Source organism: Liolophura sinensis, chromosome 2, assembly GCF_032854445.1.
Source record: "Liolophura sinensis isolate JHLJ2023 chromosome 2, CUHK_Ljap_v2, whole genome shotgun sequence".
Classification (NCBI taxonomy): domain Eukaryota; kingdom Metazoa; phylum Mollusca; class Polyplacophora; order Chitonida; family Chitonidae; genus Liolophura; species Liolophura sinensis.
In genome coordinates, this window is record NC_088296.1 from 16,013,050 (window position 1) to 16,157,228 (window position 144,179).

The 144,179-nt window shown below is 40.3% G+C and overlaps 5 protein-coding genes and 2 non-coding genes across 11 annotated transcripts; 3 read left to right on the top strand and 4 right to left on the bottom strand.

Moving 5' to 3' along the window:
- Window positions 1–9,861: 9,861 nt before the first annotated feature.
- LOC135463223 (U6atac minor spliceosomal RNA) lies at window positions 9,862–9,978 on the bottom strand. The gene has a single exon (XR_010443548.1). It is a non-coding gene; the product is annotated as a U6atac minor spliceosomal RNA (small nuclear RNA).
- Window positions 9,979–18,763: 8,785 nt separating this feature from the next.
- Window positions 18,764–45,268, top strand: LOC135462531 (selenocysteine insertion sequence-binding protein 2-like). The gene is given in 18 exon segments (XM_064739756.1): window positions 18,764–18,773; window positions 20,534–21,273; window positions 24,393–24,489; window positions 25,670–26,001; window positions 27,036–27,095; window positions 28,268–28,366; window positions 33,364–33,452; window positions 34,961–35,013; window positions 35,836–35,877; window positions 36,496–36,688; window positions 39,390–39,495; window positions 40,781–40,895; window positions 41,646–41,800; window positions 42,730–42,839; window positions 42,841–43,171; window positions 43,173–43,356; window positions 43,359–43,447; window positions 43,449–45,268. Coding segments are annotated over 18 exon segments (3,141 nt in total). The 3' UTR covers window positions 43,785–45,268.
- On the bottom strand, window positions 23,001–23,117 carry LOC135463224 (U6atac minor spliceosomal RNA). Its single transcript, XR_010443549.1, has one exon. It is a non-coding gene; the product is annotated as a U6atac minor spliceosomal RNA (small nuclear RNA).
- Window positions 45,269–47,143: 1,875 nt separating the features above from the next.
- Window positions 47,144–66,832, top strand: LOC135462893 (uncharacterized). Of its 2 annotated transcripts, none has more exons than XM_064740190.1 (8): window positions 47,144–47,234; window positions 54,884–55,225; window positions 57,387–57,509; window positions 58,271–58,381; window positions 60,187–60,291; window positions 64,100–64,330; window positions 65,440–65,517; window positions 65,727–66,832. In XM_064740190.1, exons 1-8 carry the CDS (start codon window positions 47,171–47,173, stop codon window positions 66,728–66,730), a joined length of 2,058 nt encoding a protein of 685 aa, XP_064596260.1. In that variant the 5' UTR covers window positions 47,144–47,170; the 3' UTR covers window positions 66,731–66,832. The 2 variants fall into 2 exon arrangements, with proteins under 2 accessions (XP_064596260.1, XP_064596261.1); XM_064740191.1 differs by having other exon boundaries at window positions 64,100–64,153.
- A 7,689-nt stretch (window positions 66,833–74,521) lies between these two features.
- On the top strand, window positions 74,522–77,821 carry LOC135462812 (collagen alpha-1(XII) chain-like). 2 transcript variants are annotated; one of them, XM_064740087.1, is made up of 3 exons: window positions 74,522–74,857; window positions 75,348–75,770; window positions 76,842–77,821. In XM_064740087.1, exons 1-3 carry the CDS (start codon window positions 74,584–74,586, stop codon window positions 77,204–77,206), a joined length of 1,062 nt encoding a protein of 353 aa, XP_064596157.1. In that variant the 5' UTR covers window positions 74,522–74,583; the 3' UTR covers window positions 77,207–77,821. The 2 variants fall into 2 exon arrangements, with proteins under 2 accessions (XP_064596157.1, XP_064596156.1); XM_064740086.1 differs by having other exon boundaries at window positions 74,523–74,857; window positions 75,342–75,770.
- Window positions 77,822–99,906: 22,085 nt separating this feature from the next.
- On the bottom strand, window positions 99,907–105,284 carry LOC135462923 (collagen alpha-1(XII) chain-like). 3 transcript variants are annotated; one of them, XM_064740235.1, is made up of 5 exons: window positions 105,207–105,219; window positions 103,769–104,382; window positions 102,682–102,980; window positions 101,807–102,229; window positions 99,907–100,781 (listed from the first exon to the last, which is right to left on the bottom strand). In XM_064740235.1, the coding sequence occupies exons 2-5, from the start codon at window positions 103,852–103,854 to the stop codon at window positions 100,477–100,479; spliced, it is 1,113 nt and encodes a 370-aa protein (XP_064596305.1). In that variant the 5' UTR covers window positions 103,855–104,382; window positions 105,207–105,219; the 3' UTR covers window positions 99,907–100,476. The 3 variants fall into 3 exon arrangements, with proteins under 3 accessions (XP_064596305.1, XP_064596306.1, XP_064596307.1); XM_064740236.1 differs by lacking the exon at window positions 103,769–104,382 and having other exon boundaries at window positions 105,207–105,284; XM_064740237.1 differs by lacking the exon at window positions 105,207–105,219 and having other exon boundaries at window positions 103,792–103,855.
- A 15,230-nt stretch (window positions 105,285–120,514) lies between these two features.
- Window positions 120,515–121,920, bottom strand: LOC135463201 (matrilin-3-like). Its single transcript, XM_064740515.1, has 2 exons — window positions 121,518–121,920; window positions 120,515–121,122 (listed from the first exon to the last, which is right to left on the bottom strand). Exons 1-2 carry the CDS (start codon window positions 121,888–121,890, stop codon window positions 120,803–120,805), a joined length of 693 nt encoding a protein of 230 aa, XP_064596585.1. The 5' UTR covers window positions 121,891–121,920; the 3' UTR covers window positions 120,515–120,802.
- Between the last annotated feature and the right edge of the window lie 22,259 nt (window positions 121,921–144,179).

A 144,179-nucleotide genomic window follows, 5' to 3' on the forward strand; every position in this document is an offset into this window, starting at 1 on the left:
GACTACATGCGGTTCCTACAACCATGACTGTCAACCAGCTCCCGCTGTTATACCAGGTATATTGACTACATGCGGTTCCAACAACCATGACTGTCAATCAGCCCCCGCTGTTATACCAGGTATATTGACTACATTCGGTTCCTACAACCATGACTGTCAACCAGCCCCCGCTGTTATACCAGGTATATTGACTACATGCGGTTCCAACAACCATGACTGTCAATCAGCTCCCGATGTTATACCAGGTATATTGACTACATGCGGTTCCTACAACCATGACAGTCAACCAGCCCCCGCTGTTATACCAGGTGTATTGACTACATGCGGTTCCTACAACCATGACTGTCAATCAGCTCCCGCTGTTATACCAGGTATATTGACTACATGCGGTTCCTACAACCATGACTGTCAACCAGCTCCCGATGTTATACCAGGTATATTGACTACATTCGGTTTCTACAACCATGACTGTCAACCAGCTCCCGATGTTATACCAGGTATATTGACTACATGCGGTTCCTACAACCATGACTGTCAATCAGACCCCGCTGTTATACCAGGTATATTGACTACATGCGGTTCCTACAACCATGACTGTCAACCAGCTCCCGATGTTATACCAGGTATATTGACTACATTCGGTTCCTACAACCATGACTGTCAATCAGCTCCCGCTGTTATACCAGGTATATTGACTACATGCGGTTCCAACAACCATGACTGTCAATCAGCTCCCGATGTTATACCAGGTATATTGACTACATGCGGTTCCTACAACCATGACAGTCAACCAGCCCCCGCTGTTATACCAGGTATATTGACTACATGCTGTTCCTACAACCATGACTGTCAACCAGTTCCCGCTGTTATACCAGGTATATTGACTACATGCGGTTCCTACAACCATGACTGTCAACCAGCTCCCGCTGTTATACCAGGTATATTGACTACATGCGGTTCCTACAACCATGACAATCAACCCCCGCTGTTATACCAGGTATATTGACTACATTCGGTTCCTACAACCATAACTGTCAATCAGCTCCCGATGTTATACCAGGTATATTGACTACATTCGGTTCCTACAACCATAACTGTCAACCAGCTCCCGATGTTATACCAGGTATATTGACTACATGCTGTTCCTACAATCATGACAATCAAGCCCCGCTGTTATACCAGGTATATTGACTACATTCGGTTCCTACAACCATGACTGTCAATCAGCCCCCGCTGTTATACCAGGTATATTGACTACATGCGGTTCCTACAACCATGACTGTCAATCAGCTCCCGATGTTATACCAGGTATATTGACTACATTCGGTTCCTACAACCATAACTGTCAATCAGCTCCCGCTGTTATACCAGGTATATTGACTACATGCTGTTCCTACAACCATGACAGTCAACCAGCTCCCGCTGTTATACCAGGTATATTGACTACATGCTGTTCCTACAACCATGACAACCAACCCCCGCTGTTATACCAGGTATATTGACAACATGCGGTTCCTACAACCATGACAGTCAGCTCCCGCTGTTATACCAGGTATATTGACTACATGCGGTTCCTACAACCATAACTGTCAATCAGCTCCCGATGTTATACCAGGTGTATTGACTACATGCGGTTCCTACAACCATGACTGTCAATCAGCTCCCGCTGTTATACCAGGTATATTGACTACATGCGGTTCCTACAACCATAACTGTCAATCAGCTCCCGCTGTTATACCAGGTATATTGACTACATGCTGTTCCTACAACCATGACTGTCAACCAGCTCCCGCTGTTATACCAGGTATATTGACTACATGCGGTTCCTACAACCATGACTGTCAACCAGCTCCCGCTGTTATACCAGGTATATTGACTACATGCGGTTCCTACAACCATGACTGTCAACCAGCTTCCGCTGTTATACCAGGTATATTGACTACATTCGGTTCCTACAACCATGACTGTCAATCAGCTCCCGCTGTTATACCAGGTATATTGACTACATGCTGTTCCTACAACCATGACTGTCAACCAGCTCCCGCTGTTATACCAGGTATATTGACTACATTCGGTTCCTACAACCATGACCGTCAATCAGCTCCCGCTGTTATACCAGGTATATTGACTACATGCTGTTCCTACAACCATGACTGTCAATCAGCTCCCGATGTTATACCAGGTATATTGACTACATGCGGTTCCTACAACCATGACTGTCAACCAGCTCCCGCTGTTATACTTGGTATATTGACTACATGCGGTTCCTACAACCATGACAGTCAACCAGCTCCCGATGTTATACCAGGTATATTGACTACATGCGGTTCCTACAACCATGACTGTCAACCAGCTCCCGCTGTTATACCAGGTATATTGACTACATGCGGTTCCTACAACCATGACTGTCAATCAGCTCCCGCTGTTATACCAGGTATATTGACTACATGCGGTTCCTACAACCATGACTGTCAACCAGCTCCCGATGTTATACCAGGTATATTGACTACATTCGGTTTCTACAACCATGACAACCAGCTCCCGCTGTTATACCAGGTATATTGACTACATGCGGTTCCTACAACCATGACTGTCAATCAGCTCCCGATGTTATACCAGGTATATTGACTACATGCGGTTCCTACAACCATAACTGTCAATCAGCTCCCGCTGTTATACCAGGTATATTGACTACATTCGGTTTCTGCAACCATGACAGTCAACCAGCTCCCGTTGTTATACCAGGTATATTGACTACCTGCGGTTCCTACAACCATGACTGTCAATCAGCTCCCGCTGTTATACCAGGTATATTGACTACATGCTGTTCCAACAACCATGACCGTCAATCAGCTCCCGCTGTTATACCAGGTATATTGACTACCTGCGGTTCCTACAACCATGACTGTCAACCAGCTCCCGCTGTTATACCAGGTGTATTGACTACATGCGGTTCCTACAACCATGACTGTCAATCAGTTCCCGATGTTATACCAGGTATATTGACTACATGCGGTTCCTACAACCATGACAGTCAACCAGCTCCCGCTGTTATACCAGGTATATTGACTACATGCTGTTCCTACAACCATGACTGTCAATCAGCTCCCGATGTTATACCAGGTATATTGACTACATGCGGTTCCTACAACCATGACTGTCAATCAGCCCCCGCTGTTATACCAGGTATATTGACTACATTCGGTTCCTACAACCATAACTGTCAATCAGCTCACGCTGTTATACCAGGTATATTGACTACATTCGGTTCCTACAACCATGACTGTCAATCAGACCCCGCTGTTATACCAGGTATATTGACTACATGCGGTTTCTACAACCATGACTGTCAATCAGCCCCCGCTGTTATACCAGGTATATTGACTACATTCGGTTTCTGCAACCATGACAGTCAACCCCCGCTGTTATACCAGGTATATTGACTACATGCGGTTCCTACAACCATAACTGTCAATCAGCCCCCGCTGTTATACCAGGTATATTGACTACATTCGGTTCCTACAACCATAACTGTCAACCAGCTCCCGCTGTTATACCAGGTATATTGACTACATTCGGTTCCTACAACCATAACTGTCAATCAGCTCCCGCTGTTATACCAGGTATATTGACTACATGCGGTTCCTACAACCATGACTGTCAATCAGCCCCCGCTGTTATACCAGGTATATTGACTACCTGCGGTTCCTACAACCATGACTGTCAATCAGCCCCCGCTGTTATACCAGGTATATTGACTACATTCGGTTTCTGCAACCATGACAGTCAACCCCCGCTGTTATACCAGGTATATTGACTACATGCGGTTCCTACAACCATAACTGTCAATCAGCCCCCGCTGTTATACCAGGTATATTGACTACATTCGGTTCCTACAACCATAACTGTCAACCACCTCCCGCTGTTATACCAGGTATATTGACTACATTCGGTTCCTACAACCATAACTGTCAATCAGCTCCCGATGTTATACCAGGTATATTGACTACATGCGGTTCCTACAACCATAACTGTCAATCAGCTCCCGATGTTATACCAGGTATATTGACTACATTCGGTTCCTACAACCATAACTGTCAATCAGCCCCCGCTGTTATACCAGGTATATTGACTACATGCGGTTCCTACAACCATAACTGTCAATCAGCTCCCGATGTTATACCAGGTATATTGACTACATGCTGTTCCTACAACCATGACTGTCAACCAGCTCCCGATGTTATACCAGGTATATTGACTACATGCGGTTCCTACAACCATAACTGTCAATCAGCTCCCGATGTTATACCAGGTATATTGACTACATTCGGTTCCTACAACCATAACTGTCAACCAGCTCCCGCTGTTATACCAGGTATATTGACTACATTCGGTTCCTACAACCATAACTGTCAATCAGCTCCCGATGTTATACCAGGTATATTGACTACATGCGGTTCCTACAACCATAACTGTTAATCAGCTCCCGATGTTATACCAGGTATATTGACTACATTCGGTTCCTACAACCAGACTGTCAACCAGCTCCCGCTGTTATACCAGGTATATTGACTACATTCGGTTCCTACAACCATGACTGTCAACCAGCTCCCGATGTTATACCAGGTATATTGACTACATTCGGTTCCTACAACCATGACAGTCAACCCCCGCTGTTATACCAGGTATATTGACTACATGCTGTTCTACAACCATGACTGTCAACCAGCTCCCCGATGTTATACCAGGTATATTGACTACATAGCGGTTCCTACAACAATGACTGTCAATCAGCTCCCGATGTTATACCAGGTATATTGACTACATGCGGTTCCTACAACCATGACAGTCAACCAGCTCCCGCTGTTATACCAGGTATATTGACTACATGCTGTTCCTACAACCATGACTGTCAACCAGCTCCCGATGTTATACAGGTATAATTGACTACATGCTGTTCCTACAACCATAACTGTCAACCAGCCCCCGCTGTTATACCAGGTATATTGACTACATGTGGTTCCTACAACCATGACAGTCAACCAGCTCCCGATGTTATACCAGGTATATTGACTACATGCTGTTCCTACAACCATGACTGTCAATCAGCTCCCGATGTTATACCAGGTATATTGACTACATTCGGTTCCTACAACCATAACTGTCAATCAGCTCCCGCTGTTATACCAGGTATATTGACTACATGCTGTTCCTACAACCATGACTGTCAATCAGCTCCCGATGTTATACCAGGTATATTGACTACATTCGGTTCCTACAACCATAACTGTCAACCAGCTCCCGCTGTTATACCAGGTATATTGACTACATGCTGTTCCTTCAACCATGACTGTCAACCAGCCCCCGCTGTTATACCAGGTATATTGACTACATGCGGTTCCTACAACCATGACAATCAACCCCCGCTGTTATACCAGGTATATTGACTACATTCGGTTCCTACAACCATGACTGTCAATCAGCTCCCGCTGTTATACCAGGTATATTGACTACATGCTGTTCCTACAACCATGACTGTCAATCAGCTCCCGATGTTATACCAGGTATATTGACTACATGCGGTTTCTACAACCATGACAGTCAACCAGCCCCCGCTGTTATACCAGGTATATTGACTACATGCGGTTCCTACAACTATGACTGTCAACCAGCTCCCGATGTTATACCAGGTATATTGACTACATGCGGTTCCTACAACCATGACAGTCAACCAGCCCCCGCTGTTATACCAGGTATATTGACTACATGCTGTTCCTACAACCATGACAACCAGCTCCCGATGTTATACCAGGTATATTGACTACATGCGGTTCCTACAACCATGACTGTCAATCAGCTCCCGCTGTTATACCAGGTATATTGACTACATGCGGTTCCTACAACCATGACAATCAACCCCCGCTGTTATACCAGGTATATTGACTACATTCGGTTTCTGCAACCATGACTGTCAATCAGCTCCCGATGTTATACCAGGTATATTGACTACATTGCGGTTCCTACAACCATAACTGTCAATCAGGCTCCCGCTGTTATACCAGGTATATTGACTACATGCGGTTCCTACAACCATGACTGTCAACCAGCTCCCGATGTTTATACCAGGTATATTGACTACATGCGGTTCCTACAACCTGACAGTCAACCAGCCCCCGCTGTTATACCAGGTGTATTGACTACATGCGGTTTCTACAACCATGACAGTCAACCAGCCAACGCTGTTATACCAGGTATATTGACTACATGCGGTTCCTACAACCATGACTGTCAATCAGCTCCCGCTGTTATACCAGGTATATTGACTACATTCGGTTTCTGCAACGATAACTGTTAATTAGCTCCCGATGTTATACCAGGTATATTGACTACATGCGGTTCCTACAAACCATAACTGTCAATCAGCTCCCGATGTTATACCAGGTATATTGACTACATGCGGTTCCTACAACCATAACTGTCAACCAGCCCCCGCTGTTATACCAGGTATATTGACTACATGCTGTTCCTACAACCATGACAGTCAACCAGCCAATGCTGTTATACCAGGTATATTGACTACATGCGGTTCCTACAACCATGACTGTCAATCAGCTCCCGCTGTTATACCAGGTATATTGACTACATGCGGTTCCTACAACCATAACTGTCAATCAGCTCCCGATGTTATACCAGGTATATTGACTACATTCGGTTTCTGCAACCATGACAGTCAGCCCCCGATGTTATACCAGGTATATTGACTACATGCGGTTCCTACAACCATAACTGTCAACCAGCTCCCGATGTTATACCAGGTATATTGACTACATTCGGTTTCTGCAACCATGACAGTCAGCCCCCGCTGTTATACCAGGTATATTGACTACATGCGGTTCCTACAACCATAACTGTCAATCAGCTCCCGATGTTATACCAGGTATATTGACTACATTCGGTTTCTGCAACCATGACAGTCAGCCCCCGATGTTATACCAGGTATATTGACTACATGCGGTTCCTACAACCATAACTGTCAACCAGCTCCCGATGTTATACCAGGTATATTGACTACATTCGGTTTCTGCAACCATGACAGTCAGCCCCCGATGTTATACCAGGTATATTGACTACATTCGGTTCCTACAACCATAACTGTCAACCAGCTCCCGATGTTGTACCAGGTATATTGACTACATGCGGTTCCTACAACCATGACTGTCAACCAGCTCCCGCTGTTATACCAGGTATATTGACTACATGCGGTTCCTACAACCATGACTGTCAATCAGCCCCCGCTGTTATACCAGGTATATTGACTACATGCGGTTCCTACAACCATGACTGTCAATCAGCTCCCGATGTTATACCAGGTATATTGACTACATGCGGTTCCTACAACCATGACTGTCAACCAGCTCCCGATGTTATACCAGGTATATTGACTACATTCGGTTTCTGCAACCATGACTGTCAATCAGCTCCCGCTGTTATACCAGGTATATTGACTACATTCGGTTTCTACAACCATGACAACCAGCTCCCGATGTTATACCAGGTATATTGACTACATGCGGTTCCTACAACCATGACTGTCAACCAGCTCCCGCTGTTATACCAGGTATATTGACTACATTCGGTTTCTACAACCATGACAACCAGCTCCCGATGTTATACCAGGTATATTGACTACATGCGGTTCCTACAGCCATGACAGTCAACCAGCTCCCGCTGTTATATCAGATACTGACTGCGCTCTGACTACAGCCATAACAAACAGCCACGTCTGTTATAGCAGCTACACCAGGTTAAAACGGTTACAGCCAAAGTTAGTCCAACAGCTCCCGCTGTACATATCCATAGCCAAAGTTAGTCCAACAGCTCCCGCTGTATATATCCATTGCCAAAGTTAGTCCAACACCTCCCGCTGTATGCATCCATAGCCAATGTTAGTCCAACAGCTCCCGCTGTATACATCCACAGCCAATGTTAGTCCAACCCGACAGACCAACCCTGACCACGAGAAATGATACAAAACGAAACAAGCACTTATTTATCATATACCTTTATTTTTGCGTAATAAGTGTTCTAAACGCACACGGTTTTTCATTAATCAGTATAGACCGACTGGCTACAACTAGAGACCTTGCACCCACCAAATGTAGTCCATCTATAAATGAGCACAATTTCTTCAGCTCGAATATGATTATGTTCTTTAAATTTCTGTTTCATTAGTTTCAATTGCAAACTATTTCAAATAAATCAATATTTCCGAGCTGAGACTATTACAAGGTAGCCACTTCACGAAACGCGGTCAAATCCCTACGTAACCGGAATCCCCTCACACTCTGTCTTTAGGTGAAAGAGAAGTGGGTTGTGCCATATTTTTGAGAATTTCATCTTGTTTGAAAGTAACGGCTACAGTACATTTTCCAAAGTGTGCCAAAGTCATTAAATACAAGTTATCCTCCAATGCCGTGCGTTTGGGTTTCATAAACTGCATCTTTTTTGTATTTAGTCATTTATTTCATTGGTGTTTTACGCGACAGCGGCCAACATTGGGCATGTGGGGTATGGAAACCGGGCAGAACCCGGGGACACGACCATGCGCAGGTTGCTGAAAAACCTTTCCATGTATATGACCGTGGAGGAAGCCAGCAGTAGCTGGACTTGAACTCACAGCGACCGCACTGGTGATAGGTTCCTAAGACCCTGTGCCGCGCTGGCACGCTGACCACCTCGGTTAACCACTTTTCTTGTTCATAAAAAACGGGGAATTAATCATGGGACTTCTGGACAATCATTTGATGCACATCCGGACGAGTATATACCTGAAGACTTGAAAAAGAAAAAACAGTACCCCCTTCAAATTTGAAACAGAACTATTTACAACTGGTGGCCAGCTTTATGGATAGAACACTGATTATTAGCATGTTATTGGCGAATACTGTTGAAACACAAATTGTGGTCAAAGAACGTTAGACTGCGCAAAGGGGCATGTTCAGTGGTAATCAACAGCTCATTGTCACCAAGCTCCCACGAACAGTAAGCGCGGCAGAATGGTATTTACTTATTTATTTATTTATTTATTTATTTACGTATACACTATTTATTTATGTATTTATGTAGGCCCTATTTACTTATGTATTTATTTATGTATTTATAAAGACTCTGTTTATTTATGTAGGCCCTATTTATTTATGTAGGCCCTAATAGGTTATAACTTGGAAACACATTTCGAGACATATTTTCTTGGAATTAAAGAGAACTTTGTCACGTATATGGAAATATATTTTACATCATTTAATTGTTCACATTTTTATGATGACATTCATCTTAAGATTGTTTAAGTGTGTCTTCAAATCAAAATCTATGGGGCCCCGCGGCACACACGCATTAGAGAGTATAGCAACTTGCGTGCGAACATCGCTAATTGCAGATATGAAGCATAATCAAGAGCGGAAGTAAAAGTTTACAATGAAACCATATTATTTATGTAGGCCCTATATATTTGTGTAGTTTTCTATTTATGTAGGCCTTATTTATTTATGTATTTGTTTATTTATGTAGGCCTTATTTATTTATGTATTTGTTTATTTATGTACGCCTTATTTATTTATGTAATTTTTAAATTTATTTATGCACTATTACTTATTCACGTATTGTTTTATTTATATATTTGTCTAGTTTATTTATTTGATTTCCTCTAACTTGTGTGACCAAGCGATTGAACAGCAAGTACATCGACCACTCGGCCAAGTCAAGCTATTTTCAGGCAATATGGTTTGAGATAATATTTCACTCTCAAGCACAATTTACAGATATATTTGAGCAAAACTGTTGCGTAAAAAAGAAAAAAAAAAAAAAAAAAAATAGGGCGCCCCGAAGTAGAGGGCATAGCCTTATGTGTGTTGTAGACCACGAGGGTCCCATCCGTCCTTATCAAGGGGAGTGCTAACCTTCTCTCCTTTCTTACAACACGTAATATTACAATTGGACGAGGTGGTTATATTACTTACCAGAAACATCCCTGAATATGTTGGGGGTTTTAAAATTGTGGTTCCCAAAGATATATTTCTGACAAAGGTTTCATTTTTGTGAATTGAAAAACACATTTTGCGTCATATATTCCTTGAATTAAAGATAATATCGTTACGATTATGTTTATGGTTTAATATTCTTCTTTAATTTACATTTTATCTTGTTTAGATTAACTAAAATGAATTTTGCTAGAAATGTGATTTATTTTTAATGATCTTTGTGTTTGATCTTCAAAAGTAAGCATGAAAACCAAGGAAATGTGAGGTACATGTATAAACTGGGTACAGCAGTTTAGATGTAAAAAAAGGCACAATTTAATTTGGAAGGAAATTCAAAGTTAAAATATTTTGCTCACTAATTATTATTATTTGAGACCATTTCACCGTCAACCCATTTTGCTTGAAGGTGAAACTGAAATCTTATATTGATACAGGTCCCAGTAGTTTCATTTGATTTTTACATTTTCGAGTGGAAAAGCGTATGGATGGTTTCACAACTTTAGGGATGAAAAAAACCAAAAAAAAAAAACCAAAACAAAAAAACACAATGTATACTATGACTTATTCACGAAAGTTTGTGAATAAGTCATCATGTACAAAGTATTTTCTGTCGTTTTGTTCATCGCTAGCATTATTGACATTTTAAACAAGAAGCTGGACTTACTATGCGGTTGTGTAAGCAGCCGAACACAGTACGCGTGGATACATTACTGTCCTGCATTCAATTTCAGAGAGACTGTGTTCGTGAGTTCAACTCCAAAGTGTGTAAAGTATAATTTGACACTGGACTAGAGATAAAATGCCAGATATGAAGTTATGACCTGGGAAAGTAGTTCAAAGCTCATTTAGGCTATAAATGTAACCACAAGGATAGTGAAATCTGTCATCTCGTTCCGTTGCAATCGGTTAAGTAATTCTGAAGATATGACTGTAACACATCAAATTCTAACAGGAATTCTGAGCGGAAAAAGAGTGGCACTGAAGACTGTTGGCCATAATCACCGCGCAACAATGAGTGGCACCGAAGACTGTTGGCCATAATCACCGCGCAACAGTGAATGGCACTGAAGACTGTTGGCCATAATCACCGCACAACATAGAATGGCACTGAAGACTGTTGGCCATAATCACCGCGCAACAATGAATTTATGTATGAACTTACCACGAATTTGGCTCAGCATAGCTTATGAGATATTGTATATCTTTTAAACAAAAGTATGAACTTTGATCAGAGAAAGAGCAAGGGGGTCAAAGGCACCTGTAGCTTACTCAATATACATGGAATTTTAAGACTCATTTTGACTCATTTTTAGCCGCAAGAAAACAATAGGATTTATTTACTTATTTATTTGATTGGTGTTTTACGCCGTACTCAAGAACTTTTCACTTATACGACGGCGGCCAGCATTATGATTGGTGGAAACCGGGCAGAGCCCGGGGGAAACCCACGACAATCCGCAGGTTGCTGGTAGACCTTCCCACGTACAGCCAGAGAGGAAGCCAGCATGAGCTGGACTTGAACTCACAACGACCGCATTGTTGAAAACAATAGGACTAAAGCAAACAAGTTGTACGTAAAATAAATTTGATACCTGTGCACAATATTTTAAGTGTGAACTTTTACTTCCGCACGTGATTGTGCTTAATATCTACAAATAGCGATGTTCACACACAAATTGCTATACTCTCTAATGCGTGTGTGCCGCGGGGCCCCATAAAGTTTGATTTGAAGAAACACTTAAGCAATCTTAAGATGAATATCATCAAAAAAACGTCAACAATTAAATGACGTAGAATATATTTCCATATACGTGACAAAGTTCTCTTTAATTCCAAGAAAATATGTCTCGAAATGTGTTTCCAAGTTATAAAAATTAAATCTTTGTCAGAAATATATTCCCTCTACTTCGGGGCGCCCTGTTTTTTTTGTGTTTTTTTTTTTAAAATATGCATTACACTGATTAGAATCAGAACAATAACCATGTAATGTAATATATGACTTCTTAATTAATTTGACTGGTGTTTGGCGAAAGTACCCATGGCTAGTTTACGTATATGACAGCGGCTAGCTGATTGGTGGCAGCATAACTTATAAGTATGAAGTGTATCATACATATAGGTCTTCACAGCTAAACATTATTGCATGTTATTTCCTCACCACCACCACCTCCCCCCCAAATATGGGGTGAAGGGAGGAGGGAAGAAAGATTTTTAGTCGAGTTTTGAACCCTAATTTTCGAATTGTTGGCATCATTTAAAACAAGATAACAAAATGAAAGTTTTCACTGGTTTAAGTCTCGGTCTAAGAAATATAAAAAACAAATTAATTTCAGTGTAAAATGTTACTTCCACATTTGATTTTGTTTAAACAAGTAGCAATGTTTAGATGAAAATTGCAATACTCTCCAATGAGTTTTTCCTACGGAGCGCTATATTTTGATTTGATTAATCACTCGGACAACAGATTTTTTTTTTTTTTTGAGTGTAGGCCTATCATCATAAAAACGTAAACATTTAAAATACCTGCAAAATATTTCCATAAATTGTTCCAACTAAAGTATATAATGTATCAAAAATGTTTTGCAAAGTCGTCACGAACTTTGATTAATCATTCTAATCTTTTTATTTACACATATAAAATTCTGAAGCGACATAAATGTCAGCGATTTTTTCATAGCTATATGTATTAATTGCTCATTTACTTTAAAAATATAGGAATGTAAAGCGATTGGTTAAGCTTGAAACTTTCCCAGATTAGTCAGTTAGATGCACTGTTATTATTTTTTATTTTTAATAAACTTGTGCAAGTAGTAAACATCCTACTACAAAATGTTCCAATAATGTCATTCCCCGACTCTCATCCGAGTGTTAAAATATGCAAATGAGCGTGGCCTATTTCCTGTATAGTGACCTCGTTGTCATACTAATTTGTGATGCTCATGACCTAACCAATGCTTAGATTAGAAAGTGTTCTTTCTAATTTCTATCTTTTAGGCTACTGGTAAACACCAGTATGTCTATCACAACCTCAAAATAGACAGACACTAGCATATATGTATAGGCCTACATGGAGCCAGCGGGGAAAGAGCCCATGAGTGGGGCCAAAGAAGAGATGTAATCCATAGAAAGGTGTCCTTCGATATTGGCGGGATGAAAGATGGGTTGCGTAAGGATGGTTTCAGTGTTTGCAAGTATATTGTAATCTGTCTTTTGATCAGGGTAGGTGAACATACGGGAAATAATGCTCTTTGCAGGCGTTCCAACTTCAACCACGTGGCCTGTGTTGTGTCACGTGACGAGTTGCCTGAAGAGCTACACAGACTGAGGAAGAAAAGTTGACAACTTGGACATGGGCACTGTCCCGTCGAAATTGCGAAATAGATACAGTGTTTTACAGCTAATGAAAGTTGCCATGTCGACAGCTGTGTGACGCTGCAAGAGACGCTGCGATGCCTGACGTGGAAGGAGGCGCCTCTAAGGTTTGTGGAGCGAATTTCTTAAGCACCAGTTGTTACAGCCACACTTTTTTTTAGATATTCAATACAACAACAACGCCGTCTGCCTGTTAAAACATTTACATATTTGTGGACAGGATGTTGACAGTTGCCGTGGCTGTCATTCGTTGTACCAACTTTCCTCGCAGGTTATTCTCGTCCTTTTCAAATAGAAAAGACAGTGTGCTGAGTCATTGTGGATAATTTTTCTGTCAAACATTTCATTTTATGACATGGGTGAGGAAACTCCATTTATTTCCTTGAAAAACTTGTTAGCTAGTATAGTTTTTATCAGATGTCGGACGTTGTGAAATAATAAACCTACTGGCATACAAGCAAAGAAACCAGACAGGGTATGCTCTGACGGGCTTTCTCTTCATCCTAAAGGATAACAGCCCTGATGCCAACAATGCTACATGTACTTTTCATATAACTGTACCTGCTTTACTTGCTGTCTGGCACACATCGATGTTGGGGCAAATGAAAAGTGTCGTAGTTGACCAAAATGCTCATCTCGGCCAAATATCCCCTCTTTTGGGTGCTAGTAAATCCAACAGAGCCGAAAATTACATGGCCATTGCTGCTAGGCACATAACACAACCGCCATGTTGCTTTCGCAGGTTCTAGATAACCCGCGTTAACTCGCAAGAAAATCATTCAGTTGCTGTCATGTACTTCCAAAGTCAACAACAACAAACCCACGAAACATTGGCTCTTGGGGAAAACTAAACTTGCCTAGTGTTACTATGATGATTGATAAAAGGTATTATCTTTCGTGAATTATCTTATGACTTGTATGTACAACTATCACAATGAGGTGTCGGCAACAGTGGGTGTAGTGTCTGAAAATGTATTTATTTTGTGAATTTGCGCAGTTGTCATGGATTGTTTTTAGTTCAGCGAGACTCAGAACAGTTAGTTCATTATGCGGACCACTCAGTTGACATTGATTTACATTAGGGAAGTTTTAATGCGTGTACGAAGATGTGGTAAATGTTGTTGACCGTTAATCGACACATTGGAAGCAGTTTTTCTAAGTAATACCCCTCGGTTTTGTGTTGCTCGATTAAATAGTTACATTTTGCAATTATGTTTCATGCCATGTCCGATAAGTCCTTCCTAAATGATGTATGCAGTTTAAAATACGTGTCAACTGTAGCTCTTACCTCTGAGCTCTGCCACACACAAAACACTCACTTGAGGTAAATTTGACTGGATAATAGCATGTCAGAAGCTGAGGGAACTATATACTGCTGTAGCTGAAAAAATTGATGCTTTATTTTATCATGGGTAAATAAAATCACTTTAATAAACAAAATGAATCAATTTATTTATGTTTCACATTGCAACAGCCATTTCACTAGAGCTGATAAGCTTTCTTCAGTTTTAAGTCTTTGTTAATTGCTGCTAGTGGTCACAGTTTGCATGAGCTAGCATTTATAGGATCGTTGCAATCTTTGTTATCGTGGGGCCAGTCCAACAATTTAGACTACTGATGCCATGAAAGAAATACTTTCTTCCAGCAAGTTGATTTGTGAAAAACACTTTTCAGGTGTTATGCATTGTGTTCTTGTTCATCAGGAGCCCAAATCCTCTTTGTCGGCCACTGCCAACATCTTTGTCCCTCGTGCCATCCCGGTGCCCACCCGTCACACAGGAGGTGGGGGTGGGGGCGTTCCTTACCCTGGGACAGTTACCCCGGGGCCCACTAACCCTCTACAGGAGATCCCAGCATACATGATCAACTGTTACCCATTTGTACAGGAGGATGGGACAAGAAAGTACGTAAAGTTTTCCTGCTGACTGGACATGCATGTGTAGTGGGAGGGGTTGGGGGGTGGGTGATTGTATTGTTGTGTGAAAAATTTGATTTAAATGTGTTGGCTTTGATAATTCTACTGGTCATATTAAACAAATGTTATTATATTTAAATGTATACCAATAACCGTTTTATATGTATTGTTCACAGATTTCGTACTTTTTACCTATCAGCCTCAAGCCCGATTTAATTAAATGACACTTTTGTAGACAAATAATGGTTGTCTCCATGGCCTAGTGGTTAGTGTGCTAGTGCAGTACAATGATTCAGGAGTCTCTCAACACTGACCAATGCGGTCGCTGTGAGTTCAAGTCCATCTCATGCAGACTTCCTCTCCGGCCGTAAGTGGAAGGTCTGCCAGCAACCTGCGGATGGTCGTGGGTTTCCCCCGGGCTCTGCTCGGTTTCCTCCCACCGTAATGCTGGCCACCATTGAACAAGTGAAATATTCTTCAGCATAGCGTAAAAGAATAGTTCAGATAAATACATAAATAGACAAACAAGGCAGCTAGTTCATCTTTAGGCATTGCCGTGGCTTATTCTTACTCGACCATGCAGCAAACTACTAGCAGGCCATAAACAAGCCACAAATAGATCACATGATGAATCAGGAACCTTTCTGTTATAACTGTGACTAAGGCAATCATTAAAAAAATCTTTTAAAACGTATATAAGACATATTGAGGAATTGTATTGGTGAAGAGCGTTAGCGCTTATGCACCCAGGTCTTATAGAGGAAGCTAAAGGATGTCAAAATGACCTTGACTTTATAAAGAATAACAGTAGCTTTGATATTCTATATAAACACAGTGTCTTGTTGCTCTCATGGCCACTTTTGTCGTAGCTTGAGTCTGTCGTCAACCTACCCTCAACGCTTATGTTATAAAGTTTGACAAAAAATTGGGGATTGTGAGCTGCTGTGACCAGCTGGGCATAACTGGATGTTTGTGATTACAAGCTTGCATAGATCGACCAATCAAACCAGTGTCTGATCGATTGCTCTCAGTTGCTTCGAATCGTTTCCAGTCACCAAAAAAGGAGTTGTATGGTTGAATCTAAGCCTGGCTTTACAATGCTGCTTGTCTAAAATATCTAAATTACTTGACATTTTGTTTTCCCTGTTTCCAGATCAGCACGCTGGCCTCTCACCAATTCTGGGCCTTTCCCAGGATATTGCGATCAGTCACCACCAGGTGTCACCACTGGTATGTGTACACAAAATACAGGTGTACATACATGGCAAGACTTCCACTCTTGCAGTGCTGTACAATAAGGTCCCCTTAAAGTACCACACAGTTTTAAAGGGGAAGAAAATTTAAATATCAATCAAATACCACAGAATAGAGTATGCATTTTTTAAGGCGCATGCCATAAAAAAATTCTAATATGTACCTCAAGTTGATAAATTATAAATAAAGTCAGCGCCAAAATCGGCTGTGGGTGACTCCATTTTGCCTAAGAACTAGTCCTGAAGTCGTCTGTGTTAGGAGGAGAATTGCCATCGGAAACAGCTGAAGTACAGTTTGTACATTTCCGGTAGAACTCTTCTTCCCAGAATGTAGCAAACAGTACAGTTTGTTTTCCGCATGACAATCGGGAAACCGGAATGTTGAACGTAGGTTCTGAGTTTACACGAACAAGTCGGCAGTTTTAACGACTCTCATTGGCTGAAAGGCAACGCATAAATTACAGGGTGTTAAAGATGGAGGACACAATGGACTCAGCGATTTATGCCAGCTTTGCCGTTTTCAAGTTTTTCGTGTATGGTGAGGAAAAGTGGCAAAATTATACAGCAAGCACCACTAGATAGAAAAAAAAAATATGCTCTTTTCAGCGTATAGTGTCATTGTTTTTAGGTTTCCTTCTCCTTTAAACGTTGTTGCTCTGGACCCCAGACGTCATGCCACGGTGCGACAGCCATATTGTACACTTCAGTTTCTTGCGACTTCTCAAAACTGAGGGCTTGCTGCATCGCAGTTCATGCTTCCTACACAAGGCAAAATATACTGGGCTCAGAATTTGGAAAATTTTGATGCAAAACTGAATATGTTGTGAAACTAACTGTAACATGGACCTGTGACTTTTAAGCACTGTGTACTTATTTAGTTGACTGGTGTTTTTCTCCATGCTTAACTGTGTACTTATTTAGCTGATTGGTGTTTTTCTCCATGCTTAACTGTGTATTTTACAGTGAACTGGTACATAACCTGCTGGTAGATAACATACCTTGAACAACAACTTGTGAATGCCTGTTTAAACGTTATCCAAAATCAAACAACCAAGCCTTGTCTTCTCATATTCTGATTTAAAATTAATTGTTGGGCTCCATGCTGTCAAGTACGTGGGAAGGTCTGTCAGCAACCTGCGGATGGTCGTGGGTTTCCCCTGGGCTGTGCCTGGTTTCCACTCACCATAATGCTGGTCACCATCATATAAGTGAAATATTCTGGAGTACTGTGTAAAACACCAATCAAATAAATAAATAAATAAATCCATGCGGTCAAAGGTTTGCTGTGTACAATGGGGTCAGAAAATAAAATATTTACACAGGACTCTGATTGACACAGATCGTTTTTCAGATTTTATTAGTTTGTAACAGTGTTTGTCTGTCCCCACATAATCCATAGTTGTTCCTACAAGAGGCAGTTTTGTTTCAGCATTATGCATTTTTATCTGCTTGAATATTGCTTGGTTGATTGAATCTGTCATGACATGAGACCTTGCTTTTAGTTTTTATATTTTATATTTTCTGTGATTGCCTAAAAATATTCATGAAGTATGATGTACCTGTGTATTACTTTTACCTATCATTACATTTTCATGTCGGCAGAAGGCATATATCCTGCCTCAAGATATTGGAGTTGTCAGAAAGTTTTTGTCTGCCTGGAGGCATTCATATAATTTTGTATGCGGTAAAGGAGCTAAAGTTCAATCCACGATCAGTTTGCATATTTCGCATCATTGATCTTAGTAAGGTTTTTCGAGGTTTGTTTGGAAGGGAGAAAGTTTTGGTCATTTATTTTAAGTTATAGTCTGATTTCAATTACACAATTGTAGATTATACCTTGCAAAAATGCGGAAAAGTTGAAGAATTACAGTAGAAAAAAAAAAGCATTAAGGGGAGTACAGTGGATACATATATATCTTTTTTCATCCAAGGCCAACATCTCAGAGGTCAAGGCCGTGGAAAACAGCCGGGCCTGAATCCAGCCTACAATGTCATTTCTGGCGGAGTTCCTGCTTCATTTCGATTCGTGACTCCAACAGGCGGGAACCCTGGTCGGTTTCCATTGGCAACAGCTCCGCCCGCCTCACCACAGTATTGCGGATCAGATTATACACGCCCACCAGCTTTCAGTCCAAATCACCAGTGGTCACATAAAATAAATCAGGGTCAAAGGTCATGGCATAAGGATGGCCAAAGGTCAGGGGTGGTGAATGACCTTTCTCATGGGAGGTCACAGCAGATGATGGGTGGAGAGAGTGACAGGCGGAACTTTGACAGAGGAAAGCGTGAAAGGAGAAACTCTGGAAAGGTACAATAACCTCAGAAAAATCATAGAAAAATCATAGAAAGTCACAATCAGTTTGTTTAGTCCTTATATTGGGTGGTCCAGAAAAATAAATGGTGACTCTCAGAAATTCGTAATGATTTAAAATGTTGTGAATTTTATAGCGGAGTTGATGTTTCACACAACTAGATATTGGAAAACTTTCACGACAATTTCAGTATCACAAAGACCTACTTGTATAGTCCATATATTGAGTGGTCTTAGAAAATAAATAACCCTTCAAATTTCATAATAATTTAATTTATTTATTTATTTGATTGGCGTTTTACGCCGTACTCGAGAATATTTTACTTATTTGACGGCGGCCAGCATTATGGTGATTGGAAACCGGGCAGCGCCCGGGGGGAACCCAGGACTATCCGCAGGTTGCTGGCAAACCTTCCCATGTACGGCCAGCGAGGAAGCCCTCATAATAATTTAAAATGTGAATGTAAAATAAGGGTGATGTTTCACACACATGGATATTCAACACTATTCATGAAACTTTCAGAATCATAGCAGCACTTGGTTCTTTACTTGCTTCACTGATGTCATACAGTTTAGCAACCAGGGATTTTCGCATGCTTATTCCACGCTGTGTGGAAATGTATATTTGAAACGTGTATACATTTCTATATTTTTTGCGGTTAAAATATTGTTCCACATATCACACTGAATATTCTCCATAATAAGAACATTAGAGTTTTTGAGTTCAAACTGTAGGTAAAACAAAGTCTTGCTGTTTCATGTGACCTGTCAAAAATGTTAGGCAACTGTTTTTTTGTCACATTTACAATAAATGGGCATCTGAAAATGTTTCACGAAAAGCAATGTAGAGTACATGAACGATGGAGAATTTTGAGCAACTGAACCTTGAGAAGTGATCAACAAAGGTTGTCTAACAGTTCTCGCAGGTCACGTAATACAGTAGAACATGTTCTTTTTTACCTTTAATGACTGAAGAGTTCAAACGTAAAATTTCCCTTTTGAATGGGGTCTGCCTGCAGATGGTTGTGGATTTCCCCCGGGCTCTGCCCGGTTTCCAACCACCATAATGCTGGCAGCCGTCACGTTGGTGAAATATTCTTGAGTGCAGCGTAAAACACCAATCAAGTAAATGGATAAATAAATCCTTTTTGAACGGCATCACAAATTTGGGTCAGTCTCGTGATTTTGGGGATCTCTTTGCTGACTTACAACAAAAATACACTTCTGTTAGTCACTTTTGTTCTTCGTATGCATGACAAAGTTTTGCCCATTTGTACTTTTTAGATCCAAGGAAAGAGAACTTCGTCCAAACATGGCAAAAAGTGGAGCGAATCTGAGCGAGGGAACCAGACGTGCCCAAAACAATTATTTTACTGGATGCAGCTGTACAGACAGGTAGATATAGTGACTGTTTAGTACTTAATGAACAGGTGTAAAAATTGACTTCATATGCAAGTTCTTTTCCAGTACATGGACGTGAAGGAAGATGTCATATTCTGGGTAGGGCTGGCCGCAGTCGTATAAGTAAATATTCTTGAGTACGGCGTAAAACACCAATCAAATAAACAAATAAATAAATTGTACTGATGTCCATGTATATGTTGCTGTTTCGTGTCTTAACTTCTTTTCTTTTTTTTAATCGCAGATTTCGAGGACAGTCTTGCGAAACTTAGGCTGAAGGAGAAACCAAATTCACTGTACAAGAATTTTCCCCACAGAAATAAAGAGCTCTCCAAGGGAGGCGACTTTTCTCCCTCAGAAGAAGTGGACTCTGACAGTGGGTACAGTAGCCCTTTACACCGAAGGAATATGGTGTCGAATGGAACCGAGCCTTTAGACCCCCAACAAATAGAGACAAACTCTTTTGTTGGGACAGGAAATAGTGAGACTAGTCAGAGTACAGCTCTGCAGTCGAGACTGAGCTATGCAGCTGTTGCACAAAAAGCGCCAGTTCCTAGACAATTGGTTTCGCACGCTCTACCCACCAATGATGAGGAGATTAAAAGATCTACGAAAGGTAAAACAAAAAACAGGACAGTGTCTAAATCTGATAAGGGATTAAGTGAAAACATTGTGGCATCTGCGTCTGGCAACAAGCAAAGAACTCGTAATGACTCAAAATCTGAAACAGGGCTCAATGGTGAGGAAAAGCAGAAGAAAAAACGAAAACGTGTGAAAAAGCGTAGGAAAAAGGGGGAGACAACTGTGGAATCTGAATCTGCTGGAGGGGCAAAACCCTCTGGTCAAGATGATGGTCAGCGTGATGATGTTGCCATGGAAAACGTTCTTCATTTTGAGGACGAGGAAGAGTTCCCCGACCTTGTTAGTACAAATCCGTCCACCAGGGGAGCACTTCTGGATTTTCACCAATGTCCTGTGAAATCCTGAAAACGGTGAGAACATTACATGTGTTAGAGATGGCTTTGGTGGCCTAGTTTAAGTGTCCGCCACGAAGTCAGGACACCAGGGATCAAACCCAAGTCTGGCCATACACAAAATTTTAAAATTGGTACTTGTTGCTGCCTTGCTTGGTGCTCATCACTGAGAGGTTAGAGCAAAAGGAAACACGACTGGTTGGCCCAGTGTTAATATAATGTGACTTGTCGGAGTGTCATGTCTGGTGTCTTGGCATGATACTTCAGTGGCGACAGCGCTTTGGCGGCTTGGACTCGCCCTGCCACAAGAAGATACAGTATATGTACTCCTTGTCGTCAGTACAGGGGTACATATACAAGTACAGGGTTTTCGATTTATTTATTTATTTGTGTTTTACGCCGTACTCAAGAATATTTCACTTGTACGACGGCGGCCAGCATTATGGTGGGAGGAAACCGGGCAGAGCCAGGCAGAAACCCACAACCATCTGCAGGTTGCTGGTAGACCTTCCCACGTATGGCCGGTTTTCGATTTAAGATATTACATCAGAGTGATGTCCTTTTACACTAAGGTGGTAGTAAGGTAGGCTTAACCCGCAAATGTTACCACGTACATTAAATAGGGGTTAGTAAATTAAATAGTAAATTTGTTCTTTCCTTTCTTAAGTCCCAATTATCTGTGCATTAAATAAGGGTTATTATTGAAACAATGGGCAACTCGAACACTCTTTCCCACCTGTATCAAGACGGTCCAAAGCTGTGAACTCATTTGTTCTTTCCTTTATTACGTCACAATTATCAGTGTATGTGTGCTCATAAAACACATATGAAGTACACATGCACTGCAACCTCACAGAGGAAAACATTGCACTCTACTGTCATTTGGACTGTCTGTGTAGCTGGCCATCAAGTCTCCCATTACATTGATTATCTGATATACATTCCCCAGTGGCTCTGGGTGTTATGAAGTTGAAAATAATGACTTGGTTGTGGTTTTTGCCATAGTATGGGCTAAGCAAGAAGCGATGGAGTGAAACAACATCGTTATTATTAATATGGTTAAGGGAAAAATATATGAACAGGAAGTTAAGTATTGTTATGTTTTAAATATTTTCAGGAGCTCAAAATGTACCTTTTTTGTTTGTTTTTTAACGTGCTGTTCTTCAAAGTTCATTTATTTTGATAGCCACAAGTAAAATTTTGTTAGCCACAGGTAAAACTTTTGATAGCCACAGGTAAAATTTTGATAGCCACAGGTAAAATTTTGATAGCCACAGGTAATATTTGGACGCCACAGGTAATATTTTGATAGCCACAGGTAATATTTTGGACGCCACAGGTAAAATTTTGGACAATGCAGGTAAAATTTTGGATGCCGCATGTATATTTTGATAGCCACAGGTAATATTTTGGACCCCACAGGTAAAATTTTGGACGCTTACATTGCTTTTTGTGAAACAGTTTCATGTTAAAGTGTACTAAGTAGGGAATCTTCATGAAGACTGAAATGTGAACTGTATTTTCACCGTTTGAGCCTTTTGTTTAGAAATCATTTGACACCTTAATTTACCAGAAAAGCTGCAGAGCTGATAAATACTGTTAAATAATTGATTTGCTTTTGTACTGAAATGATTTCTTTTTTTTTTAAGGGTTAGTGAATGGTTAAATGCATAATGACATGTGCCTATATTTATTCTTGTTAATGATAACTAAATCCGAAGTTAATTTAAAAAAAAAAAAAAAAAATAGGGCGCCCCGAAGTAGAGGGCATGGCCTTATATGTGTTGTAGACCACAAGGGTCCCATCCGTCCTTATCAAGGGGAGTGCTAACCTTCTCTCCTTTCTTACAACACGTCTGAATGGAGGGAATTGGCAGGCTTATATACTCACCAGAAAAATCCCCAGCTCACTTGAGGGTTTTGTATATTTCAGAAGAGTGAATTTGTGTAAATAGTTTTGTTTGTACAAATTATCATCTGAAATTCTTCAGAAGATTGAAGCTCTTTTCCCAGTGTTTTTAAATATATCTTTAGGCGAGGAAATGATAATATTGGTGTATTTTAGTGGAATTTACGGCTTTGAAGAGTACACCAAGGCCCTAGCATTGATGCTGTGGACGAAGGGAGGCAACTCCTAATCAGTGTAACTTCTTACAGAGTACAGTCCCCTGAGGCGACACTGTTCTTTTCTATTTAGAGCTCCAATAAAGAGTTCAGTTCGGCTTATGGGAGTCTAGATATTTCTATTTATAGAATTTTAAGAAAGAAAAAGGTCGTTTTGTTTGTATCTGAGGTATTTTGTTTAGGTGTTAGGTATTTTGCCTAAGTATGAGATATTTTGTGTAGGTATGCGGTATTTTGCTTAGATATGAGGTAATTTTGCTTAAGCCAGCCACACAAGATTTCCAATTTCCCATCACCACTTGCACACCATCTCCCAATTACATCAGAACTTATATTATTTCATTTTTTTTTGTGCCAGAAATGAAAGGTATCCCAAATAAGGACTTAAACTTAAACTGAAAAATTGTCCTACCATCAGGACCAATTTTCCGAAATATTTTAATGGGATTTAAGGAATCAAAGTCTCGTTGACCTTACAAATAAGATATTTTGGAATAATACAGACTTCTGCATTGAAAAATCATATTAGACTTGTGCTGTAAAAAAATCATTTTGGACATATACCCTAAAAGTTCATATTAGACTAGTACAATGAAACCTGTTGAGACTTTTGCAGTATAGCTCTACACTGGGTGCATGCAATAAAAATCATTGTGGTACCCCATAAGATTGCAATGATATATCTTCAAAAAGGCATGATTGGGCTCTCGAACTAAAACTACAGAATGGTTTGTATTTGAGAAGGTCAGCCAGCAACCTGCGGATGGTCTTGGGTTTCTCCGGGCTCTGTCGAGTTTCCTCCCTCCATAATGCTGGCCGCCATCATATAAATGAAATGTTCCTGAGTGCAGTGTAGAAGAAAAATGAAATAAACAAATAAGTAACTGCTCAATATATATTCCAATATCCAAGAAAATGTGAAAGTTTGAGTATGGGAAGGCACAGACAGATCTGGAAATTGGAAATGTTTAAAGAGTACAAACACCACGCTTGACATGTTTACAGAGTAGCTTGACCATGCCCGGGAGTCCACCAAAGTCTGGGAGGTCCGTGTCGTTTTTACCCTACCCTCTACACTTGGATGACAGTGATCAGGAAGAAGGTAGGCAATATACAACATAAGTGTAGTATTGGACTGGTATAGTAGTTATTACTCTCAAAGAAGCATTGAAGTTCTACAACCTCAGAAGGTTTGTTTATAATTCACCTGTTTAGCGTCTTTACGGGAGAGGGAGAGAGGGAGAGTTGGACTGGAGTTGAGTTCCTCCATGTTATAGAAATTACTCAAGAATATTACACTTATTACGAAGGTAGACAGCGTTATAGTGGGAGGAAATTATTGCAGATGGTTATGGGTTTCCCCCGGGCTCTGCCCGGTTTCCTCCCACTATAACACTGTCCGCCCTCTAAATAAGAGTAATATTCTTGAGTACGGCAGAAAACACCAGTCAAATAAATAAATAGATAAAATGGAGAAATAAGCAAGAAAAAAATGTAAATATGACCCCATGGTTTCAACATAGGGTTGCATCTGCAGATATAAAAGTCCTGTGGCTAATATTGTAGTCACCGGCTGTACGTGGGAAGGCCTTCCAGCAACCTGTGGATGGTCGTGGGTTTCCCCCGAGCCCTGCCCAGTTTCCTCCCACCACAATGCTGGTCGCTGTCGTGTAAGTGAAATATTCTTGAGTATGGCGTAAAACACCAATCAGATAAATAAATAAATATTTTAGTCTTTTCCATGTGTACATGTACATGTCAGTTGTTATAATTATCTTTAAATCAGTGCATATTAATGAGGGCTATTAAAGTTTTCCACATGAATATCATAAATCCGGCCTCCATTAACTGATGAATATATTTATTTATTTATTTATTTATTTGATGAATATTTAGGGCTGTTTCCAAGAATAACATGTATTGACTTCATATGACTGCAAAAATAACAGGAGGTAGGATTGAACCTGTGATCTCACTGGTCATAGGTCAATAGACTGCTGCCGAGATCTTATTTGTTAGAGGGTTGATCCTTGAAAGGATATAGAAATATATGGTGTCAGTAACTCTCGGATTGCAAGGGTTATAATATGATGGCTACCTTTTATCATTGTTCTTTAAACCGAACAAAGGGAGATAACGTAGTAAGCACACATACGGCATCGGCTGCTGTAAGTGGGGATATTTGTCCCAGGACGATGCTGACTAATGGAAGGCCGAGTATGTTGTTGGTTGAGAGATGCTGTAATATGTTTTCTCATTTTGTTGCACTGGTTTCTATTCAGTTGGCAAATCTGAAAGCAAAACAGCTCGCAAACGACGAAAGCGTCGAGAGAAGGCCAACAAAGCCGCCGAAGATGAGCTGGCAGAAATTACGCTGGAGCAGCACATGCTGAGGGAGCTGAATCTAAAGAGGAATCAGCCCCAAAGCGCTCTGAGACAGCCACAGACATTGGCCCAGAGGCTGATATCCAGCCAACCAATCACAGTCAACAAGACAGTCACTCCACAGGAAGTTGTGAAAGAGCCAGCTGTTGAACCCAAGACAAAAGCATCTATGAAGAAATCCCAGCAGCCAATAGCATTTGACATAGGAGCAATGCTTGAAGCTTTGGAGGTAAATGTCAATCATGCATGAGTCCGCTTCGGGACCGGTAGATCCAGGATCAATCCCGTTTCGAGTCACACCTAAGACTTTAAAAGAGGAAGTTGTAACTTCCTCGCTTGGTGTTCAGCATGAAGGGGATAGTGCAATGACTGGTTGACCCATATCAGTATAATGGCTCGGGCTGGGCGACTTACTTGCCTTCGGTAAGTCGTCTCAGTGAAGCAGCACTAAAAATAAAAGAGCGGTGGAAATCCGTCCTGCAGCAAGGAGGCACATTACACGTACATGCACCCTAAGGATTCCTTCGTCGTCATATGACTGAAAAATTGTTGAGTACGACGTTAAACCCCAAGCACTCACTCACTCACTCACTCACTCCACTTCATCTGTCTGTCAATACCCTAATTCCTCAACCTTTTTGCATATGAAAGAGCCATTTTCAGTGCACTTAATGCACCTTTAATTTCAGTATGGGGACAAAACTATGTATAACATTGGTTGGATCGGCCAAATTTAGGACTTTAAGAAAAGTATAGTTTTATGTCTAGACAGAGTAATGCCTTTTGAATATGCTTGAATAAACACCGTGCAAACATGAGAGCAGGTTGAAGAATTATAGTAACATAGTGAACAGAATGTCCATCTCATGATGGTGTCCTCGCCAGTCGTAGGTGCAGGTGGATGTGAGCTCCCCCCTGAGCTCTGCTTGATTTCCTCTCAACTTAATGCTGGCTGCCGTCATATATTAAAGTGAAATGTATTTGAACACGGCATAAAACACCAAACAACTAAATATTTGAAACATAACGTCTTGACTGTTTTTATAATGTTTCGACTTACTGAAATGAATATCTTATAATTTGGCTTCACCATCGTGAGCCGCAAAACAAATGTGAGTTTCAGTTTGTAACTTCATTTTTCGATAAAAATTATGTCTGTGTAATGTCTTTGGCCTGTTTTGGACTTTCATCTGTAATTTTTATGTTTTCTCCGCATCTAAAATTCAGTAAAATATGTATTTTTTGACCATTGTGTATTTTCAGCACAAGAAACCAGACAAGGGTAACTCCAAGCGGTCTTCTTCTGCTCCATCCACAGGCAAGGTATGAACTGCATTCAAACAGTTTGTATGGTCAAACAGCCAGGGTCATAGTGTACATGTATGTATGTGTATATATGTATGTATGTGTATATATGTATGTATGGGTATATATGTATGTATGTGTATATATGTATGTATGTCACATGTGGGCAAAGTCTTTACTTACTTACCAAAGGTCTGTGGTTTATCCCAAGCACTCCAGTTTTCTTCACTCATAATACCACATGTAACTGACTGCCATTGTACAGTGTGAAATATTCTTGAGTGTGGACCGGACCCAATAGCACAGTTGGTAGAGCGTTTGCTTTCGGAGGGGTAGATCAGAGGTCATTCCTAGGCTGTGTCACACCTAAAACATTAAAAGAGGGAGTTGTAGCTTCCTCACTTGAAACAGCGTGGTGTTCAGAATGAAGGGGATAGTGCAAAAACTGGTTGACCCGTATAAGTATAATGGCTCGGGCGGCGACCTACTTGCCTTCGGTAAGTCGTCTCAGTGGAGCAGCACTAAATCAAAAAGCGGTGGAAATCCATCCTGTTACAAGGAAGAACATTACACGTACATGCACTCTAAGGATTCCTTCTTCGTCATATGACTGAAAAATTGTTGAGTACGACGTTAAACCCCAAGCACTCACTCACTTACTCACTCACTCTAGAATTACCCCAAATCCTGTGTTGTCATCACATTTAACTCTCAATCAGATAAAAACAATGCCCACAGATCCTTACTCCACCATCAGATTCCTGGTTTATGCAGGAATATAAAAGATTTTTAAGAAAAAGAATAATTGTCATGTGAGGCTGGGCTTTGGACCAGTATGATATTTCCACAACTTACATGCACAGTGTATGTGTATGAGTACCTACTGGGGAACGTGAAACGACTTGTGTGGGAGCTGTGTGGGAGTTGTGTGTAATTTGTAAAAAAAAAAAAACAAAAGAAAAAAAAAACAAAACACAACACTGTGTAATTGCATATACATGTTTGGTATTGCTTGGTCAGAAGTCACAAGAAATATGCTATGAAATTTAATATTTGAATTAAAGACAGTTATAGACCAATGCAGTCCAATTCGTGCTGGCTTCCTTTCCTGCAGTACATGGGAAAGTCTGCCTTGCCAGCAACCTGCATATGGTCAATAAATAAATAGACAATTATTGCCTCTGTTTCAGAAATCAGCTCCAAATGTTCTGGATTCTAATGCCCCTGTTGTCAAAAGAGGAAAAGAGAGAGAGAACCCAAAACCCAAGAAACCTAGTCCACTGAAAAAGGTGAGTAAAGTTTATATTTGCATACAGCTGTGAAGAAGAGATGGTCAAGTTATATGTTATAGCCATGTCCGTCCATCCGTCAATGGCCAAATATACATTTAATGTGCAAGTAAGACCACTTATAATCTGGTTGATGTCATTGGTTTTTGGTTTTCCTCCAGTTTCGTCTATCCACAAAACTGATCCTCAGTGTATAGGTGAGAATATTTCATTATACGGCGGCCAGCATTATGGTGGGAGGAATCCGGGCAGAGCCAGGGGGAAACCCACAACCATCCGCAGGCTGCTGGCAGAGGAATAAGAGTTCTAAGGCTCTGGGTGAATGAAACAGACCCATGACCTCAGAATAGGAAACAGACGACATTGGCACAGAAGAGTGAAAATTTAGTTTATCTGATTGGCCTAAAGTACCGATCAACTGGTGTTTTACATAGAGGGGAATGTTGAAGTAACACTCTATTCCTTATTAAAAATTAATGAAGAGGCCGAGGCTTCATTATTTTAAGGAATGGGGCGTTACGCTGACATTCTGCTACTTGAAACTCACCATGCTGACAATTGTGTGTTTACATGGCTAAAAACAGATTTGTGCGGTTAGGTCTGCGTGATAAATGTCACAGATTTGTTACATAGTGGCAGACCTGCATGCTATAACGTCACAGATTTGTTACATAGTGGCACACCTGCATGCCATAATGTCACAGATTTGTTACATAGTGGCACACCTGCATGCTATAACATCACAGATTTGTTACATAGTGGGTCACCTGCATGCTATAACGTCACAGATTTGTTACATAGTGGCACACCTGCATGCTATAACATCACAGATTTGTTACATAGTGGCAGACCTGCATGCTATAACGTCACAGATTTGTTACATAGTGGGTCACCTGCATGCTATAACACCACAGATTTGTTACATAGTGGCACACCTGCATGGTTGCCCCAGACATTCCAGACCAGTCGATTCCTTGAAAGTAATGTAATGATATAACAGTGGTCTATCCTAACTATGTATCTGGCATGGGTATGGGTCGGAACATCTGGGTAGGAAGGGCGTAATATCACAGGAAGATGTTCACATCATACGCCAATCATACAGTAGAGGTGGGTGTACCATTTCGCATGTGGTAGGCATGGGATCCGCATGTGATAGGCATGGGATCCGCATGTGATAGGCATGGGATCCGCATGTGATAGGCATGGGATTCGCATGTGATAGGCATGGGATTCGCAGTTGATGGGCTTAGGATCCTTGTCTGATGGGTGTAGCGTAGGATCCGCGTCTGATGGGCGTAGGATCCGCGTCTGGTGGGTGTAGGATCCGCATCTGATGGGCGTAGGATCTGCGTCTGGTGGGCATAGGATCCACATCTGGTGGGTGTAGGATCTGCATCTGATGGGCGTAGGATCCGCGTCTGGTGGGTGTAGGATCCGCATCTGGTGGGCGTAGGATCCACATCTGGTGGGCATAATTCCAGCCATCATCCACATAGGGTTTTATGACATACACTACCATTCACACATAAACTCATCTAACTGATAACAAATGCTGCACTGTCCGACAGCAAGCTTGTTTGTTCTCTAGGAATAAGAAAACAATATTCACAGATGCTTTAGTTCCTGGCATGGTTGCTAATTCGCATATAATTATGATAATATGCAGATCGAGTTCTGACTGTCTCCGCAATTATTCGGTAAATTCAAAAAAATAATCTACATATCAGTGCAAACATTTCTGAGGAAGTCAGTTTAATTTTTTAAATACAGTATGTGATTATAATAGAACTATATACATGATAATTTTCTAAAAGGCACCACGAATGAGTAATTTATAATATTAGTACAGCTTTTGGCGAGGGCTTACACCAGCCCCGGTTGTCCGGGAATGCCTTTACGATTTTACATTTCCACTGATACTAATAAACATCGTCCAGAAACGGGAAAGCAGTACTCAGAAATCATGCATTGGGCTAGCGCACCTTTTTACTGGCTTGAATGAGTGGGTTAGGCAAGTGATGGACCATTCACTAATACTTTTCTCGTCACCACACCTGTCTTACCAGGTAAGCAAACTGTTCATCAATCATGTAATGTTTATAGCTAGCTTGTAGGCAAAGGCTGAAGTGCCTTAAAATGGTCTAACACAGAATACATGTAACGGCCGATTGAGATCCGCGTAAGATACAATCAGGATGGTGCCAACATCCGCGCCTTTACTATTCATCATGGCCGTATGATCCACGTAGGTTCCGCCCCACATGGAATCAAGATGCGTGTAGCATGGGTGGGTGACTACGTGTAGAGTATGTTGTTAGGGTCAAGTAGCTCTGTAGGTTTTTTTTAACTGGAGTTCTTGTGACTTTTTCCTGTAATGTGACTGAATATATACATGAATATACATAAATACCTGCTGACTTCTGAATAGGTCTTTGTAGCATGAAATGATCTTGGTTGTGCTCCTGCTTTCAAATGTAAATATGGGGTAAAATATAAGCAAATCAGATTTCACCTAGATGTAAATAGGGGGGTTTGTATGGGGCTTTGAAAATGTTAAAAGGCCTAGAAATTGAGTGAGTGAGTGAGTGCTTGGGGTTTAACGTCGTACTCAACAATTTTTCAGTCATATGACGACGAAGGAATCCTTAGGGTGCAGGTACGTGTAATGTGCCTCCTTGTAGCAGGACGGATTTCCACCGCTCTTTTATCTAGTGCTCCTTCACTGAGACGAGTTACCGAAGGCAAGTAAGCCGCCCCGCCCGAGCCATTATACTGATACGGGTCAACCAGTCGTTGCACTGTCCCCTTCATGCTGAACGCCAAGCGAGGAAGTTACAACATCCTCTTTTAAAGTCTTAGGTGTGACTCGATCAAGGATTGATCCTGGATCTACTGGTCCCGAAGCGGACGCTCTACCAACTGTGCTATCCGGGCCGGTCCTAGAAATTGAAAGCTTCAAGAATTAGGGGGTTTGGTAGATGTACACAAAACCTTGAAATTGAGAATCATCTTGGTCTGTGACTGATCTATTTCTTGGTCTGTGACTGATCTATTTCTTGGCCTGTGACTGATCTATTTCTTGGTCTGTGACTGATCTGTTACTTGGTCTACCGGTACTACTTGTTCTACCAGACAACAGAACCAATTAGAGTTATAGTATATATGTACTACCCTAATTCTTCAACCTTTTCGCATATAAAAGAGCAACATTCAGTGCAATTTATGCACAGTTATAATGTCATTTTGGAGACAAAACTACATTGGTTTGATTGGCCAGTTTCAGGGCTTCATAAAAAGTGTAATTTTATCAGTCTAGAAAAAGTAATGCCTTCAGAGTATGCTTGAATAAACACCTTGCAAACATGGGAAACGGTTGAAGAATTACAGTACATGTAACATTCAGTTGGAGAAATATGCTTCTCACCATCTCTTTGATACGCTGATGTGCTTATTAATACGCCGTTACCAAGTAAGGAGAGGTATTGTGAGTGTAGGGGAGTATGGGTGGCATGGGTGTTGGTGGCGGGGTCCGAGTAAGCCTTTTTTGTTTGGGTCAGTCCAGTAAGGTTTTTTGTTTGGGTCAGTCCAGTAAGCCTTTTTGTTTGGGTCAGTCCAGTAATGTTTTTTGTTTGGGTCAGTCCAGTAAGGTTTTTTGTTTGGGTCAGTTGAGTAAGGTTTTTTGTTTAGGTCAGCTGTTGCCACACTGCTTACACTATCTTGCTAAAACTTTAGGGGGGTGGGGGGAGGGGGGAGGCATGATGGGTATGCTTTGAAGACTTCATGAAATAGATAATTTTAAATAATTAGGTAAATTTGTATTTTTATTCAAATTATCAGGTTTTTGACTTTTTGCCATTTTTTTTGCCATTTTATCTTAACCTGTACTACTCAGTTTTGTTGGCCAGGGTAAGATTTTATCTTTCGGTGAGATATTCCAACAGTTTTCACTTCAACTTTATGAACCTTGGTGTGAATGATGAACAGGATTTGGGGATTTACTCATTTTAAATAGTTATCAATATTTGCATTTTTACCGCCAGATTACTAAGTAAGCGTTGTAGTTTGGGTCAGCTGGTGTTGAAGTTTTCACGATATGTTCATGACACTTCTTGGGCTTGATAAACATGCTATGAAGATACTTTATACTTGATTTTTATGTTTGAACTGGACATATTCACATTCTCTTTGCAGGTGTATATGTCGCCTCAGAGAAAGGTTTTATGTTTGAGTTTGCTGTTATCAGTTTTCAACATACCTTCATGAAGCTTACGCTGCCATTTTAACTAAAGCCATTACCTGCCGGGTTTCTCATAACCCTTGGGTTAAAGTTGTGATGTCATTTGGCTGTACTTTTAGCTTGTATAACTGTGGACTGTTTGCAGGATTTATACCAAGTGTCCTGGAAAATCCTCCCTTCTCATCCCATCATCTCTGATGTGCAGGATGAGAGGGATTCTTTTAGCGGGTGTGAGGGTCACACCCACCCTTGTAATCTATCTGGTAGAGCTGAAAGCCTGCTTAAGCATTTGCCCTCCCTGTGGGACGACTGATATTTGACGGTTTTCGTTTTCGGATTATGTGGCCTTATATAGGGTTGACCAAGGACTATTGTTCTTTGCTTTAAAGGTCACGGGGGGCCTCTGTGGCTCAGTTGGTTAGCGCACTAGCACTTCTTGAGTACAGCGTAAAGCACCAATCAAATAAATAAATAAATTAATATAAAGATCGTGTGCGCACTGATAGCTTGAAAATTATGCAGTGTGACCCCAAAAGGCCCAGGCCATGCATAAAAGAATATGAATTTTGGACCCGGAAATTTGAAACCTTTAAGATGTTCAAGCCCTGTCTAAATTACCTCGTCATTGTGTTGTGTTGATTGTGTTGTTGGTGTATACTAGAATCTAGTTCTGCTGCCAGACTGTCCACTGGATGCCATGTAACATGAGACAAAGTTTGGCAATTTCACTCAAATTTATTTTTCTTTCTTATTTCAGGTGATATTGAAGGAGAGAGAGGAGCGTAAGCGCAGTCGTATTATCGGAGAAGACCCCATGATGGCGTCGGAGATGGGCGATGTGCCCAGGTAGGTTTGGTGAAGTAAACAGGTGGTAGGCTCAGTTGTATTATTGGGTCAGACCCCATGATGGCATCGGAGATGAGTGATGTGCCCAGGTATGTGTGGTGAAGTAAACAGGTGGTAAGCTCAGTTGTATTATTGGGTCAGACCCCATGATGGCGTCGGAGATGGGCGATGTTCCCAGGTAGGTTTGGTGAAGTAAACAGGTGGTAGGCTCAGTTGTATTATTGGGTATTATTTAAACACCAAACAAAAGGTAGGGTAAGTTTTTTTTTTTGAGGAAAATAAAGACAGGTATGCCCAAAAAATTAGAGAAACAAGTTATTAAAGTATATTTTATGCTTTTTATCAACCCCTTCATTTTATGCATATTTGCCGCCAACGAACAGGAATATTTGAAAATGAAGTTATGGATGGGGATTACAGGCAGCGAAATTTGGCGCGAACGAAACCGTCGGTCGCGCAACGGTTACGTGCGGTTCAATTTGGCTAACCGGAAAATCGGTTAGGCCAACTGTCCAACGAGAACGTCCTTAAAGTCAGTGTGCATTAGGTAACTACAGATAAACTGGACTGAACAGCTTTCATAATCACAACGCGGCCAGTATGCGGTCAGCCACAGCCAGCTGCCTGTGCTGGTCACATGGAAATGTAATCATTCATATATGCTTTACAGGCTCTGAGATAATACTCAAATTATTTATTTTGACTTATCTTTTCACATATAAGCCTGTATAACGGAATTTCACGTAAAAATGTGCCACAGGAGTCAAGTACCAACCAGGCAACACACAACGTTGAAACACCGTGTGAGTGTAAAATTTCTCTTTCTTTTGTTCACCAACCTTACGGTATGAGCTGCTAGATATAGAAAAGAAAAACAAACATAACATTGAGCTGAATACTTTTATTAATGATCCAGAATGATGCCTGAAACATAAACCACGTAAACAATTAGCGTAACCGATCGGGTTGATAAACATACGTGGCGTAACCGAATGATCGGTTAGGCGAGGCGGAAAAGACGTAACCGATTTCTGGGTTTCGCCAGCAGGCCAAATTTCGCTGCCTGGGATTACGGGACCAGCTTGGCATCCCCGAGTTCGGGCTTTCCCCAATACAGGCTTTCCTCTCGAAGTTAGTTTGACACCTATCAGTGTTGCATCACTACAGTAGGCTACTAAATTTCTGGACTGTTCACTGGGCATGCTGGGGCCATAGGAAAACTGTAGTTTATAGCCAGTTCTATGCCCCATGAACAAAGTACTTTTATATTAAGAATTAAAAATCCAGCGCTTCCAGTATTCTAAGCCTGTTTTACAGCTTTGGTCTGGTTTAGCCTTATGAATGGTTTTTCGATAGCTGATTCTTTCATCTTATTTTCAGCACCATGTAAGGATTTTCAAGATCCCCAGTGATGAAGTTTTAAGCTTGACCTGACTAAGGATTGAATTTGGCTCTCTGTCTTCTCATAGCTTTGCCTGACATTGACATGCCTGTTGTCGTTGTTTCAGAGCTGCAGTAGGAGTGGGTGTGGTAACGGCAGAAAGTGACCTCTCACAAGATGGTGAGTTGCATACATTGTACTTGTCTGGTCTTGACTACATGAAATGTGGTAAGGCCATTTGTGATATCTTGGGATTCTGTATGTGTGTGTGTCAAGCATGTATTTGTGTATGTCAAGTGTGTATTTGTGTATGTCAAGCATGTATTTGTGTATGTCAAGTGTGTATTTGTGTATGTCAAGCATGTATTTGTGTATGTCAACCATGTATTTATTTATGTCAAGCATGTATTTGTGTATGTCAAGCATGTATTTGTGTATGTCAAGCATATATTTGTGCAAGTCAAGCATGTATTTGTGTATGTCAAGAATGTGTGTCTGTCAACCATGTATTTGTGTATGTCAAGCGTGTATTTGTGTGGGTTAAGCATGTATTTGTGTATGTCAAGCATGTCTTTGCGTAGGTCAAGCGTGTATTTGAAGAACTGCTTCACTTAAGACTTTGTAAAAGGATGCTCCGGGTAAATAACTTGGTCTTATCCAGTGACCTCAGAAAAGAAAACTAAGGACAAGATGAATTGTTCAACAGAAGAGTGAAAATGGAGCTCATGAAAAGGTGATTCCAAAGAGAATTTAAGCTCTAGCTGAGATATAGAGCATACAGTTCACAAATTCACATGTAGGAACACTAGCACTGTATGCCTACTTTTAGGTTTTTCTGTCTTTTTTGTTTTTCTCACTCAAAAATTTTTCACTGCTACAAGTTTACAGTTAGGATATATGGGTGATGAAAGCTATTATCAGACAAATGAGAAAAGCTGTTTCGTGAAAATGAAATGTCTGGTACCATCGTCTAAACTGATTCTTACTGCAATCTTTTTCCAGGGGTGGATAACTCTGAAAATGAAAGCTCTCGCTCTACTGGAGGTAAGTTTAGTGCTTGTGCTATGTATCCTGTTGGTAAGTTTTTCTATCTATGATTCACATCTTACTGTGATATTTCGAGGAAAAAATTGAACTTGAACTTTTCAGTGTTATTTTGCTGACAGACAAAGGAGTGAATATAAAAGACTATATCATAGAGGGTAAATCCTGAGCAGTGCCGACAGTGTGATAGATGGCAAAAATCGTTACACTTAAAATCCAGCCTCTTGTCTATTTGCCTCAGTTTGGATTTTATTCTATCTATTCATGGGAAAGCTTAAAAAGTGTGATTCGCCCGGGCTCTGCCCTGTTTCCACCCACCATAATGCTAGCTGCCTTCATACAAGTGAAATATTTTGGGTATGGCGTAAAACACCAATGAAATAAATAAATAAATAAATAAAAAGTATGGACATAAACACCCCAGAGAAACCATGGCTTAAGCAGAATTAGGTAAGGGGGGAAAAAAAAGCAGCATTGTTAATGCTTGCAATTTATTAGACATATAAAGAATTTATGAAGCCATAATTATTATATCAGAGTGAAAACTTTTTCCACTGACATTTAGTTTAGTTCACTTTGGTGACATTGGGAGTCACTAACTTTTACTTTCACTTTCAGTTCCGATCCCTAAAGGCCCTGGAGGTACAGACGTGGGCGGGACCCCAGGCACCTCTGACCTCTCACCCATCAGTCAGATGTCGCCAATCAGCATGACCCCACTAAGCTCAGGGGTCAACAGCCCCATTGTGGGTCATGTGACCAAGGAGGGGATGCAGGCAGCATTGAAGATTCACAGTCGAAGGTTTAGAGAGTAAGTATTGCCAGGATCTCTGGGTATCAGCTAAATATTTGTCACTAAGGTTTCGGTTCACTTGTTTCTTTTTCTGATGGGCATAAAATTGGAAGTGCGTCCTTCAGTGTCGACACTGTTCCATCACGAAAGAGGTTATGTGTTCTAACTTCCTGTGAATTAGCTACGACATCGTAGCGCGGCAGAATGATCCAGAACCCTCACGAAAATGTTCAGCTCATACTGGCTTCCTCTCTGTTAGTATGCAGGAAGGTCTGTCAGCAACAAGCAGATGGCCATGCATGGGTTGGAGCTTCATTTCCTCCCACCATGAAACAGGCTGTTGTCGTATAATAAAGTGAAATATTCTTGAATTTAGCCTAAAGCCTCCATGAAATAAATACATAGATGAATCAGGTAATGCTTCTATCCGTCTGTGAAGGAATTGCCATTATGTAGGTTACATTGTCTTGATTATGTGTAATTTATAAAACATGACTAAAATGAAAACAAGTATAACCAGACCCCTAGCTAGGATTTAGTGAAGGCATGGGGGAAGAACGTCCCAGCGAAATGAGCCAGGGGTCTGGGGGGCCCGTCCACTGGAAAACTTGAAAGCATTGCACGAAATGCTTTCATCACGTCAAAAGGGTAGTTTTACATCTAACATCAGGATAAATTAAGTGGCCTAAAATGTTGTATTTTAGTAAGCTTTGTAATCCTCATAGTCAAACGGGATCCTTAATCGCAAGGCTTCCTGCTGTATCTGATTTGATAGATATGACATCTGACCATAATCGCTCCCGCGGGCCGTGGTGTAGTGGTAAGAATGGTGGATTTCCATGCCGGCGACCAGGGTTCGACCGGGGTCACCACAGTATAGAATTTCCTCATTCCTCTGCAGAGAGTTTAGTGGTTAATTTCATGGGGTTTGGTGGTGACACGGACAACAACACTTGTAGAACTGTGCAAACGGGGCTGCTGTAAGACAAGTGAGGAAGTTGTCAGTGACTTGCCAATGATCGGTGGTTTACCCCAGTTTCTTCCAGGTGGTTACATCCACCTGACAATACTGACCCACCATCATATGAGTGAAATACTCACGAGTATGGCATAAAACAACAATCAGTCAGTCAGTCAGTCAAATATCTTACAGGATAAATAAAATGTTAATTAAAACTGATTCTTGAAGCTCACCATTTCAGTAGTTGCTGTGACAACAAAATCTTACATATATTATCATTCCAGCCTTCCAGGATTTATTTTCACTAACTTCTGTGTTCAACTTTCTTCAGTTGAACGAAAACAGGATCAATTACTTTTTAAAGTAAATCGGGGTCACCATCCCTCTAAAGCAGCAAAAATTCCCTAACAGAAAGCAAACAGTTTATCAGGGGTCATGCGTTTTGACTGTACGGAAAAAAATTTCCTACATCAAAAGCGTGTAAGGTTTAATGGTAATCTGGGACTCAGTAGTAAGCTGCACTAAAAGTCAGCGCACTGGCATATTTGACAAACTTTCACCTGAAAACACCTGTTTTCGGAGAGAATTAAAAGGCTAAAATATTGCCTTGGTGGTTAAACTGAAATTTTAAATTGGAAAATCATCCTGTCTTCAAAACACTGTTCTAGGATGGACTGACACTTCCTAGATAGCTGAGCTGAACTCGGCATGTTTCTGTGTCAAATCAGTGCATCGCCATTCTAGGCGCAACATGCGTAATTTGCGATTTAGTAAGGAATGGCTTGGAAAGGTCACAAAATATGAGCGTTTGCGTAGACCTTTGCGCAACAGCCGATTTCCAGAACTTCAGAAACCATACCTTAGGCACTCAAGATGTCTTAACTAACGGATTTCGATTTGGAAGTAACTACCGGGAATTTGAGGAGAAAAATAACTACACGTACATATGACGTCGTTTGCCGATGGAATTATGGTGCATAGTGTTGTTTTATTCGACAAAAAAATTAAAAATACAGAAAAAAATAATTTACAAAGGACATTTTTAGGCACGGCGCTAGGCACTGCGGTTTTCACAGGGATGGCGGACGTTCAGAGAGGCATGTGGTGCGCCACTCCATAAAACGCTAGCTAGGGCTCTGTATAACTGGGTCCAAATCTCGCTCTTGCCAGACCTGATGTCCACTGTCTGTTTTATGACATGTCACCAAACAACATCTGAGTAATGCATGGCCCTGGCACATCCATTGACCTCTCTTTGGTTGGAAACAAGAAGCGTTGGCACCAGTCTGAATTGTCATTTCAATACATATCTGAAAGTGCCAACTTTAAAAGTACGAAAGCAAGGATTTGATTGGACTAGAGCAGTGAATGAGCTAGGACAAAGTGTTTCTTCAGCTGTAGCTATCTGCATCAGTTTTTTCTTGGTTCCAAGGAAACAAACTAGTTGATGTTTAAGCATTAGCCTTTTGTAGTTTTGACAAGGCTGTTATTGATTGGCTAGAACTCCCAGTGTTCAGAGTAAAGCAATTGGTTTGGGTTAGATACATTTGGGCTTCTTCATAACAAGAAAACAGACCACATATTGTCTTGACTGGAGAATTGTATACAAAGGGTTTTATTTTAGAAAATAAATGATTGTGACTTTTTTACAGGTCGCATGAATATATTTCTGCACTGTACTGCAGTGAAATAGTAGCTCAAGTTTTGTTTAAACGCAAACGTGCCGAATGATTTTATTGTGTTGAATGTTTTGTACAGGTACTGTCACCAAGTGCTTGACAAAGAGATTGACGCCTGCTGTACAACTTTGCTACAGGATCTGGTTAGATTCCAGGACAGGGTCTACCACAAGGACCCCACAAAGGTCAGTAGTGAGACTCAGTGCCATTGCCTGGTTAGATTCCAGAACAGTGTCTGCCATGAGGACCCCACAAAGGTCAGTAGTGAGACTTAGTGTCAAGGCCTGGTGAGATTCCAGGACAGGGTCTACCACAAAGGTCAGTAGTGAGACTCAGTGTCAGGGCCTGGTTAGATTCCAGGACAGGGTCTACCACAAGGACCCCACAAAGGTCAGTACTGAGACTTAGTGTCAGGGTCTGGTTAGATTCTGGGACAGGGTCTGCCACGAGGACTTCACAAAGGCCATTAGTGACACATTGTTTTAGAAACAAGGGGTCCTTACTAGCTTAAGGGAGCGTGCTACATTTTAAACTTGAAGTGCTCAGATTTCAAACATTGTTGAAGTGATAAAATTTGTTGCGAGAACAAGTAATATGGAATAAAAAAAATGAGGGTCACTGAAATACTTGTTTGTCTTAGGAACATTGTTTGCCTACATATTTGTCCCTTTTGATCTTATACGCAGTTTTATTATACACCTTGGGACGGGCCGCATGTATTTCATATAGCACGTCTCCGTTAGCAATGTTCTGTTAGCAATGTTCTGTTAGGAGTGTTCTGTTAGCAGTGTTCTGTTAGCAATGTTCTGTTAGCAATGTTCTGTAGCAGTGTTAGAAGCGTAATTCAGTGGCATCTTGCACCTTTCATAAAAGTATTACTTCGAGTGTGAGTATCTTGAAGACAGAAGGTGAACAAGGGAGGTCATTTACACGGGGTACCTGGTTTCCTCCTTCCATCAACACTGATGCAAACCGAAGCATCAGAAAAAGGATCGCTCAGAATTACCTCCCTTGAGGTCACTTTCCGTTTACATGGGTATATAAGGGGAACCTCTGAAGATGGCTCATGTTGAGTTTTGAAGTTTTGAAGTTTAAGAGGCATGAGGAAGTTAAACATCTATTTTTATGACTGAGATATTTAAAATGTCTCAACATACCTGCTCCTCTCAGTCACTGACTTCATGTGATTCTACATTGTAGAAAATAGCTCTTACTGTGTTGACATAACTCACATGCTGCATACCCCAGTGGGCAAAGACCCACTTATGGTAGACCCACTTATGCCAGGTCATGCAGAAACTAATCTTGTCATATGCCATAGCTTCTGCTATGGGACAAGGGAGGTTATTCAAGGGAGGTAATTCAAGGTAGGCCTATAATAAATGTGTGAGCAAAATCCTTTTCTAGTCTATTTCTTGTCAATAAACTATGATACATGAAAATATACATTGTTTATGTTGTCTTCCACAGGCTAAGGCTAAAAGACGAATAGTACTGGGTCTAAGGGAGGTAACCAAGCACTTGCGACTTCATAAAATCAAATGTGTGATTATTTCCCCTAACCTGGAGAAAATACAATCAAAAGGTGAGAAATGAATGACTGCCACTTGTAGGTGACAGCATTGTGCCAAGATGTTCAGGATCCTGAAAGGACTGCTAACTCGTCAGGTCGCGTGGAACAGGACTGATTTTCAGAGATATTTCCCAATGGTCTGTTCCATAAGGTTGTTGTGGACATGGAAATATTTGACACATTCGGGCAAAAATGTGATGCACTGCTTCTTAATACTCAACCTAGTTTTTCAGCTGTTCACTATTTTCATTCTTAACTTTTCTGAACTCCATTCCGTGAGCTTTTCAGTTGTTACGTCTAAGGTCAGTTTTTTTGTTTGTTTTTTTTTTTCTTCAGATTTTCTGGTTGAACTGCAACCAGTTTAAACTGAATTAATCTTGGCTAATTACTTCCACATTTTACAGTGTTATTTGTTGCCATGACAACTTGCAGCTAAAGCCTTAATTTTCAAGCAACCTTTTCCCCCCCGCGAATCCTGCTTTTCTCCCCCCACATAACGCAGACTGCTGTCACATGAATGAAATATTGCCCACAGATATCCTGTGAAAGATTTATGTGACAAAGACATGTCACATCTACAGAACAGCACAGTGTCCTAAGAGTGTTTTAGTGGGAGTGGGAAACACATCAGGTACAAATAGTGTAAATCATATGTACTCTATGTATTCCCTGATGATGATTTGCAGTTTGGTATAAATCACTACTGACACTGTGTGTTTTACTTCTGTTACACTGTTTGCTGTTGTCGTTGTCTTTCCTCAGGAGGCTTAGACGAGGCACTCAACAAGATCATTGAACTTTGTAATGAGCAGAATGTACCCTTTGTCTTTGCCCTTGGACGTCGGGCGCTCGGGCGAGCCTGTGCAAAACTGGTGCCGGTCAGTGTGGCAGGAATTTTCAACTATGAAGGGTCAGAGGTCAGTTTTTGAAGTATTAATAATAATATGAAAATAATTAACAGTATTTATGTGTTGTAGTGTAATTACAGGTCTGTCAGCAACCTGCGGATGGCTGTTGGTTTCCCCCGGGCTCTGCCCGGTTTCCTCCCACCCTAATGCTGGCCGCCATCGTATAAGTGAAATATTCTTGAGTACGGCATAAAACACCAGTCAAATAAATAAATAAATAAAAATAAATTATTGGTTTGGATGTGTTTGACTTGTTTTTCTTGTGTAATGGTACTTAGGAGACTTGATAAATATTCTTGAACAAGGGATGAAACTCAAACAGCATTTAAAAAAAATTCTTTCCAGTCCTTTGATATAAATGACTTTGTTGTTATAGGCAAACTACAAACAATAGAACTGACAACTTCGCATGATTTATGCTTATCAAAACGTTAGCAATCATTAAATGCCATCTTTGTGGGTTAAAGGCCAGCTTTTTAACATGTGATCAATTTGTCAATTTGCCAGCTGTAGACTTTGCATACATGTAATTTAACCACTTAAATACTTTTGAGATTAGTCAATTAAGCAGTCATCAAACGAATCATTTTTTGTGGTTACAGACCAACTTTCAACAACCTGACAGCTGATGAAACTAACTTAATTATGAATACTACATGCTGATGAAAGAAGTATATTATACTGTCATCAAACCAGTCGTTCATCCACGAATCATAATCCACCATAATGCTCGTGGCTTTTTGTAGAAGTGAAATATTCTCCAGTACGGCCTAAAACACAAATCGAATAAATCAGTCAATCAAATCAGTGATGTTTGTTGTCACAGGCCAACTTTCAACAACTGATGAAACCAATTCATGTGGACTCCTGAGGTTTAGTACTAAATTGTAATGATCAGAAGATCAAATTCGTCAAAAGAATAATATTTGCTGTTGTAGGCTAACTTCCAGCAGTTGATGGACTTGACTGCTGTAGGCAGGCAGGCTTACAAAGACATGGTATCTGTGTTGGAAAGAGAAGTCATCGAACATCCTGTAAAAGTTACCTCTCTATATCTACGCGCATATGGGACACTCTAGAACTCCGTCGGCCTGCAGTGCCATCTCGTTCACGAGCAGCGTCCTCTCGGAGCCTATTTCTGAGAACTATCCACAGTCCGAGCCAGAAGTGGACAGCAAAGGCAATGAAATAATTAAAGATGATGATGTGGGCGATGAAAATAGTGGAAGTTTGGGTAACAGTAAAGGGGAGATAATTGGTGATAGAAAGTTGGATTCAAAGGAGGGTAGTGGTGGGCATGGCAGGACTTCATCGCACCATGTGGACGATATTGATGATGGCAACGAGGCAGATACAGAGGATGTGGATTGCGGTGATAAACTTGGTAATGATGCGAATGACAAGCTGGTGGCGGATGACGCCGATGATTATGACGAGGAGGAGGAAGATTTTGAAGACGACTTTTGATGAAGATGATAATGAAGAGGAGGCTGCGGATGCAAGGGAGGCAACCAGTACGGACGACGAGGTACAGGATGATGTAGAGGAACTTCCTCATATCGACTCGTCCATGCCAGCACACATGATCTCAGTGCCGAAATTCTCTCCCAGCATTCAGCGCGCACAGGTGACACTGTAGAGGGCGCTTCAACACACCTCCTCAAAAACGGTAGGTGACGGAAGCTCTACCCTGGCGACCGAATGCCTGAGGCAGGACCAGCATGGCAATCTAGGACCAGAGATGGTTAAAACCTCCGCTTCAGGCGGCACGGAAGGCGTTAGCGGACAAGGCGGTGGGTCACAGGTGAAAATTGTGGACAGGGAGCGGATTAAAACTTGGGTGGAGCAATCACAGTCATGCATGAAATTCCACTTGGCGGATGTTGGAAGCACGTCCGAGTCGCAGCCTGATGCAGAGGAGAACTCCAGCACTGACGATTTGCTGGATGTGGACGCCAAAGTAAACACCCACACAGTCGATACTTATCTCTGATGTTAGTAGTCCGTTCACGTTGGAACTATATTGTGCAAGTAAATAAACACTGCAATATGGTATCTCATATTTGAAGTCATAAATGTGGATGTGAAGTTAAGTCATGAGAACTTATGTAAGGATTGTGCGGTTCAGAATGAAAAAAGTGTTAATACAATGAAGTCACTGTCAGGATAGTTTCTGTCAGCACACAACAGTATGGACATTTTTGTGCGTTCTTTGTACCGTAATTAGAAATCAAAAAAACACAGGTACTGTTCCTACAGCCTTTGTGTGCAGGCTTCAGTTGTGATCTTTATTCTTTTCATACTCTTTACAGAGCGTGCTCCTCTTCACATGCTAAATTACCTTACGACCCGTGCCAAACGTGTAGCCTTCAGGTTCAGTGATCTGTATGTCCTTGCGGCAGACCTACAATGGATGTGTCATAAATATAAAAGATTTAAAGAGACTGTTCATTGTTAATACCATTATATAAGGAAGGTTAAGTGACAAGCATCGAGATTTTTGAAGTCTCAATTGCTTTTCTTGATTAAAAACATGGCAGTTTGTTAAATATCGCTGTTTTAACTTTCGGAGAATAATATGGAAACATACATGACGAAAGTTTTCTGTCATTTCCACTTTCACTTGGTGTGACGTCACACAGGAACTCGTCTCCAACATATATCCAAAATGACTTTGCTTTCAAGTGCTCTTGAAGTCATTCTAGTATTATTGCCTTACTTGACATCACATCAGGGTATGCACTGTGAGGAGTATGGGTTGTCCTTATTAAAAAGCTTATATTCAAACAAAAATGCATGTAGTGTTAGGACAGATGGATGTATATATGTGGAGTTACCTTTATAATATACATGTATACCTTAAACCAATAACTGTAATTCATGTGGAAATAACCAGCAAGGTGTAATATATTGTGGAAAATCCACCTTACAATGTACAACTTGTAGGATTAAATGTGTTAATGCATGTGTAAATGTACAACAGGTGTAATGTGGTGGTAGTTGTGAAATTGTGCTAAATATGGTATAAGGTGAAGTTGTTGTTTATTTTGTTAATTGGTGAAATTTACTAGGGGTGATTATATACTGCATAATGTCAGTAGAGGATGTGAAAAATCTTAGCTAAAGACAAGAAGTGCACACTTTTTCTTTTAAGGGTACTGTAAGGCCAGTTGTTTTGGGTTACTATAAAATTCCACCATGTAGGAGTTGTGTTGTGTTGTTGCAATTAATGCTACAACCTGTTCTTTTTTTTTTAAATTTTTTCTTGTGCCATAATTATGTTTCATCAGCACTCATAAACTGTTTGCCTTTGATACTTATATGTATATACATGCAAGTCATGAAAAAAGTTTTTATGTTTTTGATGGAGCCGTGAACCACAGCAATATTATGTTTCAGATACATCTCTCCTGATTTGTGAACATAATTCATGTGAAAATCAAGAGTTTGCAATATTCATTCTGTTTTCATTTATAGTTTATGGCAATACACTGTTTTGGCAAGGCCTTTTGTCATACCACAGTACCTACAGATTATTGTGCATGATTGCAGCAAGCATTTTGTCACGAGTTCCATTTATCTGTGTGATTGTTGTTTAATGCAGAATTTTAGGAATTTTTTGCTTTTGCGGTTGGAGGAAAGCGGGATAAAGCACCGACATTTGTCATGTTGATAACAAACTTTCCCACATATGACATACGCTTACAGATATATGCGCAGTGAGAGTGGAGTGAGTGAGTGAGTGCTTGGAGTTTAACGTCATACTTAGCAATTTTTCAGTCATATGACAACGTAGGAATCCTTAGATTCCATGTACGTGTAATGTGCCTCCTTGTTGCAGGACGAATTTCCACTGCTCTTTTATCTAGTGCTACTTCACAGAGACGCCTTACCGAAGGCAAGTAACTCGCCCCGCCCGAGCCATTTTACTGATACAGGTCAGCCGGTCGTTGCACTATCCTCTTCTTGCTGAACGCCAAGCGTAACTTCCTCTTTTATCGTCTTAGGTGTGACTCGACCCAGGATTGACCCTGGACCTACCGCTCCCGAACCGCACGCTCTACCTACTCGATGCGGGTGGAAAGCAAGTGCCAGTCTTCGGCGAACGTTAGACTGTAACCGGCCACACGAGCGTTGCAAACGGCTTATGATATTGTCACACTCAAAAAGTGAATCAATTAATTTTAACAGAAAGTCTGTTGTCTGAGTGATGCTAGAATATATTCTGCGGTTACAACAGAATATGTGAGTTATTTAACAGAATAATTTGTTGCAATAGCACAAGGCATCCCAGCATCACTCTGATAACAGACTTTATGTTAAAAAGTAACTGATGAATTTCTTGAGGGCGCTGTGGCATCAGACGCAGTGAGAGCTAGGAATCCACAAATTTCGTCTCTTTCCTTCTAGTTCATACATCGTGTGCCCTTGTATCAACCATCCACTTTTGTATTCATTATTCAAAATTAACGATCATTAGGTCTACCATCATGCCCCGCTTTCGGGAACGCAGTATATTCAGAATATATATTAAAGAATAAACCTCTTCATACATGTAAATGCAACGTTTTGACGGCGGTGATCAGGGCGCTGCAATTTGTAGAAAATCTGGAGAAAACGTACCGCCATAACATGACCAATGATAGCACAGATAGTAGATTTTGATTTATTTATTTGACTGATGTGTTAGGCCATAATCCAAAATATTACACGGCGGCCACCATTATGGTGTCAGGAACTTGGACAGAGCCCGGGGGAAAACAACAACAATGTAAATTTTGAAGAAATATTTTTATAATATTTTGCGATATTTATTACACAAGCGGTTGTTACAGCGGCTTGGCGATTGAATGACCCCTAACCAATTATCCACAACCCGTTGTTCTTCTGGGTTGTATGTTGGGACGTAATTCTCATATTTCCTTGTGTACCTATTTTCCACAAGTGTGTCAGGTGTTGAGCACGACTCGTGAAGCCTGAAAGAAATGTGAAATATGATGCATGGTTGAAGCCTCAATACAAAGAAGTTTTTATTTATTTATTTGATTGGTGTTTTACGCCGTACTCAAGAACATTTCACTTATACGACTGCGGCCAGCATTAAGGAGGGTGGAAACCGGGCAGAGCCCGGCAGAAACCCACGACCATCCGCAGTTTGCTTACAGACCTTCCCACATACGGCCGGAGAGGAAGCCAGCATGGGCTGGACTTGAACTCACAGCGACCGCATTGGTGAGAGACTACTGGGTCATTACGCTATGCTAGCGCGCTAACCAACTGAGCCACAGCTGGCTCTGTTGGTTATAGTAGACATGATCGGTAGTGTGCATGACAGGACATGACGTGGTTTTATTGTGGGCCTACGTGCTGTATAAGGTTATGGCGTGCCTCTTATGGACCTTCTTCTTCTTCTTCTTTCAGTCATTGTCTATGAATGGCGAAGGTAAGAATACCTAGACCTATACCTTAGAGCTAGAGCACTGAGGAAGGGCACGTGGGGCAACGACTTGTAGACGTTGTACACATTGTAGACGTTGTACACGTTGTAGAACTGAACATATGCTGTAAGGAGCGTACAGTTTATGTCGGCTATGTCGCTGTTTAGGCTATCACGTGCAACAACTCGTCGGCCTGGCGTCAGTATACGTAGCTTTCCCACGAGGTTGATTCATCTCAGGACTAGAGGCCGACTTAGTCGTGGCAACGTCCTACTGCAGTCCTGTTTAATCGGGGGTTAGTATTGGTTGGTGGGGAATGAGAGATTTGCTCCACTAGTAAGACCAGTAGTATATGTGGAGGCCCAGACTAGGCGCACAGATAGGGCACACACCAGTGGCCGCCGGCGGCGGGCCGACTCTACCGTCTAAGGCGCGTTTGCTGAGGCTACGGCTCGGCTACCATATGCCTAGGCCCCACAGCAAACATGCACAACAGTATCGACTATGTAGCCAATCCATTCACAACACCAGAGCCACAGCGGCTTCAGGGCGGTCTGGGCGGGCCAGAGTCGCCACTACAAACGGTTGCTATACAAACAAAGGGTAGTCGAAACTTCCAATTAGAGAAACGAGTAGCCGAAGGTATTCCACGCAACCGAACTCATTCCCGACAATCTAGAGTACAACCATGGCCATAGAAGTTACATTCGAATGGATGGGCCTGTGGTCCGAAAAAACTGTAGTCACCCATCTCCTTCCGGAGAACACGCGTGGGGGCAACCTCGAACCAGACATGGCCAGTGTCGACTATCTAGCCGGCAACTTAGGCCGCACCCACCTTCGCCCTCTGGAAGGGCTCTTGGCGTTTGTCGACGACGTATACGTCTATGGGTACCTGCAGCGCGAAGACTGGGTACTCCTAGTACGAGCTTCCCCCCATCGAGAAACTATTTCGACCATACAGTTGTACTACGACATCAGTAGGCCTGTAGCACGACTTTTACGACGGAATCCCGTGTATAACGACTGCCCCACGAGTCTCCCCGACATTTCCCGAATATAACACGTGGTGCACTCGGCACTAAAAAATCGGCTGAACTCGGTTCCGTGTGAGAGCCCCTATAGAGTATGTCTGGGTAGTGTCGTGTGTCTGCAGTACTTTACTTAATAATCCAGTAAGATTTATTTCTTTATTGGACTAGAGTTAAAGGCCACAGTATGTCGTAAAGCTTTACCTACACGATGTGGGCCTCGCGTAATGTACTGTAAGCTGAACAGTCGTACTGCATACGTTATACGCCTACCTGTACACATAACTTGATCCATGCACATAAACTTGTTTACATAATGGATTTATACAGGAGTACAGCGATCAACAGCTGCTGAACAATTCCCACCGTTCTGAATTGTTTGCATCTAGGCCCACGAGCTTCTGGGATCAAATGTACATACGTATGTATGTATGTATGTATGTATGTATGTATGTATGTATGCTAGGTGGCTTACGTCGTACTTTACAAGTTTTCAGTCCCAGATGAAGTGTCATTATGGTACACTTAAATTATTAATCTGTTAGAGTGATGCTAGAATGTGTTCTGTTATGATAACATAATACTGTGTCATATTCGACATAATATCCTGTTTGTTTAATAGAATCTTCATGTTGAATTAACAGAATATGTGTGTTATGTGTAACAGAATATTCTGTTGCAATAGCAGAATACACTCTAGCATCACCCAAACAAAAGAATTTCTGTTCAAATTAACAGATTCATTTTTTGACTGTGTGGACATATACTGTGTCTTCTAGTAGCAGGGAGACTCCATACCCATCAAAGTACTTTACGCCACTGAAGGATCATGCCAAAGACACCAGACATGACACCCCACCCAGTCACATTATACTGACACCGGGATAACCAGTCATGTTCCCTTGCTCTTATCTCCCAGTGCTGAGCACCAAGCGTGGGAGCAACAAGTACCATTATAAAGTCTTTGATAAGATCCGATACTCGTTTGACATGCAGGCGGACGCTCGGAGTATTAGATCAACGAATCGGTTTGTATAAATGCAATCCGACTGCCAACACGCCGTAACTGTATGTACGCGTAACATAAATGTAATTATCATCCTTGGTTAATAAAAATTATAATAATAATAGATTGTAGAGGCTATAATTCAGTCTGCGAATAATTACCTGATATTCACATGCAAATTTTGCTCAGAATTTTTCTGACCTAAATTAAATTAATATTTAAATCACGTGTTTATACTATATTCACCCTTCGTGGTCATGTGACTGAAAATTGAAATGGCCTAATTACGACGTAAGACATTAAGCGTGTATACATATTGAGGGCATTTCCTCAATTATTTAATTTTTTTTTTTTATCACGGAATTGTTCATTCCAAGATGTCAACTTCCACTTGAAACCAATAATTATGTGACACGGATGCGAATGGGAATTTAAAACCTGTGTTATAGAATACACGAATCCCCACGTGTAATTTACCACCTAATTTAGGCTGTATAATCCGAATAATTTAAAGTGAGGAAAACATAAAAAAATACATAAACTTCAGATATAAAATTGCGAAAAGTTAGTTGTAAAAATGGTCTTCAATACTTTTTACGATCTTTCATTGAAGAGAAAAAGACACTTGAAAATGTTTTCTTGGTATGTATTTGGGACCACCTCTTGGTATATATTGTCTTTGATGTAACATGTGTAATAAATATATTTGCTGTGGAATTTGGTTTTTCTAGCTAAAACAAATATGTTCGACCTGGGTTTTGATCATGTTTATGTTTTTAATATAATCATAAACATTACCTTAATTCAGATTAAATCCATGTGTTTGGATATAAACAAAACAATTACATTTAAATAAATTTCTGATACGTGCATCACATCCGTATTTAGATCATTATTATGTAAAGACGATATACACCAAATTGTGGTCCCAAATACCCTTTTCTCCTAAAAGAAAGAATGAAAAAGATTATTAAATTTGATTACGATTATATTAATTTAACAATTTTTCGTCACATGACGCCATTGGAGTATCATGCATAACACACCAGACATGACACCCCACCCAGCCACATTATACTGACACCGGGTCAACCAGTCCTGCTCCTTGCTCTAACCTCTTAGTGTTGGGCATCAAGCGAGGCAGCAACAATTGCCATTCTTAAAGTGTTTGGTACGACCCGACCCGGGTTAGATCTCAGTTTTCCCGACTTAGAGGCGGACATTAGGTGTATGTACACTGTTAAAAACGGTCGGGCTGCTCCAGTTTGTCAAAACTGCCGACGTATAAATGTGAATGAAAATCACTCCGGCTGTTCATGGATTGCATTGGTAATTGTCAAAATACTGTTCAAACGTTTTGCATGACCTGCAAGTGAACCTGTATGGGTTGTGTACGTTCAGAAATTTGCAATCAAACCTGCCAGTCATTTTGCATATATTAAATCAAGACGAAATTTTCGGTTTTAAAATGGACCTTGAACAGGATATTTGTACAATGGGGAGGCGGCGTATTTTTTTTTATCCCGTAAGGTGGCGCTAATGTGAAGCAATTGTTTGATTAAAAATGGATTTTAGCGTAACGTCTACACCGTTACAAGGTATCAGGCTCTATTATAACGTCGTACTGTCTTTATTGTGATGTCATCATGAATAGGTGGGAAAGGAACATTTGACGTCAATAAAATGATGTGCTGCCTGGTTGGCGTTGGTCAGGTCCCCATTGCCCGCAATCACTGCTACTGGTGACTTGAGCTTCACGATAAGCGGTCGACGACGCCCGAGTGGCCGTTTGTACACTGCAACCTTTGTTGAAGGTCACTTGTCTTCCACTAATACACATATCATGTATGTCACATACATGAATGTTCGTCGGTTATTTGCCAAAGATCTGCGATTTTCCTCCTTCCGTGATACCTACCACCATCGTATAAAAAAAACAACAAAAAACAAAAACAAAGAAATCAATCGGCCTGACCAGAGAGGTCGCCTGTTATAGAATCCGATTCTTGTGCGTTATCAATGACGTCACGTGCGCGAATTGGATTCTTCTCCCTGTCCATCGAAGTGGACTGTTAGAATCACATTCCCTTGCCTGACCAGTTAGGTCGTCTGTGATTTAATCGTTTCTTGTGTCTGACCAATGAAGTTGCCCGTTAGAATCCGGTTCTCAATCCGGCCTGATCAATCAGGTCGTGTGTTATAGAATTCGGTTCTTGTTTCTGAAAGTGAGGTGACCTGATAAAATTTGATTGTAGTCCACTGAAGTCGCGTGTTAGAATCCTGTTCTCATGTCTGGCCATTGAGGTCACCTCTTATAGAATTCGGCTCCTATCCTTGTCCAGTGAAGTCGCCTGTTGTAGAATTCGGTCGCTGTTCTTTAAGGAGGTGACCTGTTAGAATCCGTTTCGTGTCCATGATCAATTCGTTCGTCAGTGATAAAATGTGTGCTTTTATCTGACCAGTAAGGCCGCCTGTTGAAACCAGGTTTTCGCTGTGATAGAGTTATTATTCCTGAACACGACACAGTTGATCAGACCCAAGTGATAAAGTTACTAGCCATGAACACAACTTCTAGTCCCTGTTGATCACACCCAATGATAAATTCACTAGCCATGAACACAACTTCTAGTCCCTGTTGATCAGACCCAATGACAAATTCACTAGCCATGAACACAACTTCTAGTTTATCCGCTCAAGTGATAAAGTTACTATCCATGAACATAACTTCTAGCCCCAGTTGATCAGGCCCTAGCGATAAAGTTACTATCCATGAACACAGCTTCTAGTTCCAACTAATCGGACCCAAGGGATAGAGTTACTAGCCATGAACACAACTTCTATTCCCAACTGATGAAGTTACCAGCCATGAACACGACTTCTAGTCCCAACTGATAAAGTTACCAGCCATGAACACAACTTCTAGTCCCAGTTGATGAGACCCAAGCGATAAAGATACTATCGATGAACACAGCGTCTAGTCCCAGTTGATCAGACCCAATGATAAAGTTACTATCTATGAACACGACTTCTAGTTCCAGTTGATCAGACCCAGTAATAAAATTACCAGCCATGAACACAACTTATAGTTCCAGCTGATCCGACCCAATTGATAAAGTTACTTCTAGTCCCAGCTGATCCGACCCAAATAATACAGTAACCATCCTTGTATACGACGTCTGTTCCCAGTTGGTCAGGCCCAATTGATAAAGTTACTAGCTATGAACACAACTTCTAGTCCCAGTTGATCAGACCCAAGTGATAGAGTTACTAGCCAAGAACACGACTTCTAGTCCCAGTTGATCACATCTCAGTGGTAAAATTACTCTTCAAGTATGCCCAACCGATCAGACCCCACTGGCCGTGAACACAGCCTTCTAGTCCCGATAGAGCATGCCTTAATTTGAATCAGGGTCCGAGATATGTCAGGCATTTGAATTGACGGATACCAATATACTGACCACCGCCATATGAGCGGGAAATGTTTGATGACGGCTGAAAACAAACAAATAAATAAATATTGTCTTCTGTTTTCCTGTCCTGGACGAGCATGCATACCACTCTATCTGTATTCTGTTTTCTCTCTATAGGACAATATAGGCCTAAACTGACCTGTCTACAGTATTGGACTTATAAAAATAGCTGCTAAGGTTTATGTACGTCTCTTCGTCTCGAGGCCCACGCTCAACTATTTCCAGAAAATTTACAGCCCGTTGCCGTGGCAACATTGATCCTATATAACTACTCGTGGTTTACGCCGACATATAATGCAGTTTCCTAGGGCTTGTGACAGAGACGAATAATCAATAGTTTGATTCTGCATATCATTTGTACGCTTAACAGACTGGAAATACAAACCTTACGGTCTTAAAGGGTAAAATATTATTAAACCTCTACGTCCAGATGGTATATGTCGCTCCGTCAACAACCACGGGAAACCCTCTTTATGTATTGACTTGAATCGGTCCTACGAGACCCGGTGTTAGGTGTACTCGGTAGGTGGTTCGCACGTGAACGGGTTTGTCCACAGATGACAACCGACTCTCACAATATTTAGGTGTCATGGTTGTTTGACGAGAGAAAGGTGTCAGACACACCTGATTGGATATAGTACTCATTAATACCTTTGTACAACAAGAGCATAAACATGAATTCGGATAAACAAACCTATATACATAAAAATCAATGTCAATTTACATAATTTGTATTGGTTTCACTTGATATAAAATGAACAAGGCATCCTCCTTAATATGTGACCATCGCCTATTGCAGTGAAGGCCCTGACTGCGCTGCCTACATCTGTGTAACTGGGATAAAAATACTAAAGTTCAAGAACAAAAACTTTGATATATCTACATAATACAGATAAAGGATACTGTGTATTTCGTTGAAATATATTCAGATAAACCGATAAAGAATCATTACTGATATAGGCATGTCATTGTTATACTGAGATACAACTGTGTCTCCGCGGTGGGCCTCTTTGTATATGTTTGATAATGATAACCCCCGGTACATCCCATGCCATAGAAAACAAGCACAAATTTCCAATAGCTGTGACATCTGGTTATTTACTAAGAGAATGTCCATTGTTAAAAGTTATGTCAAGATTTGAAGCACCGATTAACAGTGATAGAGCTTCTTTGTCTACAATAGTGATAAAAACATTCAAGCTTTCAAAGAGTAAGGGAAACAGATTAAACAGTAATGTGACCAGATGTTACGATTTTGTATATGTAAATTATATAGATATTTCGGCATCTGATCATGCGGGTTTTGTACATTCTACATCCTCATCACTACGCGTTGCTGCAAAACGCGGTCAATGAGACTATTGTTCTGAAGTTGGTACGTGTACCTTTTCCTGAGCAGTGGTGGCTCGGGTCCAAGCTGTATTGACCACTGTATTATATGAGAACAAGGAAACCAGTTTATGCACAAATGGTCAGCGCACAGCTTGGACCCGAATGTCCTTAGGCAGGAAAGGTTTCCTATTTCCTTAAACAATTATCAAGATCGTCAAAACCAATATGCCGTGAAAGTCTGTACATTACACGTGGAAACGTTCATTAGTATTTTGCCAAATGGTCGGCGATTTATACCCCGAGCACTCCAGTTTCCTACAGCTATTAAACTCACCGCCATCATGTAAGTGAAGAATTCTTGAGTATTGCGTTATACAACATTCAGTGAATACTACGGGATCTTATCACACACTAAAGACGTTTTTATCAGTAATGAAATTTGTCACCGTGGCTACATACGAGGATCTTGCGTTTTCCCGTACAGTATGGCGGCTGGGCCGATTCCAACACAGAGCTCCCGTCTTACAATTCAACTGATTATCTACGCTGTAATTTAGTGCCTATGTCCAAATTTACTAAATTTCCCTTGGAATGGCATTGGCATCTATCAATCAATTAATTAAATTATCAATTTGTTAGTCTGTCGGTCGACGAGTCATTCAGCGGGTCTGTGCGCCTGTCTGTCCGTCCGTATGTCCGTGATAAAGTCCAAGCCGTCCGTCTCAGTGGGCGTCCGTCCATTCTTCCATGAGTTACTAAGTCAGCCGTCAGTCAACCATCATATCAGTCTACCTTTATAAAAATCTGATTTACAGGGGTGAAAATCAAAGATGTCTTCCAAGTTGTGGAAACCATTGTTGGGGAGAGCGCCGTCTTGTTACCATGCAGTTACGAAACAGAAAGTTCCGACACCAGTATCGTGTGGTGGTACAAAGGGAAAATAACTCAAGATGTACGGTTGGTTGGGATAAACACCGCTGGTAAAATGACCGCCATGGGACACTTCAAAGACCGAGTGACTCGTAGAGGGAAAGCATCAATTCTGCTGGACAACCCGGTTGTTTCGGACACCGGAAATTATACGTGCTCTGTGACGATAACGGCGGACATTCCACCAATCGCTGATGCTGTGGTATTTCTGAAGGTCAAATTGCCAAGTAAGATTATTTCACGTTATTTTGCTTTTGGAATAGCGCACGTCGCTTGTTCGATTCCCACTCCCGCTGAATCGTTTTGTTGCTTGAGTACCTGGCGAAATGGAGTGGCAAGCTTTTTATTCTGTCTTTTCCCATCAAACATATTCCGTTTAAAGCAAAGGAAATCTAAAACATGAAGTAAATTTCATCATACAGAAGAGCTGAAATCTATGCGTAAAAATACTTTCATTTATTTTTTCAGATTTTTTTTAAGGGTGTTGAAAAGCATTCAAATATTTGAATACTGTATGGTGGGCTCTTTGAGCCATATTTGTTCACGAGAAAGAATGAATTGTTGGGAGCATTGAGTGAAAAGAGTTACTGCAACATCCAGTGTCATTATTAGAGCTGGATAAACTTCCTGTAACATCAGGGTTCGTAACTTCTCCTAGTATGGTCCACGAAGCCCACCTTAGAAATCAAATGTTTGAGCGCCTTTAAGTCTTGTCACAAAAATGTAAAAAAAAAAAAAAAATGAAAGTATATTTATGCATAGTTTTAAGCGGTGTATTTAATGATGCCTACTTCGATTTTTTTTCCTTTTCATAACTTTCTGCGTGTTCGTAAAGATCTATTGTAAAGAAAAAACTTAAAGCTCAAACCATCAAATTTACATAAATGGCTACTGTTCATAGTCATACAAGACCTTGTGGTTTTGCTTTTGGTCAAAAGTTGCTACCGTATATATTTGTCTCATTTCTGGAAACAAAACTCTACGCATTTGATATACGGAAAGAATTGTGAAAAATATAAAGAGAATGTAATTTAATTCGTGTGGGGAAATTGTGACTGCAGTTATCTTTGACACTTTTGCAACAAGTGTTGAAAGGTAAATTAGTATATACATATACTCCAATATAAGGAGTAAACAAATAAATGAAATACTAGACTATCTAATAAAAATAGTTCCATGTTGATTAATCTATAAGAGTGGATGTTATACAATGATACGTCCTTATAACGCTGGGTTTGGGACCGACTCCACGTTGGCGGCATAGCGAATTTGGCGGTACAATGAGGGTCTGCATATTATGCACAATAAAGGATGAGCGATGCATCCATAAATGAGGGTGGCCTTACAAAGGGGGGAACGTCAGAGCGAGGTTTGACTATAAAACATACCGGTACCAGGTGTTTTAAGGCTGTCCAATTTAATCATTACATTAGTCAAGTCATCCTTGAAAATGAACTCTCATGTGGGGTTCAAACCCGGCCTCGGACAGGGAATTTCCTGATTCCACTACTCTCATTTTTTTTTTCTTTGGTACTATAATGACAATAAGCGACCGACGGCCCACGTGGTCCTTCCAGCACACCCTAACGTCCTTTGATTTGCCTAAATAATATGGCGTGGAAATCTGTACGCGCTGTGGTGTATTGGTCTTGTATGTGTTTGCATTATTACGTTGTTTTCTCGTTGCAATTTTAGGCTGTTACAAACAGTTGAATTTTCCATGCTGAAATGGCTGTTGTCGTTAGTGTTCACGGGATTCTACACACAACAGTTACAGCAGATTTTCAGTGTTAAAATCGTTAGTGATTTGTGATTAAACGCGATATTAGAATGTTGCAATCTCCAAAACATCAATTTACCTTTCCTTTTTTGAATGGTAGCAGTAAATTTTCAGTGTTAAAACAATTAGTAGTTTGTAATTTTACAGACTGCTACAATCCACACAGTAACAATCAAAATTTCTGTGTTGGGTTGGTTAAAGTGGATTTCAGTATTGAAATTTTAGTGATTTGTAATTTTAAGCTGTTACGATCCCACGGAATGTAACCCAACAATTTGTCTGTGTTGCGGAACTGCTCTTTGTTGCCGTTCTTGGGATATAGAATGTTACAAAAACAAACAAAGGAAAAAAACAGGGCAAAGTTGGCCTGGTGATTAATGACCGAGGAGCCTCTCACCAGTGGGGTGGCTGTGAGTTCGACTCCAGCTCATACTGGCTTCCTCTCTGGTCGTACGTGGGAAGGTCTGTCAGAAACCTGCGAATGGTCCTAGGTTTCCTCCGTGTCCTTCTCACCATAATGCTGGCCTCCGTTCAATAAATTAAATATTCTTGAGTAAACATAAATCCAATCAAAGCAAATAAATAATTGAATTGTTTTCCAATTTTAGATTGTTACAAGGCTGACCGTAATAGCTTGATTATCATCGTTGTCCTGGATGGTATGGTCGTTCTGGTATTTGTGTTATATCAGCTGTGCAATTCTCGACACCCATATTTGAGGCAAATAAAAGGTAACTAACTGACTGCTTTTAAAAATGAAATTTTTTTAAATCGAAATATATATATATATATATATATATATATATATATATATATATATATATATATATATATATATATATATATATGTATATATATGTATATGTATATATATATATTGGGAAAACATTTCATTCTTAAAAGCAGTCGGTTACATACGGTGTTATTCCCTCTCAGAGACAGAGAGACAAAAAATAAAAAATAAAAAAAAGAATAGCTTAACCTCTACGCCTACGCTGTAATATTTGTGGTCTATCTATCTCTTTCTTGAATGAGCACAATTGCACAGGAACAGTGGAGTATTACAAACCGAAAGAGTACAGCACATACAATGACTTATTTTAGTATACTATGTTAACATCCCTGTTGTTTATTTGAATGATTTTATACCGTACTCAATATTATTTCTCTTATACAACGATAAAAAAGTTTATGGGTGGAGGAAACATGAGTGCCGGGGGTGTAAGTGAACGCCATTTTGCAGGTATCTGACAAATTGACTTCCGGTCATGACTTTGATAATGAGCTGACGACATCTGGACACGAACCTCTGATGTCATTGGTCCTCGATAGCCCATGATAAAACTCAAAATTTCCAGGAAACAAATCAAGTGTCTATTACATCTTTAATGTAATTTTAGATGTATCACAACTGCCAAACAAACTAAAGGTTTTATGCGGTCCGGAATATTTTCAGACTGAATAATTTAATACACGCATTGTTCGTCCGCAGGTTTAAAGCTCCTGAGAATCATCACTGACGTCATTACACCGCTGACGTCAATAACTAGCATCGTTTTGATAGGCATTCTGCTTTGGAAGCCGTGTGTTTTCTCAGAAACGGGTAAGAGAGAATTTGAAAAGACTAAAGCTATATATGCAGTATCCACAGCTTTGTAGTGTGAGTGTTCTTATAGATTTGAGTTTGCAAATTCGAGGTAACAGTCATAATATTTTTCCTTTTTTGATAACAAGCTATTATTTATTTTTTTATTTTCTCCACGTAAAATGGCATAACATTTACCCTAAACTGCGCTAATCTCACTTTAACATTTGCATTTTTTTCTTTAATATATAAAATAAGTAATTTTGTCACCATGGAAATGCACAGTTGGTCTCGTAATTAACCACGGATAAACCTAATAGGTTCTTTCAAAAACAGTCAATTAAAAATCTGATATATTTAAGGTCAGGCGTAGAGAGTAACAGTAGAGGCATTTAGAGTATCCCATCACCATTTAGTGACTGTTGGACACTATTATGAAATCAGTCGACCTGAACCCTTCATTTCTACATGTACTTAAATGCAAAGAAAGCACTAAAATAAAGTATTTATCAAAGGAAAGATAATTTATTATTATTTTCTTTTTTAGTTTTTTTTTCCAACCGACTAAATGCGTTTAAAACATTGGAGTCTATGGTGGTCTGTTGCGATCCTGGGGTATCAGTGACGTCAGAGCAATACTTTTGGTTTGAAAATGGTGCATTTGTTTAATGCATTCATTACTCTACATGAAGATGCATTTTGAATGCTGAAATGTAGCAGTCTTTGTGTCAAGTGGCAAAAAGCTGAAATGACATCCCAGTTCACAATATGGTCGGAAAAGACCACAGTACAATCCAAAGTTTTAAGTGTATTTTACTATGTCGAAAAATATTCTAAAAAATTAATCAAGCTATTGTTCCAGGCAACATTTAATGGTCTTTCATGTGACATTGTACTTCATCCTAGTGTGTTGTTTGCCTTCAAAACTTCTTGGGTACCGGTACATCTTTTGCAACTTGCGAGTGTGTAACCTTTATACACTTGGTAACATTAAGACGTCAGTGCGCAGGTCATGAGGCATTCCGCCAATCAGATTTTACTGTGTCCTGTGCCTTACTTTGCTTTACACCTTTTGAACATTCCACCCTAGGTATCGCGAGATTGTTTGATATTCTGCGAGAGTACATTTTAACACAGGGCAAAGTAAAATCTGATTGGCACGTTTAAGCTATATATACAATTCTCCAGACGATGATTAAATTAAAGTCGAAATACTGAGATCGTCAAAATAAATTATGAAGGGGATAGTGCAACGACTGGTTGACCCATATCAGTATGATGGCTCGGGCGGGGTGTATTACTTGCGTTCGGTAAGTCGTCTTAGTGATGCAGCACTAGATAAAAGAGCCGTGCAAAAATCCGTCCTGCAGCAAGGGGGCACATGACGTGCACTCGAAGAATTCCTTCGTCGTCATATGATTGAAAAATTGTTGAGTACGACGTTAAACCCCAAGCACTCACTCACTCACTCGAAATAAATTTCACGGGAGTTACTTTGCTTATTTAGTATGCCAAACTGTTTACTGGATCAACTAAATTTTGCTTTTATAACGTTTCCCCTTAAGTGTTGCAATATTGTTTGATATTCGTCGTCATATGATTGAAAAATTGTTGAGTACGACGTTAAACCCCAAGCACTCCCTCACTCACTCGAAATAAATTTCACGGGAGTTACTTTGCTTATTTAGTATGCCAAACTGTTTACTGGATCAACTAAATTTTGCTTTTATAACGTTTCCCCTTAAGTGTTGCAATATTGTTTGATATTCTGTGAGATTACATTTTAACAAAATGGACCATAAAATGTGTCATTATCTTTACAGCTGGATCGATGGTTTACATCATTGGGATACTTTTTGGTGTGATTTCACTCCTGTCAACGATGTTTACGCTTTGCATACAGTATCAGCACTCTCTTCAATCTAAAGGTAACAAGCTATCTAGCCCTGGAGTCTCTCACCAATGCGGCCGCCGTGAGTTCAAATCATATTGGTTTCCTCTCCGGCCGTACGTGGGGATGACCGTGAGTTTCCCCTGGGTCTCGCCCGGTTTCCTCCCACCATATTGCTGGCCGCCGATGTATAAATGAAATATTTTTGAGTACGTCGTAAAACACCAATTAAATAAATAAATAATCTCATAAATAAATGTGTGGTGGAGTAGTGGATTGAGCGCCTGGATTGTAAACAGTAGATCTAGAGTTCAATCCCGAATGGAGTCATGATAATGCAAAAGTTTAACATCGATAATCTTGATATTATACCTCGCTTCACGCTCAACTTTAGAAGAATGGGTCACCTACACTACAAAAAATAATGTGTTAAATTTAACAGAAAACCTCTTGGCTTAGTATTGCCAGAAAACATCCTGTCAGCGGAGCAAATTATTCTGTTAAATGTAAAGATTCTATTACACTTACAGTAACAGTTCACCTACATGTGCATGTATGTCACACAGTTCAAGAGTGGAGAAAGCCGGGATTACCCTAGGAAAAACAACCCGCTTCACCATGTATCTCCACGTCCTTCTCCCTCCCTTCCTCTGAAAAAAAGACGCAAAACTACAGTGGGTCTTTGAGTGGGAGATAGCACGGTAAATGTCATGACAGCAAAACATTTTGTTTTTGTATTTAGACTAGTGGCTTGTAATCAGCTGCAACTAACATCGCTGTATTTCATTAACTCTCTGCTTAAGCTATGTTACTCTCTACGCCTGAGCTTAGGTAGTGTGTACGTTCCTACGCTTTAAGCATATACATGAGCTAAAGTTACAAGACTTGTACGACGGCAGCCAGCATTAAGGAGGGTGGAAACCGGGCAGAGCCTGGGGGAAACCCACGACCATCTGCAGGTTGCTGTCAGACCTCCCCACGTACGAACGAAGAGAAAGCCAGCATGAGCTGGACTTGAACTCACAGCGACCGAATTGGTGAGACTCCTGGGTCATTGCGTGGTGATGGCGTGATAGCTCTCTCGGCCACGGAGGCCTCCCCCCCCCTCCCCCCTTGCATAAAAGTAAACTGCGGATGGGACATTTTTCAATACCTGTATACATTTAGCCCAGTGTTATGTTTTTCCTTAACGGGCGGTGTACCTTGTCAAAACACGAGAAAATCAAAACATGTTATTTAGGAGAGACACCTGTGTACACAATTGGAAAGTTTTGCACTGGAATGAAGTTCTGGAGAATGCATTGATTTGATGGCACTGTCGGGTAATATTGACTTGTGTCATGCATAGATAGGTATGCAATTATATGAATATCGTTTTGTATATATGGTTTTGTTTATCAACGCCATACGTGAGATGCTGTAGTGCTTCGTGGCTTTATATTAGGTGTGTTTTTCGTCTGTTATTTATATACTAATGTCTCACACTGCTTTCACCTGAAATTTGGAATATTTCGTCGCTTTTTGTCTTCGTTCTAATGTTTTTGCACGCACTGCACTTCATGTCATCAACTTCCTATTCTTTTGCATGACCATGTAATTTCATAATAATGTGTTGAATTCTCTTACCCTGGAGGGGGGACCTCCGTGGCTCAGTGGCTCAGTTGGTTAGCACGCTAGCACAGTGTAATGACCCAGGAGTCTCACGCTGTGAGTTCAAGTCCAGGCTCATGCTGGCTTCTTTTCCGGGCCGTACGTGGGAGGGTCTGCCAGCAACCTGCGGATGGTCGTGGGTTTCCCCCGGGCTCTACCCGGTTTCCACCCACCATAATGCTGGCCGCCGTCGAATAAATGAAATATTCTTGAGTAAGGCGTAAAAGACAAATCAAATAAATAGATCTTACCCTGGACTCCAGTGTATTGTATTCTAACGACATATGTTTTCAGCGCACAATGGCGAGTTGGGTCCCACCATTGTTCTCTTGTTATGCATCATAAAAATACCACAACAAAAGGAGTCAAAATAGAGCAGCGACAACAGTGTGGCAGCTGGCAAATTATTACACGTAACGGTGAATTACGGCCTCTTGTCGATTTACCCGAGTTTTATTCTAACCTCCCATACTGACCCGGATAGCAGAGTTGGTAGTGAGCCCGATTCGGGAGCGGTAGATCCTGGGTCGAGTCACACCTAAGAATTTAAAAGAGGAAGTTGTAATTTCCTCGCTTGGCTCTCAGCATGAAGGGGATAGTGCAACGACTGATTGACCCGTATCAGTATAATGGCTCGGGCCGGACGGCTTACTTGCCTTTAGTAAGGCATCTTAGTGAAGCAGCACTAGATAAAAGAGCGATGGAAATGCGTCCTGCAACAAGGAGGCACATCACATACATCATAAAGGAGGCACATCAAAGACATCATAAAGGAGGCGCATCACATACATCATAACGGAGGCGCATCACATACATCCTAAGGATTCCTTTGTCGTCGTATGACTGAAAAATTGTTGACCACCCCCACGCACTCACTCACCCGAACCGTTCCTGTAAATACATATATACAAAATATTATAAAATACGTAACAAATTATCCCCCACCCCCTCTCTAGCACCATGACTTAAGCAGAATTAGGTGAAAAAAGATCAGCAGTGATGTTAATTGCAATATATTTGACGTCAATGGTCGAGAATGACTCAGAATGCTGTGTTGTCATCACATTTAACACACAACAACATTAAAAAAACTGCAAACTGACCAGGCCTCGGTGATGTTTAGTCTACAAGCTGGGGTCAGGCCTCGGAGATGTTAACGTACAATCTACCTGTTTAATCAATGTGTCAACCTTTACTGCATGTTACTTGTATCCCACAAACGAAAATACTGGTCGATATGGTGTCAGTTTATAATAGGAACGATTGAGGTTTCATGTCGAATGTCCTCAGCATAGGGTTTCCGTGAATATGACGACAATGACAAGACCGTGCTTCTAACCGTAAAAGAAAACATTATCTTCAAATAGTCAGGTGCTTGAGATGGCGTCTCCAGGCTGAATACTGGCCTATCGAAGTTTGGTCAGGGGGTCAATATTACTCCAACTCTGTTCAATTCTTGTGTAGGCTAATGGGAATCCGGGAGTGAATTATATTATCTGATATAAAACACTTTTACATAATCAGCCTATTAACTTTAAGAATATGAAAATAGCGATATTAACCAGTTTGTCAGGCATTACAGTTATCAAGAAACAGACTGGTTAATATCGCTATTTTCAGGCATTTACAGTTATCAAGAAACAGACTGGTTAATATCGCTATTTTCAGGCATTACAGTTATCAAGAAACAGACTGGTTAATATCACTATTTTCAGGCATTACAGTTATCAAGAAACAGACTGGTTAATATCGCTATTTTCAGGCATTACAGTTATCAAGGAACAGACTGGTTAATATCACTATTTTCAGGCATTACAGTTATCAAGAAACAGACTGGTTAATATCGCTATTTTCTGGCATTACAGTTATCAAGAAACAGACTGGTTAATATCTCTATTTTCAGGCATTACAGTTATCATGAAACAGGCTGGTTAATATCGCTATTTTCAGGCATTACAGTTATCAAGAAACAGGCTCTAATCCAGCTAAACAATTAAACAGTTAAACAGTCAGATCATCTCACAAATATGCGAACCGCATGCGCTGTCAAGCAATAGGTTAATCATGCAATCATGCTCTATCTCTTGATTAAATAAACTATCCTGTACTATATAGTAACTAATCAAGCAATCAGAAAATAAATGAATGAATAAATCAATCAGCTAATCTAAAAATTAATGGTGTTGTTTTCTCAGCTATTTACAGTTTGTCTGTACCGATCAGCGTGTCACAGGAGTCCACTCGCCTAGGTAAGTGTACTGGGCGGATCAACGAATCAACTGGCTTACGTAAGTGTTCAAAGAGTATCTACGGCTTCTTTATGCCGATCAACGTGTCACGGGGGTCCACTCGCTTACGTAAGTGTTCAAGGAATATCTGGAGCTTGTTTATGCCGATCAGCGTGTCACAGGAGTCCACTCGCCTAGGTAAGTGTACTGGGCGGATCAACTGGCTTACGTAAGTGTTCAAAGAGTATCTATGGCTTCTTTATGCCGATCAACGTGTCACGGGGTCCACTCGCTTACGTAAGTGTTCAAAGAATATCTGGAGCTTGTTTATGCCGATCAGCGTGTCACGGGGGTCCACTCGCTTACGTAAGCGTTCAAGGAGTATCTACGGCTTGTTTGTATCGATCAGCCTGTCACGGGCGTCCACTCGCTTACGTAAGTATACGGGACGTAGCTACGGCTTGTCTACACTGTCACTCGCGTAGGTAAAATTTCGAGAAGTATTGTGAAGGCCCAATAGAGGCTCTATCATCTGCCGCTGTCGAAGACTTGGAACAAAGTCAAACGGCTCATGCTGACTTCCTCTCCGATCGTGCGTGGAAGGTCTTGCAGCAACCTGCGGATGGTCGTGGGTTTCCCCTGGGCTCTGCCCGGTTTCCTTCCACCATAATTCTTACAATATTCTTGAGTACGTTGTAAAGCAAGAATCAAATCAAACGAATCATTTTGCCACATAGTATCATGAAACGTGTTTAAGGGGTTTAACACCTGGCGTTCGTTTAACGAAGCAATCGCAACACTGACTAACCCCCTGTGACGCAGAATCGGGGCAGCTTGGTAAAACAGTCTCCTTATATTTTCACTACTCGCGGCCATCGTGACGTCCATGGCAACGTATATGGAGGGCATACGTCACAATGGTACAGCACGTAGATGAGCCTGACGTGACTTTATTTGTTGATTATTTTATTTATTTGATTGATGTTTTACACCGTACTCAGAATATTTCACTTATAGGACGGCAGCCAGCATTACGGTGAGGGGAAGCAACACAGAGCCCGAGGGAAACCTAAGACCATCCGCAGGTTGCTGGAAAACCTTCCCACGTACGGCCGAAGAGGAAACAAGCACAAGTAGGTGGGAGGTTCCTGGGTCATTGCGCTCCACTGGCGGACGACTTCATAGAACAAATCCAATTACATTCAGACCTTCCTAAACCTTTTCAGCTAACTTCTTTTAGAAATAAATAAAATTAATAAAAAACTGATTCTTCATATTTTACCTGATTTTCTATTCATAAATTGTAGAAGAGATCCAGGAGAATGAATCTGACTTCCCGCGAATTTGGAGACCACCACTTTATGAGGAGGGACATCGACTGCAGCGTAAGTTGGGGACAATGGGGATGCGGGGTAAGGGCTGGGTGGCCCTTGTGCACAAGGGCGAACCGCGAAACTGACGTTTTATCAGTTTCCCCACAAAATGTGATAACACAATATGCTTATATAAAAACTGTAAAAGCCACAGGCCTAAATTCATGTTTAAACGCGCAGTAAATATGGTAAAATCTTACAGAATATACTTGTATCCACAGGTCAGACAGAGTTCTTGATGTCCACCTCGGTCAGATATCACGAGCCCTTTGTTCGGACACAGTGTTCTAAGACCGCTCTGGAGCTGTTAGCCACGGAGGGGAGCGTCCTGATCACCGGAAACCATGGCGACGGGAAAAGTGCTCTTGGGGTACATCTTCTCAGGCAATGCAGGGAGGATGGGTTCCGAGTGTATTTTATAGATTCCCCGGGAGAGTGGAAACGCTGTTGGGAGCCAGGTAGAAAACAAGCCTTTCTCATGGACGACTGCATTGGGCGTCATGGTCTAAACTTTAAAATGGCGGAAGAATGGTCCCGCGGGCTGGATATGCTGAAAGTATCATTGACGACTAGCAGACATATTTTCGTATCTTCTAGTGTGGTGTTCAGAAGTTTTTGCGAAACTTTCTGTTGCTACGATGAAAACATTTTCGGACAAATTTTCAATATGAGATCGGAAGAGAACCTCTTTTCGGGCGCCGAAAAACGGGAGATCATCGTGGCGATTTGCGAAAGAGCCGAGGTGCACGTGACTTACGACACGGTTTCGACTGTCATCAGTCATGACGACTCCATGATTGGTTTTCCTGACTTTCGTCGATGTTTTTCTCGTGCCAAAAGAAGAAATCCCTTTGAATATTTCCATCACTACGGAAATATAATAAACGAATTGATGATTCTTCAAAACTCAACCGACCCTAACATGCGAGCAGTCTACGCTTTACTTTACCTAGTCACTTTGTACGACGGAGAACTATCGGCTGATTTGCTGGAATCGTCGGAGGACGATGATGAATTTTCCAAACGGGCTACGAGTGCCCTGACGTCATGTGACCTTCCGGAAGTAAACCCTCTGCGGATTCTGAGGAAGGCCAAGCGATTGTCTGTTGGTGTGATGTTGTTAGTCAATCTGGAAAGAGACAGCCTCGTTTTCACCCATACCTCTACTCTCCAGGCAATGCGTTCATTCGTGAGCAGTAATGAAATAAACAAAGATTATCATTAAGCTCTATTCGATAATGAGCTTTTAAAGCACTTGCAATTGCTTGGTAAATGCGAGACGTGAACTACGCGAAAGATTTTGAAACATGTGGGTTCTCTAAATAGATTAATGCATGGATGGATCGGTTTTAAAATATATGGGTGACTGGTTAATCTTGTTGCATGGCAGATGCTGGTCAGAATCTGGAAAAAAAAACAGCGCCTTTGGGTAGGTAAGTGGGACGAATATTAGCTTAAGGCCGCATAATAAATGGATGAGCTGATTTAGAAATTCTTACTTAGTTGGTTTGATTGACTGATTGATTTGATTAAGATTGACACCGAGTTCAAGTATATTTCCTCCAAACGACAAGAGTCAAGTGTAAAGGTAACCAAAATATATTTCTGAGGGTGAAACAAAGGTGAAAATACATTGTTGTTAAGGGATGTCAAGGCTATAACATTGATTTTTATTGTAAGTTACCTGTACACTTTAAAATCCTGAATGACCCAGGAGCCTCTGACCAATGCGGTTGCTCTGAGTTAAAGACGCCCTCTCAGGTCGTACGTGAGAAGGTCTGCAGCAACATGCGGGTGGGTTTCCCCCGGGCTCTACCCGGTTTCCTCCCACCATAATGCTGGCTGCCGCCGTGGAAGTGAAATATTTTTGAGTACGGCGTAAAACAACAATCAAATGAATAAGTAAATAAAATCCTGAATTCCAATCATTAACAAGTTTTTTTCTACATTCAACTGACATAATTGGCCGTGTCTGAACGTGTCTGACGGACGCCGAATATAGCTCGCCAGGCAGAACATGACCGTTACAGAATATGACTGATGGTGGCCGAAAGAATATGGTTAGTTGTGATATAACCTAACGGACTGTGACAGAATATGGTTAGTTGTGACAGAACCTAACTGACTGTGACAGAATATGGTTAGTTGTGACAGAACCTAACTGACTGTGACAGAATATGATTAGTTGTGACAGAACCTAACGGACTGTGACAGAATATGATTAGTTGTGACAGAACCTAACTGACTGTGACAGAATATGATTAGTTGTGACAGAACCTAACTGACTGTGACAGAACATGATTAGTTGTGACAGAACCTAACTGACTGTGACAGAATATGATTAGTTGTGACAGAACCTAACTGACTGTGACAGAATATGATTAGTTGTGACAGAACCTAACGGACTGTGACAGAACATGATTAGTTGTGACAGAAGATAAACGATCGTAATTGAACATGGCCAAGCATGACAGAATCTGACCGTGCACATGTCCACCTGTGGGTGTTAATCGTGTCTCTCCGTGGCTCAGTTGGTTAGCACTCTAACGCAGTATCACGACCCAGGAGCCTCTCAACAACGCGGTCGTTGTGAGTTCAAATCCAGCTCATGCTGGCTTCCTCTGGCTTCATGCTGGCAGCAACCTGCGCATGATCGTGGGTTTCGCCCGGGCTGTGCCCGGTTTCCTCCCACCGTAAAGCTGGCCGCCGTCGTATAAGTAAAATATTCTTGAGTACGGCGTAAAACACCAATCAAATAAATAAATAAATTAAACAAGATACAGTTGTGGGTTTCCTCCAGGCTCTGCCCGGTTTTCGCCCACCATAATGCTGGCCGCCATCATAGGAATGAAGTATTCTTGAGCACGGCGTAAAACACCAATCAAATAAATAAATAGATAAGTGAACAAAATATATATTTATAAACTGTTTATACACATCACAGTCTTTCACCCATGTGCGCCTGTCTATGATAAGACCCCCTAGTAAAGCTTTTGTCATAAGCTGTACATATGTCTGAGTTCATCCCTGTGTGATCAATGCAACTGTTACCGGATTTGAGGTCTTTCGCCTGGGCGCATTCGCCTGTGTGCATTCGCCTGTGTGCATTCGCCTGCGTGCATTCGCCTGCGTGCATTCGTCGGTGTAATTCCTATGTTAAAAGTGGAGAAAACGTAAAAAATGAAGTAAATTTCAGATGAAGGTTTTCTCGTTAAGGGGAAAAGGACATTTGAAGAAAATATTTGTGTGGTTTTTATTTGGACCCACCTTTTGGGATATATCGTGTTTGCATGTTAAAAATCCTATATAAGAATGTGACTCTTGTCCAATAAATATATTTGGGTGTTCAGATTCAATGTGTTTAGGTATAAACAACAAATTAACATTCAAATAAATGTATTACAGATTACGCATTAATTATGCTGAATCCATATATCCCAAAAGCTGTCCCCAGGTACTCCCCATACATTAATGAAAACGTATTTAAGACCATACTTACGAACAACTTTTCATACCTTTTTAACTAAAATTTTCATCACTTTAATGTCTTCTTCTTTTTAAAGTAAAAAGTAAAGTCCTTTTGACAGATACCACAGGTGCATGGGTTTACATGGGCAAACTGCGATATTTGTGTTCAAATATTAAAACTCTATCATATATTGCCAACAAAACTCCATCGGCCTGGCCAACAAATCTCCATCGTTGTATCCAACAGATCTCCATCGACATATCCAACAAATGTCCATCGGTATAGCCAAAAACTCTCCATCTGTATAGCCAATAAATCTCCGTCAATATAGCCAACAAAGCTCCATCGATATAGCCAACAAAACCATCCATTTAGCCGACTGTATCGTCGGTTGGAGGGAGTTCAAGTCCAGCACATGGTGGCTTTTCTCTGTTTCGACGCATAGATTCTCTAAAGAGAAGCGCACACTATACCATGGTAGAATATAAATTTATTCCAACTGTCTTCAGCCTTTTCATGGATATTTCACAGTATGAAAGAATATAATTAAAGACTTACAATATACAGCATAGAGAATGACTCAAGAACGTATAACATTTATGAGATATGTCTTATTAATATAAATATCCACCAAAATCGAGACGAAATGAATATTTACACATCGAATAAACCCAATTTTTTAATCTCAACTTCAAGATTAAGGTTAAATCACTTTTTTAATTCAAAGTCTCACACATCCACCTAGCACGTCAATCCCAACTGACAAACCTCCTCACCCCCTTTCTGTGTTCTAAGAGACGGTTCACGGCAAGAATATAGGTCAGCGGCGACACTGACGGTGGTTTACAAAAAGTTATACAACCTTTCATTTCCCGCATAACAAACCGCAAGTTTCAAGGGTCTTTTGTACATATTGTCAACTATTCAAGTATCTTTTGTAAGGCGTCAAAGCATGTCTCACAATGTGTTTCTCACAAACCAGCGATCCAGTTCGATTGGACAATCATGCCACCAGTCGCTACACAGGATATTTCTGGCCAATGTGGGCGTTTTTAAAAGAAACTTCCACGTAATTGTTTATTTTCTTTGCATAAAATACTTGATTCATTTAAAGAGCCGGACATATTCGTTATACAAGAACCACACAATGCTTATGACTGGCTTTTCTCAGCTGTAGCTCACACACACGTACTGGGAGTCATGTTTTCGTTGTGCTCAATGAAACAGGGTAAAGCGCGATTCGGCATTTGATAGGTCAGGTGTGAACGGTCTACTTTGTTTCTTTTATCTAAGGCTTCTCTCGTTCTACAGCATATTAAAACATTTTCCTATATGCATTTGTGGCCCATGAATCAAAAGAACTGAAACATTTTTCAGACTTAAGGATTTGAAAGTTTCTACCACCAAAAAGGGTATGGAAAAAGATGGTCACCAAACCAGTACAAGCCTGATAATACCTCCATGTCAGCTGCTCTGTGTCAATCGTCATCACACTCTTTAGTCACGTGACTAGAGTACTGGAGTTGAAAACAAAGCGAATTAACCAGGGTGAGATAAACACAGAGGATTTTAGCGTAAAAAATGAAAAATATAACTTTTAGGTACGGAAGTCTTTCTGGAAAAGTAATCAAAATGTATCTAGCCTTCAGATATGACAGTTCCAATGTAATTTAAACCTTAGGAATCGGCAAAAATCAGCATTTCGCACATTTAGCTCAACGTTATTTAGCACTTCATGCTTCTTGCGAGGAACCCTGGTGCTCAAAATTAACAGCAGACCCCTATAGGATCGCAAATATGGAACGACTACACTAGTGCATTAGACTATATTCTCTCTGTACGTTCGTATTCATATTATAAAACTTCATTAACACTACTGTTCCGCTAGGTAGCAAAAATGACGTTTCTTACAGCCAGAATGATGTGTTTGAAATCTTATATAATAATAATACAGTCAGTAGGCTTATATGCTGTGTAGGCCTACATGCTGCCTAAGGGTTTTTTCTCTTTTTAATTTTCTTTTTAGCAGTCCTAATTTTAGTAAGAACTTTTAGTAATTTTTTACAAGTACTCGCGGCACGAAAGACCGTTGGAAGGGGCATCTGGACCTCTGAAAGTGCATGACCCCACGCATACCGCCGGTTTTAAGCTCTCGACCATTTTGAGAAACAAAGGATTGCTTCAGCGGCCTTAGTAGATAGATGGAAAAGAAATGGATTCAAAATTCCTAATCTAAATTTGAATAGTTCCATAGTCTTATATATAAAAAGTCGTACATAATCACACACAGAAAAACAAAGCAAAACAACAACCAAAAAAGAATTAAAAAACCACTCATATCCTACTGATCTACGTAGGTATTTGTGATCTGTTTGATGTCCTGCAAACGTTGCCACGGATGTTAGAATTGATGTGTTGTTACAGTGCCGATTTTTTGTACATTTGTGGTGCAACAGAATACCCTGAACTTTGGGATACATGACTGTATGGGGTGAGAACTGCATACATATACATATATTGAAAGAAGCATAATAGTTTAGCTCTTTCACCTCAATGATACCGTCACATGACATGTCCTGAATACTGATGAAGGACATCTCCATAAGAGTGTTAGCATAAAATGTAACAAGTAGCGGACTTTATAGTACCGGCATTAATAAACAGCTACAATACTAAGTAACTATTGAGCAATCAGAATATCCGGGATCACAGAAAGTTCACGAGGCGAATTGTAAGGCATTGGATGACTCTAGACCAATCAAAATTCACTTTAATTCTCTCATAATTTGCGATTTATGGCCTGCACAATGCGTTGTATATAATAAAAGTTTCGAATATTTAATCACAAAAAAAAAAAATATGTGGTGAACTTTTTTGTGCACGTTAACTATAAATGTAACCAATGATACCCATGTTTTGCCATTCCCTTCGTGTGATCATTTAATGTGAGGTAAGTTTGGGGACGGAAATCGCGTTCCTGTTTTTTCTTTTCTAACAAACGTTTATCTTTTGGCAGAATTTTAACATCTGATTACTAACATTGCAGAACTATTTTCTGAAGACAGAACTTTAGCCCTAATGAAACACAAAATCCGTTTTTAAACTTTCCAGCTGGTGTATTTTCTACTCAACTGTGTTTAATCACCAGTGTATGTACATGCTGCAGTGTAGGATTCACAAAAATATTCACTCAAAATGCAAGGGATGGAAATGGCACCCTATGCTTAGAGCTTGACAGATTAAATATCTTGTTTGTGACATTCTGGGCTATGCTTTTCTGGGGGAAAGGTGAAATAACACAATAGGTTTATTCTGAGCTTGGTGCTGGAAAGGTGAGATAACATCTTAGTGCCATTCAGAACTTAGTGCCTTAAAGGTGAAATAATATGTTAGTGACATTTTGACCTTAGTGCGGCAAAGGTGAAATAACACCGTAACGGTATTCTGAACTTGTGTACCAAAGGTGAAATAACACGTTAGTATTATTGTGAGCTTAATACCTGACACCTTTTTTTTGATTTTGGGGTTATTGTGGGATTTTTCAAACAACATTTCCGTTGAGCTTTGAACTGATCATGTTAGTTAGCTTAGCTATTTTTGTTTTTGAAGAAGCATATTTGTTCCTGAAAAAATACACGTAACTCTTACATATTTTGATTTAATATTAATCTATTAAACATTGAACGGCTATAAGCTATAGTTGTCACACATACTATGTAGCTTGGGTTTTCACCGCTGATGCGCTCTCATCGTAAACTTTAGTTTATTTCTTTACATGATCTGTATTTCTCTCCCCTCTCACTTACAGTAGTTCCCTTAAACAACAGTGGTCCGGTTTATGGGTGGGGGGAAACCTGGCAGAGCATGGAGGAATCCTGGCAGAACACAGAGGAAACCAATGCACCAGACGAAGTTACTCACTTCAACTTCTGTCGGGGCTGGTCGTGACCGAGTAGTTAAAATGGACACTCGAGGCTAGGAACCTCAAATAAATTGCGATCGGTCCGGATAGCACAGTTGGTAGAGCGTCCGCTTCGGGACCGGTAGATCCAGGATCAATCCTTGATCGAGTCACACCTAAGACTTTAAAAGAGGAAGTTGTAACTTCCTCGCTTGGCGTTCGGCATGAAGGGGATAGTGCAACAACTGGTTGACCCGTATCAGTATAATGGCTCGGGCGGGGCGGCTTACTTGCCTTCGGTAAGTCGTCTCAGTGATGCAGCACTAAAAAAAGGAGCGGTGGAAATCTGTCCTGCAACAAGGAGGCACATTACACGTACATGCACCTTAAGGATTCCTTCGTCGTTATATGACTGAAAAATTGTTGAGTACGACGTTAAACCCCAAGCACTCACTCACTCACTCAAATAAATTGCAATTAACATCACTGAATATTTTTACCTAATACTGTATAATCCATGGTGCCAGGGGTGTATAATTTTCTACTTGTACAGTTTTTTTTACAGCTGTTAGAAAGCTACCTATCTAAGACTGTTATTTTTATTCGCCTTTTGTTGTCTGAGTGGTTGTCTGAGTGCTTCCGCAGCTTTGATCTTGCAAACAGTCTAAATGGCAGATAAATTTGCTCCTTTCTCCTAAGACGGGCAGAAAAGCAGCATGTTGCTAAGTTTATTGAAGAACCACTCTTTTCCAGCGACTTCTTGCAACACGTCACATATTCGCGTGCATGTCCGTCTTAAAGATTCTATTTCAGAATGGCGCGTCAGGCGGTGTTTAACCAGCAGCGGTTAGCTAAAATTGGTCATAATCAATTACTGGCAAGGATGACTCTCAATTATGAGTAGAGTAATCTTCTATACCGATTTATGTGGCTTTTGTATACAACTCTACCTAAAACACTATTAAAATAAAGAAGTTTAGGATGACTATTGCAAGGTTAATAACTTCCCATAGATTATCAATCGAAACTGAGAGGTGACACAAGCCTAACAAACTTTGTATTGACGAAAGAAAATGTGGTACTTGTGTGTGGAAGATGAATATCATTTCCTACTTGTTTGTTTATTGTATGAAATTTATAGACAGATATACATTTCCCAGTATTATACTGTCAATCCAGATAGAAGACATTTTTTTGAACTGACTACAACTAATGAACAACAGTTACGAAGCTTTGCACTGTTTCTTGACACATCGTTTAGATTAATGGAGTCAGGAAGCCGTGTATTAACATGCACACTGCATCACGTGTTTATTGACAGTTGAATATGCGTATAGTAAATGTCGATGTCTCCTGTTCGTCATCACGAGGTAATATGTGACATATGCGCATGCGCGATGGGCCTGAGGCAACAATAAACTACTACTATACTATATTTCGGCTCTGTAACTTGGTTAACCCGCTAGCGCAGCGTAATGACCCAGCAGCCTCTCAACAATGCGGTAGCTGTGAGTACAAGTCCAGCTCATGCCGGCTTCCTATCAGGCCGTAAATGGGTAGGTCTCTCAGCAACCCTGCATATTTTTGTGGGTTTCCTACGGGCCATCGTATAAGTGAAATTTTCTTGAGTACGGCGTAAAACACCAATCAAATAAATAAATACTATATTTCTAATTCCAGATATATTCCATTTACACGTGTCGAAAACATGGAGCGTGGTACCGTCACCATGTTGTCAGCTGTGGTACTTGCTCTCGTAGTCCGAGAAGTCAGTGCTCTTGCCCTAAATCCCTATATCACTCTTCCTGCCAACTATGTTTTGGGTTTCACGGATATATTGGACGAGATCGACTGCAGGGTGTCTGTCTGGTCCGCATGGGGTCCATTCAACAGTAAAGGTTACCGGATCCGCACACGGACTATTCTAAGGCACCCACAAAATTTCGGAGCTGCCTGCCCATCACTCACTGAAACTGAATGGGGTAAGGACAATGCACATTTACCGCTTGTTGTACATTGGTAAACTTTTCTAACTTTCTCCCATTTACTGTTTTATTACTCTAGGATATACATTTATTTATTTGTTTCATTGGTATTTTACGTCGTAATCAAGAATATTTCACTTATTCATACGACGGCGGCTAGCATTATAGTAGAAAGAAAGGGAACAGAGCTTGAAGAAAAGCCACGACCATCCACAGATTGCTCGCAGACTTCGCCCCATGTACTTGCGATCCGAGAGGAAGCCAGTTTGAGCTGGTTTCATCTTCACGAACCTCTCTTAGCGTGACGAGATAGCAACTACCATGACGACGTAATGCCTACAGTATTGGTTGCCGTGGTAACGTTAAGACTGCTTCGTGAAACCGGATTATGAACCTAAATTCACAATAACTGCATAGGTGAGAGGCTTCTGGGTCGTTGTACTGCGGCCATGGAGACCACGCTACATGTACGTGACTTTAGTTGTAGATCCATGGTTTAACAGAAGCATTCCACAAACGGCAGCTCAAATGGAAAGGAGCCTGATATCCGGAACTCACACCCTGGAGTATATTTTCTTTACTAAACGGCAGGCGAGCACCATTAAACCACGTGATTTCCTGTTTATTTTGGACATGAGTTGCACCATTAACAGTGCGGACTACGCCAAGGAGAAAGACAACATCGCCAAGCTCATCGGTGTGATCTGTGGAACGATTGGCCCCGGAAACGACAACAACCGAGCAGCTGTGATCACCTTTTCTACCGACCCCGTGATAAACTTTGACTTCAATGACCACCTTAACTTGGCTGATCTCCAGGCCGCCGTGAGAAATTTACCGAAAGTTTCCACAAGGACTTGCACAGGAAAGGCGCTCGACCTGGGGCAGACGATGTTCGACACCAGCAAAGGTAATGTTATTTTAGTCTTTCAGATATTGTACAAATTATTATTGGATTTACTCGAAACACTCGAGAAACCGGGCATGGTTCAGTGGTAGAGTGCAAGACTACCAACCACTGGTATATAAAGTGAGAATGCTCATGATACTGAACGGTCGACTGCGCTAGTTAGGTAATACTGAGCGCCATACTCAAACATTTGCCACATTTTCCATGTGAGGCAGTCAAATAAATCAGTGAAACATGTAAGCACACACCAGCTTTACAGCGCATGCGCCGCTCTCTACGTTGACATCCCTACCACGACTAACAATTTTTGTACACGAATCTTGTCACTGGGGTCACGGTGATGAGACAGGAAATGAAATCAGAAATCACAAAAACTTTATCTGAACCTTTGCTTCCAGTAATATTTTATGTGCCCGCATTCCCTTTATCTAAAGGATGTACAATAAGGACACCAGTCTCGAAAAGCTTACTTGCGTCACACTGGCTCCAAACATCAAGATTGTCTACTGGTTGTAGTGATGTAAAGCGAACGCATAGAGAGAGGCGCATGCGCTATAAGGAGTATGAACAATTTGCTCCAATGAAGGATGTACGAGGTCAAAAGTTCCGCTGGGGCTTTAAGTAAGGGGTTTTTGTCATATATCTTGCAAGTGCGGTGGCTTCCTACACACATAAAGAGCTGACCACCTTTGTATCAGTGAAAATTCCCGAATCGCTTAAATAGAAGTCTGTGGTAATTATCGGTCTTTCTTTTAATGTTATTGCATGTAAAATGTGATGAGAATACAAAAGCTTCAGTAATTCTGGAACAGTGACGTTTAATAGATTGTAATTAGCATCAGAGTTTTTTTGTACAGTAATGCTGCAGTCAGACATGCGGCATGTAATTTCATACCATTTAAACATTTACATGAAGACTTAGAATAAAACCCTATCTCAGGTAAATTGACAAGAGGACGTACTTCACCGGTAAAATGTGACCATTTGCCAATTACCTCATTGTCGTCGATGCTCTGTTTTTACTCCCGATGATCTGAGTCTTTTATTATATTTTCATGTTAAAACTTGCAGGGGCACGTTCAGACTTCATATCCGAGAAAGAGGTGATTTTACTCACTAACGGAAAAAGTAACTGTGGCCCGAACGCCGTCAACGCCGCTCTGGCTCTGAGGAACAGTAGAACACCGCCTCTCCCGCTATTTGTGTTCGCCATAGGCAACCACAATGCCGCTGATCGGCAGGAGATACAAGCCATGGCGTCTGCTCCGACGTCTTACCATCTTTTTCACTTCACAAGCTTTATAGAGTTTGAGCAGGTTGTAGAGTTCATAATATCCACCCCATACGACTGCGCACCGATCGATTTTGGTGGTTACCCCAAACATGTCATTATGCATAAGGATGCGCTCCTAACACAGGTGCTGAACAGAAAATAGCTTCTTCGGTTAGGCTCTTTTCTTAATCGTTTTTAAAAGCGTCCATAGATTAATTTTTATTTCAGAAAAGTATCTGAAGTGGTCACAGGTCATGTATGTACCGCATCTTTTCAGGTTATCTACATATATCACAGGTGGATAAGTTAGACCAACACTTTAAATGCGTCTTTATTTTCTAAGCCATATGTAACAGTATAAATCTTACCCATTTGGCTGTTCCATCAATCACCTCCTCTGGCAAACTGGTTATTTAAGTAATCCTGACACGGTTTGTAATATGGTCACGGTATCCGTGGTGACCCTTTTAAAATACTCATCGAATTGATCATTTGAGATCAGATTATTTTACTGGAAGCTAAAATTAGAGAGCACCGATTTCCCTCCATTATGGTCAATGTTGAATGATCCTGTTTTAACCTCTTCAGCAGATTCGACGGTGGTACGCATCCAGCTCTCTAAGCCTATAGCCTATACATTTTGAAGTATGCAAATAAAACATTTTTTCTGCATGGTATTATTTTTGTTTGTTTCATAATTAGGTTGACAGTTATTTATTTAATTATGTACCTATGTGATTTTTGCTTCACGCCATAATGAAGCAATTTTCACATTTTAGCATTTTGAGCTGTACTGCTAGTTCTCGGTTGGTTAAGGAACACAGAGAAAGTGTTCTTTGTTTTGTGGCGTTCTTTATTCTATATCAGACAAAGCTTGCTACCATTATATTTTACATCTGTTTTTCGCCGTAGACGTATTCAAGCATATTTCACTTACACGACGGCGGCTGTGATTATGTGGTGTACAATCGTTAGTTTTTATACATTTCACTAAATTATGGACTCAAAAAATTAATCAGTTAATTTTAACAGAAAATCTGTTGCCTGAGTAATAGCAGAAGGTATTCTGTTACGATAAAATAATACTGTGTTTTTTTGAGCAGTTAGTTTATTAGAGTCTTATGTTGAGTTAATAGAATAGATGTGTTATGTAAAAAAGAATGATCTATTACAATAGCAGACTACTAGCATCACTTAGACAGCAGACTTTCTGTTTAAATTAGCCGACTAATTCTTGAGCCTGATATGATTTATTTATTTATTTGATTGGTGTTTTACGCCGTACTCAAGAATATTTCACTTATACGACGGCGGCCAGCATTATGGTGGGTGGAAACCGGGCAGAGCCCGGGGGAAACCCACGACCATCCGCAGGTTGCTGGCAGACCTTCCCACTTACGGCCGGAGAGGAAGCCAGCATGAGCTGCCTAATATGATAGTACTACGAAGGCGGTAAGCTTAAGAAGTGGCAAAAGACCGACTACAAGTAGCCCGGGTAGACAAGGGTATAATTAGCGTTGATATTCATGAATATGGAAACGATTACGTAAAGACGATTTTTCCATACGCAGAACAATCACCCAGTAGTCGCTCACCAATGCGGTCGTTGTGAGTTCAATTCCAGCTCATGCTGGCCTCCTTTTCGGTTGTGCGTGAGGTGGTCTGCCACCAGCGTGCCGATGGTCGAGTTTTTTCTCACGAGCCACCGTCGTATAAGTGAAATGCTCCTGAGTACGGCGTAAAATGCAGTAAAATAAATAATTCCTTACAGTGGAACAGACGTTATTTCTAAGCCAACAACTGTTTACACGACGATTCGGCTGGTTCTAGGCACCTTGTTTGACGGAAAGTGAGTATGTAGATATGACATATTATTGTATAACAATTGACAGGATAGCATGACTGCCCTCTGCAAGAAATACCGTCTCAAATTACAACAGGGGCCTCCGTGGCCATGGTTGTTAACGTGTCAGCGTGGCACAATGAACCAGGAGCCTCTCAACAATGCCGGACGCCGTAAGTGTAAGTCCAGCTCATACTGGCTTCCTCTCCGTCGCGCGTGGGACGGTCTGTCAGCAACCTGCTGAATCGTGCATCAGCATGCATGTGATGCATTTGCAGAACAGGTTAAAATAAAGCATATGACCCTTCATGCTTTCCCTACAACATTGCAACCGATGGCACAGTTGGTAGAACGTCCGCTTCGGGGGCGGTAGATCCAGGGTCAGCCATCTTTGAGGCAAATAACAGATACGTGTATATATATATATATATATATATATATATATATATATATATATATATATATATATATATATATATATATATATATATATATATATCGGTCGATGGCCTTCAGTTTCTTCTATGGATACTTACATCTGACCATCGTCATATAGGGTAAGGGAAATCTGATAAAATACCTTCCAGTGTGCAATATAGTTTTCTCCATGCATATACCTGACTGACGCTTTAGAAGTGAAATATACATTGTACTTTAGCGCCACGAAAAAGATATCAATCAAACGGATAAATATGAGTAAAATATTAATTGTCGAGTTTTGTTTAATAGGACTATAATGCCAAACTAATGCAGTTCAATTTATTTTTTACAAGAGAATATGTATATACAGGGCCCATCCATACATGTATGCTGTCGTTATTCAATAAGTCATCAGTTATGAGTGATGCGATATATTCGATTTCAACGTCATAATTAATCATATTTCTTTTGTGATCTCCGCTTATGAAGCAACTGGCCAACCAACCAGTCAAAGAGCTGATCAACCAGCCAACTAGCCTATGGAACAATTGACATACACTCGCAACATAAATAAAATACGCAAGCTTGTTCCGCTCTCAGGAAAGCGGATAGCACATTGACCTATCAGATCGCTTGGAATCCAAATTTCCCTCCTTCCGCTGTGACTTTAAGTAAACGCTTTTGTCAGGTACCTGGAGAAAGTCGGTAAATGGTTTTGTTCCGGTGTTCTGGTTTCGTCCACATATAAATCTGGTCACAGTCATAGAAGTGAAAAATTTGAACACGGCGTCAAATAACAATCGGACAAATAGATGTTATATATATCAGTCATGTTAACTTTAGTCTGTGGGTTTAACCTAAATAAACAGTTGGGCTTGAAATTTAGTCAAATAAAAAAAAATCTGTATAAGACAAAAAAAAAGGAAAAACTGTATAAGACAAATATATATATATATATATATATATATATATATATATATATATATATATATATATATATATATACTGGTTATATAACGTAATTTTAGTTTCGCTGTAGGCTAAATAATTTTATCTTGATACTTTAATTACTTCTTCATGTTGTTATAGCATGTTTTATAATCGCGACCAAGGCCTCTGACAAGCAGTCCTAGATACATTATAATCAGGTGAATCAACGGTTGTCTGACTACCAGTTTACCGCTACTTTGCGAGGAAATAGATTCATACGCCATTTTCCTTACCGTACACCGAAGACCTCCGTTATACCGTTTAAACTACTAGAGCTACAGAGTAGTTCGTGTGTTACAAATAAGACGTTAAAATGGCGAAAAATGTTTAAAATTTAAGCAGAACAAACAAGACTTAGTATCACTGCTGTGAATCCTTTGGGCTTAGTTGTTTGTGCTCCAATTAGTAGTATCATAAAATCTCTTCTAATTTTACGGACCGGTATGTGCTCGCTTTGAACTGCAGTGTCGGAGTCGTGTACTTATTTTTCCGATGCTGTTTTTTTTCTCGTTTTTTTTTTTTAAAAACTTTTATTTACATCCATTTTAATAGTAATATTTAAAGTCCTTCGGTCTATCTATCGTGTGGGATCAATGGTGGTGTGAATTCGTGATGATCCACTAAGTAGATTTATTTTCTTCTTGCCATTTCTCCGAAGGCACGTGTATGTAGAATTAGGTAAGCACATGTGAACTTAACCTTGACCTCTTTATATGTCAAAATGCAATAAACATTTGTCACTGAAGATTATAATAATTCCTTGAAGCACTATGTATATATTTATTTATTTGATTGATGTCTTACGCCGTACTATCTAAAAACTACTTTGTACTAGTGGTACACATTGTTGTGGTAGAAATGCACATCTACATTATTTTGTGTACCGGCAGTACACAAACAGTGTAATTCATGTAACACTTCCACAGTAACTTGTGTATATATGTGTGTACCACTGATACACATGTCACTGTGTATGTGAAAATTTGTACACAATCGTTTTTATAGAGTACTCAAGACTGTTTCACTTATACGACGGCGGCCATCATTATGGTGGGAGGAAACCTGGCAGAGCATAATGATTTCCTGAAGGACTAAACAATCTTGTCGTCTATTGTCAGTGGGTGATTGTCTCACGCGAAGCCAAAATAATAACAACCTGATGACCCAAGCTACAGGTAGCAATTTTGACTTTTGATCGCTTTTTGAAATGTTAAATAATTGCCTTAATACAATGACTACATGATACATAGCCAGCCAGATACTGTCCATTCAGCAGTAACGTATTACGCTCCCCAAGCTGTGACGATCTAACTTTTGAAATAATTGGCAAAAGTTTGCAAGTAATGGGTAAGTAAGTGCTTGGGGTTCAACGTCGTACTTAACAATTTTTCAATCATATGACGACGAAGGAGTCCTTAGAGTGTATGTAATGTGCCTCCTTGCTGCAGGACGGATTTCACTGAGGCGCCTTACAGAAGGCAAGTAAGCCGCCTCGCCCGAGCCATTATACTGATACGGGTCAATCAGTTGTTGCACCAGCCCCTTCATGAACGCCAAGCGAGGAAGCTACAACTTCCTCTTTCAAAGTCTTAGGCGTTACCCCATGGACCCCCTGCATGGATCTACAGCCCCGAAGCGGACTTTCTACCAGCTGAGGTATGGGAGCTGGCAGTTTGCAAGGAAATGTACATACCCACGAACGATGCATACTTTAGTATGCATGTGTCTTGTACATCTCTAAGTGCTTCACCACAGTGAAGCGTTACTAATTATCTACTAATACAGTTAGACTGGAGGAACCTGGAGTGTCAGTGATAACCATCGACCTTTGGCAATTTACTGACAGTCTGCCCACGTATGGCGCATATATCTACCTGCCAGATTAATGGAAGACTTCAACAAACGTTACGCTACACAAATGGCCACATGAAGGTTAGACTATACGCAAATGGTCACACGATGAGTTAGACTACGCAAATGGTTACACGAAGGTTAGACTACACAAATGGTCACACGAAGGTTAGACTACACAAATGGTCACACGAAGGTTAGACTATACGCAAATGGTCACACGAAGATTAGACTATACGCAAATGGTCACACGAAGGTTAGACTATACGCAAATGGTCACACGTTATCACCCGGCCCCCACACTGTGCTTAAAACATTCTCTTCCCAAGACCGGTTTTGAACCCACTCTTCACGTGTCTTAGGGGTTAAAACGCAAGCACACAGACCACGGCCCCTCCCTGCAGTAATTAAAGAAAATCAATAACATGACGTATAGACCGAAAGGCAAGTAGCGCTTATAAACGGAACAAAATACTTATACTAAATATACAATACAAATTCAAATCTATAGAAAGGAATGGCCTTTTCACAATAAAGACGCATATATGCTACATATGTTGCTACAAATGCTTTCAAGTTTAAACTAAACATGTTTTACACGTAAGACATGTAGAATTTCGCCTCGATAAGGCTGCAGTGTGCTACCAAAATTGATTTCTTCTAACTTTTCTAACAATTTCTAAAGTATATTTTTTAACATCGTTTGCAACTTAAACCGTTGTTAAGTTGTAATCAGTGTTATAAATATATAATATTAATTAATATCATGTTATTAATTAATTATTTTTTTGTATGGCTGTATCTAGTCACATGCACATAGCCATTGAGCAGATGTTTGCGAAAGCTATTACTTGCGACTAAAGGCGCATGATTAGTCCACGGTGGATATGGCCGTACTCGGTATGGTGCAGTCGTAGATTAGGGTCTCTTGTGAGGATATTACTTGCAATTAAAAGCTCATAATTAGGCCACGATGGATATGGCTGCCGTGGGTATAATGCAGATTATGATCTCTTGTGAGGCCTTGGCAAAGTTTCTCGCCTGTCCCCTCAGCACTCCACCAACGATTAGGTCCACGAATTTACAGCCGTTGTTACGTGCCACGCGTACATTGATCAGGACGATTCGGTTGCTTCTGTTGTACTTTCTAGCCACCTCCAAGCTGGCAGTGGTGGAGATGTACTGGGACTTGTAGTTCTGTCGGCACACACATCCCACGTGAGACTGAACAGATTGTTTGGCAGAGGGATCCTTCGCCGTGAGTCCCACATCTGGGTCTTCGTCATTTCGGATAATTCGATACACAGATCTTCCAATTTCTCTTTCACCCTTTCCCCCTTTCTCTCCACCCTTCTTGGGTGGTTTCTTGGCTGGTGGGTTAGGTTTCTCTTGGGACATGTGTCGAAAGGCGTACGGCATACACTGTGACAGCTTTTTCCACAGTTAAAGAGATTTTTGTTTGCGCATTCGGTATCAACCTGTCACCATGGACAGGTAAACCAATGTGATCAGGGAGAGGTCAACCAGAGCAGCGACAGCCTTCATTCTACCAATAACACAAGATATTTCACAGATGTACATAGGCGTACATAATCCCACTATTTTGTGACTAAACACAATGTATCTTATACTGTCTTTGTAAATCAAGGCTACAAAATCGGAAACATCACCTGTGATCCTGACTATTGTCGTATAAGTGAAATATTCTTGAGTGAGGCTTTCAACCCCCCAAAATGAACACAGAAAAGAGGACATTCAAAACCACAAACCTGAACGTTAATTTGCGACTCTGTAACACCATGTCATATAATAAATTATATTTGAGGAGTCGTCCTTTTTACATAATGTCAGAAAGAGACATAAAACCAGAAAGCAAGGCAGTCATCTGAATTTTCTGCATGGGTGGGACGAGCATTAAAATAACCTTTTAAACATGAACAAAATACGAGTCATTACAGTATACAATGGCATTTATTTCTTTATTTAAGTCTCCTAAGTACACACAATTGCCGACAAAGGCTCACTTTGATCGATTAAGGACCGATCGGTGAAGAGGCTATACATATACAGGCGACTGAGCCAGCCCTGACCAACATTTGCTTTATTTAAATTTAACAAATGTGAAAAATATATAAGCTCAGACATTTGATTAGCACTGGCTCTCTGCGACTGTCATGTCGGCTCTTCGCCAAAAAAAATAAATAAATAAAAAATGGTGAGGTGGCAGTTCTCACGATATATAGCTGTACTTCAATTAAAGTGATTGCTCAGAATGTTTTTCGGGTACCTGGCATTAGGGCGGTCGCATACTCCGGGTATTCCAGTTTCTTCAGTATCCCCAAATAAATGTATTATCTATTTATTTATTTTTTTTATTGTTGCTTAACGCCACAATCAAGATTTTTTCACCTTGGTGGTCAGTATAACAGGTAGCGGAAACCGGAGTATCCGAGGTTAAATCACCGATCTTTGCCAGGTTTGTGACGAATTTTTCCACCTGTGTATGATGAACAGACACGTGAATATTATCTTGGGAGAAGACAAAGTAAATTCCGAGTACAGCGTTAGACATCAAACAAATAAATATATAAATAAATCAGTCAATATATACCAAAGACTTACCGTTATTTTCTGGTGATACACACGTTCATATATTTATGTGATGTTGTTACGCGAGTTGGCAACGACCAGAACTTCTGCGCCTGATGCCAGTCGAATTTTGGAAGACAGGTACGAGAAAACCTTGTTTTATAGGCCGACATCAATACCGGATTTAACCTGTGCTCTTTATCTGTTTTATAACCATGCAAAATACCCTGTCACAGGGTATCACAAAAAAAAAGAATTAAAACAATGACACATTCATTGACACGACGAGACACTTCGTCAATTTTTAAAAATTTCTATTTCTGCGAAATTGTTAAGGTAAACATGATCCTAAAGCCATAAACCGATTGTTTGTCTGTGAGAGGTTTTATGGGTGTTTGATTGATGTACTTAAAACAGTCACGCGTTACAAATTTAAACTGCGTATTCACCACAATGAATGAAGTGTCAGACACCCCGAAAACTCAGGTTCAAGCCCGGGTACCGTCATACCTATAGGAATTTTGGTACTTCTCCGGGTTGGCGCTAAGCCAAAAAGCATGAATACGTTTTAGCCATAGATAATGTCAGAATATAAAGCTTCACATGGTTGTCCAGTGAAGTAGCAGGATATGCATGGATACTGCATGCGACGATAGTGCATGATAGGCAAAGATGTGATTTAGGAGGCATGGGAAGAGCTACACATATATGCTAGTATGTATTAAATTCGTTTTAGATGGCAAATTATTCATATTATTCGTACATTAATCCACACTAGTGTCACATTAATCTTCCAAGTTTTTGTTGGACTTGAAATCTTAGGTAGGCCTAATATCTGGTGCACCTTACATTTAGGTTTAGTGTAATCTAAATAGTTCAAAATTAATCTGTGTTAATAAAATCAAATAGGCAATGGTGTGTATTTCTTTGACGCTTCTGTTAACAATAAAATGCAATATGTCAAAGTTTCCATGCAACAGCTGTAATTTTCATGTAATTTCCATGCAACGGCTGTGATTTCCATGTAATTTCCATGCAACAGCTGTAATTTCCATGTAATTTCCATGCAACAGCTATAATTTTAGTACTCGGAATTTTGCTCTTTTGCTTTGGCATTATCGTGTTACATATTCATTTCAACGTGGTTGTCTTGTGGAACATTATGTACAGATAATATGACCCGTTCGCCATTGTTGTCTGGAGTTAAAATCTATATTTACAAGTATGAAATTGCTTAGAAACAATAAAACCGCCACAATTTGAGAAATCTGTATCTATATAATTTTAGTCTACTGCATTTTTATTTTAAATTTCATTAGTCCAGCAAAAATTATTTACACTCATTTATTTATTTATATTTAAAATTATGAAGGTAATGCACTAAAATTTTGGATTTCAATTCCACATGTTGAAAACTATCATAAATCATTCATTGCTTATATTTTTGTTTCTGACAGGAGTTAAATATATTGTTGTCAGGGATGTTTAGTTAAAACAAACATCTCCCTTCTTACCTGAAAAGGCATATGCTCTCTGTGCTGGATAGTTTGTCTTATTTGAGCGTACATAGTTTACATAGATGTACGAGTTCTTTGTCCTGTTTGGCCAACAACGCAAGTTGATATCTGTTCATGCCAAGAACGAGCTACCGCTAGCTATAAAAGAAAAATTTGGGATATCCGATGGCACCTTCATCCTGCAAAGTTTCAACTCCACCTATAATGAATAGGTTGATCTGGAGTCCTGTGAAGATCTTCCAGATGTTGGGAAAGTCAATGTTGCTCTTCTTCATCGTGAAAGTCAAAAGTTAGATGGAGAACCATGTACATCAGCAAATGGCGACAAGTTAGCTGGAGAACCAAGTACATCAGCCAATGGCGACAAGTTAGCTGGAGAACCAAGTACATCAACAAATGGCGACAAGTTAGCTGGAGAACCAAGTACATCAGCAAATGGCGACAAGTTAGCTGGAGAACCAAGTACATCAGCAAATGGCGACAAGTTAGCTGGAGAACCAAGTACATCAACAAATGGCGACAAGTTAGCTGGAGAACCATGTACATCAGCAAATGGCGACAAGTTAGCTGGAGAACCAAGTACATCAACAAATGGCGACAAGTTAGCTGGAGAACCAAGTACATCAACAAATGGCGACAAGTTAGCTGGAGAACCAAGTACATCAACAAATGGCGACAAGTTAGCTGGAGATCCAAGTTCATCAGCAAATGGCGACAAGTTAGCTGGAGAACCAAGTCCATCAACAAATGGCGACACTCACAATATCAGTGAGATGGAAAATGTCTCTATGGAAGCAAGGTCTCCCATATATGTGTCCAATAGGCCGAGGGCATGGAGACAATTTCTGTTGCCAGTTAGCAAGTTTGGGAATAGATTGTCAGCTGCTCTTCAGAAAAAGGAACCTCTTGACAAGACCTATGCCAGTGCACCGATGGGTAATTTGTATGAAGAAATACACCATATGAGTATTTATACAGTTCTTCATTTTAAAAATTTGTTAGGAAAAAGACTTTGCTCACAATTATAATATTAAAATGTTCGAGGTTTCTGTTTACCCGCTGGACAGATGGTAAAAGGCTTATAAATCTGCTGATTCCATGGGTCGTCCAGGTAAGCTTCCAGATTCCAAGGACCAGCAAAGGTGCAATAACGCCATCTGAGACCACATGCCTAGCTGTCATTGTGGCCAGTAGTGTCCTGCACAGACCTTATGTATAAATGGGTACCTTATGTGACCTAAATACCTCCAGATCAAGGAGTATGTAGCGAGATGTCAGCAGAACTGGCACTCCAGATGTTCCCACTGTTACAGCTAAATTTGCGATTTATTTGACTGCATATACAATAAATAAGTGTATATATGAAAATCTGAGTTTTTGTTTTTATTCTTTCAGTTTTCCTTCTCCTTCCCAGTATGTGGATGTCATTGAGGCTTTACCAATGCCATATCCCCACTTAAGAACTGTAAAAATCGAGGATTTTACTCTTGAAGGAGACCCTGCTTTGGTGAGTTAATTTGATAAATTTTTTTGTTGGCATTCCAAGAGATATAAAATGGTTTTACTTCAGCTGGCATTCTTGAAATTGGACAGGGGATTTGTGGATTCCTTGGCTTTCAATGCTTGTTACCAAAAACAGCCATACTCGTATGGACATCTGTACAATTGAATGTTAATTCAAGACCACTGGTCTTCCTCCAGTAGTGTGTACCTATATGTACATCACAGCTAAGGCCTGATTTTTTCAAAACCTTACAGGAACGAAACACGATTTTTGGGAAACTAAGCCTATGGTCGCTCGATCTTGCGTAACCTGACGTTCACGTGTCCGCTTACAGCAGAGACATGCGTCTCAACTGATAGTTTGCGATGTTGCTGTTGTTGTTGGCTTGTGTGATTTGTGTGCATTTTTCAGACATTTCTACATGTACATCTGCATATTTTCGAGTTATTCCAGAGGTGGCTCTCACGAAAAGAGGTCCAAAGGTACATGCAGACAGTGATGAGACTACATGTAGATCCTCAAAGCCAAAACACTGGGGTGTAAAAAAACTTCCCTGACCAACATCTAACTGAAGACAACGAGTCAATCACTAGAGCCAAACAGTGGTTACAATGTGAAGCTATGAATAGACGACGGGATTTGTCAGGTATTCATGGAACTGACATTTCCAGATCGAAGGAAAGCGATCATTACAGATCAGACCTCAATCCATGAAATCAGAGAAAGCTGTCCCTGTCTGTTTACAGAAGATGAGGTGAGATGTTATTGCATGGATAATAAAAAATAGTGTCTTCATGTACTGAAACTTGTATGCTGGCCGCACTGTTTCCTGTTCTATTATTCGTATTTACATAAATTCACCAGTTCCTTACTTCACCACATCACGTGGTTATTTGTATTGTTCTTGTAAGTCACTGTGTCATATTAAAAAGGAAAGGACATTAGGACAATAAATGAAACTGAATAAAAACGTTTTCTTTTTACAGAAAATTGAAAGGATAATTAATGAAGAAAACTTAATTAATATTTCTTGCAGTTATTGAAAGAATTCCAGAGGCTAACAGAAACTGACCTGATAAACAGTTCGTGGCCAGATTGCATACTTACGGCAAAAGGATATTGGATGCGACCCAGTGAACAAATTCTGAGAAAGAGAAGATCCTAAATGCTATCCTAAATACTTCTCTTGCTTGTCAGCGACAAAATCACTGGTTTAAATATGTTTTTTTTTGTGCTGGCCCAACCAGTATAGTAAAGAAGAGACGAGTGAGTGAGTGCTTGGGGTTTAACGTCGTGCTCAACAATTTTTCAGTCATATGACGACGAAGGAATCCGTAGGGTGTAAAAATGCTTTGTTGGACATTACCCAGCATATAGCACAAAAGTGGTGTAGGTCGGTATGAAAATCTTTTTTCCTTATTCTGGCTAATAAAAAAGAGAGGGATTTTAAAGAATTTGACTTTGAGAGAAAAATAAGAAGCTCCACCAAAAGCCCAATAAAACTTTTAGTGTCAGGTACCTGGCATAAGTAGATGGTTTACACTAGTTTCCGTAAGTGAAAAACACTTCAAGCAAGGCATTAAACACCAATCAATGAATCAATCATAAATAATCAAGCAATCAGTACTTAAATATGTTTCAAGATTTAGAGTATAAATCTGTTGGTCAGACATAACAAATCAATGTTCAAACATTGGGGATATATATCTGTCAATGAACAGGGGAAAAAATCATTCAAGACAAAGTGAATGGAGTATATTTCAGTTGGTTCAGTTTATCTTCAATGACTACATACATGTATCTGTTTTCTACATAGTGTCTTGACTTCAGCACTTTTCAATTTCATTTTCTTGTTTTTATAACAGGGCTGGTTGATTAAGGCTTTCTGCTTGTCTTGCCAAGTGTCTTGAAGGTGTGCCTGCCAGGTATCCTGTGTGAGGAAAGATCCGTAAATTTACATTTTACAACTATTTTTTTAATGTGTTGGTGAGAATTGCCCGAGGCCTATTATAGAGGCATGAAAAAAGGTGGAGAATTTTCCGAAAATAGTTCACCCATGTACTCAGTGTCAGTGCGTTTAAGTAAATAGACCATGTGTTTATGGTCAAATATTAGCTTCCTTTCTTGATGTGTTATTCATTGTTTCATCGTTGACGTTACCACAGCAGGCTACGTGTACATAATTTAAATTGACTGCTAAAGCCTTACGAAAACTGTAGTTTAAAGCTTACGCCCCAAAAAGAAAGCTGAGAAGCTTTTTTTGTATTTTTATATAATAGGCCATATTATATACTAGGAATTAAGAATAAAAATCGAATGTGTCGTGTATCGACTGAATTGTAACTGGCTTGTGTTCAAGGAGCGCAATGCACCCAATAGGGCAATAATCTATATTTAAGATGTCACTCTAAACTATATATATATATATATATATATATATATATATATATATATATATATATATATATATATATATATATATATATATATATCTTTCGTACTCCAGGAAAGATTAACACCGTATCACCGTATGTAACCGACTGCTTTTAAGAATATATATATATATATATATATATATATATATATATAATATATATATTATATATATATATATATATATATATATATATATATATATATATATATATATATATCTTTCGTTCTCTAGGAAGAATTAACACCGTATCACCGTATGTATATATTCTTAAAAGCAGTCGGTTACATACGGTGATACGGTGTTAATCCCTCCTAGAGAACGAACGACAGAAAGACAAAAAATAAGAAAAAAAAGCAAAGACTGGTTTAACCTCTACGCCTACGCTGTAATACTTTTGTTCTATATCTCTTTCTTGAGCACAGTTGCACAGGAACATTGAGTATTACAAACCGAAAGAGTACAGCACATACAATGACTTATTTTAGTATACTATGTTAACATCCCTGATGTTTATTTGAATGATTTTATATCGTACTCAATATTATTTCTCTTATACAACGATAACAAAGTTTATGGGCGGATGAAGCAAGAGTGCCGGGGTGTAAGTCAACGCCATTTTGCAGGTATCTGACAAATTGACCTCCAGTCATGACTCTGATAATGAGCTGACGACAGCTGGACTCGAACCTCTGATGTCTTTGGTCCTCGATAGCCCATGTTAAAACTCAAAGTCTCTGGGAAACAAATCAAGCGTCTATTACATCTTTAATGTAATTTTTAGATGTAGCACAACTACCAACCAAACTAAAGGTTTTATGCGGTCCCGAAACATTTTCAGAGTGAATAATAATACACGCAATGTTCGTCCGCAGGTTTAAAGCTCCTGAGAGTCCATCACTGACGTCATTACACCTCTGACGTCATTAACTAGCATCGTTTTGATAGGCATTCTGCTTTGGAAGCCGTGTGTTTTCTCAGAAACGGGTAGAGAGAATTTGAAAAGAGTAAGCTATATATACAGTATACACAGCTTTGTAGTGTGAGTGTTCTTACAGACTTGAGTTTGCAGATTCGAGGTAACAGTCATATTATTTTTCCATTTTTTGATAACAAGCTATTATTTATTTTTTTATTTTCCCCACGTAAAATGGCATAACATTTGCCCTAAACTGCGCTAATCTCACTGTAACATTTGCATTTTTCCCTCAATATATAAAATAAGTAATTTTGTCACCATGGAAATGCATAGTTGGTCTCGTAATTAACCACGGATAAACCTCATCGATTCTTTCAAAAACAGTCAATTAAAAATCTGATTTATATGAGCTCAGGCGTAGAGAGTAACAGTAGAGGCATTTAGAGTATCCCATCACCATTTAGTGACTGTCAGACATTATTATGAAATCAGTCGACCAGAACTCTTCATTTTTATATGTACTTAAATGCAAAGAAAGCACTAAAATAAAGTATTCAAAGGAAAGATAATTTATTATTATTTTCTTTTTTAAGTTTTTTTCTAACCGACTAAATGCCTTTAAAACACTGGATTCTATGGTGATCTGTTGCGATCCTGGGGGTATCAGTGACGCCAGAGCAATATTTTTGGTTTGAAAATGGTGCATTTGTTTAATGCATTCATTACTCTACATGAAGATGCATTTTGAATGCTGAAATGTAGCAGTTTTTGTGTCAAGTGGCAAAAAGAAATGACATCCCAGTTCACAATATGGTCGGAAAAGACCACAATACAACCCAAAGTGGGTACCGGTACATCTTTTGCAACTTGCGAGTGTGTAACCTTTATACACTTGGTAACACTAAGACGTCAGTGCGCAGGTCATGAGGTATTCCGCCAATCAGATTCTACTGTGTCCTATGCCTTTCTTTGCTTTACACCTTTTTAACATTCCACCCTAGGTATCGCGAGATTGTTTGATATTCTGCGGGAGTACATTTTAACACAGGGCAAAGTAAAATCTGATTGGCACGTTTAAGCTATATATACAATTCTCCAGACGATGATTAAATTGAAGTCGAAATATTGAGATCGTCAAAATAAATTATGAAAGGGACAGTGCAACGACTGGTTGACCCATATCAGTATGATGGCTCGGGCGGGGTGTATTACTTGCCTTCGGTAAGTCGTCTCAGTGATGCAGCACTAGATAAAAGAGCCGTGCAAAAATCCGTCCTGCAGCAAGGGGGCACATTACGTGCACTCGAAGAATTCCTTCGTCGTCATATGATTGAAAAATTGTTGAGTACGACGTTAAACCCCAAGCACTCACTCACTCACTCGAAGTAAATTTCACGGGAGTTACTTTGCTTATTTAGTATGCCAAACTGTTTACTGGATCAACTAAATTTTGCTTTTATAACGTTTCCCCTTAAGTGTTGCAATATTGTTTGATATTCTGTGAGATTACATTTTAACAAAATGGACCATAAAATGTGTCATTATCTTTACAGCTGGGTCGATGGTTTACATCATTGGGATACTTTTTGGTGTGATTTCACTCCTGTCAACGATGTTTACGCTTTGCATACAGTATCAGCACTCTCTTCAATCTAAAGGTAACAAGCTATGTAGCCCTGGAGTCTCTCACCAATGCTGCCGCCGTGAGTTCAAATCATATTGGTTTCCTCTCCGGCCGTACGTGGGGATGACCGTGAGTTTCCCCTGGGTCTCGCCCGGTTTCCTCCCACCATATTGCTGGCCGCCGTTGTATAAATGAAATATTTTTGAGTACGTCGTAAAACACCAACTAAATAAATAAATAATCTCATAAATAAATGTGTGGTGGAGTAGCGGATTGATCGCCTGGATTGTAAACAGTAGATCTAGAGTTCAATCCCGAATGGAGTCATGATAATGCAAAAGTTTAACATCGATAATCTTGATATTATACCTCGCTTCACGCTCAACTTTAGAAGAATGGGTCACCTACACTACAAAAAGTAATGTGTTAAATTTAACAGAAAGCCTCTTGGCTGAGTAATACCAGACAATATCCTGTCATTGCAGCAAATTATTCTGTTAAATATAAAGATCCTATTACACTAACAGGATATTAAATATGTTGAATATAACAGGATATTGTGTTATAATAACAGAATACATTCTAGCATCACTCAGGCATCAGACTTTGTGTTAAAATTAACAGATTATATTTTGAGTGTACTCTTCCGCACGGTGTCAATAAAATGTGCTGTCAATAATAAGATGCTGGGAAATAATGCGTGAAAAAAAAACAACAACTCCTCGCTGCTGCATTTTGGTAAAGCTTTTGTATTGGGTTACTTTATTTATCTGTTTAGTTGCCGGTATATGTTATTATGACTATGTATGCTGTGTTCTAATAGACAACCTGCGGTCGCTGTGAGTTCAAGTCCAGCTCATGCTGGCCTCCTCTCCGGCCGTAAGTGGGAAGGTCTGGAGCCACCTGCGGATGGTCGTGGGTTTTCCCCGGGCTCTGCCCGGTTTCCTTCCACCATAATGCTGGCCGAAGACGTTTAAGTGAAATATTCTTTTGTACGGCGTAATACACCAATCAAATAAATAAATAAATAAATCATACACAACCAACTCATGTAATGTTACACAATATCACTACTGTTCATCCACTTATGAAATATACCAAACTGATCATGGGTTTCCCCCGGTCTCCACCTGGTTTCCTCCCACCGTAATGCTGGCGTTAAGGCAAGGTTTCTCTTATCAACGTGTATGGAAAATTTGTCTTAACGAGACACTGAAGAGCTTATCCAAATTTGAATTTCTACCCCCCCCGCCCCGTCCAAAAAATAACAACCCCCTGTAAAATCGTATTTCATATTCTGACACAAGGAGAAATGTTAAAACAGCTACAATTGAAAAATGTTTTGTCTAGAAAGATTTAAATTTGTACACAATTTTTTTTAATGAAAGACCATGTATTAACCACAATTTGGGCTCTTTCCTGTTCTGTGTGGCCATTTAAGAACTTGCAATTTATAACTTAAGACTTCAGTTGCTTGATAAATACGTGCTGTGGTTTATTAAGAGCGACTATATTATATATGTGTCAAAGTTCTGAAGTCCTATTCTTTGACATGGGCGTCCAGTGTTCTAACATGATTCATTCACCTATCGATACGCCTGAGTGAACAGTATTCTAACATAGGCCATTCACCTTTCGATACGCCCGAGTAAACAGGTACATACAAAGTCCCACGGGGACGACATTGACTCAAAACTACATCGGGTTTTTGAGTCAGAGATAGGATAGTAAATGTCATGACAGCAAAACATTTTGTTTTTGTATTTCTAGACTAGTGGCTTGTGATAAGCTACAACTAACATCGCTTTATTTCATTAACTCTCTGCTTAAGCCATGGGGCTAGGTTGTGTGTACGTTCCTACGCTTTAAGCATAAACATGAGCTAAAGTTATAAGAGGCCATTTGCCAACTATCATGTTTTCGTGGCTACTCTGGTTAATACTCTCAGTATGCTGTAGTATTTTATAGGGGAAGGTTTATATCTTAAAAGGCTTGGTATTATCAATATCCCGATATAATATTACCCGGGCTCAGGTGTTAGGAAGTGTGTTAGCAGTTAAAAGCGGTATTAACTTTAGTGTGGAGTAAATTGCAGTTAGTTTTGTAGTCCAAAACTGGCAATAAAGGTTAAGCATAACTACAGTATGAACAGCCGTCCCGTAGTATAATGTAGCTAACATTTAATTACTAGTATGAACAGCCGTCCTGTAGTACAATGTAGCTAACATTTATTTACTAGTATGAACAGCCGTCCTGTAGTATAATGTAGCTAACATTTATTTACTAGTATGAACAGCCGTCCTGTAGTATAATGTAGCTAACATCTATTTACTAGTATGAACAGCCGTCCCGTAGTATAATGTAGCTAACATTTATTTACTAGCTTAAAGGGATACATGTACAGACGCTGATTGGCTGACAGTGGATATAGGGTTCCTGGGTTAAATTGTGCAGCCTTTATTCAGGCTTGAATAAATGTACCATACCTAACATTCAGTTTAGGAAAAGGCATAGCCTTGGCTTTCCTCGTCTGTTATTTACATACTAATTTCTCAGACTGTTTCACTTGAAATCTGGAGTATTCTTTGACCTCGTTCTAATGTTTTTGCGGGCATTGCACTTTATGTCATTATCTTCCTATTCTTTTGCATGACCATGTAATTGCATAATATTATGTTGGACTGGAATTCTCTTACTCTGGACTCCAGTGTATTGTATTCTAACGACGTATGTTTCCGCGCACAATGGCGAGTTGGGTCCCAGCGGATCCCACCATTTTTCTCATGTTATGCATCATAACAATACTACAACAAAAGGAGTAAAAACAGAACAGCGACAACAGTATGATAGCTGGCAAATTATTACACGTAACGGGTGAATTACGGCCTCTTGTCGATTTACCCGAGTTAGGGTTTTATTCTAACCGTTCCTGTAAATACAAAGATACAAAATGTAAAAAATACGTAGCAAATTATCCCCCCTCTTCCCTAACACCATGACTTAAGCAGAATTAGGTAAAAAAAAGTAGTCATGTCAATTGCAATATATTAGACGCCAATGGTCGAGAATGACTCAGAATGCTGTGTTGTCATCACATTTAACATACTGCAACATTAGCTTGTTTTGTTTACAAGCAGGGGTCAGGCCTCGGGGATGTATAGTCTACAAGCAGAGAACAGGCCTCGGGAATGTTTAGTCTACATGCAGGCACCAGGCCTCGGGGATGTTTAGTCTACAAGCAGAGACCAGACCTCGCGCATGTTTAGTCTACAAGCAGGCACCAGACGTCGGGGATGTTTGGCCTACAAGCAGAAACCAGGCCTCGGGTATGTTTGGTCTACAAGCAGGGACCAGTCCTCGGGGATGTTTAGTCTACATGCAGGCACCAGTCCTCGGGGATGTTTAGTCGTCAAGCAGAGACCAGGCCTCGGGGATGTTTAGTCTACAAGCAGGCACCAGACGTCGGGGATGTTTGGCCTACAAGCAGAAACCAGGCCTCGGGTATGTTTAGTCTACATGCAGGCAGCAGGCCTCGGGGATGTTTAGTCTACAAGCAGAGACCAGGCCTCGGGCATGTTTATTCTTCAAGCAGAGACCAGGCCTCGGGGATGTTTAGTCTACAAGCAGAGACCAGGCCTCGGGGATGTTTAGTTTACAAGCAGGAACCAGGCCTCGGGCATGTTTAGTCTTTGTGCAAGAATCAGGTCTCGGGGATGTTTAGTCTGCTTGCAGGCACCAGGTCTTGGACATGTTAGTCTACAGGCAGAGACTAGGCCTCGGGCATGTCTAGTTTACAAGCAGGAACCAGGGCTCGGGCATGTTTATTCTGCGTGCAAGAATCAGGTCTCGGGGATGTTTAGTCTGCGTGCAGGGACCAGGTCTTGGACATGTTAGTCTACAAGCAGGGATCAGGCCTCGGGTATGTTTAATCTACAAGCAGGTACCAGGCCTCGGGGATGTTTAGTCTACAAGCAGAGACCAAGCTTCGGGGATGTTTAGTCTGCGTGCAAGGATCAGGTCTCGGGGATGTTTAGTCTGCATGCAGGGACCAGGTCTTGGACATGTTAGTCTACAAGCAGGGATCAGGCCTCGGGAATGTTTAGTCTACAAGCAGAAACCAGGCCTCGGGGATGTTTAGTCTACAAGCCGAAACCAGGCCTCGGGCATGTTTAGTCTGCGTGCAAGGATCAGATCTCGGGGATGTTTAGTCTGCGTGCAGGGACCAGGTCTTGGACATGTTAGTCTACATGCAGGAACCAGGCCTCGGGCATGTTTAGTCTACAAGCAGGCACCAGGCTTCGGGGATGTTTAGTCCACAAGCAGGCACCAGGGGTCGGGGATGTTTGGTCTGCATGCAGGAACCAGGCCTCGGGCATGTTTAGTCTGCGTGCAGGCACCAGGTGTCAGGGATGATTAGTCACAAGTAGAGACCAGGCCTCGGGAATGTTTAATCTACAAGCAGAGACTAGACGTCCGGGATGTTTAGTCTACAAGCGGGGGGGGGGGAGGGGGGGGGGGGGGCTCGGGGTGTTTGGTCTGCTTGCAGTTACCAGACCTCGGGAATGTTTAGCCTACAAGTAGAGACCAAACATCTGGGATGTTTACATACAATCTACCTGTTTAATTAATGTGTAAACCTTTACTGCATGTTACTTGTATCGTAAAAGTGAAAATATTGATCGATTAGGTGTCAGTTTATAATAGGAACGGTTGAGATTTCATGTCGAATGTCTTCAGCATAGCGTTTCAGTAAATATGACGACAATGACAAGACCGTCCTTCTAATCGTAAAAGAAAACATTATCTTCAAATAGTCAGGTGCTTGAGATGGCGTCTCCGGCTTGAATACTGGCCTATCGAAGTTTGGTCAGGAGGTCAATATTACCCCAACTCTGTTCAGTTCTTGTGTAGGCTAATGGGAATCAGGGAGTGGATTATATATATTATCTGATATCAAACACTTTTACATAATCAGCCTATTAACTTTAAGCATATGAAAATAGCGATATTAACCAGTTTGTCAGGCATTACAGTTATCAAGAAACAGACTGGTTAATATCACTATTTTCAGGCATTACAGTTATCAAGAAACAGACTGGTTAATATCACTATTTTCAGGCATTACAGTTATCAAGAGACTGGCTATAATCCAGCCAAACAATTAAATAATTAATAAATATTATTAATATCAATAAACAAATATGTGAACCGCATGCGCTGTCATGCAATTGGTTAATCATGCAATCGTGCTCTATTTCTTGATTAAATAAACTATCCTGTACTATATAGTAACTAATCCAGCAATCAGAAAATAAATGAATGAATAAATCAATCAGCTAATCTAAAAATTAATGGTGTTGTTTTCTCAGCTATTTACAGTTTGTCTGTACCGATCAGCGTGTCACAGGAGTGCACTCGCCTAGGTAAATGTACTGGGCGGATCAACGAATCAACCGGCTTATGTAAGTGTTCAAAGAGTATCTACGGCTTGTTTATGCCGATCAGCCTGTCACAGGAGTCCCCTGGCCTAGGTAAGTGTACTGGGTGGATCAACAAATCATCTGGCTTACGTATGTGTTCAAAGAGTATCTACGGCTTGTCTATGCCGAACAGCGTGTCACAAGGCTCCACTCGCTTACGTAAGTGTTCAAAGAATATCTGGAGCTTGTTTATGCCGATCAGCGTGTCACGGGGGTCCACTCGCTTACGTAAGTGTTCAAGGAGTATCTACGGCTTGTTTGTATCGATCAGCCTGTCACGGGCGTCCACTCGCTTACGTAAGTATACGGGACGTAGCTACGGCTTGTCTACACCGATCAACCTGTCACTCGCGTAGGTAAGTTTTCGAGAAGTATCGTGAAGGCCCAATAGAGGTTCTGCCATCTACAGCTGTCGTAGACTTGGAACAAAGTCAAACGGCTTACTTTAACCTGAGACGTTACATTCACTCTCGTCCACATCCGACCATCAGCAAGTTGCTGCAGACCGTCCCACGCGCGGCTGGAGAGGAAGCCAGTGTGAGCTGGACCACACCCAAGGCGTCCGCATTGTTGAGAGGCTCCTGGTCCATTACGCCACGCTGACACGTTAACAACCTTGGCTGCTGTTGTAATTTGAGATGGTATTTCTTGCAGAGGGCAGTCATGCTATCCTGTCAATTGTTATATGTCATATTTACATACTCACTTTCCATCAAACAAGGAGTCAGCCGAATCGTCGTGTAAACAGTTGTTGAGTGAGAATAAATGTCTGTTCAACAACAAGGAATTATACAGCGAAGTATGTTTTAAATATTTATTATATATAAATTATTTATTTATTGATTTATTTAACTGGATTTTACGCTGTACTTAGGAATATTTCATTTATACGACGGTGGCTCGTAAGAAAACCCTCGATCATCGGCACGCTGGTGGCAGACCACCTCATGCACAAAAGCAGAGGAAGCCAGCATGAGCTGGAAGTGAACTCACAACGACCGCATTGGTGAACGACCACTGTTCTGCGTATGGAAAAATCGTCTGTACGTAATCTTTTCCATTTTCATGAATATCAACGCTAATTATACCCTTATCTACCCGGGCTACTTGTAGTCGGTTTTTTGCCACTTTTTAAGCTACCGCCTTCGTACTAATTTCATACTAGGCTCAAAAATTAATCGGTTAATTTGAACAGAAAGTCTGCTTTGTGAGTGGTGCTAGAAATCTGCTATTGTAATAGATTATTCTGTGTAATATAACACATGTATTCTATTAATTCAACATAAGACTCTATTAAACTAACTGTTCGTAACAAAATTACTCAGACAACAGATTTTCTGTTAAAATTAACTGATTAAGTTTTTGAGTCCATAATTTAGTGATAGGTATAGAAAATAACGATTGCACACCACATAATCACAGCCGCTGTCGTGTAAGTGAAATATGCTTGAATACGTCTACGGCGAAAAACGGATGTAAAATGTAATGGTAGCAAGCTTTGTCTGATACAGAATAAAGAACGCCACAAAACAAAGAACATTTTCTCTGTGTTTCTTAACTAATCGAAAACTAGCAGTACAGCTCAAAATGCTAAAATGTGAAAATTGCTTCATTATGGCGTTAAGCAAGAATCAAATAGCTAAATTAATAAATAAGTAAATGTAAACCTAATTAAGAAACAAACAAAAATAATACCATGCAGGAAAAATGTTTTATTTGCATACTTCAAAATGTATAGGCTATAGGCTTAGAGCGCTGGATGCGTACCACCGTCGAATCTGCTGAAGAGGTTGAAACAGGATCATTCAACATTGACCATAATGGTGGGAAATCGGTGCTCTCTAATTTAATAAAATAATCTGATCTCAAATCATCTATTCGATGAGTATTTTAAAAGGGTCACCACGGATACCATGACCATATTACAAACCGTGTCAGGATTACTTAAACAACCAGTTTGACAGAGGAGGTGATTGATGGAACAGCCAAATGGGTAAGATTTATACTGTTACATGGCTTAGAAAGTAAAGACGCATTTAAAGTGTTGGTCTAACTTATCCACCTGTGATATATGTAGATAACCTGAAAAGATGCGGTACATACATGAGCTGTGACCACCTCAGATACTTTTCTGAGATGCTAAATTAATCTGGGAACGCCTTTAATAACGATTAAAAAAAAGGCCCAACGGAAGAAGCTATTTTCCTTTCAGCACGTGCGGCGCATCCTTTGTGTTGGAGTATGCACAATGACCTCTGCGAGTTAACGACCAACTTCGATGGGTGCGCAGCCGAATGGGTTGGATATTATGAAATCTACAACCTGCTCAAACTGTATAAAGCTTGTGAAGTGAAAAAGATGGTAAGACGTCGGAGCAGACGCCATGGCTGCCATCTCCTGCCGACTAGCGGCATTGTGGTTACCTATGGCGAACACAAACAGCAGGAGAGGCGGTCTTCTACTGTTCCTCAGAGCCAGAGCGGCGTTGACGGCGTTCGGGCCACAATTACTTTTACCGTCAGTCAGTACAACCACTTCTTTCTCGGATATGAAGTCTGAACGTGCCCCTGCAAGTTTGAACATGACAATATAATAAAAGACTCAGACCATCGGGAGTAAAAACAGAGCATCGACGACAATGAGGTAATTGGCAAGTGTTCACCTTTAACCGGTGACATATGTCCTCTTGTAAATTTACCTGAGTTAGGGTTTTATTCTGTGTGTTCGTGTAAATGGCTAAATACTATCAAATTACACGCCACATGTCTGACTTCAGCAGTTCTTTAAAAAGAAAAGCACTGAGGCTAATTACAATCTATTATACATCACTGTTCCAGGATTACTGAAACTTTTGTGTTGTCATCACATTTTTATTCATACGATTCAGGAATTTCCACTGATACAAAGGTGGTCAGCTCTTTATGTGTGTAGGAAGCCACCGCACTTGCAAGATATATGACAAAAACCCCTTACTTAAAGACCCAGCGGAACTTTTGACCTTATACATCCCTCATTGGGGCAGATTTTTCATACTCCTTACAGCGCATGCGCCTCTCTCTCTGCGTTCGCTTTACATCACTACAACCAGTAGACAATCTTGATGTTTGGAGCCAGTGTGACGCAAGTAAGCTTCTCGAGACTGGTGTCCTTATTGTACATCCTTTACATAAAGGGAATGCGGGCACATAAAATATTACTGGTAGCAAAGGTTCAGATAAAGTTTTTGTGATTTCTGATTTCATTTCCTGTCTCATCACCGTGACCCCAGTGACAAGATTCGTGTACAAAAATTGTTAGTGGTGGTAGGGATGTCAACGTAGAGAGCGGCGCATGCGCTGTAAAGCTGGTGTGTGCTTACATGTTTCACTGATTTATTTGACTGCCTCACATGGAAAATGTGGCAAATGTTTGAGTATGGCGCTCAGTATTACCTAACTAGCGCAGTCGACCGTTCAGTATCATGAGCATTCTCACTTCATATACCAGTGGTTGGTAGTCTTGCACTTTTCCACTGAACCATGCCCGGTTTCTCGAGTGTTTAAATGTAAATCCAATAATTTGTACAATATCTGAAAGACTAAAATGACATTACCTTTGCTGGCGACGAACATCGTCTGCCCCAGGTCGAGCGCCTTTCCTGTGCAAGTGCTTTTGGAGACTTTCGGTAAATTTCTCACGGCGGCCTGGAGATCAGCCAAGTTAAGGTGGTCATTGAAGTCAAAGTTTATCACGGGGTCGGTAGAAAAGGTGATCACAGCTGCTCGGTTGTTGTCGTTTCCGGGGCCAATCGTTCCACAGATCACACCGATGAGCTTCGCGATGTTGTCTTTCTCCCTGGCGTAGTCCGCACTGCTAATGCTGCCACTCATGTCCAAGATAAACAGGAAGTCACGTGGTTTAATGGTGCTGGCCTGCCGTTTGGTCCTGAAACTATACCCCTGGGTGTTTTGTCCGGATATCAGCCTCTCTTCCATTCGAAATGCCTTTTGTTGAATGCTTGAGTTAAACCATGGATCTGCAACCGAAGTCGTGTACATGTACAGTGTGATCTCCATTGCCGCAGTACAATGATCCAGAATCCTCTTACAAATGCAGTTTCTGGGAGTTTATTTTCAGAACCCTGTTTCACGAAGCAGTCTTAACGTTACTCTCACTTAACTACCACGGCAAGCTTCGTGAAACTGGGCCCAGCTCATACTGGCTTCCTCTCGGATCGTAAGTAGATGGGGCAAAGTTTATGAGCAGTCTGCGGATGATCGTGGCTTTTCTACCAGCTCTGATCCCTTTCCTTCTACTATGATGCTAGCCGCCGTCGTATATGTATAAGTGAAATATTCTTGATTACGACGTAAAACACCAATGAAACAAATAAATAAATGTATATCCTAGAGTAATAAAACAGAAAAAGGGGGAAATTTAGAGAAGTTTACCAATGTACAATAGACAGGAAATGTGCATTGCCCTTACCCCAGTCAGTTTCAGTGAGTGGTGGACAAGGAGCTCCGCCATTTTGTGGGTGCCTTAGAATAGTCCGTGTGTGGATCCGGTAACCTTTACTGTTGGTTGGACCCCATGCCGACCAGACAGACACCCCGCAGTCGATCTTCAATCTACCCCAGAAATTAACAACACTTTTGGTAGGAGGAGTGGTAAAGGGATTTAGGGCAAGAGCACTGACTTCTCGGACCACGAGAGCAAGTACCACAGCTAACAACATGGTGACGGTACCACGCTCCATGTTTTCGACACGTGTAAATGGAATATATCTGGAATTAGAAATATAGTATTTATTTATTTGATTGGTGTTTTACGCCGTACTCAAGAATATTTCATTTATACGACGGCCCGTAGGAACCAACGAAAATCCGCATGTTGCTGAGAGACCTTCCCACTTACGGCCTGAGAGGAAGCCAGCATGAGCTGGACTTAAACTCACAGCGACCGCATTGGTGAGAGGCTCCTTGGTCATTACGCTGCACTAGCGGGCTAACCAACTGAGTCACAGAGCCGAAATATAGTATAGTAGTAGTTTATTGTTGCCTCGAGCCAATCGCGCATGCGCATAGAAACATGTCACATACTATCTCGTGATGACAAACAGCAGACACAAACATTTACTATACAAATATTCAATTGTCAATAAACACGTAATGCAGTGTGCAAGTTAATACACGACTTCCTGACTCCATTAATCTAAAACATGTGTCAAGAAACAGTGCAAAGCTTCGTAACTGTTGTTCATTAGTTGTAGTCATTCAAAAAAATTTCTTCCATCTGGATTGACAGTATAATACTGGGAAATGTATTTCTGTCTATAACTTCTATACAATAAACAAACAAGTAGGAAATGATATTCATCTTCGACACACAAGTACCACATTTTCTTTCGTCAATACAAAGTTTGTTAGGCTTGTGCCACCTCTCAGTTTCGATTAAATCTATGGGAAGAAGTTCTTAAGCTCGCTATAGTCATCCTAAACTTCTTTATTGTAATAGTGTTTTAGGTAGAGTTGTATACAAAAGCTACATAAATTCATATAGAAGTTTTCTCTACTCATAGTTGGGAGTCATCCTTGCCAGTAAATGATGATGACGAATTTCAGCTAACCGCTCATGGTTAAACACCGCCTGATGCGCCATTCTGAAATAGAATCTTTAAGACGGCCATGAACGCGAAAATGTGACGTGTTGCAAGAAGTCGCTGGAAAAGAGTGGTTCTTCAATAAACTTAGCAACATGCTGCTTTTCTGCCCGTCTTAGGAGAAAGGAGCAAATTTATCTGCCATTTAGACTGTTTGCAAGATCAAAGCTGTGGAAGTACTCAGACAACCACTCAGACAACAAAAGACGAATAAAAAAAAACAGTCTTAGATAGGTAGCTTTCTAACAGCTGTATAAAAACTGTACAAGTAGAAAATTATACACTCCTGGCACCATGGATTATACAGAATTAGGTAAAAATATTCGGTGATGTAAATTCCATTTCATTTGAGGTTCCTGGCCTTGAGTATCCATTTTAACCACTCGGTCACGACCAGCCACGACAGAAGTTGAAGTGAGTAACTTCGTCTGGTGCATTGGTTTCCGCCGTGTTCTGCCAGGTTTCCTCCATGCTCTGCCAGGTTTCCCCCCACCCATAAACCGGACCACTGTCGTTTAAGGGAACTACTGTAAGTGAGAGGGGAGTAAACTTCGGATCATGTAAAGAAATAAACTAAAGTTTACGATGAGATCCTCATCAGCGGTGAAAACCCAAGCTACATAGTATGTGTGACAACTATAGCTTATAGCCGTTCATTGTTTAATAGATTAATATTAAATCAAAATATCAAAATGAGTTACGTGTATTTTCTCAGGAACAAATATGGTTCTTCATAAACGAAAATGGTTAAGCTAACTAACATGATCAGTTCAAAGCGCAACGGAAATGTTGTTTGAAAAATCACACAATAACCCCAAAATCAAAAAAAGTGTCAGGTATTAAGCTCACAATAATACTAACGTGTTATTTCACCTTTGGTACACAAGTTCAGAATACCGTTACGGTGTTATTTTACCTTTGCCGCACTAAGGTCAAAATGTCACTCCCATATTATTTCACCTTTAAGGCACTAAGTTCTGAATGTCACTAAGATGCCACACAAAGCTCAGAATGAACCTATTGTGTTATTTCACCTTTCCCCCCGCTAAGCTCGGGATGACACAAACAAGATATTTAATCTGTCAAGCTCTAAGCATAGAGTGCCATTTCCATCCCTTGCATTTTGAGTGAATATTTTTGTGAATCCCACACTGCAGCATGTACATACACTGGTGAGGAAACAGAGTTGAGTAGAAAATACACCAGTTGGAAAGTTTAAAAACAGATCCTGTGTTTCGTTAGGGCTAAAGTAGTTCTGCAATGTTAGCAATCAGATGATATAATTCTGCCAAAAGATGAACATTTGTTAAAAAATAAAAAATAGGAACGACATTCCCGTCTTCAAACTTACCTCTCATTAAATGATCACACGAAGGGAATGGCAAAACATGGGTATCATTGGTTACATTTATAGTTGACGTGCACAAAAGAATTCACCAGATATTTTTTGTGATTGAATATTCGAAAGTTTTATTATATACAACGCACTGTGCAGGCCATAGATCGCAAATTATGAGAGAATTACAGTGAATTCTGATTGGTCTATGGCGCACCCAATGCCTTACAATTCGCCTCGTGGCCTGACCTTGAACTTGGGCGACCTTTCTGTGATCCCGGATATTCTGATTGTTGAATAGTTAGTATAGTAGCTGTTTATTATTGCCCGTGCTATAAAGTCCGCTACTTGTTATATGTCATGTCACGTCAAGTGACGGTTTCAATGAGGTGAAAGAGCTAAACTATTATGCTTCTTTCAATATGTATGTATGCAGTTCTCACCCCATACAGTCATGTATCCCAAAGTTTAGAGTATTCTGTTGCACCACAAATGTACAAAAAATCGGCACTGTAACAACACATCGATTCTAACATCCGTGGCAACGTTTGCAGGACATCAAACAGATCACAAATACCTACGTAGATCAGTCTGATATGAGTGGTTTTTTAATTCTTTTTTGTTGTTGTTGTTGTTTTAATTTTTTGTGTGTGTGTGTGTGATTATGTACGACTTTGTATATATAAGACTATGGAACTATTAAAATTTAGATTAAGAATTTTGAATCCATTTCTTTTCCATCTATCTACTAAGGCCGCTGAAGCAATCCTTTTTTCCTCAAAATGGTCAAGAGCTTAAAAACGGCGGTATGCGTGGGGTCATTCACTTTCAGACGTCCAAGAAGCCCCTTATAACGGTCTTTCGTGCCGTGCCGTAAAAATTACTAAAAGTTCTTACTAAAATTAGGACTACTAAAAAGAAAATTAAAAAAAGAAAAAACCCTTAGGCAGCATGTAGGCCTACACAGCATATAAGCCTACTGACTGTATTATTATTATATAAGAATTCAAACACATCATTCTGGCTGTAAGAAACGTCATTTTTGCTATCTAGCGGAAGAATAGTTCATGCCGTTTCATAATATGAATGCGAATGTACAGAGGGAATATAGCCTAATGCGCTAGGATAGTCGTTCCATATTTACCATCCTACAGGGGATCTATTGATAATTTCGAGGACCAGTGTTCCTCGCAGGAGGAAGCATGAAGTGCTAAAAAGCTAAATAAGAGCTAAATGCCCGAAATGCTGATTTTTGCCGATTGCTAAAGTTTAAATTACATTCGAACTTTCATATCTGAAGGATAGATACATCTAGCTCAGAGCAGCGTACACGGAGGTATTATCCGGCTTGTACTGGTTTGGTGACCATCTTTTTCCATACCTTTTTGGTGGTAGAAACTTTCAAATCCCAAAATCTAAAGAATATTACAATTCTTTTGATTCATGGGCCACAAATGCATATAGGAAAATGTTTTGGTATGGTGCAGAACGAGAGAAGCCTTAGATAAAAGAAACAAAGTAGACCGTCCGCACCTGACCTATCAAATGCCAAATTGCGGCTTACGGTATTTCACTGACCGCAACGAAAATATCATGTGCGTGTGAGCTACAGTTGAGAAAAGCCCGTTCTATGCGTTGTGTAGTTCTTGCATAGGTTACCCAGGGCGATAATCATACCACTCATATCCATAGTAACCACGATGTCCCGAATTCAAAAGATCACCTGTGAAGTATGAAAGGCTTTTGACAATACTTTTTTCGAATATGTCCGGTTCTTTAGATGAATCAAGCATTTTATGCAACGAACATGAACAATTATGTGAAAGTTCCTTTTTAAAACGCCCAATTTTCCTCAGAAATTTCCTCTGTAGCGATTGGTGGCATGATTGTCCAATCGAACTGGACCGCTGGTTTGTGAAAAACACATTGTGGGGCATGTTTTGACACCTGACAAGGGATACTTGAATAGTTGGCCACAAGTACAACAGAACCGCACGTCGTACAGACCCTTGGAACTTGCGGTTTGTTATGCAAATGATAGTTTGTATAGCTTTTTGTAAACCACCATCAGTCTCACCGCTGACCTATTTTCACGCTCTGAACCAACTCTTAGAACACAGAACGGGGTGCGGGGTAAGGTCAGGCGCGATTGGCGTGCAAGCTGGATGAGTGAGGCTTCCAATTAAAAAGTAATTTAACCTTAATCCTGAACTTGAGAAGGAAAAGTGGGTTTATCCGATGTGTAAATCGTCGTCTCGATTTCGGTGCATATTCACGTTAATAAGATATATCTCATACATGGTATACGTTTTTGAGTCATTCTCTATGGTGTACATCGTACGTCTTTAACTATATTCTTTCATACTGTGAAATATCCATGAAAAGGCTGAAGACAGTTGGAATAAATTTATATTCTACCATGGTATAGTGTGCGCTGGACTTGAACTCACTCCAACCGACGATACAGTCGGCTAAATGGATGGTTTTGTTGGCTATATCGATGGAGATTTGTTGGCTGTATCGATCGAGTTTTATTGACTACATCGATTGAGATTTGTTGGCTAGGCCGATTGAGTTTTGTTGACTATATGGATGGAGAGTTTTTGGCTATATCGATGGAGATTTGTTGGATACAACGATGGAGATTTGTTGGCCAGCCGATGGAGTTTTGTTGGCAATATATGATAGAGTTTTAATATTTGAACACAAATATCGTAGTTTGCCCAAGTAAACCCATACACCTGTGGTATCTATCAAAAGGACTTTATTTTTTAATTAAAGATGAAGATAACATAAAAATGATGAAAAAGTTTGAAAAGTCGTTCGTAAGTATGGTGTTAAATACTTTTTTCGACTTTTCTTTAATGTATGGGGTGGGGCCTCCGTGGCTCAGTCGGTTAAAGCGCTAGCGCAGCGTAATGACCCAGGAGTCTCTCACCAATGCGGTCGCTGTGAGTTCAAGTCCAGCTCATGCTGGCGGCCGTACGTGAGAAGGTCTTCCAGCAACCTGCGGATGGTCGTGGGTTTCCCCCGGGCTCTGCCCGGTTTCCACCCACCATAATGCTGGCCGCCGTCGTATAAGTGAAATATTCTTGAGTACGGCGTAAAACACCAATCAAAAAAAAAAAAAAAAAAAAAAATGTATGGGGTGTATTTGGGAACAGCTTTTGAGATACATGGGCTAAACATAATATTGCTCCATATTTTGACGTGATGCCTCTGTAATACATTTATTTGTATGTAAATTTGTTGTTTACACCTAAACGCATTAAATCTGAATTACGATAATATTTAGGAATATATTATATACATAAATATGATTAAAGTACTGGTTTAAAAAAATTATCAGAAGTCCAAACCTACATTAAAATATATTCATTGGACAAGAGTCACATTCTTATACAGGACTTTAACATGCAAACACGATATATCTCAAAAGGTGGACCCATATAAACACCACACAAATATATTTTTCAATTGTCCTTTTGCCCTTAAAGAGAAAACTTTCATCTGAAATACACCTCATTTTTTACGTTTTCTCCACTTTTAACATTGGAATAACACTGATGAATGCGCACAGGTGAATGCGCACAGGTGAATGTACACCGACGAATGCGCACAGGTGAATGCACACAGACGAATGCACACAGACGAATGCACACAGGCGAATGCACACAGGCGAAGGCGCACAGAAGAATGCAAGCTGGCGATTGCACACAGGCGAAGGCGCACAGGCGAAAGACCTCATACCTGTAATAATGCAATCGGTAATAGTTGCATTGATCATAGGGTGATGAGCCCAGACAGGTGAACGACAATACATACGTACTGCCTGTGACAGAAACTTTACACAACTTGGGGGGGTCTTATCATAGACAGGTGCACATGGGTGAAATACCTTACCGTTGTGATGTGTTTAAACAATTCATAAATATATATTTTGTTTATTTATCTATTTATTTATTTGATTGGTGTTGTACGCCGTACTCAAGAATACTTCACTTATATGATGGCAGCCAGCGTTATTGTGGGCGGAAACCATAATTTGTCACGGCCAGCCAAGTTTTGTCACGATCAGCGATATTCTGTCACGGTTAGCTACTTTCGGCCACCATCAGTCATAGGCATATAACCCAGGAACCCTATATCCACTGTCAGCCAATCAGCGTCTGTACATGTATCCCTTTAAGCTAGTAAATAAATGTTAGCTACATTATACTACGGGACGGCTGTTCAAACCTTATTCAGGCTTAAACTTTAATGCCAGTCTTAGCCTACAAAACTAACTGCAATTTACTCCACACTAAAGTTAATACCGGTTTTAACTGCTAACACACTCTTTAACATCTGAGCCCGGGTAATATTATATTGGGGGTTTTGATAATATCAAGCCTTTTAAGATATATAGCTCCCACTGTAAAATACTACAGCATATAGAGAGTATCAACCAGAGTAGCGACGACAACATGTTAGTTGGCCAATTACCTTTTGTAACTTTAGCTCAGTCAGAATTATATTCCGATTGTTCATGTATATACTTAAAGCGTAGGAACGTACACACCACCTAGCCCCATGACTTAAGCAGAGAGTTAATGAAATACAGTGATGTCAGCTGCAGCTGATTACAACCCACTAGTCTAAATACAAAATGTTTTGCTGTCATGACATTTACTATGCTGTCTCTGGCTCATAAACCCGCTGCAGTTTTGCGTTTTATTTTTTCGGAGGCATTGAGGAAGAGGGGAGGTTGGGGGGGGTGAGTCGGCGTAGATACATAAGGAAGTGGACTGGTTTTCCTTAGGGAAATCCCCGGCTTTCTCCACTCTTCAAGTTGCACATTGACATACACGTACATGTAGGTTAATTGTTCTTTTATATGGTATCAAGTACTATATTAATGGATAACTAAACCAAGCTGTAGTCCACAACAGTTACGATGTTTTCCTTGTGGGACGTCGTGTCGACCTGTTCACACGGGTGTGTCAACAGGTGCATGACCCATGTTAGAAGACTGGACGCCCATGTCAAACTTTGACACGTATATAGTATAGTCGCTGTTTATATACCACGTCTCGTATTTATCAGGCAACGCCAGTATTAAGTTATAAATTGCAAGTTCCGTAAAGGCCAAACAGAACAGCAAAGAATCCAAATTGTGGTTAACACATTGTCCTAGAGTATAGAAATAGTGTACAAATTTTAATCCTTCTAGACAAAACGGTTTTCACTGGTAGCTGTTTTGACATTTCTGCTTAAGTCAAAATATAAAATACGATTTTACAGTTTTTTTTTGTTTTTTGACCGTAGAAATTAAAATTTGGATCATCTCATCAGTATCTCGTTAAGGCAAATGTGCTAAACACGTTGTGAAGAGAAACTTTGCCTTAATGCCAGCATTACGGTGGGAGAAACCAGGTTGGGACCGGGGGAAAATCATGATCAGTTTGGCATATTTCACAAGTAGATGAACAGTTGTGATGTTGTGTAACATTACATGAGTTGGTTGTGTATGAGAACACAGCATACATAACATATACCGGCAACTAAGCAGATAAAGAAAATAACCGAATACATAAGCTCTACCAAAATGCAGCAGCGAGGAGTTTTTTTTTTCATGCGCTATTTCTCAACTTCTTCATCCGCAAGTTAGTGATTCGGCGAATGACAGGAGACAGCTCCCCCAGATCCAAAGATAAACACTGATGCCTGACCACACCATACAACCCACAATCACCATACAATTACCCCATACCTAGTTACGATCAACTTCAATGTTCCAACAAAACAGGCAACTAAAAAAAAAAGGGAATGCGTTTTCCCTTAAAATGGCGACACGCGGTTCCAAGCGGGGTTGACCGTTGTTGTCAGGTAACATCCGAAGACACCAGGAGAAAACCACATTTTATTGACACCGTACGGAAGAGTACACTCAAAAAATAATCTGGCAAAAGTCTTTTGCCTGAGTGATGCTAGAATGTATTCTGTTATTATAGCACAATATCCTGTTATATTCAACATATCTAATATCATGTAAGTGTAATACAATCTTTATATTTAAGAGAATAATCTGCTGCACTGACAGGATATTTTCTGGCATTAGTCAGCCAAGAGGCTTTCTGTTAAATTTAACACATTATTTTTTGTAGTGTAGGTGACCCATTCTAGTAGTATAGGGAGTATAGGTTCTGGGCCACCCTCCATTTGGCAAATGGAGGCTCCCAGCCCTTTCTCGTGAAAAGATATAAGTATAGGGAAGGAGGGTTCTAGCACACCCTCCATTTGGTAAATGGAGGCCCCCAGCCCCTTCTCTGGTTCTATTAGACATACCAGTTGCACCAGGTATACCTCGATAAATACAACAACAACATGCCAAAGGGTCGCAATAATTGCCAGTGGCTTCTCATCGGTTCCACGGAGCTCTGTGGTAAGAGTTGTCTGTGAGAGTACTGCGGGGTTCACCTAGCCCGTCTGCGGAAAAGTCCTGGCACCCAGCCATGTATTAGCTGTAGCCGGGGTGTTAAAAACCGATTTCGGCTTTGCGTGGCCTGCGGATATAATAATGTCCAGACGTGTGAAAGGCAGCGGAGGCGCAAGGCTTTCTTGGACGAGTTCAAACGGCTGGCGGCTATCGAAATTTCCTATTAGAGAATCACTGTCAATAGGTATAACGATGATGTTGGTATAACAGCGCGTACAATGAAACATCATCAAAAAGCACGAGTACTACCGGAGGAGTTTGAGACGCTCCTAGGTGTGCGGCCCAAGTACCCACGGTCCCGCATTGCCTTGGAAGAACTGCAGGGGATCCTCGACAATAGCTTACTTAACCCTGGTAAGGTAAGGCGGAGAATCGGCCCAGAGAGGTACGATAAAAAAGTGCAAATTTCAAAATCCTAGGAAAATTTTGCAAATTTCCAAGTCAAAAGTATAAGTCGTGGTGGAGCAGCCATGAAAGTTACATGGCCATAAAAAAATCGTTACCTAGTCATAGCTCGCCAAAAATGCGCTCTCGATCACTATCGCCAATTTTTTGTTCAAAAGAGACATTGAGTTTACAATGCGAAGATCAGAAGATGAAAACATAAACTTTATAATGTGACCAGTATTGTCATATTTTGGCAAATTTAAAATCCATATTTCTGAGACAATCTGTCAGGCATCCTGCATATTACAATGAACTAACGAAGTTGTCGTTGAGAACAGGTTGCATCTCGAGTGAGAGTTCGAATCTTCGTGGCCGTTTTTTTTTTCTTCTATGGAAACATACTTTTGTGTGAGTGAAGATATGTACAGTCTTGCATTAAATAAGTGTTATTATGATTTATTTTTTTATTTGATTGTAGGCAGCTATTTACAAACCCTGCGTAATGTTCATGTCAAGTGTCGAAAATATGAAATTCATATATAAACGTATAAAAAAAGTGTCTTTTCATTTCACAGAGCACGTCACGGAGCTCCTCTGATTTGGAAACCTCGGGATTTCATGGAGTATAGGTTACACTAAAACCCAGAGAAAAACAACCTCAGTTTTTATTTTCGTTTTCTGTTTGACATGAAGCAAGGCTGCTATTTTAAATCGTGTCTTAATAATTGATAACGATAATTGTGGTGGTAACCTTATAGCTTCTAGGCGTGCGTAACCCGGTCCAAACTCATAAGAATTATATTACGTATCTTGGTGATTTTGCTATCGTCATAATATTTATTTATTTATTTATTTGATTGGTGTTTTACGCCGTAGTCAAGAATATTTTACTTGTACGACGGCGGCCAGCATTATGGTGGGTGGAAAACGGGCAGAGCCCGGGGGAAACCCACGACCATTCGCAGGTTGCTGACATGCCTTCCCACGTACTATCGTCATAGTACATGTATCTAAAACTAACCCGATGATTAAAGTGGAAAGGTGATTGCCAGTGTATCAGGAAGAAGGAAACCCGATTATGTTACTGAAGAGAAGAAAATTGTCAAGAGAACAAAGACTGATGTTGCGTGGTGTTAATCTGAAGTCTTTGTGTGGCAGGGCAAGGCTGGTACAAAGAATCAAGCCCATTTTTGTCTTTTCTCTACAGACGTTTCGAAATAACTGGCACTATGTGATAAGAATTAATGATACACTTGAGTTCCAATATCTTATGGAACTGATTTTAATGCTTAATTGTATAATTGTAATAAAAAAGAACCATTTGATTGAGACGCAGAACGGGGATATTTTATAATTGTAATAAAAAAGAACCATTTGACTGAGACTCAGAACGGGGATATTTTATAATTGTAATAAAAAAAGAACCATTTGATTGAGACGCAGAACGGGGATATTTTATAATTGTAATAAAAAAGAACCATTTGATTGAGACGCAGAACGGGGATATTTTATAATTGTAATAAAAAAAGAACCATTTGATTGAGACGCAGAACGGGGATATTTTATAATTGTAATAAAAAAGAACCATTTGATTGAGACGCAGAACGGGGATATTTTATAATTGTAATAAAAAAAGAACCATTTGATTGAGACGCAGAACGGGGATATTTTATAATTGTAATAAAAAAAGAACCATTTGATTGAGACGCAGAACGGGGATATTTTCATATTTATAGATTATCCCCGTAAAGCCAACACCTGCAAATCCTTCAAGAACAAAGCACATGTGCTAAATGATTCTCTTATTTGCTGTAAACAAATATTGAATGATTCTTTAGATAACGACAATTAAAACTTAAAACATCATTTTCCCAGCTGTGCACGCTTTTTATTTGACATTATAATAAAGGGAAGTACTACTTTTAAACTTTTAAGAATATTACAAGAAGCCTTGTTGAATTTGTGTTTTTCAACACATTTGATGGTGATACATATAGTTGTCGCGTGACACGCTGACCAAGGAACACGGTAAATGGCGGGAAATTAGCTATCTGTTTCGAGTGTACATTACCAGGATTTCTTCCATGTTAGACAAACAATTAATTTGCTGGAGCGTCTGGTAAACAGATTGCCAATGCCCTGGCTTAAATCCGCTGCAGAGCTAACGGGAAAAAAAAAACACTTTGTTCAACATGATCCTATATATCTAGCTTTCGGAGAGTACTTTCCCTAAAATCAGGTAAAGTGGCAAATGCAGGTGGTTAGGCTACAATCAAGGTACATACATGTGTACATACTGGATGAGTGAGTGAGTGAGTGAGTGAGTGAGTGAGTGAGTGAGTGAGTGAGTGCTTGGGGTTTAATGTCGGGCTCAACAACTTTTCAGTCATATGACGACGAAGGAATCCTTAGGGTGTATGTAATGTACCTCCTTGTTGCAGGACGGTTTTACCCCACTCTTTTATCTAGTGCTGCTTCACTGAGACGGCTTATCGAAGGCAAGTAAGCCGCCCCGGCTGAGCCATTATACTGATACGGGTCAACCTGTCGTTGCACTATCCCCTTCATGCTGGACGCCAAGCGAGGAAGTTACAACTTCCTCTTTTAAAGTCTTAGGTGTGACTCGGCCCATACCGGGTGGGTACCGCTCATAAACCCAGGCTGAAGAAAACATTAAACAAACAAACAAACAGGACCGTCTGCCTGTACAAAAATACAGTGGTATAACCCAACGTGAATTTAATTTGAATGATCCATAAGGTAGACACGTAGAGTATGTACAAGAGTGAACGGAACAGTTAGGTTTACTGATAACATATACAACATAGACCTGTCCTGTGGGAATATATACTAAACACTAATGTAACCCTGATTAATTACAGAGTGTATATATAAAACACAGTTTATATATATGGATATCCATATACATTATAAACAGACCATTAGACACTTGGCATAACGTACTTAGCCAGGAATTGACAGAATTCAAACGTTAAACTGATATAATGCACTGAATGATTGGGAAGATAGTTTTTGTTGTGCTGTATACAAAGATTCCGTGATTCAGAGTTTAAAGTCAGTCTTTCTTTGTCCAAAACCCTCTACCAGTACTGATATTTGGTTAGATTTAAGGCCATTTCGTATACAGTGGTCTGCAAAAGCGGAGAATTTGTGCTGACGGTTGGATATATTATATTCGCTTAATCTCTCTTAATCTCTCTTATATTCGCTTTATCTCTCACATAATGTCTGTAGGTCTTACCAATATAGCTATAAGGACATTCTCCGTGATTTGTTTTATAACCGCAGTTATTGCTTAATGGTTCATCCTTCTTATCCTTATACAGAGAAAAAAAGACGCTATATTACAACTATTTCTGTGAGTATGGTTTATATGGCTGGTACGAGTTTGTTGACAAATTTCAATTCGTTTCGAAGTCGGCCTCTTTTCATTCTTCCGTGTTTCAGTAAAATTCTTGAAAAAGCAGTATTTACTCGAATGCTTAGCTTTTTGGTCGAACATGACAATCAGTTCTTCTCAGTTTGGTTTTCGACCGAATCATTCGACTTCATTAGTTGTACATGTATTATCGCTAGCAGACATCTGCCCCTTTCCAATTCAACTGACACGGTCAACCACGGGGCACTGTGGATTTAGGGGCGATGCCAATGTATGGTTTAAAAATTATTTGACTTCGCGACGTCAAAATGTGTCCAGTAAAATGATACAAAATCTTCTTATAAAGATATTTCAAGTGGCGTCCCCCACGGGTCAGTACTTTGTCCAACTCTTTCCCTCTTATACAAAAATGACTTAAAGGTGGAGAAAACATAAAAATGACATAATGTTCAGATGAAAGAGTGCGAAAAGTTATTCCTAAATGTTGTCTCCAATATGTTTTTCCAATTTTTCCTTAAGGAGAAAAAGACACTTGAAAATAATTTTTGTATGGTGGGTATTTGGAACCACCTTTTGGTATTCATAGTCTTTGTTTAATAATGTCATAAATGAGGATATAACAAAGGTTTAATGAAAATTTTTGCACTAGAACTTGTTCTTTGCAGCTACCAAATGTATCAAACCTCCATTTGGATCATGTTTATATTATTAATATGTTCATAAATATTATCATAATAATATTATATTATAATATAATATATATTATCATGTTTTGATATAAACAACAAATTTACATTATGCAACAACGATGAATACCAAAAGTTGGTCACAAATACACCATGCAAAAAATGTTTCCAATACCCTTCTCTCCTGAAAACAAAATCACATCCCCCCCCCCCCCAAAAAAAAAAAAAACAAAAATTAAAAATCATATTTGCAAATAAGTTTTGACGCTCTTGCGTCTAATTTTGGCGTCATTTTTATGTTTTCTTCTCCTTTAAAGAATGTTACCGCGTTGTTAGATGTGTTATTGTTTGCTGATAACACCAGTGTTATATGCTATCTGACGGTTATTGCATCCCGCTTATGAGAACTTTTCCCGAGGAACTTAACAAACTGTTTATTCGATTCTCTGCAAATAAACTCTCTCTTAATGTAAGCAAGACCAAATTAATGTTTATGACACCATTCAGAAATAACGTAAATATTAGTTTACCAAAAAAATTACTGCAAATAACACTGAAACTGAGCAAGTAAACAGTCTGAGGTTCCTTGGGGTGATACCGTTAAACCGGATAGATCATGCCAATGCCTTAACAGACAAGCTGTCAGACAACATTGGTCTTCTGTCGCATATAAAACAGTATGTTAACGTGAAAATCATGCTTATGCTACATTACTCACTTGTGTATCCGTATCTGTAATATTTTTCTGTAACATTGTTTGGGGAAATACTTTCTCTACCCATTTAAGATCTATTCTTACTCTTCAAAAAGGGCTATCCGATTATTACATTATTCTGGTCGTTAGCAGAGTTCATCAGTTTTAGCTAAACAGTTTGAGATTCTTACTATGGCTCAGGTAAATGATTTTCTGTGCTTCCAAATGTGCCAAAAATTTATGTATAAACATAACGAATTACCAGAATTGCTTAAAGGATATTTTAAGAAAGTTTCAAGTGTGTACTGTTTGTACAGACCAGAGATAACATGCTAAATTTGTGCTGACTTTTTCATAGAACTTCATTGTCTTTACACATAGATTAAAGACTAAAGGTCTTCTTGTATGGAACAAGCTACCCATAAACCTTAAACTAAAAAGACACTTGATACTTGAAACATCATCAATATCCACTTTTAAATATGGCCTGAAAAGTATTTACTTAAGCAGTTGCGCGCTGATTATGATAACGAAGTTTTCCATGGTATTTGTTTTGATAATGTCTTTGTCACATACATAGATACATGTACAAAATGCTTTGGTATGTATTTCACCAAGTATATACCATGATCAAATAATTCCTTGTAAATAATATCAGGGATAACTCAAGCCCTGTGGGGTTTAATTGTCATACGGTATTGAATGCTGTGTACTTATTTTGTGGTGAATGGATGTCAAGCTGAATTTGAATCGAAATCTGATTCGAGGTCGGGCCGAGGTATGGTAGATACATGTACATCTGTTTCTTTTCAGGGCCAAAATACTTCTTCTTAGTTTGAGAAGGGGTGAAATGCGTATTTACAGAGTGTCTAATTGTCTTGTCGACGATATATTCAGGAAATTGATTACACAGTAATACAAATAATGCTATTAATTTCTTTCGTGAAATTTGTACACGAGCGACAGACGTGCCATGCTCTCTGCAGTAGCGTTCAGTGCGAAAGGTGTCGCTTATATACCGTTTATATAGTGCACAGGGGAGAAGTCCTAGCTGCTCTCATAGGTATGGCACTTGACGTAATTCGTTTATGAAAAAATCAGCCATGACTGGGGCAAGCCGGAATCCCATTGCGACCCCATCAATCTGTGCATAATAGAAGTTGTTGAATTCCAAGGTCACATTGCTGGTGGCAAGTTAGAGGGCTCGTTGGATCTGTCGTCTTGTCATACCATAAAATTTGGAGTTCTTCTGTAGAGTCGCTTTATTTATTATCCAGAACCAGACAAAATACTCCGCTTTTCATTGGACAATAACGGTCACGTGTGGTACAGATATATTCTCGAATCCTGCAGACGACATCAAATGTGTCATATCGGTTTGGGATTGTTTTTGATATAGGTCTGCGATTACCGGTCTAGAACCCCCATCAAGGTTCAGGAGTGGCATTCGAATGCAGGACTTAAGGTGTAGCGATCGTAGGTAATTAGCAATGTTGTTCTAAGGGACATAACTCTTAGGCGTTACACAGGAGCGGAATTCCCAACATGTGCGTTGACGCTGAGTGAAGCAATCGTTCTGATTGGTTGATCGGGAGGATGCGACTGGTTTTCCGCCATCTTCCATTTAAAGTTCTATGCCATCTAAATAATTTGTCTCGTCTCGTCTGTGTTACAGGTAAGATTCAGAGGCCACTTGCCCCTTGGTATCTCGCCATTTAGTTCTCATTGTGTTGTAGTTTCTAGCTGATCAATAAAAACTGATATAATGCGGTTAACTTTGAAGATATTTTTGGAAGAATAGTTCATATATGTAAAAGTGCATGTTTGCTTACTGTTTAGCAAGGTGTTGTTGTTGTCACAAGCCCAAAAGCGTTATATCTTTGGTAAAATTCGTCAGAGATATAATGGTAGACTAGTATGGCAGATTTCATAGTTTTTGATGCAATTGTATTCACGATACAAGTAACAATAAGAGCTCAGTGTAGTTACGTGTGTAATAAAGTAACTTAATTCAGTCAGTGTTCGAATGGGTGTACATAAACCCGCTAGTGATTGTAGCGATTCAGGGGAGACAACTCTCAAGGACATTCTAATTCAGGGGGAAATACTCTGTCCGGAATTATGATGTGATATCATTTTATACGTTGTATTGAGACTGGTTGTCCGCCTTCTTCCATTAAAAGTTCTATGCCGTCTAAACAATTTGCCTCGTCTCGTCTGTGTTACAGTCCTTCATTGCACCAGACCATAGGAAGGGCAACAAACGCTTATATGATTCATTTATTTATTTGATTGGTGTTTTTACGCCGTATAGAATATTTCACTTATACGACGGCGGCCAACATTATGATGGGAGGAAACTGGGCAGAGCCCGGGGAAACCCACAACCATCCGCAGGTTTCTGAGAGGCCTTCCCACGTATGACCAGGCGTTTATATATACATAGACTTTTCTATCTTCAATAATTTCTGTATATCCATGTTGTCGTATTTGATAAATGACATGAACGAATATCTAAATGGCATGAACGAATACCTAACTGTCATTAACGAATGTCTAAATAGCATGAACGAATGTCTAAATGGCATGAACGAATATCTAAAAGATGTTACTAATGGGAAATTCCAGCAATTCGTTGAGCAATGAAATGACCCAGGAATTGGTAACGTTTCTCAGGTATCGATCTAAAAAGGCCTCGTTGTCGTTGACGTTAATTTATCCATGACTGTGTTGTCGGAAATCAGGTAGAAATCAGAAACCTATTGATCAGTTCCATAATGTTTTAAACAATCTGGTGATATTTCATCCAGAATGGGGTGCGTCAAGCCGGTCACGCCTTCTTAGCAAAATATTTATTTATTTATTTGATTGGTGTTTTACGCCGTACTCAAGAATATTTCACTTATATGACGGGGGCCAGCATTATGGTGGGAGGAAACCGGGCAGAGCCCGGGAAAAATCCACGACCATCCGCAGGTTGCTGGAAGACCTTCCCACTTACGGCCGGAGAGGAAGCCAGCATGAGCTGGACTTGAACTCACAGCGACTGCATTGGTGAGAGGCTTCTGGGTCATTACGCTGCGCTAGCGCTCTAACCGACTGAGCCACGGAGGCCCCGCTTAGCAAAATAAAAATAGCAGTTATTAGGAAATATAAATATACCTCAACATCTTGTTTATTTTCATATTTTGGCATATCTTTTTCATTATCCTTAAAACTGTGGTCTACGTTGTAGAGTTCGTTTTCGTGTATCGTTCAAACAAACAAACAGTCAAACAAATAGATTATTTTCGACATCATGACGAGAAAACCTTTTGCATGGAGGATGGCTAAAAACTTTCACGTTTATGACAAGTGAGGCACAGATTCATACAGATTTTTTGTTCTGTTTAGAGGCTTCACCGACATGTAAAAAGACAGATTTATTAAAAATTTTTTATTTCTTCCTCTTTTACTCTGTATTGGAAACACAGAAAACATTCTTCTTTTGCATACGTGAAAATATTTTTTATTAATTCAAAGTACAGAACTCATTAAAACAATACACAAATGTCATGTACAAAAACGGTTTATTATAGAACAGAATCACAACCAAATGTTTACAGACAGAAGGTCTAAGGCTAACAAAGAGCTGTCTGATTTAGCTCTCTCTGCAAAATCTTAAATATGGGCACTTTAGTCTACCTGGGTTATTTTCCCAGGTAAAATCCTGTAAAAATTTACAATTACAAAATATGTGTTTGTTGGTTTATCTATTATTTATAGGTCATAATGGAAAATAGGGCCATGTTCATGTTTATTTTCCTCATATGTAAGTTACGAAAAATATTTATGAAGCACTCGTGTCACTAATTTTAAATACTGACGCAACGCACTTTAGTTTTTACTACAGATCCAGATCTCTTTAACTAAGCTTTAGAAGTATTAATGGAAGGCAACAAAGCGCAGAAAATACTCTTCTGCGTGTTAAACAGGCGGTGATGAAAATGATCTGATCTCGATGGGGGCACAAGGGAGTGGGATAGCATATATGAAATTTACAAGCTGTTGAAACTCCGTGAAGTTATTCAAATGGAAGATATGGTAAGACGTAGGTGGAGAAGCCATCATTTCCATCTCCCGCTTGTCGTCGTCGTTGTACTGCCCTATGGCGAATACAAACAGCAGCGGGTTGTATCTGCTTCTTTTCAGATCAAAGGCGGCCTCAACCGCATTCGGACCGCAGTTTGTTTTCCCGTCAGTTAGCAGCACCACCTCTTTCTTAGATATTCCTTTCTCACGAAGGCCTGCAACATTATGCAAGGGTGGTGGATGGAATGGTAATTTCAGTGAATGGCCGTTAGTGAGGCATTACTGAAGAATGTTGCACTGGTACCATCAACGGTGGTCAGATTTTTGGATGATGGAAACCGGATTCCCCGGAATAAACCACCTTCCTTCAGCAGATACTCAAGTGTGCAACTCACTTCACAAGGGACTGAATGGGAGTGCTGTGTTGAGATCGATCTTATCATTACACCACTAAGAATTTAATGATGTTACCTTAAATGATAATTTAGTCAAGGTATAAACACATAAAAAAAAAACGTTTCACAAACTTTCGCCCCACACGCTGGGATCTATCCTCATGATTATTAATAAGCCCACGTGCGGCTATGAGTCGTAATCAGTATAATGTTACCTCTTTTTAAGTTGAATATCTGCTGTCCTAGGTTCAGAGCCCTTCCTGTGCAAGTGGTACTGGACACCTTGGGTAAATCGCCGACAGCCGCCTGTAGGTCAGCCAAGTCGAGGTATTCCTTAAAGTCAAAGTTTATCACGGGGTTGGTAGAGTAGGTTATCACAGCTGCCCTGTTGTCGGCGGGCCCGGGGCCAATCGTTCCGCAGATCTTACCGATAAGCTTGGCGATGTTGTCTTTCGCCATGGAATAAGTATCACCGGATATGCTACCACTCGTGTCCAATATAAAGAGGAAATCACGTGGTTTAATGACTGGTGACTGTCGTTTGAACCGATAGACTTCACCCTCAAAGGCTATATCGGAAATGAGCATCAAGTTCACCTGATGAGCTATAATCTTCACATCTGTCTGGAACCACGGGTCTATAAAAGAGAGCACCGAATATCACAATAAACATTGCTTATCTTCAGACATATCACTTTGGCCCGTGCACTAAAAAACATGGAAGAATCTACAAGAAATAACTACACCGTTTTAGCACTTTTATTTTTAGTGTAAGGCATTAAGGAAGCAAATAGGCAGCTCTATGATGTTATGCACTACCAGGAAATCGGAATGATTGACCTCAATATTACAAAAGACAAAGTACACCAGGTTGTATGTGAACTATTCGATACTAAACAAACTGATCAACGGTGTCGTGACTATCTCTCTGATATTTCCTAAAGGAAATACAGACTCTAAGAAAATATTTCCTTTTCGTCCTCTAATCGTCTACCCTAGAGGCAAGAACCTACGCGAAATTCTGCGTAAAGTCAAATTATAGCATATGCTAACCTTATCTTTGATGAGCGCAGACGCGAGTATTCAATGCCAAACATACCCGAAACACTGTAAACATAGTCATGTATAGACGGAACCAATCTCCAGTGCTATGACAAACGTTCACTTATGTACAGAGCTGTCTCTTCTGGCCAAGTACTATTTTACACTGCTTGTTGTAATGGACAGTGTCGAGTCTGAGTCTACCATAGTTAAACTTTGGGTGTTTTTTTTCTCCCAGCTCCTGATAACATGGCCCTTTCTTTAGAATTCAACTTCCATGTGGGCTCTTGAAAACACTAAACCTCTCACTAAAAAACTGGGCGCTCAACTACACGTAGCGTATAAGGACCCTCCACATGGGTTTTCTCTACTCGATAGTACCATTCCTCCACATGGGTTTTCTCAACTTAAACGCACCATTCTTCCAGATGGGTTTTTTCCTACTCAATAGAACCATTCCTCCACATGGGTTTTCGCTACTCAATAGCACCATTCTTCCACATGGGGTTTCTCTACTTAATAGCTTCTTCCACATGGGTTTTCTCTACTCAAAAGCATAATTTTTCCGCATGGGTTTTGTCTACTGAATAGAACCATTCCTCCACATGGGTTTTCTCTACTCAATAGCATCATTCCTCCCCATGGGTTTTCTCCACTCAATGGCACCATTCCTCTACATGGGTTTCCTCTACTCAGTAGTACCATTCCTCCTTATGGGGTTTCTGTACTCAATAGTAGAATTCCTCCCTATGGGGTTTCTCTACTCAGTAGCACCATTCCTCCCCATGGGTTTTCTCTACTCAATAGCACAATTTCTCTACATGGGTTTTCTCTACTCAGTAGTACCATTCCTCCACACGGGGTTTCTCTACTCAATAGTACCATTCCAGCATATCGGGTTTCTCTACTTAATAACACTATTCCTCCACATGGGTTTTCTCTACTCTATAGCACCATTCTTCCACATGGGTTTTCTGTACTCAATATCATCATTCCTCCACATGGGTTTTCTCTACTCAATAGAACCATTCCTCCACATGGGATTTCTCTACCAAATAGCACCATTCTTCGACATGGGTTTTCTCTACTCAATGGCACCATTCCACCACATGGGTCTTCTTTACTTTATAACATCCGGTTCCTCCACATGGGTTTTCTCTACTCAGTAGTACCATTCCTCCACATGGGTTTTCTCTACTCAGTAGCACCAATCCTCCACATGGGTTTTCTCTACTCAGTAGTACCATTCCTCCACATGGGTTTTCTCTACTCAGTAGTACCATTCCTCCACATGGGTTTTCTCTACTCAGTAGTACCATTCCTCCACATGGGTTTTCTCTACTCAGTAGTACCATTCCTCCACATGGGTTTTCTCTACTCAGTAGTACCATTCCTCCACATGGGTTTTCTCTACTCAATAGCACAATTTCTCTACATGGGTTTTCTCTACTCAGTAGTACCATTCCTCCACATGGGTTTTCTCTACTCAGTAGTCCGGTTCCTCCACATGGGTTTTCTCTACTCAGTAGCACCATTCCTCCACATGGGGTTTCTCTACTCAGTAGTCCGGTTCCTCCACATGGGTTTTCTCTACTCAGTAGTACCATTCCTCCACATGGGTTTTCTCTACTCAGTAGTACCATTCCTCCACATGGGTTTTCTCTACTCAGTAGTCCGGTTCCTCCACATGGGTTTTCTCTACTCAGTACTACCATTCCTCCACATGGGTTTTCTCTACTCTATAGCACCATATCTCCACATGGGTTTTCTCTACTCTGTAGTCCGGTTTCTCCACATGAGTTTTCTCTACTCAGTAGTACCATTCCTCCACATGGGTTTTCTCTACTCAGTAGCACCAATCCTCCACATGGGTTTTCTCTACTCAGTAGTCCGGTTCCTCCACATGGGTTTTCTCTACTCAATAGCACCATATCTCCACATGGGTTTTCTCTACTCAGTAGTCCGGTTCCTCCACATGGGTTTTCTCTACTCAGTAGTACCATTCCTCCACATGGGGTTTCTCTACTCAGTAGTACCATTCCTCCACATGGGTTTTCTCTACTCAGTAGTACCATTCCTCCACATGGGTTTTCTCTACTCAGTAGTCCGGTTCCTCCACATGGGTTTTCTCTACTCAGTAATACCATTCCTCCACATGGGTTTTCTTTAATCAGTAGCACCATTCCTCCACATGGGTTTTCTCTACTCAGTAGTCCGGTTCCTCCACATGGGTTTTCTCTACTCAGTAGCACCATTCCTCCACATGGGTTTCCTCTACTCAATAGCACCATATCTCCACATGGGTCTCCTCTACTCAGTAGTCCGGTTCCTCCACATGGGTTTTCTCTACTCAGTAGTACCATTCCTCCACATGGGTTTTCTCTACTCAGTAGCACCATTCCTCCACATGGGTTTTCTCTACTCAGTAGTCCGGTTCCTCCACATGGGTTTTCTCTACTCAGTAGTACCATTCCTCCACATGGGTTTTCTCTACTCAGTAGCCCGGTTCCTCCACATGGGTTTTCTCTACTCAGTAGTCCGGTTCCTCCGCATGGGTTTTCTCTACTCAGTAGTCCGGTTCCTCCACATGGGTTTTCTCTACTCAGTAGTACCATTCCTCCACATGGGTTTTCTCTACTCAGTAGTCCGGTTCCTCCACATGGGTTTTCTCTACTCAGTAGCACCAATCCTCCACATGGGTTTTCTCTACTCAGTAGTCCGGTTCCTCCACATGGGTTTTCTCTACTCAATAGCACCATATCTCCACATGGGTTTTCTCTACTCAGTAGTCCGGTTCCTCCACATGGGTTTTCTCTACTCAGTAGTACCATTCCTCCACATGGGGTTTCTCTATTCAGTAGTACCATTCCTCCACATGGGTTTTCTCTACTCAGTAGTACCATTCCTCCACATGGGTTTTCTCTACTCAGTAGTACCATTCCTCCACATGGGTTTTCTCTACTCAGTAGTACCATTCCTCCACATGGGTTTTCTCTACTCAGTAGTCCGGTTCCTCCACATGGGTTTTCTCTACTCAGTAGTACCATTCCTCCACATGGGGCTTCTCTACTCAGTAGTACCATTCCTCCACATGGGTTTTCTCTACTCAGTAGTCCGGTTCTTCCACATGGGTTTTCTCTACTCAGTAGTCCGGTTCCTCCACATGGGGTTTCTCTACTCAGTAGTACCATTCCTCCACATGGGTTTTCTCTACTCAGTAGTACCATTCCTCCACATGGGTTTTCTCTACTCAGTAGTACCATTCCTCCACATGGGTTTTCTCTACTCAGTAGTCCGGTTCCTCCACATGGGTTTTCTCTACTCAATAGTACCATTCCACCACATGGGTTTTCTCTACTTAGTTGTACCATTCCCCAAAAAGATTTCCTCAAGAACTGATAGAATTTCATTGAATGCCTTTACTCTAAATTGATTAAGATTTACAATGTGTATAAATCTTTTGTAAGTTATTGTGGACAGGACGCCCAAAATCTTTTTCACTTTGTTTCATAGTTGTTCATGTATATTTAATTTAGCTTAACCTAAATATATAGGGAGCATATACTCATGGTGCTGAATTCAAAACGCAACTGATGAACTTATTTTGATTATCAAACAGCTTATTTACTTGCATGGTGCGCAATTTGGATACTGATTTCATTCCTTTGCCCAGAGTATTCTTGTGTCTTTGCATCATCAATAAAAACCACTGACTGCTTCTCTTAGTATCAATGCGTCCTAATTTCGTACGTTATATACTTTCTTCCTTCTTTTGGGGGTTTGCGAAATCACTAAAGAAACCTTCATCTGTAGATCAAAGTGGTCAACCTATGCAACTATACGGATATGTGGTACGTATATGGATCAGCTACCTGGGCAGGTCGGTCATTACTCCAGGAAAAAGTTTGACAACATAGCTTTTCACAGTCTGAAGTTTGGGAAATTACGACGTAAATAACTAAGGAAATCAATGCGTTCGTGTAACCTATAAACACGACGTATAAATTCTTTAAAAAGTTGACGATGAAAAAAGTATTTAACAATAGCTGTCAAATGGCGTAATCAATGCTAATTTAGTGTTCTGTTCGCTAAATGACCCCACAGAAAGTGAAAGTTTTTTTCCCGGTCATCTGTCCCACTTTTAACTTCAATTTTTATTGGTGGCTTCCAAATAGAAAATTTGTATGTATCTAAACATTTGTCACTTTGACTCCTGCTCTGAAGGCTACTGAAGAAGTAAGATTGGACAGAAGTGCACTAGGTACTTTGTACAGTTCATCACCTTTTTAGAGGAAAATTTGATATCTAACTTACCCCTGTGGGTTTCGTTGAGGGGCGGGCAGGGAGCTCCGCCGTTTTGCGGCGGTCTAAATACTGTCCGAGTGTGGGTCCTGAAACCTAATCCGTCAGTGGGCTCCCATTCAGACCAGGCGGACACCCCGCAGTCTATCTTCAGTCTGCCCCAGAAGCTAAAATCGAAGGTGGCGTCCGTGGCTGCGAGAGCCAGAAGAAAGACCGTCAGGGCCATAGTACCACGTGCCATGTTTCTGAGCAGGATCTATATCGATGAAAAATATCTGAAACAGAAATGAGATAACGATTGATGACCTCACTGTCACCACATTTAGGGAACCGCCATGGAGGAAAGCTGTTCATGTATTTATTTATTTATTTAATTTATTTATTTGATTGGTGTTTTACGCCGCACTACCGCCCGAGAGGAAGCCAGCATGTTCTTGTCCCCCGCTGTTCTTGTAAGGGAAGACTATAAAAATATGATAGCATCGACACAGCCTTTTAGAGCGAAACTCCGTATTGATGGGACAGAAATCATGTTGAAGTAGGCTACAAGTGAAAATTCACAGACTAAATCAAATAATGTTTATTTTTGCACCTTTCATCAAATTCCGTTTCCCATAATTAACAGCACCTCAATTCTTGACCCTGATTATCTGCCACGATGCTATGGGAAGACATCATTTCAAATTGCAACCTGCGTATGGTCGTGCGTTTTCCTGGGCATTTTCTCTATTTCCTGCAACTACTTCAGCCTGGCCGCCGTCAGGCAAGTAAAATATTCTTGAGTACGGCGTAAAATACCAGTGACATAAATAAATAAAAATACATTGGATATTAAACATCCAATATATAAACAAAATATATAAATAAATAAAATATTTGAAAACGTGTAATATTCTCTTGCGATACTTGGGATCAAAGCTACATGCGACCATCCTTGTACATGTGTGATATATTTACATTATTGACAATAACAGTAAAGATTCGATATCAAACATTCATGCAAACTACATGTTATCCTGCAAAACCATGACGAAAAAACCTCTGCTCGGCACAGCAAGAAAGATGGTGTAAAACATTTTATTCATTTATTTGAATGGTGTTTTACGCATGACGCGAGAATATTTCACTTATATGACAGCAGCCAGCATTATGGTGGGAGGAAAGCGGGCAGAGCCCGGGGGAAACCACGGGTTTTACCTCAACTTTCTACCGTGTAAAACATGTTTTTACCTCAAATGATTCATTACGTCGGTTCGCATGCAACGTTGGCTGATGACAAAATACAGTTAAATATCCGACCACTCACCTTAATTGTAAAACTGTTCTTTCACTCTGAAGGTAAAGAAAACACAAATGCTTGTTTTGTTTTCCGGACAAACGGGGTCTCAACGTTAACATCTTCTTCAGTGATCCACGCAGATGTTTGCAAAGGTTTCGCCGCAAGCGTACAATCCGAGATTCATAGAATAATCTATACTAAAGGCAAGACATGATTACAATTTTTCTCCATATTATTCACAATTTGTTTTAAAACGGTATTCGTTGACGAAAAAGACAGAATATCATGTCTTCATTTGATATAAAAACTCAAATGTAGTCATGATTTTTGAGATCTAAAATCTGTTAAAATTAAGAAAATTAACTTACTTTTCAATCTTCTGATAGCCAGAACGTCGTGACAGGATGACAAAAGTGTTGCCCGTGGAATTCATGCACGCCAGTCTGCTTTATAGCTGGTTGGTTTACGTGAGCGGTCACGTGATACTATTAGAATTGCAGGCGAGGGGATTCCCCGGCTCCTTGATCTTGCGTCATATAGTCACTACTGTCATTTGCGGCAGATTTCGATTTCACCAATCCCACACTTGTAGTTAGTCATCCTTTCTGACTATAGACGTGCGTATCAAGTACACAGCAGTGAATCTAAACATCTGACAGTTTATGTTGTAAATGTGGTATAGATCAATGTTCGTTTGTATGAAGAGATCATTCTGTCAGTTATAGGCCGAGATATCACAAGATAAAATTTTAGATTCAGTTTCTGAAACAAAAGCCCCCTTTCTGAAACTGAAACAAAAGCCCCTCCTTGTAGGCACGTGTCGATATGGAAGGCTAGAGCCCACAGAGCATGGTGGAAATTAGGATGTCATTTCACGGTGCAGAACATTTGGTCTAATGTCTAAACAACCCATTGTGTACACAACACAGTGATTTAAAACCCATGCTTACACCACATTTGAGTGTAAATATCTGCCTACACCATTTCTCTGCGTCGTGTACAACTGAGGTCTACACTGCATAACATTTTAGGCTGTGTATGAGATTTGTTCAGAATATCCTTCCCCTGTCAACTGCTGATCCCAGCAGTCTTAATACATGCAGAAATATGGAAATAAACAATGACCAAATAAAAGCAAAATAAAAACTGTTAGCCAACAACATTGTCTGGGTCCACGCCATCAGCTTGTTACCATTTGTCAGGCACCTACTGATTTCACGATGAGTTAAAACAGAATATGAAAAACAGAATATGAAAAACAGAATATGACGAACAGATTATGAAAAACAGAATATGAAAACAGAATATGAAATAAACAACAACCAAATCTATGCGAAATTAAAACGGTTAGCCAACTATTGCGAAAAGCAAGGAAAAGCAACAATGCATTGTTTACAGTTGCTTCGAACATGCGCTGACAAAAGTAGGACAAAATTAGTTGGGAAATGAGTCAGATGACCCCTTAAAAATGACTACAGAAATCAAAAGTTGTATACAAAAATTACAATTACTATTGCTCTTTTAAGTATAAAAGGTAAATGATAAAGAGCGTAATGTGGAGTTGGACCGCACACAAATTTTGTGTTACTGCAGTTCAGTTTTCAAACTGAAGTTTACGTCTTTCTGGACGATTAGCAAAGTTTGCTCTTTTCTAATAGATCAAAGCAAGAAAAAGATTTTGTATAAAAGCCAACTTCAAACTTTAAATCAACCCAGAAATCATATCAGAAGCTGGTTTCATCAACAGTCAGGCACTTTGCTAAAGTTTCATTTACTATTTGTAAACGAGGGATACTTCATCATACGCAGCACCTGACGGTTAAAAATTGAGTTCAGTGAAAGAAGGCATTGTATGGTTGAGTCCTACATTCATTCTTGCAGACCGCTTTTACTCCGCATGCACAATGCTACATGATTTCTCCGTGTTTACTGTGGTGTGTTGTTAATTTAGCTATCTTAAATCTGAGCAATCTTCCTAGTTTCAGTCGTATCTATTTCACCCCTCCACCAGCATTTTCGTGCAGTCTTCAGTTATTACCAGTGAAAAGACTGCAAAGTAGAAGATCGTACACAAAAGGACCGGGAGTGGGAGGGAGAGGGGGAGGAGAGACGGGATGAATCATCAGTTGCAGGTGCCTGCCGACCACAATATTCACTATACTGTAAAAAAAAATCTCCAGAACACGTTTAGTGCTCAGGATCATCGCTCAGGTTTTTGCAGCATACATTACTATAGGCATTATGTCATTCGGTAAAGACTGTCTTTTCCCTCAACGTAATGCTGACTGAGCTGGTCGGTCTTGTATTACTGAAATATTAATTGTAAATAACTGACTACAGCGTAAAACACCAATCATATCAGTAAATAGTTCAAAGACTGTTTTCATTGTTCGACCATGGTTCGATATGGTTAAAGGTTAATAAGGGAATAACCATATTAGAAAGTAAGATAAATATTACAAAAAATTAACCCGTTAAATTTAATAGAAAGTCTGGTGTATGTGTGATGCTAGAATGTATTACGCCATTGCAACAGATTATTCTGTTAAATATGTTTATTTATTTGATTGGTGTTTTACGCCGTACTCAAGAATATTTCACTTATACGACGGCGGTTCTGTTAAATATAACACACACATTATTTTAATTCAACATGAATATTCATGTATATTTAAATAAAACTGAAGGAACCGTTAGGGTTTTTAATATTATGTTTTCCTCCGTTGTAAAGCATCTTCACGTATATTCTATGTCAGACGCACAGCGTCGACAGTTAGATTCTGAAAGATCCATTCTGTGCCACCCTAGTCATGAGGGATTTCTAGGTTTCTCGACTCTCAGATAATACAAACAGAAGTTATAGTCGAGGAAAGCTTGCCAGCTTTTCTAATCTATAAGAATTTTAAAATGGTAAATCAAATTAGTGTATATTTTGGAAGACTGATTCAACCACACTGGCTCCTACACATTTGCCCCAGACTTGAAACAGGGATATTCGAAGAACAGTGTGAGATTTAGTCAAGATTCATTCGAGATTACGACGACAATGCGCCATGTTGAGGACGTTCCAACCACACTCCAACGAAATTCAATCGAGAATCTGGTGTAAATCTCTCGTTTGCGCCATCGTTCGAATGTCGTCTGCTCTTTCATTTCGCGTCTGAATCTCGACCAAATCTCGGACAGTGCATTGATTCTCGACTTAAACTCGCCAGAATGTCGCTAAAATATTCATAATCTTGTCAAAATGTCACAATGTCCTCGAAATAACTGTTCTGATTCTCCAAGCCTATCATGCTACTCAACTCGAGAAGAGGGACTTTCGGGTGACAACTTGAGGTTAGGGCGAGATTAACGCGCCTACCAGTCGATAGTGCGAGATTTTAATGAAGGGCTCATTGTGGATTTAATCTCGACCAAATCTTGTATTTTATACATAAAATTTCTCGCTAAGGGATTATTTTGAACCACGCACGAATATTTTTTATATTTCTTCAGATATTGTCAGTCTGTGTGTTAGCTAAACATATGCAGATAATATACAGTATTCTTCCAATGAAAGCTCAACGTTATTTACTTCAGCTAACAGCACATGGTACAATTACACCGAGAAAGGGGACACCTGTGTATCGCTTTAGCTTCGTTATAAATGTCTATTAAAGACACTGTCATACATTCACGGTATAATTCGTAAGAACAAACTTGTTTCAAATACCAGCATTAGACGGAAAAGAATATTATCCTGTGCGTTTAAGGCATACTGTAAGCTGATGCTTAGCAAAGAATATTGTAGTTTGGCCTATTTCATCGGCTACACCTTTTACATATCAACTTCAACCCCATACCGAGGAAACCCTTGCGTCATTTTGCAGACGATCTGTCACTGTGAGCAGGTTGTCAATGGACATTAGCGAAAGTGGGACGATTTCCCACCTAGTTGCAAGGGTTCTTCACATTCATATCAACCGGACGTAATTTGACGCACAAATTTGATCATAATTAGTAACATTAAAATCGGCGGAACATGAATTGTTGAGCAGATTTGATAACTATAGCTTATTCATATTGGCGGGAGATTTTCGATGCACAAATTTGATTTGTGCATCAAGAAAAGAGATTTGATGACTAGCACAATCACATCAGGGACATTATTTGATACAGAGGCTTGATGACTAGCACAATCACATCAGGGACATTATTTGATACAGAGACTTGATGGCTAGCACAATCACATCAGGGACATTATTTGATACAGAGACTTGATGACTGGCACAATCACATCAGGGACATTATTTGATACGGAGACTTGATGACTGGCACAATCACATCAGGGACATTATTTGATACGGAGACTTGATGGCTAGCACAATCACATCAGGGACATTATTTGATACAGAGACTTGATGACTAGCACAATCACATCACGGACATTATTTGATACAGAGACTTGATGACTAGCACAATCACATCAGGGACATTATTTGATACGGAGACTTGATGACTGGCACAATCACATCAGGGACATTATTTGATACGGAGACTTGATGACTACCACAATCACATCAGGACATTATTTGATACGGAGACTTGATGACTACCACAATCACATCGGGACATTATTTGATACGGAGACTTGATGACTAACACAATCACATCAGGGACATTATTTGATACGGAGACTTGATGACTAGCACAATCACATCAGGGACATTATTTGATACGGAGACTTGATGACTGGCACAATCACATCAGGGACATTATTTGATACAGAGGCTTGATGACTAGCACAATCACACCAGGGACATTATTTGATACAGAGACTTGATGACTGGCACAATCACATCAGGGACGCTGTACTCAAGAACACTTCACGTATACGACAGCGGTCAGCATTATGATGGGAGGAAACCGGGGACAGCCCGGAGGATACCGACGACCATCCGCAGATTGCTGGTAGACCTTCCCACGTACGACTGGACAGTGAGTGAGTGCTTGGGTTTAACGTGGTACTCAACAATTTTTTAGTCATATGACGACGAAGGAATCCTTAGGGTGCATGTACGTGTAATGTGCCTCCTTCTTGCAGGACGGATTTCCACCGCTCTTTTATTTAGTGCTGCTTCACTGAGACGACTTACCGAAGGCAAGTAAGCCTCCCCCGCCCAAGCCATTATACTGATACGGGTCAACCAGTCGTTGCACTATCCCCTTCATGCTGAAAGCCAAGCGAGGAAGCTACAACTTCCTCTTTTAAAGTCTTAGGTGTGACTCGATCAAGGATTTATCCTGGATCTACCGGTCCCGAAGCGGACGCTCTACCAACTGTGCTATCCGGGCCGGTCGTACGACCGGAAAGGAAGCCAGCATGAGCTGGCACTGCGACCGCGTTGGTGAGAGGCTCCTGGATCATTGCGCAATCATCCAGTTTATGGTAGAATGTCATGTACGGTGTCAGGCTAGTGTAAGGTGTTGTCTTGCGTGAACATAGTATGTCTGGGTGGGATGTCATGTACGGTGTCAGGCTAGTGTAAGGTGTTGTGTGAACATAGTATGTCTGGTTGGGATATTAGGTACGGTATCAGTGTAGTGTAAGGTGTTGTGTGAACATAGTATGTCTGGGTGGGGTGTAATGTAGGGTGTCAGGGTAGTGTAAGGTGTTGTGTGAACATAGTATGTCTGGGTGGGATGTCATGTACGGTGTCAGTGTAGTGTAAGCTGTTCTCTTGTGTGAACATAGTATGTCTGGTTGGGATGTTATGTACGGTATCAGTGTTGTGTAAGGTGTTCTCTTGTGTGGACATAGTATGTCAGGTTGGGATGTCATGTACGGTGCCAGGCTAGTGTAAGGTGTTGTCTTGTGTGAACATAGTATGTCTGAGTGGGATGTCATGCACGGTGTCAGTGTAGTGTAAGGTGTTGTCTTGTGTGGACATAGTATGTCAGGTTGGGATGTCATGTACGGTGCCAATGTAGTGTAAGGTGTTGTCTTGTGTGAACATAGTATGTCTGAGTGGGATGTCATGTACGGTGTCAGTGTGGTGTAAGGTGTTGTCTTGTGTGAACATAGTATGTCTGTGTGGGGTGTCATGTACGGTGTCAGTGTGGTGTAAGGTGTTGTCTTGTGTGAACATAGTATGTCTGTGTGGGATGTTATGCACTGTGTCAATGTGGTGTAAGGTGTTTTCTTGTGTGAACATAGTAGTCTGTGTGGGGTGTCATGTATGGTGTCAGTGTGGTGTAAGGTGTTGCCTTGTGTGAACATAGTATGTCTGAGTGGGATGTCATGTACAGTATCAGTGTAGTGTGTCTAGGTTAGATGTCTTGTGTTATTATAGGGGGCACTCAGGAGTTCAAAACCAACATTAAGCAGGAAATTTGTGGCCATCGTTGACAATAAGAGGTCGATGACTCTGTTTTGGCACCTCGAATACTCCAGCGTTTGTTGAAGACCACTTGCCTTCTATAAATATGATGTCATACGCTGTCTGTTCATCACATGTAGAGAATTTTTGTCAGTGACTTGCCAGTGGTCGATGGTTTACGCCAGGCTCTCCTGTTTTGTGCACCCATAATGTTAACCGCGATCGTATAAGTTAAAAATTCTCGAGAACCACTTTATGTAACAATGAAATAAATGAATCATTGGATATTTTACAAATGAGTCTTTCTTTGTATGCCTATTGTTACTTTTCTGTATTATGTTGACTTAATTTCTTATTGAGGTCTTTCAACTACTTACGGATGGTCTTGGCTTTCCTCGCCGAAAATATTCTTGAGTACTGCGTAAAACACGATTTTCAAAAAAAGTTATCACTTAAATTAAGGCTAGAATCCTCCTCTTTTTAAGTTTTGATTAAGTCCAGAAAGTAGAACTTTTCTTCTAATGAAAAAGAAACACAAAACAAAAAAGAACAAGAAAACACATATTGTTATTTCACAGTGTTCGGTGCATCTTCTCACGAAGATTATCTTAAAGTTGATGCATACTTGTACAAACCAGTTCAAAGCAGTACAAAACATACCGGTGTACACGAATAACCAACCCATTTTGGCTGTCTCGCGATAACAACTTTACAAAATGCTGACTGTATCACCAGAGGACGTCTTAGATTTCTCACATTTAAAAAAAAGGATACGCGAAATGGATCAGCTAGGTTTACTGATTACACTGAAAGTCTGATTTAATTGACAAGAGCACGGTGCACTCCGCAAACTCTAGGACACGAACAAAGCCTGTCATGACATATAGCCAACATATGTGCAATGCTCTGTGGAATTTCTCTTCCTGTTCATAGATTTTCTCACGGCACTGCTATTAACCACTGAATTATGTAACCTCTTTAAGTCTTACTGTGTTATCTAAGCGCATTGTGTACCTTATCTCAGGTGAGTTTTCATACCGTCTCAACGCATTCATTTGTTGCACGTTCGTTTTTAATAAGCAGTTTTCGAGTTACATCATTACCACAGAGTTACCTCACAGCGCCTATCTGTCTCTAACCGTGACAGCCAAAGTGTTTAGTGTACAACGTGAAATAACTTAGACGGCGGTTCGCAGTTAGCCGTTAGCTTTTCAATGGGGACAAGTCAGTATTCCTGTAAATTATGTATTGGGCTATATCTCCATTATTTTTGCACATACAGACATCATACTTAGTACATACATGACACTTAATGCGGGCTATTGCATGATGCCAATAATTCCCGATTCTGACGTCAAAGGGCGCTACTATGAATAGCAGTCTGAATAGCAATCTGGCCCATATCTCCATTAATACTGCACCTACACACATCATACTTGGTACATTAATGACACTCAGTGCGGGCTACCACTTGATGCCAATAAATTAGGATAATGACACCAGGGGGCGCTTCTGTAAATAGCAGCCTGAATATCAGTCTTGGCCGTATATTCATTAATGCTGCACCTACAAACACCATACTTAATAATTACTGACACTCAAAGTACATTAATGACACTTAATGCAGGCTATCACGTGATGTTAATAATTCTCGATTCTAACACCACCGGGCGACGAAAGGTTACAGAATTTTTCTGATTGGCTATACTCGACTTGACATAAATATTAGGTATGGCAGATTTATTAAAGGGCGAGGAAGGCTAGAAGGTCAGGAAACTCTATGTCCACTGTCAGCCATTTAGCAATGTTGTCTTCTTCTAATCTATTTAAAAATAAAGCGCCCTCTGGTGTCAGAATCGGAACTTACTGGCATCACGTGATAGCCCGCATTAAGTGACATTGATCTACAAAGTATGATGTTTGTAGGAGCAGTATTAATGAATATACGGCCAAGACTGATATTCAGGCTGCTATTTACAGAAGCGCCCCCTGGTGTCATTATCCTAATTTATTGGCATCAAGTGGTAGCCCGCACTGAGTGTCATTAATGTACCAAGTATGATGTGTGTAGGTGCAGTATTAATGGAGATATGGGTCAGACCGCTATTCAGACTGCTATTCACAGTAGCGCCCTTTGACGTCAGAACCGGGAATCACTGGCCTCACGCGATAGAGCGCATTAAGTGTTATCAATGTACCTAATATGATGTCTGTAGGTGCAGCATGAATGTAGATAAGGGCCAGACTGCTATTCAGACTGCTATTCACAGAAGCACCCCCTGGTGTCAGAATCGGGACTGGCTGGTATCACGTGATAGCCCGCATTAAGTGTCATTGATATACCAAGTATGATGTTTGTAGGTGCAGTAATAATGAATACACGGGCCAGACTGTTATTCAGACTGCTATTCACGGAAGCACCCCTTTGTGCCAGAATCGGGAATTATTGGCATCACGTGATAGCCCGCATTAAGTGTCATGTATGTACTAAGTATGATGTCTGTATGTGCAGTATTAATGGAGATATAGCCTAATATAGCTAACTTGGAACCGCAGTATAACTTCACTCATGTTTAGTACCGATGCACAGACAGAACAACAATATTTCCTGCCATATTACAAGCCAAAACCTTATCAAGAACAATTCATAATACGAATCTAATTCGATTTAATTAGCTTTCTATATTCTGCTGTCCACCTCGTGTTATAATTACCAGACTGGCCCTACAGTACCGTAAATAGGCGACTTCACGTCACAAAGCGAACTCACTCTGTTGCCGTAACGTAGTATTTCGAATCATGCCTATTAGAAGGTTATTAGGGATGGCTTAAAGAGGCTATTCCGGATTTAACACCGAACTGACCAGCCCAATTCCAATGCAATTTTTGCTGTTATTTCAGAACAGCTCAAATAATCACATTTTACAAAGTATCAGTCTCATCTGTGCACCTGTTACCATTCAAATCGATATCGAAGTTCTTAACATTTTACAAAATTTAGAATTATTTTCACTCTGTAAATAGCATAAGGTCGAAATTGATATTTACGGAAAGGCATTATTTTGAGCTATTCTCCATAAATACAAATAAACTGATTTGATCAGACAACATGGATTTGTTTCCCTGAAATAGTCACTTTAAACACAGGTGAACAAGCAATCAGTCAAAAAAGTACATAAATCTCTATTTGAAAGTTGACCATACAAACATACTATATTAAAATCTATACTACGGCCTGCAGTTTTGATATTCTATTTATTTATTTATTTATTTTTTTCATTTTTAAAAATTTTTTGTACCCATTTATTTGCATTTCTGACCACGCCTTTGCAATGTCCCGTACATTGCCACGTGGTGTTGGCGTGAAGGTCTGATAGTATTACAATGTTGTAACTATTACAGCAGCCAACATGCAGAAAGTACATATCTTTGTCGTCAAGGCAGGTTATTGACGTTCAGGGTTATTTATCATACAAAGTGGTAAAGTAACCCCAACCAGCCCCACCCATCCTCACCTAACACAACCCAACCCCACCCATCCTCACCCAACACAACCCAACCCCACCCAACCTCACCTAACACAACCCAACCCCACCCATTCTCATCCAACCCGCCTATATATTTCCAAAATCATAGGGTCAAGACCACATCTGCTTTCTTTAATGTACCTTGTTGGTTAAAGTGAGTTCCAAGTGAAAACAAAGTTTAACAATGTGAATGAGCTAATTGTGGTGTCACAGCGTGGTCTTTATTTAACTTCTGAAGCAAAACTAGATCCATTTTATTACAACTCATAAAATGCAGAAACACTGGGGTTTTGCTTAAAATATGTATAGATAAAAAACTTCGCTTGGAGTTAAATAAAATGGACTGCACTTTTGTATCGTGATGCACATATACCGTCATTCTCCAAGTGTTCATATAATACAGACAAAAGTAAGGCGCGTATGTCACATGGTGTGTACTCATACAGACAAAGGAAATGCCCGTATATCACATCGTGTGTACTCATACACACAAAGGCAAGGCGCGTATGTCACATTGTGTGTACTTATATAGACAAAGGCAAGGCCCGTATATCACATTGTGTGTACTCATACAGACAAATGCAAGGCCCGTATATCACATCGTGTGTACTCATACAGACAAAGGCAACGCCCGTATGTCACATCGTGTGTACCCATACAGACAAAGGCAAGGCCCGTATATCACATTGTGTGTACTCATACAGACAAAGACAAGGCTCGTATATCACATCGTGTGTACTCATACAGACAAGGGCAAGACCTGTATGTCACATCGTGTGTACTCATACAGACAAAGGCAAGGCCCGTATATCACATCGTGTGTACACATACACACAAAGGCAAGGCCCGTATGTCACCTCATGCGTACTCATACAAACAAAGGCAAGGCCCGTATGTCACATCGTGTGTACTAATACAAAGGCAAGGCCTGTTTATCACATCGTGTGTACTCATACAGACAAAGACAAGGCCCGTATATCACATCGTGTGTACTCATACACACAAAGGCAAGGCCTGTTTATCACATCGTGTGTACTCATACAGACAAAGGCAAGGCCCGTATGTGACATTGTGTGTACTCATACAGACAAAGACAAGGCCCGTATATCACATTGTGTGCACTCATACAGACAAAGGCAAGACCTGTTTATCCCATCGTGTGCACTCATACAGACAAAGACAAGGCTCGTATATCCCATCGTGTGCACTCATACAGACAAATGCAAGGCTCGTATGTCACATTGTGTGTACTCATACAGACAAAGGCAAGGCCCGTATATCACATCGTGTGTACTCATACAGACAAAGGCAAGGCCTGTATGTCACCTCATGCGTACTCATACAGACAAAGACAAGGCCCGTATGTCACATTGTGTGTACTCATACAGACAAAGACAAGGCCCGTATATCACATTGTGTGCACTCATACAGACAAAGGCAAGACCTGTTTATCACATCGTTTGCACTCATACAGACAAATGCAAGGCCCGTAAGTCACATCGTGTGTACTCATACAGACAAAGACAAGGCCCGTATATCACATCGTGTGTACTCATACAGACAAAGACAAGGCTCGTATATCCCATCGTGTGTACTCATACAGACAAAGGCAACGCCCGTATGTCACATTGTGTGTACTCATACAGACAAATGTAAGGCTCGTATGTCACATTGTGTGTACTCATACAGACAAAGGCAAGGCCCGTATGTCACATGGTGTGTACTCATACAGACAAATGCAAGGCTCGTATGTCACATTGTGTGTACTCATACAGCCAAAGGCAAGGCTCGTATGTCACATTGTGTGTACTCATACAGACAAAGGCAAGGCCCGTATGTCACATTGTGTGTTCTCATACAGACAAAGGCAAGGCCCGTATGTCACATTGCGTGTACTCACACAGACAAAGACAAGGCTCGTATATCACATCGTGTGTACTCATACAGACAAAGGAAATGCCCGTATATCACATCGTGTGTACTCATACAGACAAATGCAAGGCTCGTATGTCACATTGTGTGTACTCATACAGACAAAGGCAAGGCCCGTATGTCACATTGTGTGTACTCATACACACAAAGGCAAGGCCCGTATGTCACATTGTGTGTACTCATACAGACAAATGCAAGGCCCGTATGTCACATTGTGTGTACTCATACAGACAAAGGCAAGGCCTGTTTATCACATCGTGTGTACTCACACAGACAAAGGCAAGGCTCGTATATCCCATCGTGTGTTCTCACATAGACAAATGCAAGGGGATAATTTCGGAAAGCGAACAAAGCATTTATTAACTAAAATAACTTTAACTGTAGGCCTATGTGCGAAGGGAGTAGCTAAACGTTCACTAGCCCTAAATCTAAGCCTATTCACAGCGTGACTGGACCAAAGGTGTTTTTTTCATATTTTTTTTTTGGATTCAAAACTAAAATATGAATAGAAAAGTAAACTCTTATGAACCTCTCTTAACGCTGTACTCATCCTGTTTATGTATGGGGGCGTGGGGAATTCTACTGTTCAAATAACAGCACGGTGAAAAAGCTTACAAAATGGATTTTGTGGGGGCTAACTCGTTGATGTCGGTCAAAATCTAGACCAATAAAAATTCATTAGCATGCTCTTACATCATTTGCTATTGACAGCCTACACAATGTGTTTTATGAATCTTGAAAACTTGCATTCGCGTAAATACAACACATTGTGTAGGCTATCAATAGCAAATGATGTAAGAGCATGTTAATAAATTTTGATTGGTCGCATAATGCCATGCTGGTATAAAGGTAGTCACGAATGTTTAATTTTTCTCATTCCGATCGTATTACCGTTCCGGTGGAGGTGAGTATTTGCACGGGGGATTTACGTAGCCGTTAAAGGGGCATGGCGGTTTTCTTTTTTTTTAAACTGTGCATTTGGTTCTTGTTTTTTAATTTTTTCCACTTTTCCGAGCAATCTCTTTTCTGGGAGTTTCTCTCTTTTTATTTATTTATTTATTTATTTATTTATTTATTTATTTGACTGGTGTTTTACGCCGTACTACAATATTTAGCTTGTAAGACGGCGGCCAGCAGTATGGCGGGTGAAAACCGATATAATAAGCCTATCGGATTACTTTTTGTTTCGCGCTTTTCTTGAAAGACTCATGACAGTATCACTGGATGTTTATCTCTCTCCCCGACATAACACTGTGAGCTATGAGATAACCACCCAATCATTTGACCGCAGGTATCGCGATTTAGACGAAACCACAAACCGAGTTTTAATGCGATTGGTTGATTATCTCGGAGCCCGAGATATTTTTATGGGAGTTTTTCTACTTTTTTTTTCGGCTACATAAAATGATGTAGACAGAAGGGTACACTCAAATGTACAAGTGCATGCGGCAGGCCTATAGTAGTTTGTAGTGTAGAGAAGTGGTATAGGCAGGCACCCAAATGTAGTGTTGGCGGGAAGTCTACACTATTTTATAGTATAGAAAAGTGGTGGAGGTCGGTGTTAACATCAGACAAAGGCGAAGGGAAGTGATATTTCCAGCACCTGGCCTTTAAAATTGTTCACAAGTGTTCAGTTTTATGCACCTAAAATTTTAAGGCAAGGCTTACACTAAAAAGTAGTGTATAGGCGGCACTTTTGCACTTCTTTGTAGTTTAGGAACGTTGTATAGGCGGGTGATCTACACCCAAATATAGTGTATAAACAGCAGTTCTGCACTGCTTTGTACAACACTCGGCCCATTGTATAATGCGGTGACCTACACCCAAATGTAGTGTATAACCCAAATGTAGTGTATAACCCAAATGTAGTGTATAACCCAAAAGTAGTGTATAACCCAAATGTAGTGTATAACCCAAATATAGTGTATAACCCAAATGTAGTGTATAACCCCAAATGTAGTATATAACCCCAAATGTAGTGTATAACCCAAATGTAGTGCATAAGTGGCAGTTTTGCACTTCTTTGTAGTAGAGAAAAGTGGAGCCATGGCGGTGTGAAAACAGAGTGGTCGGTCTTCGTGTTGATGACACACTCGGTACTGAGTGCTGTGATTACCGACCAGTTTGTTTTCACGCTGCCATAGCTCCTAGATTATTGTTCTAAAATGTAAAAATCTGGTGGAAATTGAAGCTTCAATTAATAATGAATACTTACCCTAATTTCTGAGTTAAAACATTGTTTAATACTGAGAGAAAACAATATAAAATTGCATTGTGCGTTTATATTTTTTTTGGGATATATATTCTCACTTAGGGTAACTGGTTACTTAATTGCTTTGTTGTCTCGATTTGCTAGGCGCATAGATGCATTGGTTTAACCTCCATGTTTGTTTGATCTGTTAAAATTTCGCCTCTCGCACCACCCTGAATGGCCTTTGACAGAGATAAATAATCTAAAAATAGACCCTCGCTGCACTATGAACTACCTTAGGAAAACACTAGCTACCCGATGCTGAAGGCTTACTTACTCAGCACCGTGAAAGATCTCTAAAACTGTGTGTCTTTATCTCACTACATTTCCCATTTAATACCAAAGCATTGGTCTATACGATATGTACAATATACACTGTCAAATGTTCAGATTCACTTCTTTTTACCTGAGAAAATGCCTTTAACGCGTTCAAGTAATATTATCTTTTCTAAAATTATAGCGCGATGTTCAGGGAAGCTCTCGGCGTGGTCCGCGCTCTCTCTTTTTATCCGAGTCTCTTGGTATGACTTGACTTTGCTTTCAACCACGCTCTAACCATTAGGTCACCGAAGCGGTCGACTAATTTGAAATGTTAAAGCTCAAGTCATAATAACTAATGAAAGTGGTAAAATAACAATTGACCATGCTATTTGGCGGAATATTTTTTTCTTTTGAAGAATTATTTCCTCTCTTTAAGATGTGTATATGTCTTACCTATTTTTCGCTATTACCCACGTATATGTTTGTATTTGCAGCGTATCACGCTGCTAAAATATTTTTCACTTACAGTGCTTGTTTGTTACTACTATAATTATGATATCCATCTGTGTAAAACTTATTTCAATGATTCAAGCTATCAACTCCATGTACGATGCCAGTAATACTGCATACTTTGCTTTTCTCCTCGCTGATAACATTTAAACGGAGCCGAAGAAGTAAGGTGGTGAAAAAAGAGTGCTGGAAAAAACTATTTATGTCTGTGAATAAAACTATATTATTCTGTGAATAAAATTCAAATAAAATGAAACCTGCGGATGATCGTGGGTTTTTCCCGGGCTCTGCACAGTTTCCTCTGGCCGCCATGGTACAAGTGAAGTATTCTTGAGCACGGCGTAAAACACCCAAATAAATAAATAAATTGAAATATATTGTATGATTATATTTAGGTACTTCTATTGGCAAACAGTTTCAAAATGCGTATATGCTGATGATTAAGTTTGTAATGATTTGTAATTTGTACGTCCAGATAATTTCCATTCCTGCTTGTCGAAGACATGGAGCGTGGCGTCGTCACCTTATTGTCAGCTTTGCAACTTGCTTTGGTAGTCGCAGAAGTAGCTCGGGCCAGCGCAGTCGTAGATGACACTCGGCCCGTTTTTAACTTCTGGGGTCGGCTGAGGATCGACTGCGGGGTCTCCATCTGGTCCCCATGGGGCCCAACCAACAATAACGGATCCCGCTTCCGCACGCGGGCCATCGTGAGGCGGAAACAAAATGGCGGAAAACCCTGTCCACCCCTCAAAGAAACTGACTTTGGTAAATATAAAGTGCATTGATTTTCTTATTGTCTGTGCCTTAAATTGGCAAATTTCAGGTAACTCCAACCCAGTGAAGTATACTAGCAATAGCTGTTGTGTCCCACTAATATTGTAATATGGCGGCATAAAATCCAAGAAATTACGAACATACATCTTTCACAAATTTATCTCCAACCCCTATATAATAACGTAATTTAACAGAAAACACAAGAAGTATACTGAACTTGTTTCCAAAGGGTGTTGGAAACTGACCTAAACAGATACCATCTTCTTTCTAAGATGATCGGTAATTTCATAAATTAAATTTAGTCTGGAATTCTCCCAAGGCCTTATAGGTCTTATCTCATGAAAACCGGAACACGATGTCTGGTCACTCGTACAGTACCTTGTTCTTCTATGTCTGTAATGCAAAAAGGCAAAACAGGGAACACATTGGTCATTTTGGCTGGCGTAGTACATGTAGCTTACATTATTTTTTCAACGGAAAAGGCCTCCAAATTAAACCACGGGCATAGTCTAAAACTACGGCGGCCATATACAACATTTCCTTTTCTGTTAACTTTTGTGACTTTTTTTTAGGTTTCCACTTGGGTGAAAACCTTTTCACCCAGATGGAAACCGTTTTCGCCTGGTCACCTTCTCACC

What these genes read in the sequence shown, in the direction of transcription:
- LOC135463201 (XM_064740515.1), bottom strand. Translation starts at nt 121,890, where the DNA reads ATGCTCATTTCCGATATAGCCTTTGAGGGTGAAGTCTATCGGTTCAAA. An exon ending in GATATTCAACTTAAAAAGAG is followed by an intron (nt 121,123 to 121,517) that starts GTAACATTATAC and finishes ATAATGTTGCAG; the next exon opens with GCCTTCGTGAGAAAGGAATA.
- LOC135462923 (XM_064740235.1), bottom strand. Translation starts at nt 103,854, where the DNA reads ATGGCGCATCAGGCGGTGTTTAACCATGAGCGGTTAGCTGAAATTCGT. An exon ending in ACTCACTGAAACTGACTGGG is followed by an intron (nt 102,230 to 102,681) that starts GTAAGGGCAATG and finishes CTTCGGTTGCAG; the next exon opens with ATCCATGGTTTAACTCAAGC. An exon ending in GATGTTCGTCGCCAGCAAAG is followed by an intron (nt 100,782 to 101,806) that starts GTAATGTCATTT and finishes TCAAACTTGCAG; the next exon opens with GGGCACGTTCAGACTTCATA.
- LOC135462893 (XM_064740190.1), top strand. Translation starts at nt 47,171, where the DNA reads ATGGCGTGCCTCTTATGGACCTTCTTCTTCTTCTTCTTTCAGTCATTG. An exon ending in GTGTGTTTTCTCAGAAACGG is followed by an intron (nt 58,382 to 60,186) that starts GTAAGAGAGAAT and finishes TTATCTTTACAG; the next exon opens with CTGGATCGATGGTTTACATC. An exon ending in ACAGGAGTCCACTCGCCTAG is followed by an intron (nt 64,331 to 65,439) that starts GTAAGTGTACTG and finishes CATAAATTGTAG; the next exon opens with AAGAGATCCAGGAGAATGAA.
- LOC135462812 (XM_064740086.1), top strand. Translation starts at nt 74,584, where the DNA reads ATGGAGCGTGGTACCGTCACCATGTTGTCAGCTGTGGTACTTGCTCTC. An exon ending in ACTCACTGAAACTGAATGGG is followed by an intron (nt 74,858 to 75,341) that starts GTAAGGACAATG and finishes ACGTGACTTTAG; the next exon opens with TTGTAGATCCATGGTTTAAC. An exon ending in GATGTTCGACACCAGCAAAG is followed by an intron (nt 75,771 to 76,841) that starts GTAATGTTATTT and finishes TAAAACTTGCAG; the next exon opens with GGGCACGTTCAGACTTCATA.